The sequence below is a fragment of the Ranitomeya variabilis genome, chromosome 2 (genome assembly GCF_051348905.1).
Source record: "Ranitomeya variabilis isolate aRanVar5 chromosome 2, aRanVar5.hap1, whole genome shotgun sequence".
Lineage (NCBI taxonomy): Eukaryota > Metazoa > Chordata > Amphibia > Anura > Dendrobatidae > Ranitomeya > Ranitomeya variabilis.
In genome coordinates, this window is record NC_135233.1 from 400,907,991 (window position 1) to 401,011,652 (window position 103,662).

The 103,662-nt window shown below is 47.9% G+C and overlaps 1 protein-coding gene across 2 annotated transcripts; it reads left to right on the top strand.

Annotated features, from left to right (window-relative positions):
- The first annotated feature begins 26,114 nt into the window (after positions 1-26,114).
- On the top strand, positions 26,115-92,918 carry ZDHHC9 (zDHHC palmitoyltransferase 9). 2 transcript variants are annotated; one of them, XM_077286509.1, is made up of 10 exons: positions 26,115-26,257; positions 64,933-65,229; positions 67,214-67,374; positions 79,322-79,480; positions 79,619-79,756; positions 80,980-81,028; positions 82,880-82,982; positions 83,830-83,933; positions 84,418-84,505; positions 90,218-92,918. In XM_077286509.1, the coding sequence occupies exons 2-10, from the start codon at positions 65,063-65,065 to the stop codon at positions 90,347-90,349; spliced, it is 1,101 nt and encodes a 366-aa protein (XP_077142624.1). In that variant the 5' UTR covers positions 26,115-26,257; positions 64,933-65,062; the 3' UTR covers positions 90,350-92,918. The 2 variants fall into 2 exon arrangements, with proteins under 2 accessions (XP_077142624.1, XP_077142625.1); XM_077286510.1 differs by having other exon boundaries at positions 26,236-26,424.
- Positions 92,919-103,662: the final 10,744 nt, after the last annotated feature.

The window sequence follows — 103,662 nt, forward strand, 5'->3', positions numbered from 1 at the left end:
TACCCCCCGGTAGCTACGCTACTGCCCCCCACAGAATATAATGTAGCCCCCTCATAGAGTATAATGCAGCCCCTCTCCACCCCCATCATTGTCCTCATCACCACCTCCATCATTGCCTGTGACGGGGTGTACGGCAGAGCAAGAAGGGACAACAGGCCAAGGGATGATTCAACCGATTTATTATCAAGAATGCTGGAACAACACATGCAGGTAGATCTACAGAGTCCACAATTAGTCCAACGGAACAAGTTCGGGGCACCTCCCGATAATCCTTGTGCCAGCTAACAAAGCAATAGTCCACACGAGTCCAACGGAACAGATTCGGGGGCACCTCCCGATAATCCTTGTGCCAGCTAACAAAGCAATAGTCCACACGAGTCCAAGGGATCCCAAAACAATCCCACGAACGACGAGATATGTCCTCAGCTCAAGTCTCACCCCGTTCGCTTCCGCAGTCACAGATGGACGTGGGGTCTTGCCTCGGCTAAGAATCCCCACTCCTTCTCCTTCAAGGGTCAACTCACATCTGATCTCAAAAATAAGAATGGATTGTCTGAGCTCCTGGGATCAGCCCAGGAAGGGGGTAGGGGTCACACCTTCTATTCATTGGTTGGGTCCACCAGAAGATTCTAGACTGGTCGGCTCCGCTTAGTCTATCCAGTATGTGCATTTGACTAGCCACCTGCTGTGAGGAAGAATGGCTATTCCTTCACTAGTGGTGTTGACAAAGCTTAATTACATTATAGCTTAGGGCTGCAAATATTGGGGGAAGGAGACAGGTTAAGTTACATACATCCCATGACATTGCAAAGTGTACAGTAAATACAACCAAAGAGAAGTCGCACCACATCATTCATGACATATTATACAAAATACAGGACAGGGAAAAGAGTACATATCATGACATTGCCCTTCTCCCCCACCACCCCTATCAATCTACCCGCCACCCCATCACTGCCATTCCCCCACCACCATCATTGTCCATTTCATCACCTCCATCATAGCCCATCACCTCCATCATTGCCTCCCCCACCATCATTGCCTAATCACCTTTATCATTACCTCCCCCACCATCATTGCCCATCACCTCCATCATTGCCTCCCCCACCATCATTGCCTATCAACTCCATCATTGCCTCCCCACCATCATTGCCTTTCACCGCCATCATGGTCTATCACCGCCATCATTGCCTATCACCACCATCATTGCCTATCACCTCCATCATTGCCTCCCCACCATCATTGCCTATCACATCCATCATTGCCTCCCCCCACCATCATTGCCTATCACCTCCATCATTGCCTATCACCTCCATCATTGCCTCCCCACCATCATTGCCTATCACCTCCATCATTGCCTCCCCCCACCATCATTGCCTATCACTGCCATCATTGCCTCCCCCACCATCATTGCCTCCCCCCACCATCATTGCCCATCACCTCCATCATTGCCTCCCCCACCATCATTGCCTATCACTGCCATCATTGCCTCCCCCACCATCATTGCCTATCACCGCCATCATTGCCTATCACTTTCATCATTGCCTCCCCCACCATCATTGCCCATTACCTCCATCATTGCCTCCCCCACCATCATTGCCCATCACCTGCATCATTGCCTCCCCCACCAATATCATTGTCCTTCCCCACCACCCCTCTCACACACACACAAAGCACCACACCACATACACACATGCAGGCACACAGCACAGCTCACATCCCCGCAGAAGCAGCACATCCCAGCAGTGCATCGCCCCAACGTTAAGGGCAATGGGGTACTCGGTACCGGGTCTGTCTCTCGGTTCCGGGGATGTCACGGTCGACCGACCCGGTCCGTGGCCCTTGGTGGGACGTTCAATAAAAGAGTTTATAGATAAGGGAATGGTTTGTGACGCCACCTGTGGTATTCAGTCAGGGTGACCGACGCTGCTTGGGGTCTGCTGGGGTGATGGAGTGGCAGCTAGATGGTATACCTTCCCACAGGTGAAGTATGTCCCCAGGGCTTCCCAGATGTGTAGGTGGTGATGGTGGACGATGTAAGGCGCAATGAATAACGAGGACACAAAGGTTGCAGTCTCTTACCTTTTACTGAAGACTTCAGCGTCCACAGTTCAGAGTACCGTTCACAGGGCAGGCAGAGTCCAGCTGGTCCGAAGGCATATCCAGAGTTCTCTTAACCAGGTGGAAATCAGTAGCCTTCCTACTAGCGCCTGGGTGTTGTAGTACTTCCCTGCTGAGCACCACGGGATAGTCCTCACAACTTTCGTGGATGTTTCTGATGTTCTCTCTCTCTGTCCCCCAGATGGTATGGATAGGACGAACCCGTATGACTGGGATGGCCTGAGGCTTGTTTATAGGGACCCTAGAGATGCCCCGACCGCCGCAATTTGCCACTGTGTCTTCTTAGGTGTTTAGGTCGGGCAGCCAACTTGGAATTGACTGTCCTGCCGGTCTCTGGAGTAATGCGTAGAGTCAATTACTCCCTCGGTGTTCCGGCCACCGGCTACGCGCCTCAGAAGGAGGCTGCCGATCTCGGGGCAGAACTCCTCCCGGTATTATCTCCTTGTGCTGTGACTTCGTTTCTCACTCTCTACAATACACTTCTCTTCGTGTCCTTTCTTAGGATACTGCCGCTCGTGGGGCAGGCGCAGCTCCGTAGCTTTCTATCTCGTGCTAGGCCTCTGTCAGGATCCCACCCCTGATAGGGACCCTCCTTCTGCAGCTCAGATGTTCTTCCTTTCCCCCTGTCTGCCTGACAGGTGTTGCCTGGGCAAAGCCCAGCCAGCTTCTCCCTAACTTTCTATCCAACCCACCAGTTTTACCCTTCTGTGAGGAGTGCCCTACTAGATAGGAGCATGGCTGCCCCTGGTGGATTGGAGTGTGAAATGTTTTGTGATGCTGTGATACCTGGAAAGATGAACTCCTTTAGTGCCATCAGACGTAATATCACTCCCCCTGATGGAAGAATGACATTACTGCAGCAACCAGGACTCTGGGGCGCTGCACTCCATCCCCCCCCCCCCCCCCCCCCCCGTTAAATCCAGTACTCCCGGACTGGGAAAAGAAGAACAACAATACATGTTAGCAAAAGACATACAAAATTTTTGAAATGCTATGAAACAAATTAATATAACAATGCCTCACTTTATGGGAGGTGAGGACACTTGAACGTTGCAAACAAAAACATATTTACATTGTGTATATGGCAAATGGGAAACAATTATTATCTATCTATGAAATGCAATTACCCATACAGGTATTCTATCTATTATCTACTAAGTGCTATCTTACAACAATAAATTAACATTTTCTTTACTCAAGCAATAAACCGTTATTCTTCTCTAAGTGCAAAGTCTACTAACCATCTATCTATGGCTCTCTAGAGGACTCACTAACCCCTACAGGTTCACTTTATTGAAATTCAGAAGAGGTTTCACCTACACTACAGGCTAGACTGTATCTTTTTTCCAACTTCCTTTTGTCCTCAATTTTATTTACAGTACATCATTAAACATTTTACTCTCAACATTTATTAAACATTTCTTATCATTAGCTTTCTAACTACATACTATCACTATGTAAAACACTATCGCTATCTAACTTCTTTAAGCAACATTTTCACTTTTAGTCATTCCCTTTAAGAGGAAACTCCAAGTCTTTTCAGAGGTAGTGCAAATAATCACATCATTAATTTTCCAAGTTTGTTTAAAGCAGCATGACGTGATATGAGGGACCCGTTACGAACCCCTAAACGTTGGTCTTGGGTGGGCTACAAGACGTGCAATCCTGACCCGGAATTCTGCCGCACCAACGAGTTTTTCTTCAGGTCTGTGAAGCAAAGCAGTTATTTTACAGCATAATTAACAGCAATTTCTGTTAAGAGGCAGTCTCTGTAAAAGCCTCCTATGTAAAACCAGTAGAGAGCACCTTTAAGAAGGTGCAAACTATATACAAAAGCAGTTTGTGAATCATTCACCGTCCATGATTCCAATGCTCTTTGGTAAAACAGTGATGAACTTTTGTGCAAAACTGGAACAATAGGGATCCCGGGTAAACAAAGGGATCTCTTTAAGAGTTAACCCTGGACGGGTTCAGTACTTGAAAAAGCAGCAAAGAAGAAATGAACAGTTAACTATTTACATGGTCGTGGTTTCGAGGTTTATTCTGGCGGTCTCCACCAGGGCTTTACCTGACATGTAGCCCTCTGTGGCTTGGGGTAGTTCGGGTCAAGGTTCACTCCCGGCGCCAGGTATACTCCATGAGTTTGTTTGTCCTGCACAGTCAGGTCGTGCGCGGTCAGGTCGTGCGCAGCAATAAAAGCCTAAGTGGTCCGGTGGATGATGCAAGTAACAGCAGGGGCTGCTGCAGCCGCGTCAGCGGTAAGTTCTTCCTCCAGGGTCCTGGATACCGCTAAGAGGGCTGTGCACCTCTGTAAGTCCCGGGCCCATCAGCTATTTCCCTTCTGGTGCCGGCGGTAGGTCACAGCCTCCCCAGGATTCAAGGCCAGATCCGCGCTGTCTCCGCACAGGCAGGACTTCACCTCATCCCGGGTAACATGGACTTTCACTGGGGATCCTATTTCTTGGATGAAACCTTTCCCCTCTTGCGGTTGGTACATCACCACAACACCTCACTTCGGTGGAGAGTCGTCCAGCATTTCGCCTCGGGCCTCCCGCTTCACTTCCCGCTGGTACTTTGCGATTAGATGCCGCCGGTATTCTCCCCAGGGAAAGGGCCCAAGGTCATGCCCTCCCGGTGGTCTGGGGTCTGGTGATGGGGGCGCCGGGGCTTCAGCAATTGCGGTGGTGAACAGAGCAGGTGCGGAGGGAAGGCGGACTCCCGGAACGCCACGGCACCGAGTACCTGCGCATGGGATGACTCTCTCAGCGCCACTCCACCCCTCCGGGGAAGGCGCCAGGGCCGGTGACGGCGCAGGTAGCGGAGTCTCCACAGACAGCTTCCAGGAGTCCAGGCTCTCCAGCGGTGGCATATTGGAGTAGTCTTCCGGTGATGAGGGTCTGTGCAGGGCCATTCTTTTTCGAGGGTCCCCTCTGATCTCCAGCTCCATTCTTTCCCCTTCTGGAGAATGGTTTCGCTTTTTCGGTCTCCGCCCGCCATGGAGAATCAGGAGCCGGACCTCGGCTGCTGACGGACACGTCCTCAGGATACAGAAATATTTAGACTGGGCGGCCATTATTTTTCGCGCTTCTCAGTTCGTTCATGCCCACAACTCCACGCCCTTCTTCTCCTGCGCTCCTCGTGGCGCTATAATGGCGGCGGTTTTGGCTGGAATTTTGGCGGCAAATGGCAATACACAGTCCTTAAGCAAATCACAGTTCCGAACACAATTCTGACACAGTTCTTAGGCACACATGACCTGATTTTTCAGGCTTAAGTAGATCCTGTTCGTGATTCCAAAGTTGGAGCGTCCCCACGTTAAAGGGACTCTGTCACCTGAATTTGGAGGGAACAATTTTCAGTCATATGGGCAGGGTTTTTGGGTATTTGATTCACCCTTTCCTTACCCGCTGGCTGCATGCTGGCTGCAATATTGGATTGAAGTTCATTCTCTGTCCTCCGTAGTACATGCCTGCACAAGGCGCTGCTTAGGGGTCTGCTGGGGTGATGGAGTGGCAGCTAGGTGGTATACCTTCCCACAGGTGAAGTATGTCCCCAGGGTTTCCCAGATGTGTAGATAGTGGACGATGTAAGGCACAATGAATAACGAGGACACAAAGGTTGCAGTCTCTTTACCTTTTACTGAAGACTTCAGCGTCCACAGTCCAGAGTACCGTTCACAGGGCAGGCAGAGTCCAGCTGGTCCGAAGGCATATCCAGAGTTCTCTTTGTAGCGCCCCCACTGCTGCAGGGCCGAGGGGTACCCGGTACCGGGCCTCTGAGTCTCTGCTCTGGGGTTGTCACGGTGGCTAGACCCGGTCCGTGACCCTGCTGAGGGGTGTACAGTAATAGATGTGGATGGTGGTGGTGGTGCGGTGTAATGCCGGTCACAGTAAATAACGAGAACACAAGGTTGCAGTCTCTTTACCTCTTTACTGAAGGCTTCTGGGTCCTCAGTCCGGAATACGGTTAACCGGGCTGCGCAAGTCCGGCCGGTCCGATGGCACCTCCAGAGTTCCCGTTGCAGGTGGAAATCTGTGCCTTCCTTCTAGCGCTTGTGTGTTGAGGTCCTCCCCTGCTGTGCTTACAGGATAGTACCCCACAACTGTTGTGTCTGTTCCTCGTGTTCCCTCACAACAACTCGATTCTGATGTTCTTCTTCTTCTCGCCCCCCAGATCTTATGGTAGGACGCACCCGTATGACGGGAAGGCTCGGAGCTCTTCCGGGACCCTAGAGTCGCCCCTCTCCAAAGGTTGCCCCCTATGTCTGCGTAGGTGATGTAGGTGAGACAGCCAGCCTATAGCTCTCTGTCCTGCCGTTGGTTTGAAGTAATGCTTAGAGCTCTGTACTTCCTCGGCGTTCCGGCCACCGGTTATTTACGCCTCAGTAGGATGTTGCCTCAGTCTAACAGCACGACTCCTACTGGTATTTCTCCCTGTTGCATTGATCTCGTTTCTCACTCAGCACAATAAATCTCGCTTCTTGTCCTTTCTTAGGGCACCGCCGCTATGAAGTGCAGGCGCGGTCCCGTAGCTTTCTCTCTGATTGCCAGGCCTCTGTCAGGATCCCACCCCTGACAGGGACCCTACCGAATCTTCCCCTACAACACCCTCTGCCACAAGGTGTTGCCTGGTTCCAACCCAGTCAGCTTTCTTTTTAACTTCCTGCCTAACCCCCAGTTTTACCAGACTGTGAGGAGTGGCCTAATGAATAGTACCCTTAGCTCCCCCTGGAGGCCAGACTGTGAAATGTATTGGTGTATGTGATACCTGGTCAGATGAACTCCTTCAGTGCCATCAGACGTACCATAGCCCCCCTTAGCAGCGGAGCCATAGTACTGCAACGACCAGGACTCTGGGGCGCTGCACTCCCCCCCAGTTAAATCCAGTACTCCTGGACTGGGAAGAAAACAACAATACATGTCAGCAAAAAGACATACAATTTTGAAAATGCAAGTACAAGTAAACTTTTAACAGAGTTTCCCTTTATGGGAGGTGAGGACACTTGAACGTTACAAACATGGTTAAATACTTTAAATAACTTTTCTTACCCAACCGGGTATTCTACTAAGTGCAAAATCTTTGAACAATAATTTAACATTGCCTTTAAGGACGTACTCGCTAAATCCACTAAAGACCTTCTTATATCACATATAAGGTTACTGAACATTTTTACATTCTCCTACTTTAAGTCTGCAGGACCGCCTGTCCTAACTGCTCCAGACCTACTGCCTCTCCTTTCTGTTACAGGACCGCCCCTTTCCGCCCGGGCCTACTGTCCTTCCACTACTATACACAGTGTAGAACATATCATTTTTCTTTCAGTTTAAGATCACTGAGCCATCTCTATATGGCTCCTAAGAGGACTCACTAACTAACACCGTACGGTTTCACTTTCTGTCATCATTCTCTAACACATTATCAAACATTTCTTACAATCAACTAGACGGCTACATATAACTTCTTCATATTAGCATCATTACTTTTTCTGTCAAGACATTATTGCCATCTAACCATCTTAAGGCAACACTGTACATAAGTGCAAGATGTGAACATCCCCTTTAAGAGGGGACCAAGTCTCTACGAGGTAGTGCAACTTCTCAAGCCTCAAGTCCGTATGCAGCAAGGACTCCAGTGCAGGTTCCAAGAACCGTATCTTCGCAAAGAGTCCGTCTTTTATGTAAAACCAGTAGAGAGCACCTTTAAGAAGGTGCAAACTATATACAAGGAGTTTGTATCATGCATTGTTCATGATTCAGCAGTTCTTGATAACTGGTGCAAAAGCGTAGAAAACAAACAAAACAATAGGGATCCCGGGTCAACAAAGGGATCCCTTTAAGAGTTAACCCTGGACGGGTTTTAGCAGCAAAATAGCAGAGAAAAACAATGAACTATTTACAATCATTAAAGCATTTTTGCTTACTCTGATGGTGGCTGTGCAGGGGGTGGTCTTTGGTCCCCGGCCGATGCAATGTCTGTGCTGGTGGTTGGTCTCCTTCCAGGCCTCACCCGGCCAACGGGTCGCATTGGTGCAGCAAGGGCCGGTCCTGGCTCCAGCAGCGACAGAATCCCTCTGCGAGATGCCCTCCTTACTCGTGGGCAAGCGCGACCCAGGGGCACACGGTGGACCCGGACCTCCTGAGGTTCCGCGGGGACGGGCTCTGACACCTTCCCTGCAGAAGGCTCGTCCTCCGGCGTTCCGGCAGCAGCCTGGAGGGCGACGCACCGCTGGACGCCTCGAGCTATCCAGCCAGTTTCGCCAGCTTCCCTCCTCCACCGGGTGTAGGTCACTGCATCGCCAGGCTCCAGATCGGAGTCGTACCTTCCCCCGCAGGGCTCCACTTCTTCCCGATCCACACGGACCTGCAATGGCTCCCCGATCTCCTGGATAACTCCCCTTCCTTTCCGGGAGTTAAAGGATATTACTACTCCCCAGTGTGACGGTGGAACCTCAACGCTCCTCAGATTGACCTGGGCTGCCGGTTGGGGTCTGTTCCGCCACGATGTCATCAGGCGCTGCAGGTGCTCCGCCTCCGGCAGGATCCTCAGGCCCTGTGCCTGCAGCTCACACTCCGCCGCGGCCGGGATAAAAGAAGCGGGGGACACCGGAGACAGGCGGACCTCCGTAGGTTGGCCCAGCCGAGCGATCACACGAGCATCGGCTTCCAGGCGGTAGGCTACCTGCCGGGCCTCGGCTGCAGCCACACACTCCTCGGACATCGGCCATGGGGGTCGGCCTATCGGTAGCTCCGCAAGGGTCAGTTCCCGCAACGATGGCGTGCCCGGGGCTGTGTCGGGTTGTGCAGCCTCTTGCTGAGTCGGGTCATTCCCACGCGGTGCTCCCGGCGTCGCCATCTTCGCTTCCTCTCTGGTGTCCTCTTCCCGCGGTCTCTTTCGTGGGCGGCCCCGTCTCCATGGTCTCCATCCTCCAAAGAGAATGAGGAGGCAGACCTCGGCTGCTGACGGACACGTCCTCAGGACACAGAAATATTTAGACTGGGCGGCCATTGTCGTTCGCGCTCTCCAGCTTGCCTACGCCCACTCCACGCCCTTCTTCTCCTGCGCTCTCCTCAGCGCTATAATGGCGGCGGATTTTGGCGGCAAGTGGCACAGCACAGTATTTGCAATAAGTCACAGTCCAAGTATAATAAATCACAGTTCCAAGGCACACATGACCTGATTCTTCAGGCTTAAGTAGATCCTGTTCGTGACGCCAAGTTGTAGCGCCCCCACTGCCGCAGGGCCGAGGGGTACCCGGTACCGGGCCTCTGAGTCTCTGCTCTGGGGTTGTCACAGTGGCTAGACCCAGGCCGTGACCCTGCTGAGGGGCGTACAGTAATAGATGTGGATGGTGGTGGTGGTGCGGTGTAATGCCAGTCACAGTAAATAACGAGAACACAAGGTTGCAGTCTCTTTACCTCTTTACTGAAGGCTTCTGGGTCCTCAGTCCGGAATACGGTTAACCGGGCTGCGCAAGTCCGGCCGGTCCGATGGCACCTCCAGAGTTCCCGTTGCAGGTGGAAATCTGTGCCTTCCTTCTAGCGCTTGTGTGTTGTGATCCTCCCCTGCTGTGCTTACGGGATAGTACCCCACAACTGTTGTGTCTGTTCCTCGTGTTCCCTCACAACAACTCGATTCTGATGTTCTTCTTCTTCTCGCCCCCCAGATCTTATGGTAGGACGCACCCGTATGACGGGAAGGCTCGGAGCTCTTCCGGGACCCTAGAGTCGCCCCTCTCCAAAGGTTGCCCCCTATGTCTGCGTAGGTGATGTAGGTGAGACAGCCAGCCTATAGCTCTCTGTCCTGCCGTTGGTTTGAAGTAATGCTTAGAGCTCTGTACTTCCTCGGCGTTCCGGCCACCGGTTATTTACGCCTCAGTAGGATGTTGCCTCGGTCTAACAGCACGACTCCTACTGGTATTTCTCCCTGTTGCGTTGATCTCGTTTCTCACTCAGCACAATAAATCTCGCTTCCTGTCCTTTCTTAGGGCACCGCCGCTATGAAGTGCAGGCGCGGTCCCGTAGCTTTCTCTCTGATTGCCAGGCCTCTGTCAGGATCCCACCCCTGACAGGGACCCTACCGAATCGTCCCCTACAACACCCTCTGCCACAAGGTGTTGCCTGGTTCCAACCCAGTCAGCTTTCTTTTTAACTTCCTGCCTAACCCCCAGTTTTACCAGACTGTGAGGAGTGGCCTAATGAATAGTACCCTTAGCTCCCCCTGGAGGCCAGACTGTGAAATGTATTGGTGTATGTGATACCTGGTCAGATGAACTCCTTCAGTGCCATCAGACGTACCATAGCCCCCCTTAGCGGCGGAGCCATAGTACTGCAACGACCAGGACTCTGGGGCGCTGCATCTTAACCAGGTGGAAATCAGTAGCCTTCCTACTAGCGACTGGGTGTTGTAGTACTTACCTGCTGAGCACCACGGGATAGTCCTCACAACTTTCGTGGATGTTTCTGATATTCTCTCTCTCTGTCCCCCAGATGGTATGAATAGGACGAACCCGTATAACTGGGACGGCCTGAGGCTTGTTTATAGGGACCCTAGAGACGCCCCGACCCCCACAATTTGCCACCGTGTCTTCTTAGGTATTTAGGTCGGGCAGCCAACTTGGAATTGACTGTCCTGCCGGTCTCTGAAGTAATGCGTAGAGTCAATTACTCCCTCGGTGTTCCGGCCACCGGCTACGCGCCTCAGAAGGAGGCTGCCGATCTCGGGGCAGAACTCCTCCCGGTATTATCTCCTTGTGCTGTGACTTCGTTTCTCACTCTCTACAATACACTTCTCTTCGTGTCCTTTCTTAGGATACTGCCGCACGTGGGGTAGGCGCAGCTCCGTAGCTTTCTATCTCGTGCTAGGCCTCTCTCAGGATCCCACCCCTGACAGGGACCCTCCTTCTGCAGCTCAGATGTTCCTCCTTTCCCCCTGTCTGCCTGACAGGTGTTGCCTGGGCAAAGCTTCTCCCTAACTTTCTATCCAACGCACCAGTTTTACCCTTCTGTGAGGAGTGCCCTACTAGATAGGAGCATGGCTCCCCCTGGTGGATTGGAGTGTGAAATGTGTTGTGATGCCGTGATACCTGGAAAGATGAACTCCTTTAGTGCCATCAGATGTAATATTACTCCCCCTGGTGGAAGAATGACATTACTGCAGCAACCAGGCCCCTGAGGCGCTGCACTCTCACCCCTAGAGGTACTGTACAGTAGCATGTGGCATTGTCTACAACCCACAGATGTTGCCCAGGTAGGGCAGCTCATTCAGGATGGCACATCAATGTGAACTGTGGTAAGAATGGTGGCTGTGTCAGCAGTGTCCAGAACATGGAGCAGGTAGCAGGAGACAGGCCAGTACACCAGGAGATGTGAGGGGGCCGTAGGAGGGCAACAACCCAGCAGCAGGACTTTTGTGCAAGGAGGAACAGGAGAAACAGGAGGAGCAGTGCCAGAGCACTTGATGTTTTATTGTTCTCAACACTTTTCACTATGTAAGGAATAAAGATTTGCAACTGGAATATTTCATTCAGTGATATCTAGGATGTGGGATTTTAGTGTTCCCTTTATTTTTTGAGCAGTGTATATAAGTATTTACCACCTGATATTGTTGTGATATCCCTTTAAAGCTGTGCACTCTGGGAAGGAAGGAGTTAACTCAAGGTCTCCTACTGTGTATCTGTCAGTAGGGGATGTGAACTTTAACCCTGTGGTTTCTAAAATACACAGTTTAGCCTGGACAGTGCCTTAGGGTGCATAGAACAAGGGTACTCAACAGTGGAGAATACCACAATCACTCACCATAAATGATGAAACCTGTAACCGAGCACAATGTGAAGAAAACGATGATATTACCCCCAGACGACGCGTCACTGGTCCTGGTGTAGACTGCAGTCTTCGAGCTGTGTGCTTGAGCTGCAGGAGCGGCTTTGACATTGATCGCCTACCCTAGGGAAAGGTCATCAGTATCAGATCCGTGGGGCGAACACGCGGCCCCCGCCCATCAGCTGTTTGCCGATCTGGTGGCGACTAGATATAAACATTAAACAAAGCAGGGCAGCAGAGCGTCGCATGCTGCGTAGTGTCCATTCTCAGTACTGCAGCTCAGATCCCATTGGAGCAAATAGCAGCTGAGCTGCAGTACTGACAACGGACACTACACAGCGTGTGGCGCTGTGCTATTCTGGGCCATATAATGCTCACATGAAGTGGCTCCAGAGCTGCAATCAGCTGACAGTGAGGATGTCACGTGAAGGATCTCACATGGTGAAGCAGAGGACAGGGTATTCCCATATTATAAAGTGATGGCCTATCGCTAGGACATTCAGCCACTGATCTTCAGAATAAAGGGGACGTAGCACTTATCGAAAACTGCTGCCTCTTCATTCTCCGGATATGTGAGGGTGTCACGATATGGTATGAAATATCATATAAGTTTAGTTCTCTTGCTAGCATGCTGTGGGCTAAGCCTCCTTCTTGGAGTGACTCGGCAACAGCTTCTAGCTGCAAATTCCTGACTTTCAGCTCACAAGCCCTCATCCCCCCTCGCCAAGGTATTTACGACCGGCATTTCCTGTAGTGGAAAGTGACCAGCTTTAACTGGATGAGAAACTTCCAGAATCATGAAAGACCTTTGTTCTGTTTTTGTAAGATATTAGGCAAATCATTTAAGATAGGAACACAAAAAATATATATTCTTACTTCCCCTCGGTGGAGCTATCCATCACTCTAAAGACGAGTTTCTAACTCCATCTGGTAAAGAAGTAGGGATTTCTCTGTAAATATACATCCCAAATAGGACATATTTGATCTCCCGAGAATTCTAGCGATAACACGAGATGAATGCTGGGTGGGGTATGATTATGACATGTTCTGTAGCGAAGTTACGGGCATCAGATATATTTAATGCCCAGTTAGTAAAACTGAAGAGGTAGGAGGGTTTGGAAAAGCCAGCCCTGTGACGTCACAGGCTGTAGGTTTTAAGTGCTGGCAGGCGTCCAAGAGAGTCAGATTTGAGTTTTTACCTGAAGAGCCCAGAGTGCACGCCCTGATGCACTGGGATAGATGGAAAGTTCTCTAGCCGGGTTGCCTGCAATGCTTTGAACAACTGTAAGTGTTATTTCTCATGTAATCCTTGTTTTTTTTATATAATTACTTTGTACATATTTGCAATTGTCTCATTTGTAACATCTTTATAAAATATTTTTGATAAAGCACTGCCTAATTTTCACGGGGTATAATATTAATACCAGTTCATTCTCCACGCTCTAAACGTACCCTGTCTCTTGAAGGGAATTTACGCTGCTGTGTTGGGTTAGCTTCGGACCCGTTTAATCGAAGCTGGTGGCAGCACTACTGTGTGCAGGCCTTTGGGTGACATTGCAGCGACTGCGGCATTGATAATTATTGTTCCTGCCTGAGTGGGAGTAGTTTATCGCATCGCTGCAGCGTGCCCAATAGCCAGTACATAGCAGGCAGCCTTTCTGGCGACTAATTACCCTAGGTGCAGTACCTAATCTGACCTGACAGAGAGCTGCAAGGTTTAAGTGTAACTGTAAGCGGGATATACACAAATCCCTGCAGTTCATGGTATATGGAAGAGCAGTGGGATACCTAAAATAAGCCCCTGCTGTAAACTAAGAGGTCACTAGACTTGTGTGTGTTTTTTTTATCACATTGTGGCAGTGGAGGGATAACTAAGATAAGCCCCCCCCTGCACATGTGATAGCCGTCTGTTGGTCTAAAGTCACCCCAATTCGTGACAGAGGGTCTTACAGATCTGACTCCCACCAGCCTAAAAGCAATAACATTTTAGAGCAATACGCCATAATTTTATTAGATGAGAATACCCCTTTAATAAGGGTAAAATTAATCCAGCACATCGGGGGTGGGTGGTCCGCTGCCTCCTTCACTGGCTTTATCTTCAGTGCTGAGATCAGAACCAATAATTTCCCTGACAAGTTCTAATATTTCACATTATCAAGGGCCACAGCAACCACAGATGGCGGCCATCCTGAAGATATTCTATAGTGACATCTATCAACAAGCCTCATACATGCTAGAAGCAGGGCTGGTTTTAGGCAAAGTGGGGCCCTGGGCAAAACTTTAAAATGGGGCCCCAAATTCTGACATATTGCTCCGTCACACACAAACATTTTGGTTGTATTTGTATTTACATGCACTGATTGTTTAACGCTTGTTTCCCGACCTCTTTACATCAGCTGAGGAACAATGACGGGCACAGAACAATCACTATTAGATCAATCTGTCCCCATACAATGTCATGTTATCAGCTGCACATCTGCAGCTTACACCGGGCAATGTGCTGCCTAGAACAATGATTTCTGTTCCAGCATAACCAATCCAATCACTTGATGAATAAGCAGCATTTTGCTTGTTTGGTATAATGCGCCTATAGTCCTCCATATAATATAACGCACTCCCTATATTCCTCCATATAGTACAATACACTCCCCATAGTCCTCCATATAGTATAACGCACTCCCCATAGTCCTCCATATAGTATAACGTACTCCCCATAGTCCTCCATATAGTACAATGCACAGCCCATAATCCTCCCCATAGTATAATGCACTCCCCATAGTCCTCCATATAGTATAACGCACTCCCCATAGTCCTCCATAGTATAACGTACTCCCCATAGTCCTCCATATAGTACAATGCACTCCCCATAGTCCTCCATATAGTATAATGCACTCCCCATAATCCTCCCCATAGTATAATGCACTCCCCATAGTCCTCCATATAGTATAACGCACTCCCCATAGTCCTCCATAGTATAACGTACTCCCCATAGTCCTCCATATAGTACAATGCTCTCCCCATAGTCCTACATATACTGTAGCATAACACACACCCCATAGTCCTCCATATAGTACAATACACTCCCCATAGTCCTCCATATACTGTAGTATAACGCACTCCCCATAGTCCTCCATATAGTACAATGCACAGCCCATAATCCTCCCCATAGTATAATGCACTCCCCATAGTCCTCCATATAGTATAACGCACTCCCCATAGTCCTCCATATAGTACAATGCACTCCCCATAGTCCTCCATATAGTATAATGCACAGTCCATAATCCTCCCCATAGTATAATGCACTCCCCATAGTCCTTTCCATAGTAAAATGCACTTCATAGTCCTCCATATATTAAAATACACTCCTCAGTCCTCCAAATAGTATAATACACTCCTCATAGTTCTTCATATAGTATACTGCATTCCCCATAGTCCTCATTATAGCATAATACACTCCTCACAGTCCTACAAATAGTATAATGCACTCCCCATAGTCCTCCATGTAGTACAATGCACTCCCCATAGTATTATTACACAAGTCCTGGACTAAAAAGCTGTTTGATTATTTTCATCTAATTTCCATGTATTTTGGTGTGCTGAAAACGGAAAAAATATTGAAAAAATATCCTGGACGTCAGGATTTGCCACAAAAAGCAAAATTCTCTTCAAATTTAGTATGTTTTTCTCAATTTTTGGTATTTTTTTTATCTTAGGGTTTTGAAAGTCAAAATTACTATTAATTAATTCACATCAATGCATTGAAGATATACAAGACCCTGACTACAAAAAAATCGTCGGACGAATGCTGAAAGCATTTCAAGCTTTAGGTTGCCTGATGAGGTTGAAAGTGCATTTCCTCCATTCCCACCTTGAAAACTTTCCTGAAAATTTGGGAGTTGTGAGTGAAGAGCAAGGTGAACGATTCCACCAGGACATTAAAGAGATGGAAAGAAGATACCAGGGAAGATGGAGCATTACAATGATGGCAGGCTACTGTTGGACGCTTCAGAGAGACATTCCAGATGCTACTCACAAGCGCAAATGTACCAAGAGAAGCCTCACAGGGAAGAAGAATCGATTTTAGTGTGTGTTAGCGAGCTCATTGCAGTTAAAAAATAATTTTCATTAAACATTTGTAATAAAAAATAATTTTATGAGTCTATTTTCATTTATTTTGAGGTATTGTCTTATGTAACATAGTTACTTAAATTGTCAGAAAATGTGATGTCCTTTGACAAGACGGAGGTCATTTTCGGATTCAGCGCACTTAAAAACATAAAGATTATGTGGAATAACCAAAACAGCTCTTGAAAAATTTTTTTTTGCAGACCTGTGTTATTATTATTTATATAGCACCATTGATTCCATGGTGCTGTACATGAGAAGGGGTTACAAATTACAGATATCATTTACAGTAAGCAAACTAACAATTACAGACTGATACAGAGGGGCGAGGACCCTGCCCTTGCGGGCTTACATTCTGCAGGATGGTGGGGAAGGAGACAGTAGGTTGAGGGTTTCAGGAGCTCCGGTGTTGGTGAGGCGGTAGCTTCGGTAGTGGTGAGGAGGCAGCAGGGTCAGTGCAGGCTGTAGGTTTTCCTGAAGAGGTGGGTTATCAGGTTCCGTCTGAAGGATCCGAATGTGGTTGATAGTCGGACGTGTTGGAGCAAAGAATTCCAGAGGATGGGGGATATTCAGGAGAAGTCTTGAAGGCGGTTGGATGAGGAGTGAATACGTGTGGAGGAGAGAAGGAGGTCTTGGGATAAGGCATTCCATAGTTCTTCATATAGTATAATGCATTCCCCATAGTCATTGATACAATATAATGCAGGCCCCTTAGAGTATAATGCAGCCACCCCATAGATTATAATGCAGCCCCCCTCCGAATATAATGCAGCCCCTCATAGATTATAATACAGCCCCTCAGAGTATAATACAACCACCTCATAGAATACAATGCAGCCCTCTCATAGAATATAATGTAGCCCCCCTCAGAGTATAATGCAGCCCCTATATAGTATAATGTAGCCCTCCCATAGAATATAATGCAGTCCTACAGTATAATGGCCACCACCTACTCATTCACTGATATACACATATGGTCAAAATTGTTGTTCCCCCTCATTTAATGACAAAAAAACCCACAATGGTCACAGAAATTACTTGAATCTGACAAAAGTAATAATAAATAAAAGATCTATGAAAATGAACAGATGAAAGTCAGACGTTGCTTTTCAGCCATGCTTCCACAAAATAAAAAAAATAAAAATAAACCTCATGAAATCGGCCTGGACAGAAATGATGGAATCCTTAACTTAATATTTTGTTGCACAACCTTTTGAGGCAATCACTGCAATCAGACGATTCCAGTAACTGTCAATGAGACTTCTGCGCCTCTCGACAGGTATTTTGGCCGCTCCTCAAGAGCAAACTGCTCCAGTTGTCTGGTGTCTGAAGGTTGCCTTTTCCAGATGTCATGTTTCAGCTCTATCCAAAGATGCTCAATAGGATTTAGGTCAGGGCTCATAGAAGGCCACTTCACAATAGTCCAATGTTTTCCTCTTAGCCATTCTTGGGTGTTTTTAGCTGTGTGTTGTTGGTCATTATCCTGTTGCAAGACCCATGACCTGTGACTGAGACCAAGCTTTATGACACTGGGCAGCACATTTCTCTCTACAATCCCTTGATAGTCTTGAGATTTCATTGTACCCTGCACAGATTCTAGACACCCTGTGCCAGATGCAGCAAAGCAGCCCCAGAACATAACAGTGCCTCCTCCATGTTTCACAGTAGCGACAATGTTCATTTTTCTTTGAACATAGAGCTGATGTGCCTTGACAAAAGGTTCCATTTTTGTCTCATTTGTCCATAGGACATTCTCACAGAAGGTTTGTGGCTTGTCAACATGCAGTTTGGCAAATTCCAGTCTGGCCTTTTCATGATTTATTTTTCAACAATGGTGTCCTCCTTGGTCGTCTCCCATGAAGTCCACTTTGGCTCAGACAACAACGGATGGTGCGATCTGACACTGATGATCCTTGAGCTTGAAGTTCACCTTTAATCTGTTTAGGCTACTTTCACACATCAGGCTTTTTGTTTCAGGCTAAATCCGGCTAATTTTTAAAAAAATGGATCCGACGTAAATTCCGGGGAAGAGAGAGAGGGAGAGACCAGAACGGAAAATCATTACGCCAGATTATTGTTTCACACCTCCGTTTCATGTGTTTTTGGCCAATTCCGTCACTGTGCGTTTTTTTCCGCCGGACAAATAAACGTTGCAGTGAACGTTTTCTCCGTCCGCCGGAAACGACTATTTGAACGGATCCGGCAAAAAACGAATGAAACGTCTGGCCATTAGGCACAATCCGGCGCTAATACAACTCTATGGGAAAAAAGCGGATCCGGCGTAAAAAAAAAACAGATCCGTTTTTTTCAAAAATTGCCGGATTGTGCCTGAAACAAAAAGCCTGATGTGTGAAAGTAGCCTTAGAAGTTTTTCTGGCTCTTTTGTTACCATTCGTATTATCCATCTCTTTGATTTGTCATTAATGTTCTTCCTGTGGCCACGTCCAGGGAGGTTGGCTACAGTCCCATGGATCTTACGTTTCTGAATAATATGTGCAGCTGTAGTCACAGGAACATCAAGCTGCTTGGAGATGTCTTATAACTTTTACCTTTAACATGTTTGTCTATAATGTTCTTTCTATTCTCCTGAGACAACTCTTTCCTTCGCTTCCTCTGGCCCATGTTGAGTGTGATACCCACCATGTCACCACACAGCACAGTGAGGATCTGTAGCCCTATATACAGTCCCACTCACTGATTCCAGGATTGTAGACACCTGTGATGATAGTTAGTGGACACACCGCGATTTACCATGTCCCTTTTGTCCCAATATTTTCAGGTGTGTCATCATTTCTGTCCAGGACGATTTCATGAGTTGTATTCTTTTTATTCTGTGGAAGCATGGTGGAAAAGCAATGTCTGACTTTCATCTGTTCATTTTCATAGATTTTTTAATTTATTATTACTTTTGTCAGATTCAAGTTATTTCTGTGACCATTGTGGGTTTTTCTGTCAATAAACGAGGGGTCCAACAATTTTCACCACGTGTGTATATAAAAAAACCAAAAACATAATACTCACCTCTCCTCCTCATTCTCCCGCTGCTCCGGGCTCTGCAGAGCGTCTCCAAAGCTGCACTGCCCAGCACACAGGGGATGATCTGTCAGCTCTTGGGCCCAGGTGAGGTGCCTGCAGCGGACTGTCAGCTCTTGGGCCCAGGTGAGGTGCCTGCAGCGGACTGTCAGCTCTTGGGCCGAGCACAGGTGCCTGAAGAGGACTGTCAGCGCTTCGACCCAGCACAGCTGCCTGCAACGGATTGTCAACTCTTGGGCCCAGCACATCTGCCTGCAGCCGACTGTCAGCTCTTGGGCCCAGCACAGGTGCCTGAAGAGGAATGTCAGCTCTTGGGCCCATCACAGGTTCCTGCAGCGGACTGTCAGCTCTTGGGCCCAGCACAGCTGCCTGCAGCTGTCAGCTCTTGGGCCAAGCACAGCTGCTGCCTGCGGAGGACTGTCAGCTCTTGGGCCCAGCACAGGTGCCTGCAGAGGACTGTCAGCTCTTGGGCCCAGCACAGGTGCCTGCAGTGGACTGTCAGCTCTTGGGCCCAGCACAGCTGCCTGCAGCCGACTGTCAGCTCTTGGGCCCAGCACAGCTGCCTGCGGTGGACTGTCAGCTCTTCGGCCCAGCACAGGTTCCTGCAGTGGACTATCAGCTCTTTGGCCCAGAACAGCTGCCTGCAGTGGACTGTCAGCTCTTGGGCCCAGAACAGCTGCCTGCAGCGGACTGTCAGCTCTTGAGCCCAGGTGAGGTGCCTACAGTGGACTGTCAGCTCTTGAGCCCAGGTGAGGTGCCTACAGTGGATTGTCAGCTCTTGGGCCCAGCACAGGTGCCTGCAGAGGACTGTCAGCTCTTGGGACCAGCACAGCTGCCTGCAGCGGACTGTCAGCTCTTGGGACCAGCACAGCTGCCTGCAGCCAACTGTCAGCTCTTGGGCCCAGCACAGCTGCCTGCAGAGGACTGTCAGCTCTTGGGCCCAGAACAGCTGCCTGCAGCCGACTGTCATCTCTTGGGCCCAGCACAGCGGCCTGCGGTGGACTGTCAGCTCTTCGGACAAGCACAGGTACCTGCAGTGGACTGTCAGCTCTTGGGCCCAGAACAGCTGCCTGCAGCTGTCAGCTCTTGGGCCTAGCACAGCTGCTGCCTGCGGTGGACTGTCAGCTCTTGGGCCCAGCACAGGTGCCTGCAGAGGACTGTCAGCTCTTGGGCCCAGCACAGGTGCCTGCAGTGGACTGTCAGCTCTTGGGCCCAGCACAGCTGCCTGCAGCCGACTGTCAGCTCTTGGGCCCAGCACAGCTGCCTGCGGTGGACTGTCAGCTCTTCGGCCCAGCACAGGTTCCTGCAGTGGACTGTCAGCTCTTTGGCCCAGAACAGCTGCCTGCAGTGGACTGTCAGCTCTTGGGCCCAGAACAGCTGCCTGCAGCGGACTGTCAGCTCTTGAGCCCAGGTGAGGTGCCTACATCGGACTGTCAGCTCTTGGGCCCAGCACAGATGCCTGCAGCGGACTGTCAATTCTTGGACCCAGCACAGCTGCCTGCGGTGTACTGTCAGCTCTTGGTCCCAGCACACGTACCTGCAGCGGACTGTCAGAGCTTCGGCACAGCACAGCTGCCTGCAACGAACTGTCAGCTCTTGGGCCCAGCACAGGTACCTGCAACGGATTGTCAGTTCTTGGGCCCAGGTTCCTGCTGTGGATTGTCAGCTCTTGGGCCCAGCACACGTACCTGCAGCAGACTGTCAGCTCTTGGGCCCAGCACATCTGCCTGTATTGGACTGTCAGCTCTTGGGCCCATCACATGTACCTGCAGTGGACTGTCAGCTCTGGGGCCAAGGTTCCTGCTGTGGATTGTCAGCTCTGGGGCCCAGGTTCCTTCAGCGGACTGTCAGCTCTGGGGCCCAGGTTCCTCTGGACTGTCAGCTCTGGGGCCCAGGTTCCTGTGGACAGTCAGCTCTGGGGCCCAGGTTCCTGCAGCGGACTGTCAGCTCTGGGGCCCAGGTTCCTGTGGACTGTCAGCTCTGGGGCCCAGGTTCCTGCAGAGGACTGTCAGCTCTGGGGCCCAGGTTCCTGCAGCGGACTGTCAGCTCTTGGGCCCAGGTTCCTGTGGTCTGTCAGCTCTGGGGCCCAGGTTCCTGCAGAGGACTGTCAGCTCTGGGGCCCAGGTTCCTGCTGTGGACTGTCAGCTCTGGGGCCCAGGTTCCTGCAGAGGACTGTCAGCTCTGGGGCCCAGGTTCCTGCTGTGGACTGTCAGCTCTGGGGCCCAGGTTCCTGCAGAGGACTGTCAGCTCTGGGGCCCAGGTTCCTGCAGCGGACTGTCAGCTCTGGGGCCCAGGTTCCTGTGGACTGTCAGCTCTGGGCCCAGGTTCCTGTGGACTGTCAGCTCTGGGTCCCAGGTTCCTGTGGACTGTCAGCTCTGGGGCCCAGGTTCCTGTGGACTGTCAGCTCTGGGGCCCAGGTTCCTGTAGACTGTCAGCTCTGGGGCCCAGGTTCCTGTGGACTGTCAGCTCTGGGGCCCAGGTTCCTGTGGACTGTCAGCTCTGGGGCCCAGCACACGTACCTGCAGCGGACTGTCAGAGCTTCGGCCCAGCACAGCTGCCTGCAACGAACTGTCAGCTCTTGGGCCCAGCACAGGTACCTGCAACGGATTGTCAGCTCTTGGGCCCAGGTTCTTGCAGTGGATTGTCAGCTCTTGGGCCCAGCACACGTACCTGCAGCGGACTGTCAGCTCTTGGGCCCAGCACATCTGCCTGTATTGGACTGTCAGCTCTTGGGCCCATCACACGTACCTGCAGTGGACTGTCAGCTCTGGGGCCAAGGTTCCTGCAGAAGACTGTCAGCTCTGGGGCCCAGGTTCCTGCAGAGGACTGTCAGCTCTGGGGCCCAGGTTCCTGCAGAGAATTGTCAGCTCTGGGGCCCAGGTTCCTGCAGTGGATTGTCAGCTCTTGGGCCCAGGTTCCTGCTGTGGACTGTCAGCTCTGGGGCCCAGGTTCCTGCAGAGGACTGTCAGCTCTGGGGCCCAGGTTCCTGCAGCGGACTGTCAGCTCTGGGGCCCAGGTTCCTGTGGACTGTCAGCTCTGGGCCCAGGTTCCTGTGGACTGTCAGCTCTGGGTCCCAGGTTCCTGTGGACTGTCAGCTCTGGGGCCCAGGTTCCTGTGGACTGTCAGCTCTGGGGCCCAGGTTCCTGTAGACTGTCAGCTCTGGGGCCCAGGTTCCTGTGGACTGTCAGCTCTGGGGCCCAGGTTCCTGTGGACTGTCAGCTCTGGGGCCCAGCACACGTACCTGCAGCGGACTGTCAGAGCTTCGGCCCAGCACAGCTGCCTGCAACGAACTGTCAGCTCTTGGGCCCAGCACAGGTACCTGCAACGGATTGTCAGCTCTTGGGCCCAGGTTCTTGCAGTGGATTGTCAGCTCTTGGGCCCAGCACACGTACCTGCAGCGGACTGTCAGCTCTTGGGCCCAGCACATCTGCCTGTATTGGACTGTCAGCTCTTGGGCCCATCACACGTACCTGCAGTGGACTGTCAGCTCTGGGGCCAAGGTTCCTGCAGAAGACTGTCAGCTCTGGGGCCCAGGTTCCTGCAGAGGACTGTCAGCTCTGGGGCCCAGGTTCCTGCAGAGAATTGTCAGCTCTGGGGCCCAGGTTCCTGCAGTGGATTGTCAGCTCTTGGGCCCAGGTTCCTGCAGAGGACTGTCAGCTCTGAGGCCCAGGTTCCTGCAGAGGACTGTCAGCTCTGGGGCCCAGGTTCCTGCAGAAGACTGTCAGCTCTGGGGCCCAGGTTCCTGCAGAGGACTGTCAGCTCTGGGGCCCAGGTTCCTGCAGAGGACTGTCAGCTCTGGGGCCCAGGTTCCTGCAGCGGACTGTCAGCTCTTGAGCCCAGGTTCCTGTGGACTGTCAGCTCTGGGGCCCACGTTCCTGTGGACTGTCAGCTCTGGGGCCCAAGTTCCTGCAGAGGACTGTCAGCTCTGGGGCCCAGGTTCCTGCAGCGGACTGTCAGCTCTTGAGCCCAGGTTCCTGTAGACTGTCAGCTCTGGGGCCCAGGTTCCTGTGGACTGTCAGCTCTGGGGCCCAGGTTCCTGTGGACTGTCAGCTCTGGGGCCCAGGTTCCTGCAGCAGACTGTCAGCTCTTGAGCCCAGGTTCCTGTGGACTGTCAGCTCTGGGGCCCAGGTTCCTGCAGAAGACTGTCAGCTCTGGGGCCCAGGTTCCTGCAGCGGACTGTCAGCTCTGGGGCCCAGGTTCCTGTGGACTGTCAGCTCTGGGGCCCAGGTTCCTGTGGACTGTCAGCTCTAGGGCCCAGGTTCCTGCAGCGGACTGTCAGCTCTTGAGCCCAGGTTCCTGTGGACTGTCAGCTCTGGGGCCCAGGTTCCTGCAGAGGACTGTCAGCTCTGGGGCCCAGGTTCCTGCAGCGGACTGTCAGCTCTGGGGCCCAGGTTCCTGTGGACTGTCAGCTCTTGGGCCCAGGTTCCTGTGGACTGTCAGCTCTGGGGCCCAGGTTCCTGTGGACTGTCAGCTCTGGGGCCCAGGTTCCTGTGGACTGTCAGCTCTAGGGCCCAGGTTCCTGCAGCGGACTGTCAGCTCTTGAGCCCAGGTTCCTGTGGACTGTCAGCTCTGGGGCCCAGGTTCCTGTGGACTGTCAGCTCTGGGGCCCAGGTTCCTGCAGCGGACTGTCAGCTCTGGGGCCCAGGTTCCTGTGGACTGTCAGCTCTGGGGCCCAGGTTCCTGTGGACTGTCAGCTCTGGGGCCCAGGTTCCTGTGGACTGTCAGCTCTGGGGCCCAGGTTCCTGCAGCGGACTGTCAGCTCTGGGGCCCAGGTTCCTGTGGACTGTCAGCTCTGGGGCCCAGGTTCCTGTGGACAGTCAGCTCTGGGGCCCAGGTTCCTGCAGCGGACTGTCAGCTCTGGGGCCCAGGTTCCTGTGGACTGTCAGCTCTGGGGCCCAGGTTCCTGCAGAGGACTGTCAGCTCTGGGGCCCAGGTTCCTGCAGCGGACTGTCAGCTCTTGGGCCCAGGTTCCTGTGGTCTGTCAGCTCTGGGGCCCAGGTTCCTGCAGAGGACTGTCAGCTCTGGGGCCCAGGTTCCTGCTGTGGACTGTCAGCTCTGGGGCCCAGGTTCCTGCAGAGGACTGTCAGCTCTGGGGCCCAGGTTCCTGCTGTGGACTGTCAGCTCTGGGGCCCAGGTTCCTGCAGAGGACTGTCAGCTCTGGGGCCCAGGTTCCTGCAGCGGACTGTCAGCTCTGGGGCCCAGGTTCCTGTGGACTGTCAGCTCTGGGCCCAGGTTCCTGTGGACTGTCAGCTCTGGGTCCCAGGTTCCTGTGGACTGTCAGCTCTGGGGCCCAGGTTCCTGTGGACTGTCAGCTCTGGGGCCCAGGTTCCTGTAGACTGTCAGCTCTGGGGCCCAGGTTCCTGTGGACTGTCAGCTCTGGGGCCCAGGTTCCTGTGGACTGTCAGCTCTGGGGCCCAGCACACGTACCTGCAGCGGACTGTCAGAGCTTCGGCCCAGCACAGCTGCCTGCAACGAACTGTCAGCTCTTGGGCCCAGCACAGGTACCTGCAACGGATTGTCAGCTCTTGGGCCCAGGTTCTTGCAGTGGATTGTCAGCTCTTGGGCCCAGCACACGTACCTGCAGCGGACTGTCAGCTCTTGGGCCCAGCACATCTGCCTGTATTGGACTGTCAGCTCTTGGGCCCATCACACGTACCTGCAGTGGACTGTCAGCTCTGGGGCCAAGGTTCCTGCAGAAGACTGTCAGCTCTGGGGCCCAGGTTCCTGCAGAGGACTGTCAGCTCTGGGGCCCAGGTTCCTGCAGAGAATTGTCAGCTCTGGGGCCCAGGTTCCTGCAGTGGATTGTCAGCTCTTGGGCCCAGGTTCCTGCAGAGGACTGTCAGCTCTGAGGCCCAGGTTCCTGCAGAGGACTGTCAGCTCTGGGGCCCAGGTTCCTGCAGAAGACTGTCAGCTCTGGGGCCCAGGTTCCTGCAGAGGACTGTCAGCTCTGGGGCCCAGGTTCCTGCAGAGGACTGTCAGCTCTGGGGCCCAGGTTCCTGCAGCGGACTGTCAGCTCTTGAGCCCAGGTTCCTGTGGACTGTCAGCTCTGGGGCCCACGTTCCTGTGGACTGTCAGCTCTGGGGCCCAAGTTCCTGCAGAGGACTGTCAGCTCTGGGGCCCAGGTTCCTGCAGCGGACTGTCAGCTCTTGAGCCCAGGTTCCTGTAGACTGTCAGCTCTGGGGCCCAGGTTCCTGTGGACTGTCAGCTCTGGGGCCCAGGTTCCTGTGGACTGTCAGCTCTGGGGCCCAGGTTCCTGTGGACTGTCAGCTCTAGGGCCCAGGTTCCTGCAGTGGACTGTCAGCTCTTGAGCCCAGGTTCCTGTGGACTGTCAGCTCTGGGGCCCAGGTTCCTGCAGAGGACTGTCAGCTCTGGGGCCCAGGTTCCTGCAGAGGACTGTCAGCTCTGGGGCCCAGGTTCCTGCAGCGGACTGTCAGCTCTGGGGCCCAGGTTCCTGTGGACTGTCAGCTCTTGGGCCCAGGTTCCTGTGGACTGTCAGCTCTGGGGCCCAGGTTCCTGTGGACTGTCAGCTCTGGGGCCCAGGTTCCTGTGGACTGTCAGCTCTAGGGCCCAGGTTCCTGCAGCGGACTGTCAGCTCTTGAGCCCAGGTTCCTGTGGACTGTCAGCTCTGGGGCCCAGGTTCCTGTGGACTGTCAGCTCTGGGGCCCAGGTTCCTGCAGCGGACTGTCAGCTCTGGGGCCCAGGTTCCTGTGGACTGTCAGCTCTGGGGCCCAGGTTCCTGTGGACTGTCAGCTCTGGGGCCCAGGTTCCTGTACTCTTCTCCTCCCTCCTCTTTTCTCTGCACTGGTTACATTCTCTTCTTATCATTTCTGAACTAGACTTTGACTAGCAGATACCACATTAAACCCCTTCGGCTCTAGGACCCAGCTACCTGATTGGGCTGAGCGACTGGCACAGAACGTAGCCAATCAGGATGCAGGATCTGAATTAGAGGCGGGAGCCATATACAAGACCGACCAATAGGCTGAGCGTTATTCGCCAAATCGTGACGTCAGAGGTAGAGAAATTAAAGAAGCCGAGATTGCCCGGCGTGAGGAGAAGCCCGATAAGCAGAATGGCCCTGACCATAGACTAGTGGCCCCGGGAGGACTGCGGGCGGGGGCCCGGCGCTGAGCGATCCGCCCTGGGTGCGGGACCTGCAGGTGAGCGGATGTGATCCATTGTAGCCTCACATCAGATCCTACATTGTCACAGGGCAGAGGGAGACATTGTGTCAGGACTGAGGCGCAGGGTGTGTGCGGAGTGTGAGGCCCGAGACCGGGGGAGATCTGACGGCCGGAGCAGGAGAGCCACTGGATCCTGAGCGGAGGTCAGAGGGGGGAGGCGGCAGTGTACAGCATGGAGGGGGATCTATGGGGGTGATCTCTGTACAATGTGGGGGAGATCTATAGCGGGTCAGCACGGGGGTGATCACTGTATATTCTGGGGGAGATCTATGGGGTGATCACTGTACAATGTGGGGGAGCTCTATAGGGGGTCAGCACGGGGGAGATCTATGGGGGTGATCACTGTATATTCTGGGGGTGTTCTATGGGGTTGATCACTGCAATGTGGGGGAGATCTATGGAGGGGTGATCACTGTACATTGTGGGGGAGATCTATGGAGGGGTTGATCACTGTGCAATGTGGGGGAGATCTATGGAGGGGTTGATCACTGTACAATGTGGGGGAGATCTATGGAGGGGTGATCACTGTACAATGGGGGAGATCTATGGGGTTGATTACTGTGCAATGTGGGGGAGCTCTATGGAGGGTGATCACTGTACAATGGGGAGATCTATGGGGTTGATCACTGTGCAATGTGGGGGAGCTCTATGGAGGGGTGATCACTGTACAACGTGGGGGAGGGGTAATTACTATGCAGCATAGGGGAGATCTATGGGCGAGGTGAGCAGTTTACATCATGGGGGGTGAACTATGGGGGTCAGCAATGTACAGGATGGGGCGATCTATAGTGTGGGGGTCAGCAATGTACAAGATCAGGGAGATCTATGAGGGCTTACCAGTGTTCAGCATCGGGGTGTGTCTGGGGGTCAGCAGTATATAGAATCAGGTGATCTATGGGGATCAGCTGTGTACAGCATGGGGGAGATCTATAATGGGGAAGGGTTTGGGATCAGTGTGGGGCGGTGTGTCCGTTATCCATGGAGGGCGGCTCATATATAGGGCCCGGGGATCTTATACAAGGCCGGGCAGTAATCAGTATATACAGTAACACTGGGATCTGCTCTGTTTATGGGGTTGGGGTGATATACAGGGGCCGACTATAAGCAGTAATCCACCACAGTACTATTCTGTTGTCTTTGGGGGGTCATATACAGGGGCTGGGGACATTCTTTGGGGGGTCATATACAGGGGCTGGGGACATTCTATGGGGGGGGTCGTATACAGGGGCTGGGGACATTCTATGGGGGGGTCGTATACAGGGACTGGGGACATTCTATGGGGGGGTCGTATACAGGGGCTGGGGACATTCTATGGGGGGTCGTATACAGGGGCTGGGGACATTCTATGGGGGGGTCGTATACAGGGGCTGGGGACATTCTATGGGGGGGTCGTATACAGGGACTGGGGACATTCTATGGGGGGGTCGTATACAGGGGCTGGGGACATTCTATGGGGGGTCACATACAGGGGCTGGGGACATTCTATGGGGGGTCGTATACAGGGGCTGGGGACATTCTGTGGGGGGTCGTATACAGGGGCTGGGGACATTCTATGGGGGGTCGTATACAGGGGCTGGGGACATTCTATGGGGGGGTCGTATACAGGGGCTGGGGACATTCTATGGGGGGTCGTCGTATACAGGGGCTGGGGACATTCTATGGGGGGTCGTCGTATACAGGGGCTGGGAACATTCTATGGGGGGTCGGCGTATACAGGGGCTGGGGACATTCTATGGGGGGTCGTACACAGGGGCTGGCAGTAAGCACTATCCAGCATTCCTATAGATGGCTCATAGATCACGTACAATGTATTAGCATGGTGGGGGTCTTCCTTTCTCTGTGGTGGGTGGTAGTAGAGCACATCCAGTGTGTGGATGCAGCCAGGCTGTATTTCGGCGGGGGCGAGCACATCACATAGAGGATGCCAGCACAGGGGGAGCCATGCTGTGTCTCTGGATATTGAGCTGTGACAAAGGGATGGGGTGGGCCGCGTCTGTTGTGGCGGATACCTCCCCCACCCTGCACACAGGATCTCCTGCGCTAGGCTTTGCTCCAGACATGGGGCTGCGAGACGTGGGGACGGGTCCGGGCTGGACGTGGTGCTGGTCCGGCCGCTCTGCTTCTATGCCCCAGACTGTGCAGTGAGGGGAGCGGTGGTCTCGCATGCATTTACAGAAGAGCGATGGATGTGTGATGGGTAGTGGAGATGGCTGTCATTGTGTCTGCTCCTCTGTATGATGAGGACACTTGGTGTATGGAGGCAGTGAGTGAGGACGGGGTGGACCGATATATTATCTATACTGTGCACACAGGATAAACGCAGATCCTCTTAATTAATATGTCCTGCCGGAGCCCCCGAGACCACCCCTCCACCCAGGGTCCATCTGGGTGCCTCTTCCTTCGCACAGCGGCCGGCGCCTGTGTTTGCTGTCAGTGATGGGCGAGCGGCTGAATGTACACAAAGAGCAGCAGCCTGGCGTCCGGCCGAAGACAATGAAGGGCATGCACCGGGCCGTACGCACGGGACAGCGTCTGCTCCTGGGGGCCCGGTGACGGCCGTCCTGTGTCATTTTTCCATGTGTATGTTATAGGGGAGGGTATATCGGGGTCTCTGATACAAGGAGGGTCCACACGTCCATGTGTATGTTATAGGGGAGGGTATATCGGGGTCTCTGATAGGAGGGTCCACACGTCCATGTGTGTGTTATAGAGGAGGGTATATTGGGGTCTCTGATAGGAGGGCCCACACGTCCATGTGTATGTTATAGGGGAGGGTATATCGGGGTCTCTGATAGGAGGGTCCACACGTCCATGTGTGTGTTATAGAGGAGGGTATATTGGGGTCTCTGATAGGAGGGTCCACACGTCCATGTGTATGTTATAGATGTGGGTATGTTGGGTGTCACACTTCATGGGGGGGTCTCTGAGGACAAGGAGCGTCCACATGTCCATGTTTATCCAGTGTCCTTTGTCAGGTCTCTTGTGTCCCATGGAACTGCGTCTCCATACTGCACCGATCACAGGAATGACATTTGTGGGGTCTTCCATGTCATCCAGTGCCATACTCTCCTCTTCTATCCACCGCCACCCTGGTGAGCTCCGCGCCGGTCTCCACCTACTTCCTGCACAGACCGCGTACTGTACATCATTCATATAGCTGCTGCCAATCACTTAGCTCAGTGGCATCAATGGCATATGACCACACATCACAGTGATTGGCTGCAGCGGTCACCAGAATGATGTACAGCATGTGATCTCTGCAGGCAGTAAGCAGGGACCATGTGGACCCCTGGACCTGCAGCACTGGAGCAGAGCGGGTGAGAAGAGATGAGTATCGCTCCTTTTCCTATTTCTCATTCCCTTTTCTTGGACACATTTTTGAGTCTCAGGTTGTGATCGGCCTAAAGTGCGGGGTCCCATGATGGCCGGGGAACAAGGGCGACCTGCACCCACCACCCGCCATTTCTTGTTCTCACCCCCTCATACACCAGGGCCTGTGTGCTGTGGACCCCGGGGGCCAAGGACATCTGGAGTAATGAGCTTTCGGCAATAAGGGTTGGAACGGAAAAATGATACCCAAAGCTGGCTATGTTAGGAGCAGGTCACCAGGGGCCACATACTGTCCTGCCCAGGGGCCCTTCCCACCTGCACTGTAGGATGTAGGCGCATAGTGTGGTCTGTGTGCCCACTCTTGTCATGGAGGGGCTTCTCTTGGAGTTGATGTCCGGAGGAGGCCCCGGGCCCCTGGACTGGCAGCTTGGAAATGATGGCCCCGCTCTGTACGAAGAGGAGCCTGGGGGGGCATCTGGTGTCTTTGGGGCTCCTCTATTGTATGTCTCCACTTGTTTCCCCTGGAGTCTTTTGCACAGATCCTTCCAATATCCGGTGTGTTTTACAAGCTCAGGATTATGGGTTTGAAGTGCAGATAGATGTCGGCCCGGAGGCAGCGAGACGCCCCAGCCTCCAGATGGGCACAGCCGTCTATATGAGGAACGTGGCCTCCAGGTCGTGGCACTGTGATTCCATCTGTCAGGAGCTTGTTATCTCCCCATACATGGCCCTGTTGTCAGATCACACAATCTAATTGGGTCACGTATGGCCTTAAGGTGTTCATACACATAGCATGGGGCTCAGCAAGGAATGTAATCCTGCTGATGGCGATAACACAGAGCGCCAAAGTCCAAATCATATCTATATATTTAGTTTACAGCAGACTTTTAAAGTCTACACACCCATGATAAAATGTCAGGTTTCTGTCATGTTTACAAAAAAAAAAAATTCAGAACTTTTTCCACCTTTTTAATGTCACCTATAAAATGTACAAATCCATCAAGAAAAAAACTAAAATTGTTATAAGAGGAAATAAACACGACAAGTCTACAATAATGTGGTTGCATAAGTCTGCACACCCTCTATAATCGGGGCTGTGGTTGTGCTCAGAATCAGTCGATGACATTCCCCCATGTATCACAGTAGTCAGCGCTCGGCCGCCATCATTTACAGCGATTCTCATTAATCCCATAGAACGTGTCGCTGCTCTAGGAGGATTTTCCTGACATGTTCTGGTCCATAAACGGCTGACAACACAGCAAAGGATCTCATTGTGGAAAGATGTCAGTCAGAAGAAGGTACAATATAATTTCTCAGGCTGTAGGTCTCCCATATAACGCTGCGAAACATCACCATCAAGAAGGAGCTGAAATCTGGCACAACAGGGGCATTACCTAGAACTGGATGACCCTGAAAAATAAAAAATGGTTCAGGAGGCTGCAAGAGGCTGACGGCAACATAAAAGGAGCTGCAGGAATTTCTGTCCAGTCCTGGCTGTGTACTGCATGTGAAGCTAATCTCCCGTGTTCTTCATATGTCTGACCTGTGGGCCGGATGCAACTAGGGAGGATGGAAGTTCTGGGACGGCCCAGACCTGACCCCAAGGTGCAATCTGTGGTGACTCCATATGACATGTGGAGGAGCCGGCAAAGATAATAATATATAGCGCCAACATATTCCATATTCCAAAGACCACCAGTTCTAGATGTGCCGCGCTGATAGACCCCGACCCAAGAACACTGAACACTGCCGGAAATTCACACCGGACTGCAACAAAGGATTCGTGTTTCCATTGAGTTATACAGATTATGGGCGACATCAAAGGTGGCGTCCGGCCTGAGGATACACTGCAAAATGTGACTGCAGGCTTGTGACTCCACGCTGCGTGCTGTCAGGATTCTCGGGGAGCTGGTGGTCATGTGACCATGAGAATGCGATTACCATACTTCCGGCCACATTCCGACTAGACGTGTCCAGCCTTGACCAACACACTTGTCAGGTCACATACGTATAGTCTGCACTTCACTGCATAAATGCAAATACTTGTAGTCACGCACCCGGCGGCGGCACTGGAGAATCCTCACAGTAATGCACAAGCTATGAGGAATCACAAGTCTGCAGTCAGTGTCGGAAGCCTAAAGCCACACAACCCCACTAAAGCTGGAAAAAGCTCTGACATGATTCTTCTTGGGAGGATTGTATTTACATGATAAAAACTTGGTACTTTAACAGGGGTGTGTAAACTTTTTATCAACTGAATATAAAATCTACATATAAAGATTAATCTACTGTATACATATAGCATGCAACTCCGAATCAGTCGTGTATATTCCAGAGCTGCACTCACTATTCTGCTGGTGCAGTCACTGTGTACATACATTACATTACTGATCCTGAGTTACATCCTGTATTATACCCCAGAGCTGCACTCACTATTCTGCTGGTGCAGTCACTGTGTACATACATTACATTACTGATCCTGAGTTACCTCCAGTATTATATTCCAGAGCTGCACTCACTATTCTGCTGGTGCAGTCACTGTGTACATACATTACATTACTGATCCTGAGTTACATCCTGTATTATACCCCAGAGCTGCACTCACTATTCTGCTGGTGAAGTCACTGTGTACATACATTACATTACTGATCCTGAGTTACATCCTGTATTATACCCCAGAGCTGCACTCACTATTCTGCTGGTGAAGTCACTGTGTACATACATTACATTACTGATCCTGAGTTACATCCTGTATTATACCCCAGAGCTGCACTCACTATTCTGCTGGTGCAGTCACTGTGTACATACATTACATTACTGATCCTGAGTTACATCCTGTATTATACCCCAGAGCTGCACTCACTATTCTGCTGGTGCAGTCACTGCGTACATACATTACATTACTGATCCTGAGTTACATCCTGTATTATACCCCAGAGCTGCACTCACTATTCTGCTGGTGCAGTCACTGTGTACATACATTACATTACTGATCCTGAGTTACATCCTGTATTATACCCCAGAGCTGCACTCACTATTCTGCTGGTGCAGTCAGTGTACATACTGTGTTACAGCCAGGGGGCGCTGTGTGTGTGCTGCAGGATGCGCTTGGATGTATAACTGTGATGAGACAAAGTCCGGCAGGATTATAAATGGCCGGTATGTGTGTCGCAGAGGAAGACACTCTGCGCTGTCAGGCTGTGTGCACACGTAGCCGATTTTTTTGCGTTTTTTTCGCTATAAAAACGCTATAAAACCGTGAAAAAAACGGTTACATTAAGCATCCTATGTAACAGAATGCAATCCGCATTTTTTGTGCACATGCATTTTTTTCCTGAGCGGAATCGCAATCCAGAAAAAAACGCAGCATGTTCATTAAAATTGCGGAATCGCGGCGATTCTGCACACATAGGAGTGCATTGATCTGCTTACTTCCCGCACGGGGCTGTGCACACCATGCGGGAAGTAAGCAGATCAAGTGCGGTTGGTACCCAGGGTGGAGGCGAGGAGACTCTCCTCCACGGACTGGGCACCATATAAGTGGTAAAAAAAAAAGAATTAAAATAAAAAATGGCGATATACTCACCTTCTGGCGGCTTCTGTGGTGTGTGTGAAGGACCTGCAATGACGTCACGGTCACATGACTGCGGGTCACGTGACTGCTACGTCAATGGAAGGTCCTGAACACACAGCATTAGGAACGGAAGCCGCTGAGGTGAGTATAACCTTTTTTTTTTATTATTTTTAACATTCTACTGTTGAGTCCTTATCAGTCCCCCGGCTTCCCAAATGTAGGAATCCAAGTAAAATAACACGCAATACAAAAGGTTCGTGTGTTATTGACAGGGATAGCCCTCTGGAGCGCTTCTGACTCACAGGGACTCACCCCCTCCTTTTTATATAGGAAAAGAGATAAGGATTACAGACATGCGTACAAGGGCTCATATTCTCTAACAAAAGAATATCTATTCTGCTGGTCACGTCCAACTTCTGGAATGTAGGTCAAAGGTCACAATAACAAGAAGGAATGCTTCCATAAAAGGAAATGTCTATTTGGCTCAAGTCTTCCTCATATTAAGCCAGACGTCTCTGTAAAGGTAGGGAAGACAAAATGGATTCTTCAGTCTGATCTCTACAATTCCCCCCTTTGACATATTCCTTTTATGATCTATCACGAATCCCCCTTTAACATATCCATATTTTAGATTACCACAGGGCCAAAGACAAAGCCTTTATTTTTGGTATTACACATGTACACGCTTGTATTCAATAAGATAATCAAATCTACTATCAATTCTTCCGTTTAACTCTCACAACCTTTTCTTTGTTTTGCAATAAGTATACTAAAATATAAAAACAAAAATTAGTACAGTAATATTAATTAGAATCACTAGAGGATAACATAAGAATGAAGAAGAAAATTTATACTCTTGCATCTATTACACAAAATTTATCTGCGCATACTGAGATACTCTTGAGCACAATCTGGAATAGTACGTATATGACTACAATAATCATAACTATATGTATTATGCTCTGCATGATCCCAGCAACCCACCCACCAATCCCTCTGAACCAGTTGGCTGGGTTGAGAAAAGAGGAAGTATCAGACCACCAGCTATCCTTATTCTGGTCATTGTCTTTATCATACTGATCTCTGAGTCGTTGTACATCCTTTAATTTAAATGTCATGTACTAATTTTCTATGATGTTGTACGAATCTATTGTTCAAAGGGGTTAAAGAATTCAGTTTATCCCATGCCTCCGTTGAGGTTAATACTATTAACATCAATGTTATGAGTTTTATACTGCTCTTTTGCAATGGCTTGCATGTATCCATGATGCCTTTCCTTCAAGCTTGACTGATGTAGGTGTTGTCAACAGGACTTGGAAGGGTCCGTCAAACCTTGGTTCAAGAGCCTTTCTGGTGTGTCTTTTTACATAGACTTGATCACCTGGTTCCAACTTGTGACTTCCTTCAATGTTGTCAGGATCTGGAAGGGAAGCAAAAACTTGTGCATGCACCTTAGTTAATTGTTTCTGAAGATTTTGCACATAAGAAGTCAATGACTCAATATTTAACACAAGTTGCTGTGGAAAATAACATCCTAAATTGGCAGTCCTGCCAAACAAAATTTCATATGGAGACAGTTTAGTCTTACCCCTTGGGGTATTGCGTATTGAGTAAAGGGCCAGTGGAAGGCATTCTGTCCAAGGCTTTCCTGTTTCAGCCATGGCTTTCTGTATTTTTAATTTTAAAGTTCCATTCATGCGTTCCACCTTACCAGAACTTTGAGGATGATACGGAGTGTGTAACTGACTTTCAACACCCAACATTTTCAATACATTTTGAAATATTTCTCCAGTGAAATGAGTACCCCTATCTGACTCGATCACTTCAGGGAGACCGTAACGGGGTATCAGTTCGGCAACTAGCTTTACAGCAGTGTTTTTAGCTGAAGCCTTCCGAACTGGATAGGCCTCTGGCCACCCTGAGAACATGTCCACACACACCAACACATACTCATACCCATTACTTTTTGGCAGCTGGATAAAGTCTATTTGTAATCGCTGAAACGGATAGAGAGGTCGGACGTGGTGCTTCATAGGGGTCTTTGTTGTCTGTCCGGGATTATGTGTTAGGCATATAACGCATGCAGCACAATAGTCTCTTGCATAGTTGCCAAAACCTGGAGCCAACCAGACTTGCTTTGCCAGTAGTGTCATTGCATTTGCAGACACATGAGTAGGGTGGTGCAGTCCACCAACTACAATCGGGTACCAGGCTCTAGGTAGACATATTAGTCCATCTTTCTTCCAAATTCCTGCTTGTTCTTCTGCCCCTTCCTTTTTCCACCTGTCCCTCTCCTCTTCTCCTGCATCTTCCTGTGCTTGTCTCAGTCTATCTTCAGTATTTTCTGTGGGGTTTACAGTATGAACCTGCTGTAAGGGTTTGACTGCCGCTGCTTTGGCTGCTTTATCAGCCCTATCATTTCCCCTAGATTCCCTAGTGTCGAGTCTCACATGTGCAGCTACCTTAATTACTGCTACTTCTTTTGTTTCTTGTGCAGCCTCTAAGATCTGTTTGATCAGAGAAGCATGTTTTACAGGTTGGCCTGACGCTGTCATGTAACCTCTAGCTCTCCAGATTACTCCAAAATCAAACACAATACCATGTGCATACCTAGAATCAGTGTATATATTAGCTGTCTGATTCTCAGCTATTTTTAGCGCTTCAATCAATGCTGTTAGTTCTGCTTCTTGTGCAGACTGTTTCGGTGGAAGTGGCTCTGCTTTGAGAGTTTCAGATTCTGACACAACTGCATACCCTGTATGGAAGTTACCTGTGTCATCTGCAAACCTACTACCATCTATAAACAGCTCTAAATCTGGATTTTGAAGTGGTGTTTCGGATACATTGGGTAAGCCTACCGTTTCTTGTAAAATGAGCTCTGTACAATCATGTGTGTCTGTAGGGAAAAAAAATTTGCGTGTGGATCAGTGTCCTTATTCCCCCCTTCAGACTCGAGAGGTAGCAGTGTAGCTAAATTGAGAGTCTGAAGCCTTGCAAATGTGATAGTAGAGGGGAGCAGCAAAGAACACTGTAGCCGCAAATGTCTGGCCATGGAAATGTGTTTTGGCTGGACCTGGTTTAATATCCCATAAACATCATGTGTAGTTTGAACTGTGAGTGGATGCTCTAGGACAATTTCTGATGCTTTGTCCAACAATAGTGAGACAGCAACAACCACACGTACACAGGTTGGCGCTGCCCTGGCTACTGGATCTAACCTTGCTGAAAGATATGCAATTGGTCTTTGTTTCCCTGCATGCTTCTGGGTAAGAACTCCTGTAGCATGGGAATCAACTTCTGCAGCCATAAGCTGAAATGGTTTGGTGTAGTCTGGTAGCCCTAACGCTGGAGCTGAAACAAGAGCATCTTTTAATTGTTGAAACGAAATCTGACCTTCTTTTGTCAACAAATAAGGTTCACTTTTTACACAGTCATACAGTGATTGCATTAGTTGACTGGCATGTATAATCCATTGTCTACAATGAGACACTATTCCTAAAAATGCTCGTAGCTGTTTATGATTTCTAGGCTCATTCATCTGTCTTATTGCTTCAGTTCTTTGAGGTGTAAGATGCTTTTTACCTTGAGAAATGCAATGACCTAGAAAGACCACTTTGATCTGACAAACTTGTAGCTTTTGTCTATTCACTTTACACCCTTCCTTTCCTAGAAAACATAGTAAACTCACAGTAGACCTTTCTGCGGTTTCTAGATCTGGGCAGCAAAGTAGTAGGTCATCCACATACTGCAAAATTACTACCTGTGATTCAGGTTCAAACCTTTGAAGAACTGTTTGTAGGGCATTTGAATAAAGAGTAGGGGAGTGTATCATTCCCTGTGGAAGGCGTGTCCACGCCAACTGTTTGCCCTTAAATGTAAATGCAAACAAATGCCAACTATCTTGGTGTAAAGGAACCGAGAAAAATGCATTTGAAAGATCTATTACAGTAAACACTTGAGAACTGGCTGGTATCTGTGATAGTAACGTATGAGGATTGGGTACAACTGGGGTGATTGGATCTAGAACTTTGTTTATTTCTCTTAGATCATGTACCATACGATATTTGGGCATAGAACTCTTATCAAGAGTTCTCTTCTTGACTGGATACAGAGGAGTGTTAGCAGGTGATTGTATCTCTACCAGAACTCCTTTCTCTCTATATCCCTCTATCTGTTTTGTAATCGCTAGTTCCTGCTGGGCACTCACAGGGTATTGTCTGAGCTGTGGGAGAACAGTTCCTGGTTGCACAGATAATTTTACAGGAGAAATATGCAATAATCCCACATCAGTGTCACCCTGTGCCCACAGTGTTTCTGGGACCGTTGAGAGGTCTAGATCTGTGGTGTACTCTTTTTCTTCAGCATAATCCTCAAAAGCCTGAATTCTGACATATTGTTCTAATGATTCTGCATTATCAGGGATAGTCAACATAACTGTGCCATCTTCCCTAAAATTGATGTTAGCTTCTAATTTCTTTAGTACATCAGTTCCTAACAGACATGTTGGGGCACCTCTGGCATACAAAAATCTGGATGCAAAACATTTAGGTCCTAATGAGACCTCTAGGGGCACAGTATATGGCAGTGTTCGAATTACCCCATCATAACCCTCAGCAAAAGTTGTTTGTTCTGAAATATCTTCCGGATTTGGAAGAAAATCTTGATTCAAAATTGAGGAAGTTGCACCTGTATCTATCAAAAATGGAATCTCTCTCCCCCCCACATTCACCTGTATCATAGGCCTTCTAGCTGGTAGGGAAGTTTGTAACACATCGAGTCAATCTGAATCTGATATGGGACCATCTATGATGGTAGATTTCTGCTGATTGGCCGTTTGGAGAGGGTTATTTCTGGGAACAAATTTGCCTGACTTTATATCTGCCAACTTCTTCCTGCACTCTCTTTGGAAATGACCTGGCTTTTTACAGTAGTGGCAAGGAAAATTGTGTCTCACTCTTCCTCCTGTATTAGCTTGTGCTATTCTAACAGGCTTGCGATTCTCTCTCATATCCATGGCTATTCCTAAACATCGTTGTTTCACAATATTTGGTTGTTCAATTGTTCTCCAATCTGGAGTAGAGGATTTAAATTTTTCTCTGATTTTCGGATCTAGCCCCTCTATTAATTGTTTTGTAAAAAGTCTCCTTACTGAAGCATCAGTCATATCCAATCCTTCATCCCTAAAGCTATTTTCTAGTTCCTGACTATATTCTTCAATACTTTGCCCAAATTTCTGCATAATCACACCTGTAGACCCCCTTTCCCTCTGTTTTCCCCTCATGAAAATTATTAATGCCTCTGTGAACTGGGTACCTGATGCTTCTGTCTGTAAGGCACCCCCTTCTGCCACTGGTCTATTGGGCTGTAAGTGTGTCAATAATTCCTGAAAAAGTCCGGGGGACATTTTCATTCTACATAATTCTTCCCCGTCCGCCCAGACCCCAGCATGAGTCTGCATGATTTGTTGTATATACTGCGCAAATCTAACTGGAAACTGGATAGGATCTGGTGCATTATGTAAGAGTGACATACCCTCAGCAGGGGACCAAGGAAAGTATTGTCTGGTCTGATGATATCTGGTGTTCATTACTCCTCCTTCACCAGCTTCTCTAAAAGGTCTAGGTACTACCCTAACAGGGGCAAGTACAGCGCCATATCTAGGTGTACCACAGGCTAGACAATCATTTCTCCAATCTGGATTTTGTTGTCCACAGTGTGAACATACCCATCCTCCTACCCCACCAAGATTGGGATACAAGGCTGGAAATTGTTTTCCTCCTTCTGCTCTTCCAGATGGTACAAATGATTGTGCTTTTGGATCTAGGTAAGGTGGTGGGATTATGTCACAACTTTTTCCCTTCCCCATGATCCATTTGGAAGTGTCTGGATCATACTTCCAATTCTCCTCTTTAGCTGTTTTTGAGACCTCTATCATACAGTGTATGATTTCTTCCCACCCATTGTCTTTGATAATTCCACCTCGTTCTTTACTCAGTCTTTCCCATTCTGTACTGAACATAAGTGCTTCTGAAATTCCCAATCTTTCTCTCACTCTTCTAATCTGACTTCTGACTATCTTTCCACATCTTTCCTGTATGATATCTGCTGCTTCCACTTGTCCTAAGAAAGTTTTGGTCTGTTTATTTCTCATTTTAGCTATTTCTACCCCAGGTGACGTTTGGACAATCACTGTGGTGATGTCTCGTTGCCTTCTCTCCTAGGGAGCTAAAATATCCTTTCAATATTTGCTATTTCTACCCCAGGTGACGTTTGGACAACCACTTCCTCTGTTGGTGGCGTCTCGTTGCCTTCTCTCCTAGGGAGCTAAAATATTGAAGGGCTCGTCTGCTCCGTTTCTTCTAATATGCAGGACGTACTTAAGTGCTATTATGCACGCAAACAGACAGACCCAGCAACATCATACAGATCACAAAACTTTCTGTGTCAGTTAGCATACTTGTCCCAGGCTCATGGACCCGCGTCCTGGGCTCATTCTATCACACCTTATCCAGGGAATGTAGAAACAAGTTCTATAGGAGAGTCAAGCATGGGCAGAGGTCTCCCAGAAGGACGCTACCTCATAACCCAGTTAGGCTGACTTCACCAATAACCTTGTTCTAACAATCGTGGCTTATTGTTCTACGCACTTCTATTCTTCTTTCACAACATGTCACAACCTTCACACTGCTCACACACTGTTCACACACTGTTCACTCACTGCCCACACACTGCCAGGGACTAGACTCATAAATCTATACAATATGGTAACCCGAGTTCTATAGGTATCTACTCCCTACTAGACTAACCCAGCATGACACGGCTCATAGAGATCTTTCGGATAATACAGGGCAGATAAAAGAGAACTAATAATGTCTCTTACCTGGCCAGGTATTTTTTCATTTGCCGTCCATTATCCCAGATCTCCGTTGTCCGTATCCGCAGGTGAATCTTGAGTAAATACTCTCGTCTCGAGTCCCTGTTCGGGCGCCAGGTAATGTTGAGTCCTTATCAGTCCCCCGGCTTCCCAAATGTAGGAATCCAAGTAAAATAACACGCAATACAAAAGGTTCGTGTGTTATTGACAGGGATAGCCCTCTGGAGCGCTTCTGACTCACAGGGACTCACCCCCTCCTTTTTATATAGGAAAAGAGATAAGGATTACAGACATGCGTACAAGGGCTCATATTCTCTAACAAAAGAATATCTATTCTGCTGGTCACGTCCAACTTCTGGAATGTAGGTCAAAGGTCACAATAACAAGAAGGAATGCTTCCATAAAAGGAAATGTCTATTTGGCTCAAGTCTTCCTCATATTAAGCCAGACGTCTCTGTAAAGGTAGGGAAGACAAAATGGATTCTTCAGTCTGATCTCTACACTACCTTTTACTATAGATGCTGCATCTATAGTAAAAAGTTGGTCACACTTGTCAAACACTATGTTTGACAAGTGTGACTAACCTGTCAAACAGTTTTCCAAGCGATGCTACAGATCGCTTGGGAAACGCTAGCATTCTGCAAGCTAATTATGCTTGCAAAACGCTAGTTTTCTGCGGGTATATGCATGCAAATTCTGCGTGCGATATACCCGCGGCAGGAGGTGCAGAATTGCCGCGGAAATTTCCGCGGCAATTCTGCTACGTGTGCACATAGCCTCAGTCTGAAGTTAGGTTGGTGTGCTGGGACCTGTAGTCCCACAAGTAATTGTGTAATTCTAGACACTGCCAGGGCTAGTTATGAGATGGGTGGGTCAAACTAGCCACACACACCCACACTCCCACCCAGGGGAGTGGTTACAGGTATGCAATGTGACCAGGGTGTGGGTCACGTGGTTCCTGTGTTTGGATCTAAATGGTCCCATTGCAAGGCCCTGGAGGCCTGTGTTGGAAGTCCTGGGGAATAGGATTCCTGAACAGCACATGGTTGGGTTTTGGCACTGAGTGGCCTGTGTGCTGTAGGTCCTGGACGGTCAGTGTTGGAGTCTCCTTGGAGTGGAGACGTCCTGGAAGCATTTCAGAGACCGTGGACCTGGACGGTCAGTGTTGAGGACCTGGGACTGATGTGGAGTCAGCCTGTGGAGCAGGAGCTCCTGAGGGGTAACCCCTGGTATGGGGGAAAAGAACTATGCGCTAACATATGACAGTTGCTGAACTGTGCAGTCACCTGGTGACTGGAGAGATAAGGCGTGACTATTGAATGCTATGTAAAGCCACACGTGCTGAAGTAATGGACTATGTGTAATAAGCTGGTGATGTGTAACCTGGCTACAGTGCGGTTTATGACAAATAAATAAACTACATGGACTGATTTGTGAGATATCGTGCCTGAGTGCTTGAATCGTGCGCCAAGCGAGTGTCCCCCAACGCACTCGGGTAGCGTATCACCACAATACATTACAATAGGCTAAGTTCACAGTGCATTAGCAGCAGCCCGTTCAGCACATACGCTAACGGGCTGCTGCTAGCGCAAGTGCTGGCGTTTGCATCCCGCTAGCTCAGATAGAGCTCTGCTAGCTCTATCTGTGCTAGCAGTGACGGACCCGGAAACGCTGCAGCCCGCGTCTCGGGGTCCGTCACTCAATGACGGCACATCGCTAGTGCACACCCATTGTGGGCGTGCGCTAGCGATGCGTCTGGCATTGCATTCAATGGCGGCGTTAACGGACTACGTTACACCGCGTTATGCCGCGGTGTAACGTAGTCCGTTAAACGGGTCACACTAACGCAGTGTGAACCCAGCCTTACTGATCCTGAGTTACATCCTGTATTATACCCCAGAGCTGCACTCGCTATTCTGCAGGTGCAGTCACTATGTACATACATTACATTACTGATCCTGAGTTACATCCTGTATTATACTCCAGAGCTGCACTCACTATTCTGCTGGTGCAGTCACTGTGTACATACATTACATTACTGATCCTGAGTTACATCCTGTATTATACTCCAGAGCTGCACTCACTGTTCTGCTGGTGCAGTCACTATGTACATACATTACATTACTAATCCTGAGTTACCTCCTGTATTATACTCCAGAGCTGCACTCACTATTCTGCTGGTGCAGTCACTGTGTACATATAGTACATTACATTACTGATCCTGAGTTATATCCTGTATTATACCCCAGAGCTGCACTCACTATTCTGCTGGTGCAGTCACTGTGTACATACATTACATTACTAATCCTGAATTACCTCCTGTATTATACCCCAGAGCTGCACTCGCTATTCTGCAGGTGCAGTCATTGTGTACACACATTACTTATTTTGGCCGTAGTGTTCTGTGCTGCTGCATTAAGCTCTTAGTGACTTTGGGGCTGATCCCACAACCTGTGTTCCTGGTTTTCTCGGTTGCGTGCACTTTGTATTGTAGGCCGGATTCCGCACGTTTCGGCAGGACATACACTACAATGGTGGTGCGGCGTTCCCTGCTTGTTCAGTGTCTGCACAGATCTTCAGGCTGTGTTTACCATTGTCCTCACTGTGGAGGGGTCTTGGTCTGTACATGTAGCAGATGGTGACTGACGACTATGGACAGGAATCCTCTAGGAGTTGTATTGCAGACTGCAGCGTCTCCGCCGTCTCTGCTTCCTTTTCTTGTGCTCTGTGTCAGTCTTCACTGTAGATCACTCATGAATCAGGGGGCCCAGGATGAGCAGCTCTGCATCTCATTGGATGCTGGATATATCTTGTTATTTATGTGATTGCTGTGAGTTCGGAGTCTGTGTAATCTGCCTTTGTTCGGGCTCTGCTCCGCGTGTTCTGATTTCTGATCATTAATCTAGGAGCCTGGAGTTCCAGCTCTGGAGCGTTAATGAGCCGCTGTCTGAGATGCTTCTGCTTCATGCCTGGGAAGTTCTCGTGTGTTACTGCCGGATACAATGTATCTCCTAATAATTCCCTGTCATTACACCGGAGAGGCGGAAATGGAGGCCACAAGCCCAAACTGCCCCATCACTGGCCACATCCTCCACAGCCCGGGCTCTAAGACTAGGATGTCAATGTGGATCAACATGTAAGAGCCCCGGAGAGCTGGATCTTAGAGGGTTTGTCCAGTTACAGAAACGGGGCTGGTTTCCTTTGAAAGTGGCGCCATCTCCGTCTGCAGGCTGTGTCTGTTACTGCAGCTCAGCTCCATTGAAGGGCATTGAGTAAACCTGCAGTACCACGCAGAACCTGCAGACAGGAGTGGCGCTGTTTATGGAAGAGAGATGTCATTAAACTTTGGACAACTCCTTTTTACGTTAGGCCGAAGGATTGTGAATGACAGCAGAAAACTGATGTGTGAAAGGGACCTAACCAGGTTCCCACTTGTGGGTGGGGCTTTTGGGGTGTTGGGCTTTTGGGGTGCAGTTCTCTACCCTAAATTCATTGCAGACAATTATTTTATGAAGGTCAAACACCGAATGCAGATACGGCCTCATTCCCATGTCAGGGTTTTTTTTACATCAGTGTTTGTCCGCTCCTACAAGTTCCACTGCACGATTGACGCCTGTCCTGTTTTGGAGACGCTCCTGGTAAAAAGAAAAAAATAGTAATGTCTGAATAAAGCCGAAGCTGTAGTGATATATAGATGGAAGTATACAACAGGGCCGAGCGCTGGGGGGCGGCTGAATAGGGGGTGAGTGCTTGTCCCTGGGGGGAACTGGGGCAGCTGCATGGGGGGGTCGAGCTTTGGCCCCTGGGGAACTGGGACAGTTGCATGGGGTGAGTGCTGGCCCCAGGGGACTATGGTGGCTGTGCGGGTGGGGTGAGTGCTGGCCCCAGGGGACTGTCAGGGGTGGGCCCAGGGGTGACTATGGTGGCTGTGCGGGTGGGGTGAGGGCTGGCCCCGGGGGACTGTCAGGGGTGGACCCAGGGGTGACTATGGTGGCTGTGCGGGTGGGGTGAGCGCTGGCCCCGGGGGACTGTCAGGGGTGGGCCCAGGGGTGACTATGGTGGCTGTGCGGGTGGGGTGAGTGCTGGCCCCGGGGGACTGTCAGGGGTGGGCCCAGTGGTGACTATGGTGGCTGTGCGGGTGGGGTGAGTGCTGGCCTCGGGGGACTGTCAGGGGTGGGCCCAGTGGTGACTATGGTGGCTGTGCGGGTGGGGTGAGGGCTGGCCCCGGGTGACTGTCAGGGGTGGACCCAGGGGTGACTATGGTGGCTGTGCGGGTGGGGTGAGCGCTGGCCCCGGGGGACTGTCAGGGGTGGGCCCAGGGGTGACTATGGTGGCTGTGCGGGTGGGGTGAGCGCTGGCCCCGGGGGACTGTCAGGGGTGGGCCCAGTGGTGACTATGGTGGCTGTGCGGGTGTGGTGAGTGCTGGCCCCGGGGGACTATGGTGGCTGTGCGGGTGGGGTGAGTGCTGGCCCCGGGGGACTATGGTGGCTGTGCGGGTGGGGTGAGTGCTGGCCCCAGGGGACTATGGTGGCTGTGCGGGTGGGGTGAGTGCTGGCCCCGGGGGACTATGGTGACTGTGCGGGTGGGGTGAGTGCTGGCCCCAGGGGACTATGGTGGCTGTGCGGGTGGGGTGAGTGCTGGCCCCAGGGGACTGTCAGGGGTGGACCCAGGGGTGACTATGGTGGCTGTACGGGTGGGGTGAGCGCTGGCCCCGGGGGACTATGGTGGTTGTGCGGGTGGGGTGAGTGCTGGCCCCGGGGGACTGTCAGGGGTGGGCCCAGGGGTGACTATGGTGGCTGTGCGGGTGGGGTGAGCGCTGGCCCCGGGGGACTGTCAGGGGTGGGCCCAGGAGGGACTATGGTGGCTGTGCGGGTGGGGTGAGCGCTGGCCCCGGGGGACTATGGTGGTTGTGCGGGTGGGGTGAGTGCTGGCCCCGGGGGACTGTCAGGGGTGGGCCCAGGGGTGACTATGGTGGCTGTGCGGGTGGGGTGAGCGCTGGCCCCGGGGGACTGTCAGGGGTGGGCCCAGGAGGGACTATGGTGGCTGTGCGGGTGGGGTGAGCGCTGGCCCCGGGGGACTATGGTGGTTGTGCGGGTGGGGTGAGTGCTGGCCCCGGGGGACTGTCAGGGGTGGGCCCAGGGGTGACTATGGTGGCTGTGCGGGTGGGGTGAGCGCTGGCCCCGGGGGACTGTCAGGGGTGGGCCCAGGAGGGACTATATTGGCTGTGCGGGTGGGGTGAGCGCTGGCCCCGGGGGGCTGGTTTTCTGTCTCTGGAGGTGAGTGGTGCTGGTGACATGGCGTCTGCCAGCTTCTCCCATTATGGCACCTACATGACTCTTTTGATGATTCTCTCTCCTCTCTGGGCTTTTCTTTGCCTCTGCCGGTATCTGGGAGCATTTCCCTCTTGTGTTTCTATGCGGCTGTGATCACAGATTTGTTGTGGAGATTTGTGGGATTGAATATCTGTTTCTCCAGTACATTACAGGTGAGTGACGCTGTTGCACAATTTCTGCAATTAATCTGCTCTGTGTGAACGCCCCTAACTGGATCCTGTGTAACAGGCCACAGTATCCCCCCCCCCCCCGAGCCCAGACTGGACCCCGGGATAAAGCTGCCCAGGCCATCTACTGCCACATTATACCCCCTTGATATCTGCAGCTTTGAGTGACAAACACAAAATTAACTTAATTTTTCAACATTTTATTGTAGGTTCAGACTTGTCAGGTTATGTGAGAAGATGGGGTCACTTTACGTCAGTTGTCAGCAGGATTGTGCTCAGTGTCAGGATGGCGCCGTTATACTGATTACACTGATACCTGTGATCAGGATTGTGCTCAGTGACTACAGACAGTGTCAGGTCGGAGCCGTTATACTGATTACACTGATACCTGTGATCAGGATTGTGCTCAGTGACTACAGACAGTGTCAGGTCGGTGCCATTATACTGATTACACTGATACCTGTGATCAGGATTGTGCTCAGTGACTACAGACAGTGTGAGGTCGGTGCTGTTATACTGATTACACTGATATCTGTGATCAGGATTGTGCTCAGTGACTTCAGACAGTGTCAGGTCGGTGCCGTTATACTGATTACACTGATACCTGTGATCAGGATTGTGCTCAGTGACTACAGGCAGTGTCAGGTCGGTGCCGTTATACTGATTACACTGATACCTGTGATCAGGATTGTGCTCAGTGACTACAGGCAGTGTCAGGTCGGAGCCGTTATACTGATTACACTGATACCTGTGATCAGGATTGTGCTCAGTGACTACAGACAGTGTCAGGTCGGTGCCGTTATACTGATTACACTGATACCTGTGATCAGGATTGTGCTCAGTGACTACAGACAGTGTCAGGTCGGTGCCGTTATACTGATTACACTGATACCTGTGATCAGGATTGTGCTCAGTGACTACAGACAGTGTCAGGTCGGTGCCGTTATACTGATTACACTGATACCTGTGATCAGGATTGTGCTCAGTGACTACAGACAGTGTCAGGTCGGTGCCGTTATACTGATTACACTGATATCTGTGATCAGGATTGTGCTCAGTGACTACAGACAGTGTCAGGTCGGTGCCGTTATACTGATTACACTGATATCTGTGATCAGGATTGTGCTCAGTGACTACAGACAGTGTCAGGTCAGCGCCGTTATACTGATTACACTGATACCTGTGATCAGGATTGTGCTCAGTGACTACAGACAGTGTCAGGTCGGAGCCGTTATACTGATTACACTGATACCTGTGATCAGGATTGTGCTCAGTGACTACAGACAGTGTCAGGTCGGTGCCGTTATACTGATTACACTGATACCTGTGATCAGGATTGTGCTCAGTGACTACAGACAGTGTCAGGTCGGTGCCGTTATACTGATTACACTGATACCTGTGATCAGGATTGTGCTCAGTGACTACAGGCAGTGTCAGGTCGGTGCCATTACACTGATACCTGGTGATTATCTAGATTTTGCAATCTTCATTAAGCGTGCACATATCTGGACACTCTATGCCATTACTTTTATTGGCACAGGCGTTTGCCATATCACTACATCATCGTGTTACTCTCTCTATAAGCAGTCGGAAGACTGATGAAGGTCCATGTTGGACCGAAACGATTGAGTTACGGACTGCAATAAAAATTTCAACAAAGATTTCTATAAGTTGAGTGCCAAGTTTTACTATTTTAGTTCTCATTACATGGCTGTGTATATGCAGTGGTTATTAGTCACTGTATGGCGGTATTTCTTTACGGTGTCGGCACTGAGCACTGATGCTACTTGATACACTGTATCACTGCTATTTCAGCTTTTGATTGTGGTATTTCTGTAGTGCTTGGCGGTTTTATTGGAGCACTATATGGTGGTATTTAGTTTGGTTCGTCATGGCTGTAATGTTTCATGCTCGTATGCTGGTATTACTGTTGTGTATGGTGGTTTTCTGTAGTGTGAGGTGGTGGTATTTATTTGTGCTCTGTATGGTGGCGGCTCGGTGTAACATTACTACTTGGGTAGCTGTGGGAAGTTTTGTCCCCTGTAGGGCACCAGACTGTGCGGTGCTTATAATCGGGCACTATATGGCCATATACCATGTAGAGGCAGGGAGGGTGTGAGGCTGCCTCCGCCTGCACCAGCACCTCCACCTTACAGAAGCGCAGTTCAGTGTAAATGGCCATTATCTCCGGGTCGCGGCACTTTTCTTGGCTGAACCCTAATGGACCCAAACTGATCTATTTGCATGAAGAGCCGAAATGGTCATTAGCGACTGCGCTCTTTGTACTTTGCTTTTATGATCCATTGTATTAGGAAATGTGGACGCCATGTTTATGGCAATACCAGGGCGGCACGTGACCCGCTGCACTGTGCGAGCCTCTACATTCCCGGAGGTTCATGGAGTCCGGAGTTCACTCTGTTTTTTACTGTGGTCTGGAATGGCGCAGTAAAAACAGAAACAACGGGCGAACACGGGTGACGGGCAGAGATGAAGCTTAGCACTGTTACACTGCGGCAGGAACGACATTTATTAATTCTTTTGATTGATTTACCCATTTACTACTTTTATTTCCACAGTGTGTGTGTAATATATAATTTTAATTTTTTGGTGAATTTTTGTAGCAGAAAAGCATATAGTGTAATCAGCACCTGCAGAAAAAAACCCCTAACATTTCTGCACGACAACATGGCTATGTTCACACGTTGCAGTTTTGCTGCATTTTTTTTTATGCAAATTTAAGCTGTGTTTGTCAGTACCAGCAAAAGCTGTGAGATTCTAGAAATCTCATGCAAACACATTCAGTGTTTTTGTTTTACCCATAGAAAGCAATGAGAGTACAAAAACGCAGGAATCGGGTTTTGCTGTGTTTTTGGTGCAAAAACCTTAGAAAGTTGCATCGTGTTTTTTTTTTTTTTTTTTGTTTTTTTTTTGGGGGGGGGGGGGCGGCACTAAACTTTATCAGCATCCACAAGAGACAATAAAAACACAGCAAAAAAAGCAGCAAAACGTTCTGCAGGTTTTGCCTGCAGAAAATAAACGCAGCAAAAACGCAACGTGTGATCATAGCCTAATGGTGACACTGGTCAGTTTTGGGATTAGCTGGGTCTCTCTGGACCAGGAGCGGCCTCCTACATCGCGGTCATGTCGGACCTCAGAGGCCATTGACAATAGATGTTTCTGGAAGCTGTTGATTCCCTAATACGCGTTTGGTAGGAGCGGAGAGCTGCGCTTTGCCTTGTGATCTTTCTCGGCTCTGTAGACACATTGCTTCCATGTGTTGCTTCCACACAGAGCAGTCAATCCAGTAGGGTGGGGGATGGAAGGGTGGGCACGTAAATCAGCTGAACAGAATCTTATGAAAAAAGATTGCTCCTCATGTGAAAAGTTCTGAAACTTTCCAAAATACTTTGTTTCAATTCTTTACTTAGAAATGCTGAAGCCTGTACATGCTGCTTAGAGCTGAGGGTTTGTTACACTTGTATCCAGTCCAGACTATCCTCTGTGAGTAAACGCATCAGCTGCAGAAACATCTCTGCTTCTCGCATCTTGCTACAATGTATCAGTCTGGAGTCCTCAGAGGATTGGCTAAACTGGGTTCAAATGCAGCAAACCATCAGCTGTGAGAAGCATTGGTGAGGTGTCTACTTTTTACTGACCACAAGCAGAGATCTTGAAGATGGCGACAAATGCAAACACAAAGTGAAGTAGAAAGTTGCAGGAGCTTTCATTACACATTGGCACGAGATTGGCTGCTCTATACAGAGCGTCTGCAGACTCATGCGAAGTCTGGGGGGCCCTTGTGTCCCTCCGACCCATACGGGTCACACCGTGCTCTCCCAGACTTGTGCACTTTCCAGTGTGAATACGTTGCTGCCAGGTGGTTCTTGTGTCGCTGACTTCCAGCTGTGAGCGCTTGCTCTGCAGTTAATTCTGCTTTTATAACCGGCCACTCATTTCCCTCCTGTCTGTGATGATGCAGCCGGCTATGCATTTTCCATTTAGAAATCCATTTCTCTCCCTGAAACCTGAGTCCAGATCCTGCGTATAATTTCCACAGCATAGATAAATATTTAGTCAGCGCCGGCCGAGGCTCGGTGCGTCGTGTGTCAATAGACCTCAGCCTGTACTGGGCCAAAACCAGACGCCAATGACGAGCCCCCCGGCCTCACATGTGGGGGACAGCACGTATGTATCTGGGGATACCCCCAATTACTCCGACATACAGGGATTATGGGAAGTTTATGGAGATGATTAAGAATACGACTTTGGTTCTTCCAGCTCGTGTCTGAGATAGCGAATAGTAAATGAATTACAGTAGAATTCCGGCTGCAAAAAGTGGCAAAATAATCCTTCGGGATGTTTCATTACTAAAGGCCAAAAGCGATTGTGTCTGTGATCACACACCGGGGGACGGCATTATGATCATGGGTGAATTGTCTGAAAAACTAGAGCTAATTCTGCAAAAGTAATGGGATGATTAAAATTGGCAAAACACTTTAAATCCATGGTAAAACCTCGGCACCTGAAAGGGGGAGCGAGCATTCAGCAGAGAACATGTGGCACGCTCCGTCACATCAGTGTGTGGTTTTTTTTTTGTTTTTTTTTTTTGTATTTTCTAGTTGGGCCTTGTAAAATGTTTCACTTTATCAATTTGGTCTGTAAGAAAAACTTTACAAATGCAGAAGTTGTGAGTCTCCTCCGGCACGATCTGTATAAATATATGCACCACGGGGACCCGAACATCTAGATGTATGGCTACTCATGGGCTCAAACTCGCCGTCACTCAGGCTTCTGCGCTTCCTGATTATAACATGATCAGACTAGAAGTAACAACCAGAGTAAGGAAGAGAACCAGAATATCAAATCAATAAATATTTATTAGAACAAATTATATAAACTAATGAAAACCTACAGAGTGCCTTGTAAAGGGGGACGCCTCTGTGTAGCAGAACATTTACCCTCAGTCAGGATATAAAGTTATGAGAAACTATTTGTCACGACACAGCTGTGGGGTGACCCGGGACCAGGGGCTCCTTCCCTGTTCGTAACACTAGGGGGCGCCCTAGCTCGCCCTATTCCCCTGGATACTTCTGAAGGTGAAGATGCCGGGGCCTCCACCCTTGCTTTATCTCCTGAGTTAGCTCTCCGTCGGTTATCTTCCCCACCCAGGGGGCGCTACTGTACACCGTAGTACACTAACCCTCAAATAAGGCCACACAGACAAGGGTTAACAGAAGACTCCAGACACACAAAATATTCACTCACATATAACAGAGGAATGCATCGGGGCGTGGAGGTAGGGGAATAAACCAAAATAGAGAAGGATAGAGAATTACCACACTCACAAACCAAGCAACAGTCACAGGTAACTCCTCCAACTCTCCTTCTCATATGCCAAGTTCAGCTGTGAGCACAGAGATTTCCAACATGGCCGATTTAACCCCTGTTCTGCCAGAAGAAGTAATTACATTTAAAATGGAGAAGTTCTTCTCGGTACCGGAGTAGGAGCAATCAGAAGCTGCATTCTTCTGTCTCCACACTGTCGCGGTCACCCCGTGACACTATTTAGTCAAGTGACCCCTCATAATAATCACATCAAAACCGAATGAATAAAATCCGTGTTATAATAGTCAAAATTAAATGATGATGAGGAATAAAATGTGACCGGACACCTGAAACCGACTACAGATATGACCGAGGGCAACAACCAAGTAGAGATTACATCAAACATCCGAGCAGAAAACATATTTGCATCTAAGAACAATGGCAGCGAGGGAAAGGCCCTGAAAAGGAAACGAGATTACAAGAAAGCTGCAAAACCCAGGTCTTCATTAAGACGCTGTGGACTGAGAGCATCGAAGCGATAGATCCGTCTGTTCTCTATTTGTTCAAGGATTTTACCAATGTCCCCACCACAGATCCCAGGATGACCCAATCAATAACTTCAGTGATAAGACCACTCGAAATTACAACTGTGAAACCCTTTATAATGTCAATGTATGTACACAGTGACTGCACCAGCAGAATAGTGAGTGCAGCTCTGGAGTATAATACAGGATGTAACTCAGGATCAGTAATGTAATGTATGTACACAGTAACTGCACCAGCAGAATAGTGAGTGCAGCTCTGGAGTATAATGCAGGATGTAACTCAGGATCAGCAATGTAATATATGTACACAGTGACTGCACCAGCAGAATAGTGAGTGCAGCTCTGGAGTATAATACAGGATGTAACTCAGGGTCAGTAATGTAATGTATGTACACAGTGACTGCACCAGCAGAATAGTGAGTGCAGCTCTGGAGTATAATACAGGATGTAACTAATGTAGGATAAATATAATAATTGCAGTATAATACAGGATAAATTAATGTTCAGTAGGAAAAAATAAATTCCAATGTGCAATCAGACAATAATTTAATGAGAATCTCTTAAAGCTGTCATGGAGGTTGCGAGTAAATGACTGAAGTGGATGATGAGCTGTCAGTCCTCTCTCCAGCTCTATGCTGGGTCGGTAGAATACTGTGGTTTACAGGTGGATTTGTAGGTTCAGGGTTTTTGGTTTGTTGCAGTTTTGCAGCTGTTGTAATCCAATAGGCCTCATATTTCACAAATACTGAGGAACTTTCATATATTTTTGCTTTTCGCTGCTTTCACATTGCATTGTAGTCACATTCGGAGCTGAAATTACAATTCTTGCAGTGTAATGTGTGTAGGTGGCCTGGGGGCAACAATTATGGGGATTTTCCTGGATGTTGGCATTTGCGCCTTTTGCTAACTATGTAATGAAGTGACCTCCGGTCGTGCTGCGGGGCGGTCGTGCTGCAGGTTCCTTATCGCTTGTTCATGAAGCTTGATCAGATCTGCTCAGCGACATTCCATGGCAGGCGGTGCCCGGGTCGTGCACAGTATGGCAGCAGGCTCGACTCGTCCAGCCACATCTTTATCAGTTGTCAGATCTCTATTCTAAAGATAGAAACATCCGGGAGATTACTGACCTATTTCAGGGAACTCCCAAAAGCTGCTGTTCCCAACCAGGCAGGATGAACGGTCCAGAGACGTTCTATAGGCTGCAGGGCTCCCAGTACTGTGGTAGATGTGGCGACCAAAGGAAAATATCTGGTGGTCAATGACAGCAAAGTCCTGTGTGACCTGTGGACTCATTGGTTACAGTTGTGTTACATTGTGTGCTGGCGAACAATCACATACAGTACAGACCAAAAATTTGGACACACCTTCTCATTTCAAGATTTTTCGGTTTTTTCTTGATTATGAAAATTGTACATTCACACTGAAGGCATCAAAACTATGAATTAACACATGTGGAATTATATACTTAATAAAAAAAGTGTGAAACAACTGAAACTATGTTTATATTCTAGGTTCTTCAAAGTAGCCACCTTTTGCTTTGATGACTGCTTTGCACACTCTTGGCATTCTCTTGATGAGCTTCATTAGGTAGTCACCGGGAATGGTCTTCCAACAATCTTGAAGGAGTTCCCAGAGATGCTTAGCACTTGTTGGCCCTTTTGCCTTCACTCTGCGGTCCAGCTCACCCCAAACCACCTCGATTGGGTTCAGGTCTGGTGACTGTGGAGGCCAGGTCATCTGGCGCAGCACCCCATCACTCTACTTCTTGGTCAAATAGCCCTTACACAGCCTGGAGGTGTGTTTGGGGTCATTGTCCTGTTGAAAAATAAATGATGGTCCAACGAAACGCAAATCGGATGGAATAGCATGCTGCTGCAAGATGCTGTGGTAGCCATGCTGGTTCAGTATGCCTTCAATTTTGAATAAATCCCCAACAGTGTCACCAGCAAAACACCCCCACACCATCACACCTCCTCCTCCATGCTTCACGGTGGGAACCAGGCATGTAGAGTCCATCCGTTCACCTTTTCTGCGTCGCACAAAAACACGGTGGTTGGAACCAAAGATCTCAAATTTGGACTCATCAGACCAAAGCACAGATTTCCACTGGTCTAATGTCCATTCCTTGTGTTCTTTAGCCCAAACAAGTCTCTTCTGCTTGTTGCCCGTCCTTAGCAGTGGTTTCCTAGCAGCTATTTTACCATGAAGGCCTGCTGCACAAAGTCTCCTCTTAACAGTTGTTGTAGAGATGTGTCTGCTGCTAGAACTCTGTGTGGCATTGACCTGGTCTCTAATCTGAGCTGCTGTTAACCTGCGATTTCTGCGGCTGGTGACTCGGATACGCTTATCCTCAGAAGCAGAGGTGACTCTTGGTCTTCCTTTCCTGGGGCGGTCCTCATGTGAGCCAGTTTCTTGGTAGCACTTGATGGTTTTTCCCAATTTTTCGGTCTGACTGACCTTCATTTCTTAAAGTAATGATGGTCACTCGTTTTTCTTTACTTAGCTGCTTTTTTTTCTTGCCATAATACAAATTCTAACAGTCTATTCAGTAGGACTATCAGCTGTGTATCCACCAGACTTCTGCACAACACAACTGATGGTCCCAACCCCATTTATAAGGCAAGAAATCCCACTTATTAAACCTGACAGGGCACACCTGTGAAGTGAAAACCATTCCCGGTGACTACCTCTTGAGGCTCATCAAGAGAATGCCAAGAGTGTGCAAAGCAGTCATCAAAGCAAAAGGTGGCTACTTTGAAAAACCTAGAATAGAAGACATAATTTCAGTTGTTTCACACTTTTTTGTTAAGTATATAATTCCACATGTGTTAATTCATAGTTTTGATGCCTTCAGTGTGAATGTACAATTTTCATTGTCATGAAAATACAGAAATTTCTGTAAATGAGAAGGTGTGTCCAAACTTTTGGTCTGCACTGTAAGTAATCAGTAGATGCAATGTTACAATGTATCACAGCGAGGGGGTGGGGCGACCGGCCAGTGCAAGGGGCGGCCTGCGGATGTGAGGGGGCAACCTGCCGTTGCCAGGAGAGGTGGTCTTTAGTTTCTATATTTGTCAGGACTTTTGCACTTTCACACACTGATTATATCACAGTTCTTGTCCATCGCTGGTTGGACCCTGGTGACAGAGCTGCATAATGGCCGATTCCGGCACGACCGGGGTAGATGTGAAACTCTGTGGGAAGTTTGGACCCCTGGGATTCATTACAGTAGTTTGGGCTCATTTGTATACAATTGGACCCTTATAATGATTCTTAATTCTACATGCCTCCAACCCCTCAGACCTTCTAAATGGCAGTAAGTAAAGTCTGCTGCTTTACCGTTTTTAAAACTGGTGGCTACGGCTTCTCTCCGCCTCCCTCCTGGTGGTCACTGCTTCTCTCTGCCTCCCTCCTGGTGGCCACTGCTTCTCTCTGCCTTCCTCCTGGTGGCCACTGCTTCTCTCTGCCTTCCTCCTGGTGGCCACTGCTTCTCTCTGCCTTCCTCCTGGTGGCCACTGCTTCTCTCTGCCTTCCTCCTGGTGGCCACTGCTTCTCTCTGCCTTCCTCCTGGTGGCCACTGCTTCTCTCTGCCTTCCTCCTGGTGGCCACGGCTTCTCTCCGCCTCCTCCTGGTGGCCACGGCTTCTCTGTCTCCGCCGCCTCCTGGTGGCCACGGCTTCTCTCTGCCTCCTGGTGGCCACGGCTTCTCTCTGCCGCTGCATTCTCCTGATGGTCACGGCTCCTCTCCTCTGCCTCCCTCCTGGTGGCCACTGCTTCTCTCTGCCTCCCTCCTGGTGGCCACTGCTTCTCTCTGCCTTCCTCCTGGTGGCCACTGCTTCTCTCTGCCTTCCTCCTGGTGGCCACGGCTTCTCTCCGCCTCCTCCTCCTGGTGGCCACGGCTTCTCTCTGCCTCCTGGTGGCCACGGCTTCTCTCTGCCTCCTGGTGGCCACGGCTTCTCTCTGCCTCCTGGTGGCCACGGCTTCTCTCTGCCTCCTGGTGGCCACGGCTTTTCTCTGCCTCCTGGTGGCCACGGCTTCTCTCTGCCTCCTGGTGGCCACGGCTTCTCTCTGCCTTCCTCCTGGTGGCCACGGCTTCTCTGTCTCCGCCGCCTCCTGGTGGCCACGGCTTCTCTCTGCCTCCTGGTGGCCACGGCTTCTCTCTGCCTTCCTCCTGGTGGCCACGGCTTCTCTCTGCCTCCTGGTGGCCACGGCTTCTCTCTGCCGCTGCATTCTCCTGATGGTCACGGCTCCTCTCCTCTGCCTCCCTCCTGGTGGCCACTGCTTCTCTCTGCCTCCCTCCTGGTGGCCACTGCTTCTCTCTGCCTCCCTCCTGGTGGCCACTGCTTCTCTCTGCCTTCCTCCTGGTGGCCACTGCTTCTCTCTGCCTCCCTCCTGGTGGCCACTGCTTCTCTCTGCCTTCCTCCTGGTGGCCACTGCTTCTCTCTGCCTTCCTCCTGGTGGCCACGGCTTCTCTCCGCCTCCTCCTCCTGGTGGTCACGGCTTCTCTGTCTCCGCCGCCTCCTGGTGGCCACGGCTTCTCTCTGCCTCCTGGTGGCCACGGCTTCTCTCTGCCTCCTGGTGGCCACGGCTTCTCTCTGCCGCTGCATTCTCCTGATGGTCACGGCTCCTCTCCTCTGCCTCCCTCCTGGTGGCCACGGCTTCTCGCCAGCAGAGAGCTGAGCTGTAGTGTAAAGTATTGGGAAGTGTTTGTGCACTACCGCTGCCACTGAACAGATGGTGGATTTCTGTTCTATAAAGGTGATTGTCAGCCTCTGAACATCGCTGTAATGGAGCAGCCATCACTAAGTGACAGGCGCAGCGGGGAGTGCGAATCAGAGATGGGTCATCACTGTATATAAGAACTTCTCTGTGTGGAGACCCCACACTGGAGCTTCCCGCCCCTGCAGATGACACAGGACATCTTATCTGTGATTAATCCTACAGTGACGTTATTGGGAGTAGATGCGGCCCCCAACTCATCACTGACATATCACCCCCAGGGGGACTGAGCACACAGCCTGCCGGTGTGTGACAGCAGCCATCCTGGTGGGATGTGTGTGTATGTATGTATATATATATATATATATATATATATATATATATATAATAAATATATCTCTCCTGAAGTGCAGGCTGGTGCTGGAGATGCCTGTTATACGCTGCATGTGCAGGGAGACGGGGACAGACATTGCCCATATCCCCATGATCCCTCTCAGTGGAGGGTTTTAGACTTGCAAAAAGTGATAACATTTAAAACAATGCCAGAACTCTACTGTTAAGGTACCGTCACACTAAACGATATCGCTAGCGATCCGTGACGTTGCAGCGTCCTCGCTAGCGATATCGTTTAGTTTGACACGCAGCAGCGATCAGGATCCTGCTGTGACGTCGCTGGTCGCTGAATAAAGTCCAGAACTTTATTTGGTCGTCCGATCGCCGTGTATCGTTGTGTTTGACACCAAAAGCAACGATACCAGCGATGTTTTACACTGGTAACCAGGGTAAACATCGGGTTACCAAGCGCAGGGCCGCGCTTAGTAACCCGATGTTTACCCTGGTTACCAGCGTAAAAGTAAAAAAAAATAAACAGTACATACTCACCCAGCGTCATACCTCCCCCAGCGTCTGCTTCCTGACACTGACTGAGCGCCGGCCCTAAAGTGAAAGTGAAAGCCGCTGTGCTGTTAGGGCCGGAGCTCAGTCAGTGTCAGGAAGCAGAAGCTGGGGGACGCTGGGTGAGTATGTACTGTTTGTTTTTTTTTACTTTTACGCTGGTAACCAGGGTAAACATCGGGTTACTAAGCGCGGCCCTGCGCTTAGCAACCCGATGTTTACCCTGGTTACCCGGGGACCTCGGCATCGTTGGTCGCTGGAGAGCTCTCTGTGTGACAGCTCTCCAGCGACCACACAGCGACGCTGCAGCGATCGGCATCGTTGTCGCTATCGCTGCAGCGTCGCTTAATGTGACGGTACCTTTACCCTACAGGGAGAAGGTGTGTAAGGAATCAGCCCTTGACAAATAGTCATGTTGTGGTGCCAGAGTCCTCCTGAATGGAGAAAGAAAAATGTTGTGGTCATGAGGGATTCCCTGTTGTGGAACAGAGGCCGCAATCTGCAGACCGGACATAACCTCTAGAGAAATGTGCTGTCTTCCAGGTGCAAAAATTAAAGATGTCTGTCAGGATATCAGGACTCTCCAGACCTACAGATGACCACCCATTCCTGCACATACATGTGGGGACAAATGACACCGCAAGAAAGGACCTGGAAACCATCTGCAGTGACTTTGAAAACTTGGGTAAGAAATTGAAAGAACTGGGAGCACAGGTGGTCTTCTCTTCTCTTCCATCCTCCCAGTGGATGGCCATGGAACAAGGAGGTGGAATAAGATTCTGCAGGTGAACAACTGGCTACATCGATGGTGCCATCAGCAAGGATTTGGATTTCTGGATCACGGAGTGAATTACCTATACGATGGATTACTTGCTAGAGATAAGGGTGCACCTTACGAAGACTGGAAAACATGTATTTGGAAGTCGCCTTGCTACATTCATCAGGAGAGCTTTAAACTAGAACAATGTGGGAAGGCAAGCAAAAGGCCAGAAAAAGCCATACACCTGAAAAATACTATTGAGAACTCTATTAGGCGTGGAAGAGAAGAACAAAGACAAAAAAATCTAAATAATAAAAATATTGGTGGAAGAGAAACCAATCACAAACTAAAATGTTTATATACGAATGCACAAAGCATGGGCAACAAACAATTGGAACTACTAACACGGGAGAAGAAATGTTATTGGAATCACTGAAACTTGGTGGGACGATACACATGATTAAAATACAAGGCTAGAAGGATACAACTTATTTGCAAGAAACAGACTTGATTAAACGAGGAAGAGGTGTTGAATTGTATGTTAGAAAAGCGTATATCTGCACAGAGATCCAAGCTTCAGAGACTGGGAGTTCTGTCGACATAGTTGAAATCTCCCATGACCACTATCCAGACATTTGTTGGGAATTTCTCAGGTAAAACTAACAGGTTAAACAAATTCTTAGGCCGCTTTCACACATCAGTTTTTTGCCGTCAGTCACAATCCATTGGCTCGACTGGAAAAACTGATGCGATGGATTCATTTTTTTTTTTTCAACATATCTGACTAGCGGATCTGGTTAATTGGATCCTAAATAAATCGGAGCATGCTCAGTTAAAAAAAAAACAAAAAAAAAAAAACCGGAATCCGTCTCCGGACTCCGTCATTTGACGGAGCCGGCGCCCATAGGCTTCCATTCTAGCAAATGACGGATGGGGACGGATCCGTCGCTGTCAGACTTAAAAACATAAACATTACTTTGTCCGTTGTCTCCGGCCGCCGGACAATGTTCGACAAATCCATTCAACGACGTATGAAACGTGAGGCCTTCTGTAACAATCCGTCGCTAATACAAGTCTATTAAAAAAAAAAAAAAAACAGGATCCAGCGGCATCAGTCGCTGGATCTGTTGTTTTTTTTTTTTTTTTTTTCAAAATTCAACAGATTGCGACTGATGGCAAAAAACTAAAGTGTGAAAGGAGCCTTATCCTCTCTTGCTGACGACAACTTTATCTTCCAAAAGGTAGGGGAGAAAACAAGGGGATCTGCTACCTTGGATCTAATCCTTATAAACAGGGAGGAAATGGTTGAGGAGGTAAGAGTGGCTGGGACCCTAGGAGGTAGTGACCAAGCTATTTTACAATTTTGGATAACTAGAGGAGGAAGATATATGAAGACAGACTTCAAGGTTAGATTTCAGAAAGGCAGATTTTAAGGGACTCAGAAAGAGAATCGGAGTGATCCAAAGGCTGGATATCCTTAAGGACAAAAATGTCCAGGAAGGATGGGAAATCTTGAAAAATGAGATTCTCAAAGCACAATGGTTAACAATTGCAAAAGGAGGGAAGAATAAAAAGCATTTAAAGAAACCAGGATGGATGAACACAGGACTTAAACACATGCTAAAAAGGAAGAAAGAAATGCTTATCAAATGGAAAGTGTGAGGCATATCTAAAGAAGAATATAATGCTGTCTGCAGAACCTGCAGGGCACGAATCAGATTATCTAAAGCTGACAATGAATTAAGGCTTGCAAGAGATGTCAAAAGCAATAAAAAAGGATTTGGGTGGGAATTTGTCAAAAGTAAAAGAAAAGTCAAAGATGCTATAGGATTTTTACAGGAAGAAAATGATGAAATGGTAAGAGGATGTTGAGAAGGCCAAACTTTTAAATTCCTATTTTGCAGCTGTTTAATCTCAGAAAGGAAATGTAACATCAACTGATGTTCACTGTCCTATTAAAGGAATGGAAGAATCAAGGAGAGATAGTGAGGAAACACTTAGCTAACATAAATGAATTCAAGTCTCTGGGTCCAGATGAATTATACCTCAGAGTACTCAAGGAGATAGCAGAAGAAATTTTTGAACCACTCTCCCTAATCTTTGAAAATTCTTGGAGATCAGGAGAAGTCCCAGAAGACTGGAAAAGAGCAAATGTTCTATTTTCAAAAAGGGGAAGAAGGTGGACCCAGGGAACTATAGGCCGGTGAGTGTGACGTCTATACCAGGAAAGATCTTTGAACAAATTATTAAACAACATGTATGTAAGTACCTGGATAAGAATGAAGTGATTAAACAGCATGGGTTTGTAGCTAATAAGTCATGTCAGACTAACTTAATTTCCTTCTATGACAGAATCACTGACTGGGTGGATCAGGGAAATGCTGTAGATATAGTATATCTTGACTTCAGCAAAGCATTATATGTTTGTATAAACATATAAGCAGTATGGAATGGACGAAGTAACTGTTAGGTGGATTCATAACTGACTTAGTGATCGGACCCAAAGAGTGGTTGTAAATGGGCTGCACACGGTTGGAAGAATGTCTCAAGTAGGGTACCACAGGGATCTGTCCTGGGCCCTTTATTGTTCAACATCTTTATCAATGATTTAGATAATGGAATTGAGGGTAAACTGATTAAATTTGCTTGTGACACAAAGCTAGGAGGATAGCTAATACTGGAGAAGAGAGAGGATTCAAAAAGCTATAAATAAACGAGCAGTGGGCAGAAACTAACAGAATGGTTTTTAACAAGGACAAATGCAAAGTACTACATCTGGGCAATAAAAATGAAAAAGCATATACAAAATGGAAGGAATAGGGCTAAGCAACAGCACGTGTGAGAGACTTGGGTATACTAATAGATCACAGACTGAACATGAGTCAACAGTGTGATACAGCAGCAAAAAAGGCAAACACAGTTCTGGGATGTATTAACAGAAGCATACAGTCTAGATCACGTGAAGTCATTAATGCCCTCTACTCTTTGGTCAGACCTCATCTGGAATACTGTGTCCAGTTTTGGGCACCACATTTAAAAAAAAAGACATCAACAAACTGGAGCAAGTTCAGAGAAGAGCGACCAGAATGGTGACCGGTCTGCAAACCATGTCCTATGAGGAACGGTCACAGGATTTGGGAATGTTTAGCTGCAAAAAAGAAGACAGAGAGGAGACTTAATAGCTGTCTACAAATTTCTGAAGGGCTGTCACATTGTAGAAGGATCATTATTCTCATTTGCACAATGAAAGACTAAAAGCAATGGGATGAAACTGAATGGGAGGAAACACAAGTTAGATATTAGAAAAAACTTATTGACAGTGACGGTGATCAATGAGTGGAACAGGCGGCCACGAGAGGTGGTGAGTTCTCCTTCAATGGAAGTCTTCAAACAGAGGCTGGACAGACATCTGTCTGGGATGATTTAGTGACTCCCGCTTTGAGCCGGGGGTTGGACCAGATGACACAGGAGGACCCTTCCAACTCTAACATTCTATGATTCTGTGCCTGTAATGTGAATGGCGTCCAACCAATAAAACTTTTTTTTTTTATGAATTATTGGTTTTGTGCTTATAATAATTTTGTTGTTTTAATACATTTTTATAAGGATAACAGCCCATTTTTGTTTCTGACAGAGCGCCATAGCTCCTGCACAGTTAAATCTTAAATCCTAGCTGCCAGCAGCGACCACTAGGGGGAGCACTGTGCAGACTACCGGTACTTATGCTCAGTAATTAGTGCATGTGCTGTGAGCTCCCTCTTGTGGTGAACACAGTGACTGCACCAGCAGAATAGTGCGTGCAGCTCTGGAGTATAATACAGGATGTAACTCAGGATCAGTAATGTAATGTATGTACACAGTGACTGCACCAGCAGAATAGTGAGTGCAGCTCTGGAGTATAATACAGGATGTAACTCAGGATCAGTAATGTAATGTATGTACACAGTGACTGCACCAGCAGAATAGTGAGTGCAGCTCTAGGGTATAATACAGGATCTAAATCAGGATCAGTAATGTAATGTATGTACACAGTGACTGCACCAGCAGAATAGTGAGTGCAGCTCTGGAGTATAATACAGGATGTAACTCAGGATCAGTAATGTAATGTATGTACACAGTGACTGCACCAGCAGAATAGTGAGTGCAGCTCTAGGGTATAGTGCAGGATGTAACTCAAGATCAGTAATGTAATGTATGTACACAGTGACTGCACCAGTAGAATAGTGAGTGCAGCTCTGGAGTATAGGAAGTGTTCCCAGAGTTAGCACTTATGGAGAGGACTTGAATACTATGAGACACTCCAGTCCTCTTTCATTAGATATCTGGCTATCGGCATCTATGATAATTTTGTTTCCTGTTTTAGCTTTTCAGTTGATGTTCCTATTTTAGAGACATAAGGCAGTGAGGTGTAAAATGATCCAGCAGCGAAGATGTTAGTGTGTCCCAGTAATGAGCGCGGTGATAATGTAATGGGGTACGCTCTATGCTGATCATCGCTCGCGGTTCTTTATCCTTTGTGACCTTTATACTTTTGTCCCGGTTACTGTAGTTAATAAATGAAGGATTCTGATTTATTTGTACATTTTTTTTTTTTTTTTTGTTACTTTCTGGTAATATTTTCGCTTTATGTAACCAAGAGCCAGAGCCTGAAATGAGATAATCAGAATGTTCAGATAATTCTGAAAAATGTGAGAATGACCTGACGCCGCTCCTGAGTCACCATTACAGTAAGCGTGAGCCGAGGAGGAGACATCGGAGGCTGGGAAATCCACTGCCGATCAGGGCTTCTCATTTAAAGGGACAGGCTGATCACGAACAACCCCTTAAACATGAGCGCCACCATGTCCAATGCACCAATCACAGGGGCTGATTTTGCTGGGGAAACGTTGCCATCATTTTCTCTTTTCTGAACAAGTAATGTAGTCCGTCAGAATGCCAGACGTGGCTGCTAATTAGTGAGTCCGTGCTGGAGCTCCCCGATGAGGGGGACGGGGGCTTCTGAGAAAGTGGCCCCCTCCATGACTTCCATATCCCCTAACAGGACAGGATGGCTCCTCTATAGAGAATATAATATGTACTTGGAGTTTAGAGACCCCAACGGCCCAAGTTGTTGCAGAAAAAATTCCTCTACTGGCCCTGCAGCACCTCTTCTTCTCCCGGTTGCTTGTGTCTCCTAGATGTCTCTTCTGTGGGTCCGCAGGAGAGCGGCACGGTAATGGGGGTTTGCAGGAGAGTGGCACAGTAACGAGGGTCTGCGAGAGAGCCGCACGGTAACGAGGGTCTGCGGGAGAGCGGCACGGTAACGGGGGTCCACAGGAGAGCAGCAAGCACTGTAACGAGGGTCCGCAGGAGCTGTGACGCACGGTGGACGGTCCTGCAGGTTTGATGGCATTTCAGGAGATGGAGTTGTGGATTTGGTCAGGATTGATGGGGTCCTCAATGCTGAGAAATCGCGGCAGACACTGACCCACCATGTGATACCATCAGGAGGCGTCAGATCAGCTCCAGATTTATTCTGCAGCCGGACAACGACCCCCAACATCCAGCCAAAGTCACTAATAACTACGAGTCCTGGGGGTGATGATCCGGCCGTGTAAGAATTTAAAGGGATTGTTCTCTACCTGGGATCTTAGGGTGAAGAACAGGCCTTGTCTGATAAATCCAAAAGAATTTACCATCCTCCAGTCACAACCAAAGCTGCACTCGACATTATGTCTGAATTTCCCTGTGATGTTTCCGGCTCCACGTCGCCCCGTTACCGTCACCCACCATGAAGGAGCGCGCGCTCTGGTTTCTTTCTAAGCTTCATACAACTAATAGATCCAGAGCCTTTTTGTTCTTAACAAGTGAGCGGCTCGGAATCGTCCTCAGATCTTCTGCAGAACGACCTTCTGAGGAGCGACGGGATCATCTGGCAGCAATAATAACCTCGGCCGCGGATTCTTAAAAGCAGAAGCGGTGGGCGGCCGACATTCCTCCATTGCGGCTCCACATGTGCGGCTGACCTATTTCTCTGCTCATTGTGCAGATTGGCAGGATAAAGAAAATGTAAAAATAACCGTCCTGCTGTGATTCTGCCCGATGTGCCGAGGAACCGACCGTCTGATACGTGGCCTCAGCGCGAATGTAGAAGCGGCCATAAAACGGCGGATCCAGGACCATCTCTATAACCAATGTCCCCGTTATACAATCTGATGTATCGCTAGTATTAATGTGATGTGGGGATTATAGGATCAGAACCGGATCACACAGAGTACAACAAAGGCTGCTGGCGGTAATACACCGATCACCTGTATTGGGGTATGTTTCCACGGGGCGTATTGCTGGAGTTTTTGCTGCAGATCGGACGCTGGATACTTGTGCAGCATCCAGATGTTACAGCATAGTGGATGGGATTTTATGAAATCCGGTGATTCCGCATGTGCCCAATAAGCAAACACGGAATCACCGCGCGTACAACGGGGGGCGGAGCGGGGTATACTTTATTATTTTTTTGTTTGTTTGTTTTTTGCAATATTAGCTCACAAGATAAATGCCTAGATTCTTGGAATATAACTACTATAATACTGCCCCTATGTACAAGAATATAACTACTATAATACTACTCCTGTGCACAAGAATATAACTACTATAATACTGCTCCTATGTTTAAGAATATAACTACTATAATACTGCCCCTATGTACAAGAATATAACTACTATAATACTGCTCCTATGTACAGGAATATAACTACTATAATACTGCTCCTATGTGCAAGAATATAACTACTATAATACTGCTCCTATGTACAAGAATATAACTACTATAATACTGCCACTATGTACAAGAATATAACTACTATAATACTGCTCCTATGTACAAGAATATAACTACTATAATACTGCCCCTATGTACAGGAATATAACTGCTATAATACTGCCCCTATGTACAAGAATATAACTACTATAATACTGCTCCCTGTGTACGTGTTTATAAATACTATAATACCGTCCTGCCCCTTGTGTTCTGCGCTGTTTGTGCCTCCCGTCCTAGTGTTGCCAGTGATTTCTCCTGTATTGCGCCACATTCTCCTTTGTGAAGTGAAGGACACAGATTGTAACTTTTGTTGCATTTCCTCTTGTTCTTTGTAGGACGTTCTTCCCGTCTAGTATGTTGCTCATCTTCGCTTGGTTCGTATGGAGGAGCCTTGGATAGCAAAGTGTAAAGGATTGAATTAAGGTCCCGGCTTGGTGGAGTGTATCCCTGCGCGGCGGTGGCACCATGTCTGTCATGATGGTGAGGAAGAAGGTGACTCGTAAATGGGAGAAGCTTCCCGGGAAAAATACGTTCTGCTGTGATGGCCGAGTCATGATGGCGAGACAGAAGGGGATCTTCTACCTGACGCTCATCCTCATCCTGGGGACGTGTTCGCTCTTCTTTGCTTTCGAGTAAGTGTCACGATTATTTAGTTTGATGTTGGACCTGAGTAATAACTTCTCCCCTCCTGTTCTGTTCCACACGGGGGATGAGCGCGGCGGCTCCTGTAGCGGAGGACCTGGGTACAATGAGAACATGAGAGACCGCCGGCGACATTTACTGACCGCTGCGTGGACTGCTGGAAACATTTTGGCCACATTATTATTTTTTTTTTTTTTCTGCAGCCAGAACCTGCTCTTTCTCTTGGCAGTAAAAACGGAGTTCAAATTATTCATGTTTTTGCGTTTTCACTGCGTTTGTCACCTTTGTAGCTATGGATTACGTGTGCGCATGCTCTACAGCACATGCTTAGATAAGTTGGTTTTAGTCAACAAAAAATGCTTCAAAAACACTGTTGCAGTTCATGCAATTTTTTTTTTTCACTTATGGGTAGTAAAATGCTGTAAAAAGATCTGACCTGCTGCAGATTTAACAAAACATGGCAGTTCTAAAAGAAAAAAATCCTCATGTGTGCATAAAGATCTCACGGCTCTTCCTAATAATAAAAAAAAAAAAATGCAAAAAAACTGCAGCAAAACTGCTTCATGTGAACCCAGCCTAAGGCTATGTTCACACGATCCTTTTTTTGATCCTTTTTTTTTTTCAGGTCCTTTTTCCATGCAGGGTACAGTCCAATGTTACTCTATGGAAAACAAAAACCGCTGTGCCCACTATCCTTTTTTTCTCAGGCAAATCCGCGAGGATTTGCCTGCAGAAAAAAAGAAGTAGCATGTCACTTCTTTCTGCGGATTCAGCTCCTGTTTTCAACAGGCACCAATAGGAAAGTGCTGTTGAAAACCCGCAGAGGAATCTGCAGAAGAAACTGCAGGAAAATCAGCAGTGCAGTTTTGCACTGCGGGTTTTCCAAATCAGGACCTGAAAAAAAAAAAAGGATCAAAAAAAGGATCGTGTGAACATGGCCTAAGGCTGTTTTTTTCCTCCTGTCCTGTTTTTTTTGTTTTTTTTTCCTGCTGTCAGTCATGTCCCAGCTTCCGGTGCGGGGTGCGGTTCCCCAGCCTGCCGTGCGGATCCCTAGCCTCCGGTGCGGGGTGCTTTTCCCCAGCCTGCCGTGCGGTTCCCCAGCCTGCCGTGCGGTTCCCCAGCCTGCCGTGCGGCGCCCTAGCCTCCCGTGCGGGCAGCTAGAGACAATGGCGAGATGTATGCAGATGGAGATGACAGCAGTGTTGCCCCCCAGTTGGCTCTGGCTTCTATACGATGATCGCTGATTTTAGGGCCACGAGAGCTGTAAGGATCCGGCCCTATGATGGTTTACGAGGCCGCGCGACATTGCTGCACTTGTTGTTTTCAGCAGAGTGTTCCTCTCGGCGTTTAGTCTGAACGCTCAGGATTCAACCAGAAGTTTTATTTTTCTTTATAAAACTTCTATCGGTCGTGAGCTCTCTGATGTTTCATGTCTCCTTTAAATTCTAAGTTTAAGGGGTTGTGAACTTTTGCTAATAATGTCTGATAATGAAGCAACTGTAATGTTCTGTAATGTGTATACAGCTCCCATGCAGACTTATGTCTGTTACATACAAAGTTTGTAATGTGTGATCTCTTATGAGGGGTGTCCTTACTTCAGGACGGGTCATCATTTGACCAGTGGGGGTCTGACACCTGGCGCCCCCACAAATCCACTGTGACCGTGTCCCGGGCCATCAGAAGTAGCGTGTGACACCACAGCGCCATACACCGTGTAGTGGTCGTCCTTGGGAACTGCAGCTCAGCTCACACATTTTGGGACTCGAATCTTTTCCTGGTTCTAATGTGACTTTTGAAGCCAAATTATAAGATTTTTATTTATTTATTTTTTTTTTTAAGATTTAGCGGTTTATTTCCCATCTTGTATCTGCCTCACTTTCGGGGGCAGTTTTTGGCCAGTGGGTGCTAGGGTGGATTATTGAGTGTTCTATGATGGCCGCGCATTGCTGACTGTTTCTGCTGTTTCCTGTGCAGATGTCGCTATTTGGCCGTGCAGCTGTCACCAGCGATCCCCGTGTTTGCAGCCGTCCTCTTCCTCTTTTCCATGGCCACATTATTACGGACCAGCTTCAGTGACCCCGGAGTAATACCCCGAGCGCTGCCGGATGAAGCTGCTTTTATTGAGATGGAGATCGGTGAGTCACAAGGTTTCTAAGCGCTCGATATAACCGAACATTCCATACGTTCTTCCATCTTTATTTTTTCCCCTAATTTACTTGGAAACTTACATGGCGCCTCTATAATCTGTAGGATGTGTCTGGTAATGCAGCTCTGCCCCGACTCACATGTATGCGGCCGAGCCAAGTCTGTGCAGCACAGAGAGGCAGTGTCCTGTATAACAGATGGCGCATCTGTGACCACTGCAGTAAAGCTACATGTATCCATCGTGGTCACGTGACATTGGCATGGTGACAGCGTCTCCAAAATATCCGTGTCTAACCTTAAAGTAAAGTTTAAAGCTGTTTTCCAGAACTTTAAAAAAAGTTAGTTTATGGTAAAAACACGGTAAAGGTAGAAAATCTGCCGCTATTCTGGTGGTCCTGCCAATGATAACGTGCCGTATATGCATATGTGACTGCTGCAGCCAATCACTGGTCTCGGGTGTCTCGTATCCCATTATTACTGGGGTCACTGATTTGGCTGCAGCAGATGTACATGCACGGCACGTCCTCACCGGGGGCATCCCCAAAACTGGTGGAACCACCGGGTCTGTGGGGGATTTACCAGGTAAATGACAAAGTATCATTTTGTTTTAAGTGTTCTACAAATTCTCATCTGTATTACTATTATTATTTATTTAATTATTATTCCTAATCTATTAATTTATTTAATTATTATTCCTAATCTATTAACCCTTTAACGACCGCCTATACGCCTTTTAACGGTGGCAGTTAAAGGTACTTATTCCTCGACGCCGCTTTTTAACGATGTTGAGAAATGGGGTTCTAACACCCCCCAGTGTCAGAAAATCTCCAGGGCGCTACCGGGGGTAGCTGAGACCCCGCAGAACATGATTCTCCCCAGTGTTTTGATTGCTGTTATTCACCAAATAACGGCGACTGCAAAAAAAAAAAAAAAAGTCTGATTTCCCATTTATTTCTCTCTCCTCTGATATGATCTAGCACAGAGGTGTCAAACTGCATTCCTCGAGGGCCGCCAACAGGTCATGTTTTCAGGATTTCCTTGTATTGCACAGGTGATAATTTAATCACCTGCACAGAATGATTCCAGCACCTTGTGGAATGCTAAGGAAATCCTGAAAACATGACCTGTTGGCGGCCCTCGAGGAATGCAGTTTGACACCTCTGATCTAGCACACCAGAGGAGAGAGAAATGGGGGTCCCCCGAGCCCCCCCGGTACCTTAGGCAGCTCGTGCATCCCCTGGTCCTTTCTCCCGGCCCAAGGCATCTTCTTCCGGGAAGAAAATGGCGAGCGCATGCGCAATAGTAAATCAGACCCCCCTCTGTCATCCTAACTCTGTTAGGTTAAAATAAAGTAATTTTTTTTTTCGATTAGGCTACTTTCACACTAGCGTTTTTTGCAATACGTCGCAATGCGTCGTTTTGGCGAAAAAACGCATCCTGCAAAAGTGCTTGCAGGATGCGTTTTTTTCACCATTGACTAACATTAGCGATGCATTGCCACACGTCGCAACCATTGCGCGGCGGTTGCGCCGTGTTGTGGCGGACCGTTGGATGCAAAAAACATTACATCTAATGTTTTTTGCTGCCGACGGACCGCCATTTCCGACTGCGCATGCGCGGCCAGAACTCCGCCCCCACCTACCCGTACCTCACAATGGGGCGGCGGATGCGCTGGAAAAATGCATCCGCTGCCCCCGTTGTGCGGCGTGTACAACGCTAGCGTCGGTAACCTCGGCCCGACGCACTGCGACGGGCCGAGCCCGACTCTAGTGTGAAAGTAGCCTTAGGGTTGGGGCTAGGTTTAGGGTTGGGGTTAGGGTTGTGTTGTCGTTAGGATTGTGGTTATGGAGGGTTGTTTTGGGGTTAGGGTTGTGTTGGGGTTAGGCCTGTGTTGGGGTTGGAGTTAGAATTTGGGGAGTTCCACTGTTTAAGCACATCAGGGGGTCTCCTAAGGCAACATGGCGTCACCATTGATTCCAGTCAATTTTGTGTTCAAAAACAAAAATGGTGCTCCCTCCCTTCCGAGCCATGCTATATGCCCAAACAGTGGTTTACCCCCACATATGGGTTATCGGCGTACTCAGGAGAAATTGCACAATACATTTTGTGGTCCATTTTCTCCTGATACCCTTGTGAAAATAAAAAAAGTTTGGTTCCAAAGTAAATTTTTTGTGAAAAAACTAAAATGTTCATTTTATTTCCCTTCCACATTGCTTTAGTTCTCGTGAAGGACCTGAAGGGTTAATAAACTTCTTGAATGTGGTTTTGAGCACCTTGTGGGGTGCAGTTTTTAGAATTGTGTCACTTTTGGGTATTTTCTGTTATATTGACCCCCCCCCCCAAGCTCACCTCAAATGTGAGATGGCCCCTAAAAAATGGTTTTGTAAGTTTTGGTGTAATGATAAGTCGCTGGTCAACTTTTAACCCTTATAACGTCCTAACAAATAAATAAGAATTGTTTCCAAAATTGTGCTGATGTAAAGTAGACATGTGGGAAATGTTATTTATTAACTATTTTATGTGACATTTAAGGGCACAAAAATTAAAATTTTGAAAATTGCTAAATGTTCAAATTTTTTTGCCAAATTTCCATTTTTTTTTTCATAAACGCAAGTCCTATTTAAGAATTTTTACGATTAACATGAAGTACAATGTGTCACGAAAAACAATGTCAGAATCACCGGGATACATTGAAGCGTTGCAGAGTTATAACCTCATAAAGTGACAGTGGTCACAACATTCTGTTCATTAAATACAAAATTGTCTCTGTCACTAAGGGGTTAAAGTCGGAATAACAAACTAGGAGCCATGTTTATTAGTAGCTTTTCTTATTATTGACATAGTCAATATTTATTAGTTATTCTTTATCATTGTTATTATTTGTGGTTTGTTTTTCCGCATTTAATATAATAAAGCCGTTTATCACTTCTTCTAATAAAGGAGAATTCCTACAGAGACATTTACTAACATTTCTTTGGTGGATCCCAAACTTTTTTTTTTTGGTTTCTGGTTTATGTTGCACTGCGGCTGTTTGGCTGCAGAATCCGGCACATTGTGGCCAGAAAGTGTCGGTGACTATGGTGAAAGCTGCCGGCGTGCGTCCATGGCTCTGACCATTGTAGTCTATGGGAATCCTCCTGGTGACAGTACGTGGATCAGGTTGCTCTGGATGACTTTTGTACCGGTTTATTATTAACATTAAGGTCGTGTTCACACAATGCGTTTTTGCTGCGATTTTACACAGTAACAATGCGGCAGTGTTGGCAGCTTTTCAGAAAATTGTGGCAAAAAAGCCGCATCGAGGAGGATTTGTGTGAATGTGGCTTCTAGACTCATTGTTAGCATATTAGGCAAGATTGCCTTGTGCAGGCGTGTACTACGGAGGACAGAGAATGAACTTCAATCCAATATTGCAGCCAGCGGGTAAGGAAAGGGTGAATCAAACACCCGAAAACCCCGCCCCTATGGCTAAAGATTGTTCCCTCCAAATTCAGGTGACACTGTCCCTTTAAAGGGATTTTCCACTGCTTTTCTTTAAATAAGGCAATATAAATATGTGTACTTTAAAAAACAAAAAAAAGGGGGACACCCTCCTCTGGATTCCCCCAACGCTCCTTTGTCCCATTGGCCGGTCCTCCATCTGTCTCTTTCCTTCTCTTCCAGCATGGTTGGGGCCTGATCACTGAAGCCAATCACTGGCCACAGATGTGACAGGTTGGTTGCTGCTGTGGCCATGTTGGTCTGCAGCGGTCACCCACCGATGATCAAGCCCCCCTTTCGGGCCACAACTTTTCCAGGCCCCTCTTTGTGAGTGTTATCGCTCAGGCTCTGTCTTATGAGGAACGTCTCGGCATCAAGCACAAAAACCATCTACATCGGCAGTCAGGAAAGCTCGGGGGTTCCACAGACCTCGCCCGCTAGGGTGTAGTATTGGGTGGGGTTCGGGCGAACATGGAGGTTGTGTAATGCCTGGATGTTATCTTCCTAAAGTCCATGAGGACTCCTGTCATGGAGGAGCGGTGGAGCACAGCTGGATGGATGTCAGGCCGATGGGGCTCCGATGTCCGCACCTTCATCAGCCGCTGTATGTCGGGGCGGTGGGTCTTGTATAAGCGCAGTAACCTCCTCAGTGTTCACATTGCTCCAAAACCGCTGCTCTCCAGGTGCAAAGACTCGGACCAGCGCCATAGTCGGAGGATCGAGTATCCATGCTGTGATCCCTGGAGTCCACGGATCCAGTAGTAGCCGGTCAGAAGCTAATCCCGCTTTTATCATCTTCATAACGATGAAAAACTGCTACATTGTAACACTGATCCGTCCACAAAGGATCCGTCCGCCGTCCGTTTATATAGCCAGACACAGATCGCACATTGTGCACGTTGTATCGTTTTTTTTTCATCCGTTGTATCAGTTTTTCATCTGATTTCATCCGTTTTTTTCTTTACCATTTCAGATTGTGCCACAAATCCAGAAGTCATCAAAGGCTTCCAGGATCCTATTATTAATAATAATAATCTTTATTTTTATATAGCGGTAACATATTCCGCAGCACTTTACAGTTTGCACACATTATCATCGCTGTCCCCGATGGGGCTCACAATCTAGAATCCCTATCAGTATGTGGAATGTGGGAGGAAAACGGAGAATATGGAGGAAACCCACACAAACATGGGGAGAACATACAGTCATAATATTGATGATGAATCCTCTGATTATCATGGTGGTCCGACTCCTCCCCCATTATTAGGTGTATGAGGGGTCAGTGATGCTTGGCGATCCTGCTGCTTGGTGCATTCTCTTCTGCGGGGCGATATCCGGATCGTGCAGTCGTTCTCGCTGTTCTGAGACGTCGCACCTCACCGCTCAGCAGGTTGCAGCTGCCATTCACCTCATTGATACGTTTTTGGCCCCGGTGTCTCCGGATTATCGCCCGCTGCAGGTTTCATTATTTGGTAGTAACACGTCTGTGATGATTTAATCACCTTCACTTCGCGCCTCCAAAGCTGAGAATAATAGGAATGTGGCCTTGTGGAAGGAGCAGGAACGAGATCAACCAGATGAGTTTAGATCTTTCTAGTCTTATTTTTATCGTTCGCTGGTCACAATTTATACATCGTCTGATGAAAGGACGGCAGCTGCGGACAGACACTGATGATAGTCGTCTGGTGAAAGGACGGCGGCTGCAGACACTGATGATAGTCGTCTGGTGAAAGGACGGCGGCTGCAGACACTGATGATAGTCGTCTGGTGAAAGGACGGCGGCTGCAGACACTGATGATAGTCGTCTGGTGAAAGGACGGCGGCTGCAGACACTGATGATAGTCGTCTGGTGAAAGGACGGCGGCTGCAGACACTGATGATAGTCGTCTGGTGAAAGGACGGCGGCTGCAGATGTAATGCCCGCCAGAGCCGTGGGGTACTCGGTACTTAAAGGGATGTGTTAAGGCAGCGGCGACCCAGTCCGTTGCCCTGGGCGCCCATGTTAAGGGGACGGTCTTTACAGGGATTTGTGAGATAATAAGAGTTTGTGACGCCACCTGTGGTATTCGGTCAGGGATGACCGACGCTGCTTTAGGGGGGGGGGGGTCCTTTGCGGTGTTTTTAATGGAAACTAGATGGTATAACATCCCACAAGTGAAGTAGGTCCCCAGGACTCCCGTTTGTAGTGGATGAAGATGGTGAGTGGTGCGATAAAGAACGGAGGACGCAGTTGTGCAGTCTCTTTACCTGGTTTACTGATGGTAGCAGGCCGCCACAGTCCAGGGCACAGATCACAGGACAGGCAGGGTCCGGCCGGCTTGGAAGCAATTGAGAGTTCCCTTTACCAGGTGGAATTAGAAGCCTTCCTTTTAGCACTGTGGTATTATAGTCCCTTACTGCCTATGGCTTCTGGCAAGGTCCTCAGTTATCTCTGTCCTCCTTTAGGTAGGACTGAAATCCGTATGACAGGTGACTCGAGCCTTTTTACAGGGTCTCTATCATGACCCGGGCTCTGTGTCACTGTGTCTCCTGGGTGTTAGGGCAGACAGGTTACGTGTAGTCTACCTGTCCTGCCGGTTTCTGCTGTGCCTCCTAGAGTCCGACACAAACTCAGTCTTCCGGTTACCAGTATCTGCACTCTATCAGGGATGTAGCCCAGTCACTGCTATTCTCCCCTGTTGTCACACACTACTGTGCTTCGCTCTCTGGCACTTCAGCTAAAGGCTGTTCTTCCTTCTGTATCTCGCTATCTAGGAGCTACAGCACCTCAGGCTGTACGGCCCCTCACCCGTCCTTCTGCCTCAGACTGCTCCAGTCTGCTGTCCTGCACCAACTGTCTAACCCTTCCTAACTGCCTAGCAACTAACTCCTCCCAACCAGAGAGAGCAGCTCCTCTGAAGTCGGGTGTAGAGCTCCCCCTTCTGGCCTGTATTCAGAACAGTGTTGTATGTGCTGATTACCTGTTAAGAGGAATCTTCCATCCCTTCCAAGTATGACATCACTCTCCCCGTGAGGAAAGCAATGCCACTGTGACAACCAGGGCCCTGGGGCGTCACACAGACACTGATGGTAGTCGTTTGGTGAAAGGACGGCAGCTGCGGACCCCGATGATCATCTGGTGAAAGGACGGCAGCTGTGGACACCGATGATCGTCTGTGAAAGGACGACAGCTGCGTACACTGATCTTCATCTGGTGAAAGGACGACAGCTGCGGACACTGATGATAGTCGTCTGGTGAAAGGATGGCAGCTGTGGACACCGATGATCGTCTGGTGAAAGGACAGCAGCATTTGTTCACAGATCTCTCGTGGTATAGAAGTAAGGCTCACTGGCCTGTAATTTCCTGGCTCTGTTTTCTTTCATTTTTTTCTTTTTGAAGATGGGGACAGCATTTGTTCTTCTCCAATTTTCTGGGACTTCTGTTCCCCAGGAATTTTCATAGATTCTGGCTAGTGGTTCTGCAATTTCCTCTGTTAACTCTTTCAGTTCCCTAGTATGTAATTGTTCTTTACCAGGAGATGTAAATTAGCTCAGTGTCCCTCACCTTCTCTCTGTTTATAGATAGTGTGGATTCTTTTGTTCCTTCGCTTGCACCATGAAGATCAGTTGATGTTATATTTGCTTTCTTAGAGAAAACAGATGCAAAATAGAAATTTAAACGTTCGGCTTCTCAACATCATTTTTGACAACTTCACCCTTTTCATCCTGTAAAAATCCTATAGCATCTTTGACTTCTCTTTTGCTTTCAATGTGACCCATCTAAGGGTTCGTACCCATCACCGTAAAAGCACAGCCTGTGGATGGATGTGGCACTCTTTGGGCAGAAAAGCAGCCATGTTTTTGAAGTATTGTGCCTCCTTTGAAGGTATCGCCTGCCCATGAGACGGGGACGTCACTATCGATGCTCATTTTGTTATTTCCATCCGTCCCCTGTATAATCTGTATTTATACTGTAGATGAAATTTCTGATTTATGGAAAGATAAGTGTTGGGTCCACGTGGTGACGTCATCGGTATTCTCCTCCTGTGGGACCAGTCAGTGCTCCTTAATAGAATAATACAAGAGATGAAGCCAGAAAGAAGAGGGAATATAAGCTCTCGACATATCGGGAAATATGGTAAAGTGCAGAGTAACAGACACAAGGAAAAATATTTCACTACTGGAATCCCAAATATGCAGCAGACACCCTCCCCTGACGCGCGTTTCGCATTTACTGCTTCATCTGGGGCATCAAATTGTTTGGACAAAACACTGTGTAGACAATCTTTGCCCCGTGCAGGTAACTTTATTCCTGCTGTTTTGCTCCAATATATCAGGCTATTACTGTGTGTACTCTGACAGTGATTGTCAGGCAGGTTTCTAGAACACACCAGCACCTCTGAGTTGGGTTTTCCAATATGATCCCTGCACCATTGTATCTCCCTTACAAATTGAAGTTGTGACTTGTCGGCCGTTTCCCAGTGACTTGCGAGTGACGTGTTGCTGTGCAGCTCCGGCCTCAGGAGTTCTGCAGTTTTCCTGCTTGGATGATCCAGGTCATCCGGGATGAAGGTTTGATACAGTTATATGGAAAAGTTTGGGCACCCCTATTAATCTTAAGCTTAATGTTTTATAAAAATTGTTTTTTTTTGCAACAGCTATTTCAGTTTCATATATCTAATAACTGTTGGACACAGTAATGTTTCTGCCTTGAAATGAGGTTTATTGTACTAACAGAAAATGTGCAATCTGCATTCAAACAAAATTTGACAGGTGCATAAGTATGGGCACCCTTATAATTTTCTTGTTTTAAATACTCCTCCCTACTTTTTACTGACTTACTAAAGCACTTTTTTTTGTTTTGTAACCTCATTGAGCTTTGAACTTCATAGCCAGGTGTATGCAATCATGAGAAAAGCTACTTAAAGTGGCCACTTGCAAGTTGTTCTCCTGTTTGACTCTCCTCTGAAGAGTGGCATCATGGGCTCCTCAAAACAACTGTCAAATGATCTGAAAACAAAGATTATTCAACAGCTGTTCAGGGGAAGGATACAAAAAGCTGTCTCAGAGATTTAACCTGTCAATTTCCACTGTGAAGAACATAGTAAGGAAATGGAAGAACACAGGTACAGTTCTTGTTAAGGCCAGAAGTGGCAGGCCAAGAAAAACCTCAGAAAGGCAGAGAAGAAGAATGGTGAGATCAGTCAAGGACAATCCTCAGACCACCTCCAGAGAGCTGCAGCATCAACTTGCTGCAGATGGTGTCACTGTGCATTGGTCAACTATACAACGCACTTTGCACAAGGAGAAGCTGTATGGGAGAGTGATGCGAAAGAAGCTGTTTCTGCAAGCATGCCACAAACAGAGTCGGCTGAGGTATGCAAAAGCACATTTGGAGAAGCCAATTTCTTTTTGGAAGAAGGTCCTGTGGACTGATGAAACCAAGATTGAGTTGTTTGGTCATACAAAAAGGCGTTATGCATGGCGGCAAAAAAACACAGCATTCCAAGAAAAACACTTGCTACCCACAGTAAAATTTGGTGGAGGTTCCATCATGCTTTGGGGCTGTGTGGCCAATGCCGGCACTGGGAAGCTTGTTAAAGTTGAGGGACGCATGGATTCCTCTCAGTATCAGCAGATTCTTGACAATAATGTTCATGAATCAGTGACAAAGTTGAAGTTACGCAGGGGATGGATCTTTCAGCAAGACAATGATCCAAAACACCGCTCCAAATCTACTCAGGCATTCATGCAGAGGAACAATTACACTGTTCTGGAATGGCCATCCCAGTCCCCAGACCTGAATATCATTGAACATCTGTGGGATCATTTGAAGAGGGCTGTCCATGCTCGGCGACCATCAAACTTAACTGAACTGGAATTGTTTTGTAAAGAGGAATGGTCAAAAATACCTTCATCCAGGATCCAGGAACTCATTAAAAGCTACAGGAAGCGACTAGAGGCTGTTATTTTTGCAAAAGGAGGATCTACTAAATATTAATGTCACTTTTCTGGTGAGGTGCCCATACTTATGCACCTGTCAAATTTTGTTTGAATGCAGATTGCACATTTTCTGTGAGTACTATAAACCTCATTTCAAGGCAGAAACATTACTGTGTCCAACAGTTATTAGATATATGAAACTGAAATACTCGTAGCTGTTGCAAAAAAACCAATTTTTATAAAACATTAAGCTTACGATTAATAGGGGTGCCCAAACTTTTTCATGTAACTGTATCGTTTTATTTGGCAACAGTGCCATCTGCTGGATAAAAGTAGGCGGCAATTGAAATAAAATTCTTTATAACAGAAATTCTCAAGCCTGGGCCTCACCATCTGCAGTGGAAATCAGTGGTACTGTAACGAAAAATACACAGGTGTTGCTAAGTCTGAGATTTCTGCAGCCATAGAAAGGACTCTGGGGCAAAATGTCTGCAAAACAGAGCAGCATTTTTTTTTTTTTTTTTTTTTTATTCTGGACATCCTGTTTAAATTATTTCTTTAGGCAGTGCCAACCAGAACCTGTCTATTAGTGAGAGTTAATGCAACGTCATGGTGTATCTTCACTGTCCATGTATGTGGTAAGCGGCCATGTATAGATGTAGGAAGCGTGCATGTATGTATGGTGTGTGTGTAGTGACCGCGTGCATCCATGTCTGTGGTGAGCATGCATGTACACTGTGTGCAGAATTATTCGGCAAGTTGTATTGTGATCACATGATCCTTTTCTATACATGTTGTCCTTCTCCAAGCTGTTCAGGCTTGAGAGCCAACTACCAATTAAGTAAATCAGGTGATGTGCATCTCTGTAATGAGGAGGATGTTGTCTAATGACATCAAAACCCTATATAAGGTGTGCTTAATTATTAGGCAACTTCCTTTCCTTTGGCAAAATGGGTCAGAAGAGAGATTTGACGGGCTCTGAAAAGTCCATAATTGTGAGATGTCTTTCAGAGGGATGCAGCAGTCTTGAAATTGCCAAACTTTTGAAGCGTGATCACCGAACAATCAAGTGTTTGATGGCCAATAGCCAACAGGGTCGCAAGAAGCGTGTTGGGCAAAAAAGGCGCAAAATAACTGCCCATGAATGGAGGAAAATCAAGCGTGAAGCTGGCAAGTTTCCATTTGCCACCAGTTTTGCCATATTTCAGAGCTGCAACGTTACTGGAGTAACAAAAAGCACAAGGTGTGCGATACTCAGGGACATGGCCAAGGTAAGGAAGGCTGAAAAACGACCACCTGTGAACAAGAAACCTATGATAAAACGTCAAGACTGGGCCAAGGAATATCTTAAGACTTTTCAAAGGTTTTATGGACTGATGAAATGAGAGTGACTCTTGATGGGCCAGATGGATGGGCCAGAGGCTGGATCAGTAAAGGGCAGAGAGCTCCACTCCGACTCAGATGCCAGCAAGGTGGAGGTGGGGTACTGGTATGGGCTGGTATCAAAGATGAACTTGAGGGACCTTTTCGGGTTGAGGATGGAGTGAAGCTCACCTCCCAGACCTACTGCCAGTTTCTGGAAGACAACGTCTTCAAGCAGTGGTACAGGAAGAAGTTGGTATCGCTCAAGAAAAACATGATTTTCATGCAGGACAATGCTCCATCACATGCCTCCAACTACTCCACAGTGTAGCTGGCCAGTAAAGGTCTCAAAGATGAAAAAATAATGACATGGCCCCCTTGTTCACCTGATCTGAACCCCATAGAGAACCTGTGGTCCCTCATAAAATGTGAGATCTACAGGGAGGGAAAGCAGTCCACCTCTCGGAACAGTGTCTGGAGGCTGTGGTGGCTGCTGCACGCAATGTTGGTCGTAAACAGATCAAGCAACTGACATAATCTATGGATGGAGGCTGCTGAGTGTCATCATAAAGAAAGGTGGCTATATTGGGCACTCATTTTTTGGGGTTTTGTTTTTGCATGTAAGAAATGTTTATTTCTACATTTTGTGCAGTTATATTGGTTTACCTGGTGAAAATAAACAAGTGAGATGGGAATATATTTGGTTTTTATTAAGTTGCCTAATAATTCTGCACAGTAATAGTTACCTGCACAAACAGATATCCTCCTAAGATAGCCAAATCTAAAAAACCCCACTCCAACTTCCAAAAATATTAAGCTTTGATATTTGAGTCTTTTGGGTTGATTGAGAACATAGTTGTTGATCAATAGAAAAATAAAACTCTAAAATACAACTTGCCTAATAATTCTGCACACAGTGTATGGCGTGGATAATGTCAGTGCTGAGCATGCGTGTATGGTGTGTGTAGTGACCGTGTATGTGAGTGCTGAGCATGCGTGTATGATGTGTGTAGTGACCGTGTATGTGAGTGGCATGGGTAATGTCAGTGCTGAGCATGCGTGTATGGTATGTGTAGTGACCGTGTATGTGAGTGGCGTGGTTAATGTCAGTGCTGTGCGTTCTATCCACGGACGCCGTGGTTATCCTCCTAATTTAGGATCTTTGTGTTTCAGAGGCCGCCAATGGCAGCGTGCCGCAGGGTCAGAGGCCGCCCCCTCGCATCAAGAACGTGCAGATCAACAATCAGATCGTGAAGCTGAAGTATTGTTACACCTGCAAGATCTTCCGTCCTCCTCGTGCCTCTCACTGCAGCATCTGCGATAACTGTGTGGGTGCGTAACTGCATGTGGGGGGATATATTGCACGTCACTGCCAGCATCAGCTGTGGAACTACAACTCCCAGCATGTGTCCCAGCCCTGGTCCTTAGTAGTAAGGAGAGGTCACAGCCAGGATTCTGCTCCTTTTCCAGAGCGATTCGACCACCACTGCCCGTGGGTGGGGAACTGTGTGGGGAAGAGGAACTACCGCTACTTCTACCTCTTCATCCTGTCCTTGTCGCTGCTCACAATCTACATCTTCACCTTCAACATTGTCTACGTCGCCCTCAGTGAGTCCCGGCTCCTCCGCGCTGCGCCAGGAAGTGATGTACCACACTCGGGATTAGATACAGTGAGGCAGAGTATCCTGCATTGTGAGATTAGATACACAGCTCAGCAGACAGTATCACACAGGAGAGGATTAGATACACAGCAGACAATATCACACAGGGTAGGATTAGATACACAGCTCAGCAGACAGTATCACACATGGTGGGATTAGATACACAGCTCAGCAGACAGTATCAAACGAGAGGATTAGATACACGGCTCAACAGACAGTATCACACAGGAGAGGATTACATACACAGCTCAGCAGACAGTATCACACAGGGTGGGTTTAGATACACAGCTCAGCAGACAGTATCACACACGGTGAGCTTAGATACACAGCTCAGCACACAGTATCACACATGGTGAGCTTAGATACACAGCTCAGCAGACCGTATCATACATGGTGAGCTTAGGTACACAGCTCAGCAGACCGTATCATACATGGTGAGCTTAGGTACACAGCTCAGCAGACCGTATCATACATGGTGAGCTTAGATATACAGCTCAGCAGACCGTATCATACATGGTGACCTTAGATATACAGCTCAGCAAACCGTATCATACATGGTGAGCTTAGATACACAGCTCAGCAGACCGTATCATACATGGTGAGCTTAGGTACACAGCTCAGCAGACCGTATCATACATGGTGAGCTTAGATATACAGCTCAGCAGACCGTATCATACATGGTGACCTTAGATATACAGCTCAGCAAACCGTATCATACATGGTGAGCTTAGATACACAACTCAGCAGACCGTATCATACATGGTGAGCTTAGGTACACAGCTCAGCAGACCGTTTCATACATGGTGAGCTTAGGTACACAGCTCAGCAGACCGTTTCATACATGGTGAGCTTAGGTACACAGCTCAGCAGACCGTATCATACATGGTGAGCTTAGGTACACAGCTCAGCAGTCCGTATCATACATGGTGAGCTTAGGTACACAGCTCAGCAGACCGTATCATACATGGTGAGCTTAGGTACACAGCTCAGCAGACCGTATCATACATGGTGAGCTTAGGTACACAGCTCAGCAGACCGTATCATACATGGTGAGCTTAGGTACACAGCTCGGCGCATTACGCTATGTCTTGTTCTCGTGGTTGGGTTTTGCCATTGATTTGCTTTGTTGCTTATGAAAAAGTTTTTTTTTTTTTCTAACTTTTATTTAAGATTCTTTAAAAATTGGCTTCCTGAATACGCTGAAAGAAAGTCCGGGGACATATCCTTCCGTGCATAGTAAAGTAAATAGGAGAAGCTACCAAAGTAAAGAATGCATAAATGCCTACGAAGAAACCAACAAAAAATTGTGTTCAAAAAAATTAGGAGAAATCAATCCAAATAACTAAAATATATTCAATGTTATTAACACCTAATAAACCGTAACACCATAAAATTCGAGAAAGGAAGAAAATCTAAACAAATTAATAAATAATTACAATATACAAATAAGAAGGGGAACGGTCAATACATCATAATTAGCCAAGTGATGCAATATACGGCATCGGGTATTATTAAATGTAAGTAGAAACTAACCACGCCAGGGTGTGACGAAGCGGTGCGAAACGCGCGTTGGGGTCTGTGGAGGGGCTGTGCACTGTTGGTGCTGGAATGTCTGCATTGTCCATCAGGCTCCATGTATATGTGTAATAGTATCCACTGGGCACTTTACTCCTTTTTTGCTATCCATACATTGTGATTGAATGATGTATATTTGTTATGGGTGATGTGCGATATATGGAGTCAGTCTGATCAGTTTTTCATTACAAATTGACTTTAATTGATATAAATATTCTTTATTATTCTTTTCTGATCAGAGCGTGTATGAACAATATATTTTGCGTGCAGCACCTTTCTTAGGCTACGTTCACATTTGCGTTGTGCGCCGCAGCGTCGGGGCCACAACGCAAACAAAAACGCAGCAAAACGCTACGTTTTGCGCCGCATGCGTCCTTTTTTTCATTGATTTTGGATGCAGCAAAAATGCAACTTGCTGCGTCCTCTGCGCCCGGACGCGTGCGCCGCAGTGACGCATGCGGCGCAAAACGCAAGTGCGACGCATGTCCATACACCCCCATGTTAAATATAGGGGCGCATGACGCATGCGGCGACGCTGCGGCGCCCGACGCTGCGGCGCTAACCGCAAATGTGAACGTAGACTAAGGACGTCTTTATACCCCATCAGTGCAGTGGTTCGTTTCTGCTTTCATTTAAGCATACCTGATGCCTTGTTGGCTAATTATGAAGTATTGACTGTTTATTTTATGCAGACCTGTCCCCCCCTCCCCCCCCCCCCCCCTGTATTTTGTAATTATTTATTACATTTTTAATATTTTCTTCCTTTCTATATTTTTATGGTGTTATAATTTATGTGTTAATAAAATTGAATGCCGTATATTTTAATTATTTGGATTGATTTTTTTTGCCTAATTTTTTTTTCAACAAAAATGTTTGTGGGTTACCTATCCGTCAGTGAGATGGGGGGATGGGAACGTTGTGCGTTTCGCTTATATGTATAGATGCATTTACATGAAGATCCCGCAATAATTCTCCATTGTACAGTATAGCTCTGTCCGCGGGATGAGTGGGCACGCCGGACCCTGCAGAGCGAGGCAATCACCGGTCCATCTGCACATGGGGAATTGGATTAAATCTCCAGCTTCTTCCTCGTTGTGTTTGTCCAGTCCCCCTCCCATTATCCCATGTTGTGCATTTGTGGCCGGTCCACGGGATCCGCCATGAATGCTCCAAGCTGAGCCTACAGCCGAGACGCCGTCATACATCATCACGGAGAGGTGGTGACGCATGTGCGCCCCTGTCTGATCTTTATTGCTGCGTACCCCCCGCTCCACCCCTAATGCCCCCATTATTAGTATATAGATGTATGTGGTGGGACATAATGCCCTCTCCGGTGTGGATGGATACGTGGGGCTGTTCCTCGGCTGGTGCCCCCCTTTGACACTATAGGGTCCTCTGTTGATGCACAGGAGACCACCCCACTGCTCTGCTCCCACAGCTGAGGGTTTGTTGCACTGATTTCCAGTCCACATTTGCTCCTTAACTCTTCGTGCACTGTCCTGGAGGTCTTCATCTGCTTCTTCACCCTGTGGTCCGTGGTGGGATTAACTGGATTCCACACGTTCCTGGTGTCTCTGAACCAGACGACCAATGAGGATGTGAGTACAGAGCGGTTACATTGTTTCCTTTTTATTGTTACATTTGTTTCTATTTATGTAAATCTCAGTTGTTGCCATTAACCCCTCCTGTCCTGGGTAATATGCCTCCGGTCTGACGCCAGAAGTCTCTTACCGCGACTTTTCCTTCTTTATTGATTTTAATATTTTGTTGCATCAGTATAAATACTCTGCTACATTCTCCGGGAGAAGCACAAAGTGCAAAGTCAGGAGGTGAAAGGTAGTGAAATGCCAACATTTTCCAACATGTTTACGGAGAAACCTAATAAAGTCGTCTGTAGGGATGAGCAGGAGACGTCTCGGTGATGCTGCAATCTACAAATCGCTGTGACCCTGAGAATCTCACACCTGGAGGATCCACCCGTGCGTCTATTATATCCTCCTGATTGCATAATATTGATCAGATTTACTATTCCCCCAAAAATCAAGTTTTCCCCTTTGCCATAACTTTCTGATTTCCGGGTGTGGAACCCCCAATGAACCCAAGATTGTTCTCTGCAGCCCCGTCCTGAATAGAGGAGAGATGCACATGCTCTGCCTCCGCTCCATTCATTGTCTACAGGACTGAGCACTGTACTTGGCAGTCCCATAGTCAATGAAATGTGCAGAGATAGGAATGCACATGCACAATAAATAGCTGATGGATCGGGCGGCGGGAGTCAGACCACCCCATCAGTCTGATACTGGTCAAATCCTTAAAAAAAGCCTCTCCTGCAAGAGACATGGAAAACGCCTCAAACATCTTTAAATACAATTTTCACTGCAAATAATAATCTGAATTTGAGGAAAATAAAGATTATATGTGCAATTTTCTTTTTTTTCTACGTAGATTAAAGGATCCTGGACTGGTAAAAACCGTGTCCAAAACCCATATAACCACGGGAACCTAATGAAGAATTGCTGTGAGGTGCTGTGTGGTCCGGTGCAGCCGAGGTACCAAATCCGTACATTGAAATCAGATTTGTAACAAATGTGTCTTTAATAAAAAATGTTAATATTGCAAAACGTCCAGTGGGCTTCCCCCAAATTCTGAGCTGATTAGAGAGGCTTGCAGGGTTGAGATACTGAAGCGATGGTAGCCGGCACCTCCACGATCCGCTGATGGGACGTCCCGCTGCTGCCCACATATTCAGGTCTTAAAGGGGTTGTCACCGCTCAGTCTACTCCTGCACTGGTGTGTTACAGTGATGTCTGCGCCGGGGTACGAGAGACTTGAGCTGCAGACAATCAGTGGCCTCTGTAGGCTGCTGCCCTTCCTCCAGCTGAGGGAAGTGAGAGCGCAGCAGTCAGTGCTGGCCGCTGATTGCCAGGATAATGGCCACGTGAGCCCAGGACCGCGGATGGGGAAAGTATCCTATCTGCACCATAAGTGCTGGAACAACCAGATCTCCATGCATTAATGCCGTCTCCTCTGCAGTGTGCTGGACAGACGAGGGATCCTCCAGGAGCCGCTGATCCTTCCAGGACAATCAGAACCAGAGAACAGCAGCGCGCAGCGAGATCCCGTAAGTATGAGCCGCCGGCAAACTGCAGTCATGGGTCTAATGATACATACGTGACCGGATAAAGGCCGGAGTGAAGGGTCTGTAATAATAAATGTGTACAAGGGGGACCATGCTAAAAGAGAACGCTTTTCTGGAAATATACAAATTATAAAAATGTTATTTGTGTTATTGGAAGTGTGGGAAACCCGAATGTGGCCCCACAACACAACAGTGTAGGAGGAGGCTGGAGAAAATGGCCGCAATATAGAACCGTCCGTGCTCCATAAGGATTCACAGGCAACAGGCGGATCACAATACGACTGATCAATATGAAAAGAGGATCAATAATCTGTTATAACAAGTGTTATGAATATAGGTTCTGATTAATCAACAAACTAAAAATACTACTTATCGCCGGTCACCTGATATCCACCTACAGGGGAAAGTCAGAATATAATCAAAGGTATCAACTATGATCTGTAGGTAGAGAGTGAGTTACCTGCAGCAGGATGTGCTCCCCATCCCCGATGCATATTTCTGTGTATTGAAACCTAAATGGCAGTTCCAGGTGTTCACCACGGCACAGATATATTCAGTTGTTTACTTACATATAAGCGTGTCTTTTGTCTGCCTCTTTTTCCGTTTATCTAATATATAAAGCTGAATGTGTGTATGTCCGGGATTGGCATCTGAACCGTCGCAGCTACAGCCACAAAATTTTGCACAGTCACACGTCTGGACCCCGAGAGCGTCATAGGATATGTTGTGAGGTGAAATTTTAACCCCGCGCTTTCCAATTCACCAAACAATTTTGCCCCTATCTACATAATGGGGAAAAAATGAAAGGAAAAGTGTTGGAGGCAAATTAACAGCTGCCAGATGTGAACAAGGGGGAAGAATGACAGCGATGGCACCAAAGAGTATATACTGTACAGTTGCTAAGGTGGGGCCCCGACATGGGATAATCACCACACCACCACGGGGATATGAACACACACACAAAATGCGCCACACACTACCATGTGCTCGAACACATATACCACCCTCAGCGCACATTTCACCACACATACACCAACCTCGCCACATAAAAGTCAAAACACAAAAGTCGCCGCTCAAAACTCGCCACGCGCAAAACTCTCCACATGCAAAACTCGCCACACGTGCAAAACTCACCTCATGGAAAACTCACCACACGCAAAACTTGCACACGCGGAAAAATTGCCACATGCACAAAAGTTGCAACACATGCAAAAGTTGCCTCACACAAAACTTGCACATACTCAAAAGGCACCACACATAAAACTCGCCACGCGCAAAACTCGCCATGCGCAAAACTTGCTGCACACAACTTGCTACACTAACCTGTCACATGCAACTCGACACACAAAAAGTCGCCACACAAAACTCATCTCACAAAAGTCGCTACATGCATGTCGCCACACGCAACTCAACACACACGCCTTGACACACGAAACTCACACTAAAACACACACAAGTCTGGTGTTATCCTTCAAAAATAAAAATCTGATTAATAAGCAGACAAACTACAAGAGCAACAAATATACCATATAGGAATCCGGCAGCTGTCAGTCACATGACCAGTCTATTATGTGTATGTGTGAGCTAATATATACTGCCAGTGGGAGGGCTTCCTGTTGGCTGGGGATTGATCAGGCTGCCAATTTAGCTTACAAATACTGAGGTAAAAATACTGACCAAATAACGTGCGAACGAGGTCTAATACAGGAGGAGATGACATACAGATATATACTATATACAGGAGGAGATGACACACAGGTATATACTATATAGAGGAGGAGATGACACACAGGTATATACTATATACAGGAGCAGATTACCTACAGGTATATAGTATATACAGGAGGAGATGACATACAGGTATATGCTATGTATAGGAGGAGATGACATACAGGTATATACTATATACAGGAGGAGATGACACACAGATATATACTATATATAGGTGAGATGACACACAGGTATACACTATATACAGGAGGAGATTACATACAGGTATATACTATATATAGGAGGAGATGACATACAGGTATATACTATATACAGGAGATGACATACAGGTGTATACTATATATAAGGGAGATGACAAACATGTATATACTGAGGTGAAAATGAGAGGTGTGAGGTGAAAATGAAAAGGTGTGAGTGCAAAATGAGAGGAGTGAGGGAAAATAGTGGAGTGATCGGAAAATGACAGATGTGAGGTCGAAATGACAAGTGTTAGGGGGGAATGAGAGGAGTGAGGGGGAAAATAAGAGGAGTGAGGGGGGAAAATGAGAGATGTGAGGGGGAAAATGAAAGATGTGATGGGGAAAATGAGAGGCGTGATGGGAAAATAAGAGAAGTGAGGTGCTATAACTAACCACAGATATTTACTATGCCCAGGCAATGCCGGGCTCTTCAGCTAGAATAATTATATATGTACAGCTGGTATATCATTACACACAGGAGATGCCCAGGTTATACCAGCTATACATATAATTATGTACAGGAGATGCCCAGGTTATACCAGCTGTACATATATAATTATATACAGGAGATGTCCAGGTTATACCAGCTGTACACACATAATTATATACAGGAGATGCCCATGTTATACCGGCTGTACATATAATTATATACAGGAGATGCCCATGTTATACCGGCTGTACATATAATTATATACAGGAGATGCCCATGTTATACCAGCTGTACATGTATAATTATATACAGGAGCTGCCCAGGTTATACCGGCTGTACATATATAATTATATACAGGAGATGCCCAGGTTATACCGGCTGTACATATATAATTATATACAGGAGATGCCCAGTTTATACCGGCTGTACATATATAATTATATACAGGAGATGCCCAGGTTATACCGGCTGTACATATATAATTATATACAGGAGATGCCCAGGTTATACCGGCTGTACATATATAATTATATACAGGAGATGCCCAGTTTATACCGGCTGTACATATATAATTATATACAGGAGATGCCCAGGTTATACCGGCTGTACATATATAATTATATACATGAGATGCCCATGTTATACCGGCCGTACATATAATTATATACAGGAGATGCCCATGTTATACCAGCTGTACATGTATAATTATATACAGGAGCTGCCCAGGTTATACCGGCTGTACATATATAATTATATACATGAGATGCCCATGTTATACCGGCTGTACATATAATTATATACAGGAGATGCCCATGTTATACCAGCTGTACATGTATAATTATATACAGGAGCTGCCCAGGTTATACCGGCTGTACATGTATAATTATATACAGGAGCTGCCCAGGTTATACAGGCTGTACATGTATAATTATATACAGGAGATGCCCAGGTTATACCAGCTGTACATATAATTATATACAACCAAATTTTGGACTTGCATCCTAATTAGCCGAAGGAAGAGACCCATTTAAGTAAAAGTCAGTAGAGGGTATGTTGCCCACCAGAAAATCCTTTTGACCTTACCGATCCGTGTGGATGAGGAACACAGTCACCCGTCGGCTGGGTGTATGAATAAGTCCAAAAAGAAAAAAAAAAAAGTAATGTTGGATCCTTGAGATAAAAATATCCTTGTTTTTATTCGAAGATCATTTAAAAAATCACATCAGGGTAGTCAGTAACTGGTTGACGCGTTTCGGCAAGAGCCTTAGTCGTGACAGAGACCCATTTAGTGAATCTTAAGAGTAATCTTTAATTACAATTTAAAAAAAAAATGTATGAAAACACATACATAAACAAAACCTATAAAAGATTACAACAGCTAATCTCAGGATGCCCAGTAGAGGGAGCCCCAATCCACTCCTATTCAGGGATGTATAGAATATTATTGGGTACTAGATGGTGGCCCGATTCTAACGCATCGGGTATTCTAGAATATGTATGTAGTTTATTTATGAAGATTTTAGAATAATACATTGAAAACACAGGATTCGGCCGGCCGCGACCAATTAGCGAAGCGTGGTTCAAATCCCGCGCCAATTCGGACTGCGCATGTCGCTGATTGTTTGCGGCCGGCCACGTCGTATATAGCACAGCCACGAAGTATTGCACAGCCACGAAGTATTGCACAGCCACGTAGTATATAGCACAGCCACGTAGTATATAACAGCCCACGTAGTAAATAGCACAGCCTCGTAGTATTTCACAGGCACGTAGTATATAGCACAGGCACGTAGTATATAGCACAGCCCACGCGGTATATTGCACAGCCCACGCGGTATATTGCACTGCCCACGTAGTATATAGCAATGTGGGCATCATATCCCTGTTAAAAAAAAAAGAATTAAAATAAAAAAATAGTTATATACTCACCTTCCGTTGGCTTCCGGATCCAGGCGAAGCGGTTACTGACGCTCCTCGCGCGCTCCGGTCTCAAGAGTGCATTGCGGTCTTGCGAGACCGCTACGTCATCATCTCGCAAGATCGCAATGCATGGAGCGGTCACTGGAGCATTGCGAGCAGCGGGGAAGGCCTGTTCTGGATCCGAGGGGCCGACGGACGGTGAGTATATAACTATTTTTTATTTTTTTTATTATTTTTAACATCAGATCTTTTTACTATTGATGCTGCATAGGCAGCATCAATAGTAAAAAGTTGGTCACACAGGGTTAATAGCAGCGTTAACGGAGTGCTTTACACCGCGGCATAACGCGGTCCGTTAGCGCTGCCATTAACAGTGTGTGAGCGCTGACTGGAGGGGATTATGGAGCGGGCACTGACTGCGGGGAGTAAGGAGCGGCCATTTTGCCACCGGACTGTGCCCGTCGCTGATTGGTCGCGGCAAAACAGCCATGACCAATCAGCGACTTGGATTTCCATGACAGACAGAGGCCGCGACCAATGAATATCCATGACAGACAGACAGAAAGACGGAAGTGACCCTTAGACAATTATATAGTAGATAGTAATAGTAACAAAAACAATAGATATAAGTGGAATATAGAAGGAGTAGGATATAGGAGTGCTAACCTGAAAAAAAGGAGCAGATGTGATGTCCCCTTCACCCCGACGTACATTTCCCTTTAAGCCACTTCTGGGGGTGTACGCCTGTATATAATTATATATGTACAGCCGGTATAACCTGGGCATGTCCTGTATATCATTGTACATGTACATCTGGTATAACCTGGGCATCTCCTGTATATCATTGTACATGTACGGCCGTTATTACCTGGGCATCTCCTGTATTGTACATGTACGACCGCTATTACCTGGGCATCTCCTGTATATGATTGTACATGTACGGCCGCTATTACCTGAGCATCTCCTGTATATCCTTGTACATGTACGGCCGGTATAACCTGGGCATCTCCTGTATATGATTGTACATGTACAGCCGCTTTTACCTGGGCATCTCCTGTATTGTACATGTACGGCCTCTATTACCTGGGCATCTCCTGTATATCCTTGTACATGTACGACCGCTATTACCTGGGCATCTCCTGTATATGATTGTACATGTACAGCCGCTTTTACCTGGGCATCTCCTGTATTGTACATGTACGGCCTCTATTACCTGGGCATCTCCTGTATATCATTGTACATGTGTGGCCGCTATTATCTGGGCATCTCCTGTATTGTACATGTGCGGCCGCTATAACCTGGGCACCTTCTCTGGCTCATTACCTACTGCAGGTCCATGCACACTGACTGAAGTCTTGGCTCCTGTCTTCTTAGGTTTCCTCGGTTCCCTTGATGCCCAGCGACGCTCCAGTAAAGCCCTCGGCACCAGATGGGCACACCGATGCCAACGCCCTGGAAATGGCCGTTCAGATCTCCAAAGAATCAGACTGCGATGATGAGAAGTAGATACTCCGAGAAGTCTCTCACTGAAGGAGGAACAATGTGACTGGTCCGTGGAAGCAGCTGCTGGCCGCCTACGCCATTTTTCTTTAGTATTTGCTTGTGTTAATTCTGGAGGTGACGTCTCGTGAGATGGAGATTCATCTTTACCAGTCTGGGGGCAAGAAGCGCTCCATGGAATAATAATAGTAAAGAAGACAATAACAAAGACTTCCGGTGCTAGTGAAACCCGCCAATGACATTACCTGGGAGTGCCAAGCTGCCCCCCGTGCCGCAGCCCACCGTCAGGGCTCCGCCATGGGAGCTGGCTCTTCAAAGTGTTCCTACAATCGTATTATGCACCCCCTGGACGAACAGTGGACAGTATGGCCGGACATTAACGGGACCGTCTATAGGGGCAGGTATGTGTCACGTGATGACACCTGACCTAAAGAAATATGCATTGCTTTGTGTTTAATTTGCCGTGCCGAAGACTGGAAGGACGAAGCTTCTGGTAAAGCCGAAATCTGTCTGCACTTCTTCCCGGGGGATTTGTGACTATGTTCTGATACCGCGGACTGATTCTGAAGACCCCCATCACCTGTCGCTCCACCTGTAGTCACATGGCCCATCCCCCGCTCCATTCACCAGTCATGACGTAGGTGTTTGTTCACGTCGGCTCATTCTTCTCCAGATCATTCATTTCCAAACTAGATTTTTGGGCTAGCGATTACCACAATGATGGTTGCGGGCCCCATAGAGGAGCCGCCATTCATCTACCTGGTTCTCATTTTTTAGGTCTTCTGAAGGACAAACAATGTATTCTATGGCCATACAAAGTGTAGAATAATAGAAGAATTTTTTAAGTTATTTGTTTATATGTTTTCCCTAATTTTTTTATTATTTAAATAATTTCTCTGGACCCCGTAGAGAACATTAATGGACGCCTGCAGAGTATTTCCGAGTTCTGTTTCTTGTCTATTGATTTTCCTTATCTGTAAAAATAAAACTGTCTGAGCTTAATGTGGGGAGAGGCGGTCGTTCTCCCGGAGACCTCCATGTAGATTGCACGCTCCCCCGGCCCGGGCACTGATGCTCCTCGCTCATCTCCATCCTGCTTGTGAAGGATCCGTTCATTACTTCTCTTGCATTTCTTTTTTTTTTTTTTTCGTTGTTTCATCCTTGGATTTGGCTTTTTCATTTGTGGAAATCCTATAAGAAGCTGTGGAATATATGGCGATTGCACCCCCAGAATCGGCCATTGTAGTCTCCTGGGTTCAGGACATTGGTCTCTTGCTGTCTTTTTTCAACATTTTTGAATGGCTGGGAAAGATTAATAATGTGGGTGTTTTCGAGCCACCTTCCCCAGTCCGCACTTTGGGGGCTGCACCCCTGAAATCTGCAGAGGTCTGTCCTGGACTCTTAGGAGCAGGGCGTCACGTCCATTTGTGCTGTGTCTTTTATGCATTGACGTGGGCGCATTTATTCATATTTATGCTTCTTTCACGCCCTTGTAGAAAGTGCCATGATCTTATGTGTAAAGAAGCGCGGCATTGCTACAATGTATCTCCGAGGTCTGACCCTACACTGTCCGCACTGGGGGAGCCTGCTCTCACACCGGATTGTTCCTCCGTCTTCAGGAGTCCGCCATAGACGCATCTGCCAGTTATCTCGGGTGTGTGGCCAACGTATGGACATTGGTCAGTGTCCTCATCCGACAAGTCATCGGATAAAGATGGAGTCTCCTGATGGGGAATGGTCACATCTTAACATTGTATGTACAGAAGATTATATCTAATGATACATTGTATAACCGGAGTTCCATCGATTTTTTTTTTTTACTCCAGAGCTGAATTCACACTTTTTCTAGATGGAGTCGGACACTTTACTTTTCCCTTTTCCGATCACTATAAGAAGCCTGGTGTGAAGATGACTCTTTCCAGACATTGAACTAGCAGGTCTTCGGTTTCTGCTTTGAAGCGGCAGAACTGTGAATGCAGCTCTGGAGTAGGATACACTAAGGCTCTGGATGGAGTTCAGAGGTGGCCGCGTCCTTATGGCAGATCTGTGTGTCTCTGGCTGATGTAAAGGAAAGCTGCTTTCTAGTCCCGTATCCCGCCCCTGCTCCCGACATCCACCAATGTGTGAAATCTTTATGGTATTGCCATTTATCTTGTTGTATGCAGCTAAAGCCGGTATAATCTGTGTTCTGACCCCTGACTGCACACACGTAACGGCCCGCGAGACCCTGATTCCTGCTGGTAGGAAGCGTTGGTTTTTGTTCCTTCTCTCAGGTATTTTGTTCCATGAGTTGATCTTGAACCTTTATGGAGCACTTAAGTTCAGGTTTCCCTCCTGCATCTTTTGGAGCAATGGAGGGGTGTGAGGCGCCATCATTGATTACACTTCCCGCTGTGCCATCCCCGTCCATTCACTGCGTCATGACCTGAAAGGATAAGGGCTTTGTAAGACTATACACCTCCATGTGTAATACTCACCCCGTGCAAAAACTGCTACTGGCCGCAATCCGGAATCCGATCGTACGATAACAGCAAAAAGCTATTTTATTGACTGAATAAAGAAATGGCTAAAAGCACGTGCGGCTCTGTTATTCTGCATCTGCGGCTTCACATGGATGATGACTGGTTACAAAAGTAGGACGGGGCGAGGTCCTAATGTGGAACTAAATCTCCCGGACACCTCACTTAGCCGAATAGTACAGCAATGGTGAGGATCAGAAAACTTCACTTTTAAGATCTATAAATAAAATTACAAAGTCAGTTTTATGATGATTGCTGTAATATAAAAAAATACTACAGAGCAAGAAGCTTCCAGCATAGAAGGGTTAATAGTTTATTTTTTATCAACTGACAAGATACAAAGTGACTGAAGAAAAGTAAATCCCAGCAGGCATTAGTGATGGCCCCTCGCCTCCGTCATCAGTATCTGGTGACCGTCCCTCGTCTCCATCAACAGTAGCTGGTGACCGCCCGTCGCCTCCATCATCAGTATCTCGTGACAGCCCCTAACCTCTGTTATCATCTGTAGCTGGTGACCGCCCCTCGCCTCCGTCATCATTATCTGGTGACCACCCCTCCCTCCCGCCACCCCCATCATCAGTATCTGGTGACCGCCCATCACCTCCATCATCAGTAGCTGGTGACCACCTGTCACCTCCATCATCAGTAGCTGGTGACCGCCCGTCGCTTCCATCATCAGTATCTGGTGACCGCCCGTCACCTCCATCAGCAGTATCTGGTGACCGCCCCTCGCCTCTGTCGTCAGTATCAGGTGACTGTTCCTCGCCTCTGTCGTCAGTATCAGGTGACCGCCCTTCGCCTCCATCATCAGTATCTGGTGACCACCCCTCCCCCCCGCCACCCCCATCATCAGTATCTGGTGACCGCCCATCACCTCCATCATCAGTAGCTGGTGACCACTTGTCGCTTCCATCATCAGTATCTGGTGACCGCCCATCACCTCCATCAGCAGTATCTGGTGACCGCCCCTCTCCTCTGTCGTCAGTATCAGGTGACTGTTCCTCGCCTCCGTCGTCAGTATCAGGTGACCGCCCTTCACCTCCATCATCAGTATCTGGTGAAAACCCATCACCTTAATCATCATTATCTGGTGACTGCCCATCGCCTCCATCATCAGTATCTGGTGACCGCCCTTCGCCTCCATCATCAGTATCTGGTGACCGCCCCTCGCCTCCGTCGTCAGTATCAGGTGACCGCCCTTCGCCTCCAACATCAGTATCTGGTTACCGCCCCTCGCCTCCGTCATCATTATCTGGTGAAAACCCATCACCTTAATCATTATCTGGTGACCGCCCATCGCCTCCGTCGTCAGTATCAGGTGACCGCCCTTCGCCTCCATCATCAGTATCTGGTGACATCACGTCACCTTCATCACCAGTATCTAGTGACCAACCGTTACCTTCATAGTCAGTATCTGGTGACCTCCCATCTCCTCCATCATCAGTATCTAGTGACCACCCATTCCCTCCATCATCAGTATCTGGTGACCGCCCCTCGCCTCCGTCGTCAGTATCAGGTGACCGCCCTTCGCCTCCGTCATCAGTATCTGGTGACCATCCCTCACCTCCATCAACAGTAGCTGGTGACCGCCCGTCGCCTCCATCATCAGTATCTCGTGACCGCCCCTAACCTCTGTTATCATCTGTAGCTGGTGACCGCCCCTCGCCTCCGTCATCATTATCTGGTGACCACCCTTCCCCCCCGCCACCCCCATCATCAGTATCTGGTGACCGCCCATCACCTCCATTATCAGTATCTGGTTACCGCCCCTCGCCTCCGTCATCATTATCTGGTGACCGCCTATCGCCTCCGTCGTCAGTATCAGGTGACCGCCCTTCGCCTCCATCATCAGTATCTGGTGACCGCCCATCGCCTCCATCATCAGTATCTGGTGACCGCCCTTCGCCTCCATCGTCAGTATCTGGTGACTGCCCCACGCCTCCGTCGTCAGTATCAGGTGACCGCCCTTCGCCTCCATCATCAGTATCTGGTGTAGGAAAATATCTGTACAATGATCTGTCCATTGTCCCAGGATATAGATCCTCATTTTGTTTTTTTTATCTGCCGTAAAACCAAAGTGCGATTTGCCAAGTTTGTGATTTGCTTTTGGAGAATGAGAGCCCTTATCTGATAAATCACTTCACCCGTCATCTTCTACTGGATGGAGAATTGGCAGACACATCGACATAATGTGATACATAAGAAGCATCAGAAAACATAATCATCGTCTTTATTCTTGGGTAGAAATAGAAAGTAACAATTTACGGACTTTGTACGTCGTCTACAGAATGTTCGTAAATATACAATGTATCTGTATCTAGAAGAAAAGAAATATGTCTGAGAAAGGAAAACATCGAAGCAAATGTGTAACCGGAAATCTTTCTACAGGTAAAGCTTTATATGTGAAGGTTATATTGTGTATGGAGGATGATCTAGTCCTCAGCCTGACCTGGGGTCTCCTCACGCTTCATCCCCACAACCTCATGTCTTTTGGCTTTGAGATGCTTTTCATGGTGAATCAAAATTGACCAAACTGTAAACTCATCAGACATCAGGTCACGTTCCTCTAATTACAAGAAAATTTGGTAAAATTGGATAATAATGTTATTTGGACTTTTGGCCGAAAATGGGGTCAACAGAGTTAATTTTTTGGGACATGTTATGCACTTTCTCCTGAGATAAACCAGAACCTTCTGTCTGAGCCTCCGTGTGGCTGCAGTAATATAAAAGTGAACGTACAGTTGAAACCAGAAGTTTCCATCCACTATATAAAGACACATCTGCAGGTTTTTCTCAATATCTGACGTGAGATCAGAATAAACCTTTCCTGTTTTAGGACACTTAGAATTTCCATAATTATTAATATTTGCAAAATGCTAGAATAATTAGAGAAAGAATGTTTGAAGCATTTTTATTACTGCAAAGTCAAAAGTTTGCATACACTAAGATTTAAACAATTCTGGACTGCCTGTATTATGATGTCAGGTGTTTGGAAGCTTCTGATAGTTCTGTGTTCTGATAGACACACCTGTGGATTTATTTTAATGCACTCCTGAAACACACTGCTTCTATGTGTATCATTAAGGGAAAGTCTAAAGTAATCAGCCAAGATATCACTAAGAGAATTTTGGACTTGCACAAGTTTGGCTCATCCTTGGGTACAATTTCAAGATACCTGAAGGTACCTCATTCATCTGTACAAACAATTATACGCAAGTACAAACAAGATGGGAATGTCCAGCCACCATACCGCTCAGGAAGGAGACAGGTTCTGTGTCCCAGACATGAACATGCTTTGGTCCGACATGTGCATATCAACCCAAGGACAAAAGTAAAAGACCTTGTGAAGATGATGGCTGTAGCCAGTAAGATTGTGTTAATATCCACAGTGAAACGAGTACTGTATCAACATGGGCTGAAAGGCGACTCTGCCAGGAAGAAGCCATTACTCCAAAAGAAACATAAAAAGCCAGATTAATGTTTGCAAATGCACTCAGGAACAAAGACGTTCATTTTTGGAGACGTGTTCTGTGGTCTGATGAAACTAAAATTGAACTTTTTGGGCATAATGACCATCATTACGTTTGAAGGAAAAGGGGAGAAGCTTGGAAGCCTAAGACAACCATCCCCACTGTGAAACATGGTGGTAGCAGCATCATGTTGTGGGGTTGTTTTGCTGCAGGAGGAACTGGTGCACATCACAAAATAGATGGCAGCATGAGAAAAGATATTTATTTATTTAGCAACATTGATTCCATGGTCTGTACATGAGGAGTTACATCAAAATGCAAATATCACAGTAAACTAACAATGGTAGATGGGTACAGAGGGGATAGGACCCTGCCCTCAGGGGCTTACATTCTACAGGAGTATGGTGGAGACAGTAGGTTGGGGGTTGCAGTAGAGCCAATGGTGGTGAGATGGCAGCGGGGTCAGTGCAGGTTGTAGCTTGACTGAAGAGATGGATTTTCAGGTTCTGTCTGAATGATCCGAATGTGGTGGATAACCAGATGTGTTGGGGCACAGAATTCCAGAGGATGGGGGATATTCAGGAGAAGTCTTGGAGACAATTAGGTGAGGAGCGAATGTGTGGAGGAGAGAAGGCGGTCTTGGGAGGACCGGAGGTTACGTGAGGGAAGATATCGGGAGATTAGCTCGGAGGTATATGGAGGAGACAGGTTATGGATGGCTTTGTAGGTCAGTGTTAGTAGTGTGAACTGGATACGCTGAGGGAATGGGAGCCAGTGAAGAGATTAGCAGAGGGTGGAAGCGGAGGAGTAGCGAGGAGAGAGATTAATTAGTTGGGCAGCAGAGTTAAGGATGGACTGGAGGGGTGGGAGAGTGTTAGAAGGTAGGCCACAGAAAAGGATGTTGCAGTAGTCGAGGTGGGAGATGATGAGGGCATGCACAAGCATTTTAGTACAATGAGGGTTGAAGAAAGGACGGATTCTGGAAATATTTTTGAGCCAGGTGACAGGAGGTGGCGAGAGCTTGGATGAGCGGAGTGAAGGAAAGAGCAAAGTCAAGGGTTACTCTGAGGCTGTGGATTTCCGACATGGGAAAGTGTTATGTAATTTATTGTGATAGATCAGGTACGGAAGATCTGTGAGATGGAGGAAAGATGATGAGCTCAGGTATGTCCACATTGAGCTTGAGGAAGCGAGAGGAGAAGGAGGATATGGCTAATACACTCTGGGATTCTGAACAGCAGAGAGGTAGATCTAAATATCATCAGTGTACAGATGGTACCGGAAGCCGTGGGACTTTGAGTTGTCCAAGGCCAAGGGTATAGATGGAGAAAAGTAGGGTTTCTTGGACATGGCCTTGAGGGACCACAACAGAGAGTGGGCGGGATGAGGAGGAAGTGTGCGGTTGGTAAGCTATGAGGAGATCCAGGATGGGGCAAGGTCTTTGACGCCAAAGGAAGAGAGGATCTATAGTAGGAGGCAGTGGTCAACTGTGTCGAAGGCAGATGACAGGTCTAGAAGGAGTATAGAGAATTGTCTGTTGGCTTTTGCTGTAAGTAAGTTGTTAGTAAGTTTGGTCAGGGCTGTCTGTGGAATGATGGGAACAGAAGCCAGATTGTAGGTTGTCAAAGAGTGAGTTAGATGCAAAGTGAGAGGAAAGTTCAGCGTGGATGTGCTGCTCAAAGAGTTTGGAAGCAAATGGGAGCAGCGATAAGGGGCGATAGCTGGACATGGCGGTCGGGTCAGGATTATGTGGCAATATTGAAGCAACATCTCAAGGCATCAGCCAGGAAGTTAAATCTTGGACCGAAATGGATCTTCCTAATGGACAATGACCCGAAGCATACTGCCAAAAATGGTAAAGTGGCTTCAGAATAACAAAGTCAGTGTTTTGGAGCGGCCATCACAAAGCTCTGGTCTCAATCCTATGAAAAAATTTTGGGCAAAGCAGAAAAGGCTGGTGCGAGCAAGGCGGCCTACAAACCTGGACCAGTTAAACCATTTTTGTCAGGAGGAATGGGCCCAAATTCCGACCAACTAATGTGAGAAGCTTGTGGAAGGAGATCCCAAACGTCTGACCCAAGTCATTCAGTTTAAGGGCAATGGTACCAAATACTAATGAAACGGATAGAAACTTTTGACTTTTCAGTAAGTTATAAAAATGCATAAAAAAAAACATTCTATCTCATTATTCTGGTGTAACACCTGCACTGGGAACTGTCAGGGCAGCTACTGGTATACTGGGATTTACAGACACTAAGAAGAGCTTTGCAGCTGCTTTTAAACGGGGACCTACAGACATTAGCAGATTTTCCTCTGAGCTGCAGTGGACTACAATTCCCAAGGACCCTTGGACTACAATTCCCAGGGATCCTTGTTTCAGTCAGATGACACAGCCTGGGTTGGATGAGGAGGAACTTGGAGGAAGGAGCGGGGCAGAAAGTGAAAGCAAGAATTCAGAGAAAGAAAAAGAGCGTGGCATCTTGCTGGGAGAGACTGAGCACGGTGGATTTGCATCGCACCACGCTGCAGGGTTGCTGTCCCCTTGGATATACCTGCGCTGCTGGAGAGCGCGCGGCTTTGTTTTACCCTCTGGAGCAAGTTGCATCAAGAACTTGGAGAGTTCTGCCGGCACTCCCACCGTATAAAGGACTGAATCCGGCCGCCCCCAGCTGGTGTCCAGAGAACCATCCGACCATTGGAGACGTGCAGTAAGTGCCCTTCTGAGACTTGTGGTCCTACCAGCGCTATTTACAGTGAGTACATTACAGCCCAGACTATTCCCATTAATATTCGTCTAAGTGCACCAACTGTTCTAATTTGCGCGCCAACATCTGCGGCAACTGGGCCCCAACGTTTGGACTGAGTTAAACCGGAAGAAACAAAGAAAACCCTGCTACGTTATACTTGCAGGGTTGAAGTAGAATTAGAGTGTGACGTGTATATGACTTTGACAGAGCACAGTTACTTGTATTGCATTTTATTCTTTTAAATCCATCTCATTTATGCTGCATAGCAATAAACCTATTAAACTGTTTTACTCCTGATCCCTGTGAGTGTGTACTGAGTGTGGCAGGGGCTTCCCGAGTCAGCCCCTGGCAGAAAATAATAGTCCTTCTGCAGTCCCAGAGAGCGCTCCAATCAAGATTCAGGTGGAGGCACTGCGCCCTGGAGAGGTGAGACCCCCCATAACACCCAGTGTACCGTGGTAGCCCTACAGTGGTGTTACAGTGGAGGCACTGCTGAGATACAGAACCAGCACAGGAGTATTTACTATGGAGACTTTAACAGAACGAGAAGTGTATTTGTAGTGTGAAGAGATGGATGTTCCCGCCAAACAAAGCTTTGCAGTGAGTGGTGAGCTCTGTGATGCGTCTGATGAAGAGATACTGAAAATAGTTAACCGACTCACTGAACTTGCCCACCCTAAAGTGGTCGACCGCCGGAAGGAAAAGGGACAGTTACCCACAGCCCTGATTTCAACCGGGCAGATCTTGAGGAAAGAATACTTCCCATCCATGGTAGTCGTGTCTTCAGAGTATGGTCGAAAATGGCAGATCACTTGTCCTACTGAGTCCGAAGTTGAGACCCGGCAACAGGAATCAACCACTCAGCCTAGAAAGACTAGTATATATCCACCCTCTACTCCACCTAGATTCCGTCCTGAAGAGACAGCGGCCCCTGCTGATGTGCTTATGACAGCTATGGAAAAGTTAGTCAGTCAGTTTGCCAAGATGCAGCCTGAAGGGAACTACCGTCGTCTAAGAACTTTCTCGGGTGCCCTCCACACCCCTACTGGAGAAGAAGGATATGATACTTGGAGGGATGTCACTTTACAGTGCCTAGAAGAGTGGCAGTGCACTGATGCTGTAAAGAAGCAGAGAATAGTAGAGAGTTTGAAGGGTACTGCTATGGTGGTGCAGGCTGCTTGGCGGAGCAAGCCTCTGGCAACTTATCAAGATTATATGAGTGCTTTAGAAGATGCTTTTGGATCCCCTGAAGATGCTACTGATCTACTCTATAAACTCCGTACCACCTACCAACAGCCAGATGAGAAGATGACCGACTAGATAAGCTGGTTCATAGAATAGTAACTAAAGGTGGCATCAGCCCTAAAGAAGTTGATCAGTGTCGCCTGGAACAAGTACTCAGAGGAGCTCTCACTCCTGATCCAATTGCCCAGCGGATGAGGTCTTGTGATAGGGAGAAGATTCCTGGTTCTTTTCATGAGTTGCTTAAGGAAGTTCGGAAGGAGGAGGTTATTTTGGCCGCAAGAGAGAAGACATCCCTCAGGTGACTACTGTTGCCTTGAAGCCAGCAGCCGACTGCCGAGAGATAGAACTGATGAAAGTCATCGAGAAACAGGGGGAGCAGATTACACAACTGTTAAGTGCTCAGGCCAAGACAATACAGCGGCTACAAAGTGCTGCTGAGGTAGCCGAGAAGCAAACCCTGGTTTCAGGAAGAGAGAATGATGACCTCGGTAGAGTAGAGAGTAGGAAACCAGAAGGGTGTTTTGTCTGTGGGAGTCCAGGCCATATAGCTCGTCAGTGTCCGAAGAGGTGGAGCCCAAAGAACTCTTCACATCTTCCCCATTACCCTCAGAGGCAGTCGGGAAAAGGGAAAGGGGGGCCAGTAGAACCCCATGCTGAGCCCCCATTAGCAACTCAGACCTACTCTACTGCCCCATCCAATAGTGCATCATCGAAAACCCTGCCTGAAGGTTTAGTGGGACCATCCCCACATGTCCCTGCATATATCAATGGTCAACCTTGTTCAGTATTACTGGATAGCGGGTCTCAAGTATCCATCATCTTTGAAGGATGGTATAAGATATTTATCCAACGTGCCTCTGAAACCGTTGTCTGGACTCGTGGTGTGGGGACTGAGGGAGCACAGCTACCCCTACAGAGGATACGTGTCTGTGACGCTACGATTCTCAAAGACTTGTTGGAGTGGATAAAGAGATACCCATCATAGCGCTAATCTGCCCAGAGGCCGAGGCAGATGAGAGACCAACACCTGTCATAGTGGGAACAAATGCCACGTTAGCTCAGTGGTGTCGGGAAGTTGGGGGGGAAAATTACTCGCAGACCCTATCCATCCACCCAGTCTGCCTGGAGGCCTATGTGAGAAATGAGGAAGAAGAAGGAGGATGATTAGAGGTCCCTGCTCCTGAGGTGAAGACTCTGTCATACACATCAAGCTAATGCTCTCCCTATGCAGGGTTGTGCGGAATTCTTAGGAGCATCCAGTGAAGCGCTCCCGTTGTTGTACTGCCGAGTGACAAATGTAACCCCAGACTTTCTCCCTCAACTGACTCATAATCAAGTCCAAAAGGCGCAGCAGGAGGATCGATCAGTGGGGGTAGTCCGATGGTGGGTTAAGAGGGGCTGGAGGCCCGAAAAGAATGCATTACGAACAGAGGAATCTGTCCTGCTGACTCGGCAGCTAGAGTCTCTGGTAATAAGAAATGGACTACTATACCGGGAGGCAAAGCGCCAGAAGGGAGGAGTCCGCCGACAGCTGGTGTTACCCACCCAATTTCGGAGGATGGTCATGAAGTCCCTGCATGATGACCATGGACATCTTGGCATCGAAAAGACCACAAGTCTTGTGCTTGAAGCGGATATTGAAGAATACTGCAAATCATGCTCCCGATGTGTGTTGAGAAAAACCTTGCCTTTGAGAACAGCCCCCCTTGTGAACATTACCAGTGATGGCCCACTTGAGCTAGTGTGCATTGATTTCCTCTCCATCCAGCCTGATGAAAGCAATGTCAGTAATGTGTTAGTGGTCACTGACCATTTCACCCGATATGCCCAAGCCTACCCCACCAAAGATCAAAGGGCAACTACTGAAGCAAAAACACTATGGGAGTAGTTCTTCGTGCATTATGGGCTGCCTGCCCGCATCCATACCGATCAAGGAAGAGATTTCGAAAGTAGACTAATCAAGGAGCTATGTGCCATCTGTGGGATCAAGAAATCCAGAACCACCCCATATCTCCCCCAAGGGGACCCTCAACCTGAGAGGTTCAACCGTACCCTTCTGAACATGTTAGGCACTTTGGATCCCAGGAAGAAGGGACAATGGAGCAGGCATGTGAGTCAGTTGGTTCATGCCTACAATTGCACCACAAATGAGTCAACGGGATACTCGCCTTATTTTCTCATGTTTGGAAGAAAAGCCCGGCTACCAGTGGATATTAGTTTTGGGACATCCTTTGACAATTCTAATGGGAAGACCTACTTAAAATATGTGTCCCAGCTAAAAGAAGATTTGAAAAAAGCTTACAGATTGGCAGAGCAGGCCTCTGGTCGATCAGGGAAGCGCAATAAGACTCGTTACGACTGTAGAGTACGGGAACATGTTTTACTGCCTGGAGATAGAGTCCTTATCCAACTTCTAGGTCTTCCTGGGAAGCACAAGCTTGCTGATCGGTGGTGTCCTGACCCTTATGTGGTGATGGAGAAGCTGCATGGTGTCCCGGCCTACAGAGTGAAGCCCGAGAGGTTTTGACAGCTCCACCCAGCTCCACCCCCTATCATCGACACCATTTGATGCCTGTGGGAAAAAACATCCCGTTACCGCCATTGCCAACCCAAGGAGGTCATACAACCCTTCCATGCAATAGGAGAAGTCGTAGGTGTCAACAACTACCCCAGCCTGGAGTTGCTTCAGGAGGAAGTGACAGCGAGTCTGGGGATGAATGGGGACCCGACAGTCAATGGAGCTACAGGTGGACTGAGGACCCATGCCCCATAGGCGGGGGCCCTGAAAACCAGACTCCTGAAGTGGAAGCACAAAAAAGGGACATTTGTCAGGAGGCGAGTGCGCTCTGCCCACCATTGGGGGAGAGTTCAGAAGAGGGACATTTATTAAATGAAGAGATCCACCTGGAGGAGCCCGTTCTTGACAGACAAGAATCGGGGGCTGAGGAGGGGGCCCCCTCAGTACACACTCGTCCCAAACGGGACACTAGGCCACCCATGATGCTGACCTATGATAGAATGGGACATACCACTGAGGTCCCCAGGCTGATACACTTAAATTCAAATTCTGTTTGGCCTTATTTCCCAGTATCTCCCATGTGTCCAGGAGGTGGTTTGTGTGCATGTAAATATGGTGTTAGTCAGGATGCTTTAACCCCCATTCATGTTTCAGGTGGTGAGTCCTCATGTCGTGATGGGACACTTTCAATGACTCACCAGGGGGAGAATGTAACACCTGCACTGGGAACTGTCAGGGCAGCTACTGGTATACTGGGATTTACAGACACTAAGAAGAGCTTTGCAGCTGCTGTTAAACGGGGTCCTACAGACATTAGCAG

Excerpts from the sequence above, each read along its gene's own strand:
- ZDHHC9 (XM_077286509.1), top strand. The coding sequence starts at position 65,063 with ATGTCTGTCATGATGGTGAGGAAGAAGGTGACTCGTAAATGGGAGAAG. Across the intron at positions 67,375-79,321 it reads TTTTATTGAGATGGAGATCG|AGGCCGCCAATGGCAGCGTG; the intron begins GTGAGTCACAAG and ends TTTGTGTTTCAG. Across the intron at positions 84,506-90,217 it reads GCAGCGCGCAGCGAGATCCC|GTTTCCTCGGTTCCCTTGAT; the intron begins GTAAGTATGAGC and ends CTGTCTTCTTAG.